Source organism: Heloderma suspectum, chromosome 3 (assembly GCF_057233095.1).
Source record: "Heloderma suspectum isolate Gila_16-S chromosome 3, 16-S_ref, whole genome shotgun sequence".
Taxonomy (NCBI): Eukaryota; Metazoa; Chordata; class Lepidosauria; order Squamata; family Helodermatidae; genus Heloderma; species Heloderma suspectum.
This window is the reverse complement of record NC_139460.1, coordinates 227852650-227996828: the sequence shown is the minus strand read 5'-3', so window position 1 is coordinate 227996828 and position 144179 is coordinate 227852650. Positions and strand designations below refer to the sequence as shown.

At 41.8% G+C, this 144179-nt stretch overlaps 1 protein-coding gene across 3 annotated transcripts; it reads right to left on the bottom strand.

Moving 5' to 3' along the window:
* Positions 1-27661: 27661 nt before the first annotated feature.
* LOC146350858 (heparan sulfate glucosamine 3-O-sulfotransferase 1-like) lies at positions 27662-136034 on the bottom strand. Of its 3 annotated transcripts, none has more exons than XM_084845908.1 (3): positions 135414-135862; positions 74512-74643; positions 27662-30605 (listed from the first exon to the last, which is right to left on the bottom strand). In XM_084845908.1, the coding sequence occupies exon 3, from the start codon at positions 30470-30472 to the stop codon at positions 29543-29545; it is 930 nt and encodes a 309-aa protein (XP_084702034.1). In that variant the 5' UTR covers positions 30473-30605; positions 74512-74643; positions 135414-135862; the 3' UTR covers positions 27662-29542. The 3 variants fall into 3 exon arrangements, with proteins under 3 accessions (XP_084702034.1, XP_084702037.1, XP_084702035.1); XM_084845911.1 differs by lacking the exon at positions 135414-135862 and adding an exon at positions 77089-77179; XM_084845909.1 differs by lacking the exon at positions 74512-74643 and having other exon boundaries at positions 135414-136034.
* Positions 136035-144179: the final 8145 nt, after the last annotated feature.

Below are 144179 nucleotides of genomic sequence, written 5' to 3'. Positions count from 1 at the left end.
GTGACCATTTTGAATATTCAGCCCCCAGTGGGGGACTGCCATTGTTATGAGGTCGTCCAAATCCAGATGACAGGGGTTGTTTGAGGGCTAAACAGCCCTCAAACAACCCTACAACAGACCATGCTAAATAAGCCATGGTGGGCTGTGGTGATTGTGCAAACAGGCCCTACATGTCCTGGCAGGCTGAAGTGTTTCTGAATATTGCTGTTGTCAGGACACTTTTATTTTGAATGGTACAGTTGCATTTATTACTCATCTAAAAATGAATGAATACAAGAAGTATTCACTGCAGAAGGAAGCAAAGAAGTTTATCATGAGAGAAGACTGTGGTATTTGTTCTTAAATATCACCAGAACATTGTCATGTCAGAGGTTCCCAAATATGATTGAAGAAATGTCTGTCTGTCTGTCTGTCTGTCTGTCTGTCTCCCTCTCAAAAGCTAGGGCTTTCATTTTACAGTTGCTGTATTTAATGCATATATTTGAGCATCTCTCATAAAATACAGAAATACTCCATTAAAGACTATCAAGTATGCAATAAAATACACAATGCATGAATTCAATACAGTCATACAGTGATTCTGGAACAACGTGGAGTTCTTGCTCCCCTTCCTCCGATTTCTAGCTTCCCTAGGGTGTGATTCCATGCTATCAGCCTCATCTGGTTTGCAACTTTGTTGCGATGTTTTTCCCCCAATCACATCTGCTCCTTTTCCAGTTTCCAAAGTGCTTAAAGTCCTGGCTTATCATTGCTGTAGCCTGGGGCTCTGTGCTGTTTCTGGGTTGGGTCTGATTACCTCATCCATGTTCCCACCTCCTCTTTCAGAGTACCCCCTCCCCCTTCGCTGACAGAAACATACTTCCAGGTGGGGTGGGGGGATTGGAAGTGAACGTCATCAGACTGGCAGGGGCTGCTGAAGCAATCAGAGAGGCTCCCCCCTCCAGGCTCTACTCCTCTTAGTGGCAATCTCAGGAACAATCCTCATTGACCACAATGGGAGTTACTTCTGAGTAGACATCCTGGATGTATGCCTGATTCTGCCCATTTTTTCCCTTTCCCCCTAAATAGCAGGCTACCACATTAGCAGGCACATGCTAAGTTGCTATCTCATTATCACACTACTGCACAAGTCTTCCATTGATACACATACCCTCCATGTCAGTATGTTGCTCAGACTCTATCACTCAGTCATGAAATAGCACTAACACACATTTGCACTATTGTGATCTCATTACAAGAGATCTCATCTCATTACAAGAGATCTCATCTCATTACAAGAGATCTCATCTCACTATTGTGATCTCACTATTGTGATCTCATTATCACACTACTGCGCAAGTCTTCCATTGATACACATACCCTCCATGTCAGTATGTTGCTCAGACTCTATCACTCAGTCATGAAATAGCACTAACACACATTTGCACTATTGTGATCTCATTACAAGAGATCTCATCTCATTACAAGAGATCTCATCTCATTACAAGAGATCTCATCTCACTATTGTGATCTCACTATTGTGATCTCATTATCACACTACTGCGCAAGTCTTCCATTGATACACATACCCTCCATGTCAGTATGTTGCTCAGACTCTATCACTCAGTCATGAAATAGCACTAACACACATTTGCACTATTGTGATCTCATTACAAGAGATCTCATCTCATTACAAGAGATCTCATCTCATTACAAGAGATCTCATCTCACTATTGTGATCTCACTATTGTGATCTCATTATCACACTACTGCGCAAGTCTTCCATTGATACACATACCCTCCATGTCAGTATGTTGCTCAGACTCTATCACTCAGTCATGAAATAGCACTAACACACATTTGCACTATTGTGATCTCATTACAAGAGATCTCATCTCATTACAAGAGATCTCATCTCATTACAAGAGATCTCATCTCACTATTGTGATCTCACTATTGTGATCTCATTATCACACTACTGCGCAAGTCTTCCATTGATACACATACCCTCCATGTCAGTATGTTGCTCAGACTCTATCACTCAGTCATGAAATAGCACTAACACACATTTGCACTATTGTGATCTCATTACAAGAGATCTCATCTCATTACAAGAGATCTCATCTCATTACAAGAGATCTCATCTCACTATTGTGATCTCACTATTGTGATCTCATTATCACACTACTGCGCAAGTCTTCCATTGATACACATACCCTCCATGTCAGTATGTTGCTCAGACTCTATCACTCAGTCATGAAATAGCACTAACACACATTTGCACTATTGTGATCTCATTACAAGAGATCTCATCTCATTACAAGAGATCTCATCTCATTACAAGAGATCTCATCTCACTATTGTGATCTCACTATTGTGATCTCATTATCACACTACTGCGCAAGTCTTCCATTGATACACATACCCTCCATGTCAGTATGTTGCTCAGACTCTATCACTCAGTCATGAAATAGCACTAACACACATTTGCACTATTGTGATCTCATTACAAGAGATCTCATCTCATTACAAGAGATCTCATCTCACTATTGTGATCTCACTATTGTGATCTCATTATCACACTACTGCGCAAGTCTTCCATTGATACACATACCCTCCATGTCAGTATGTTGCTCAGACTCTATCACTCAGTCATGAAATAGCACTAACACACATTTGCACTATTGTGATCTCATTACAAGAGATCTCATCTCATTACAAGAGATCTCATCTCATTACAAGAGATCTCATCTCACTATTGTGATCTCACTATTGTGATCTCATTATCACACTACTGCGCAAGTCTTCCATTGATACACATACCCTCCATGTCAGTATGTTGCTCAGACTCTATCACTCAGTCATGAAATAGCACTAACACACATTTGCACTATTGTGATCTCATTACAAGAGATCTCATCTCATTACAAGAGATCTCATCTCACTATTGTGATCTCACTATTGTGATCTCATTATCACACTACTGCGCAAGTCTTCCATTGATACACATACCCTCCATGTCAGTATGTTGCTCAGACTCTATCACTCAGTCATGAAATAGCACTAACACACATTTGCACTATTGTGATCTCATTACAAGAGATCTCATCTCATTACAAGAGATCTCATCTCATTACAAGAGATCTCATCTCACTATTGTGATCTCACTATTGTGATCTCATTATCACACTACTGCGCAAGTCTTCCATTGATACACATACCCTCCATGTCAGTATGTTGCTCAGACTCTATCACTCAGTCATGAAATAGCACTAACACACATTTGCACTATTGTGATCTCATTACAAGAGATCTCATCTCATTACAAGAGATCTCATCTCACTATTGTGATCTCACTATTGTGATCTCATTATCACACTACTGCGCAAGTCTTCCATTGATACACATACCCTCCATGTCAGTATGTTGCTCAGACTCTATCACTCAGTCATGAAATAGCACTAACACACATTTGCACTATTGTGCAATAGCACATTACTCCAGGGGTGCCTGCTGACTCCTGTTGAGGTCAAGGGGGCTTGTTCCGGAAAACATGCTAATGCCGATAGTGCTATCGTGCGATAGCACAAGTGCATGTTGGTGCTATTTTGTGATTGAATGGTAGAGTCATAGGAAGATACTGACATAGAGGGTGTGCATATTGATCGAAGACCTGCGCTACAGTGTGATAATGAGATAGCGACTTAGTGTGTAATATGAAAACTAGACTATGATGCTTGCAGCATCGTTTCCTTGGTCCAAATGACAAAGGAATATTCACCGTGGACCCTCCCACATGGAGTTCTGGGGAAGTGACCTGAGATAAACCTGATTTTCAAGCTGTGATGGGAGTACTTGCTTGCCCACGATAGCAGGCTTATACACACTAGTGTTCTAGCGCTTATTTTCAGTGATGTTTTAAAAGTTGGTTCCTCGGCATCCCGCTCCAAAACGGCGATGACACTTCTGGAAAACAAGGAGGGAAAGTGTTGGGTCACTGAGGTCAGAGTGACACACACACAAAGGCCAGGCTACACACTGCATGGGCAGGACTATGATACTGAATCCAGTGCGGTTGTGGAAACAGGTCAGTAATGGAACCGAAGTAAACTGGAAAAGTTGGACTATAACCAGTCTCAGGAGAAGCAGGTTTTTCTGTGATAAAATGTTGGGCTAGTGCTGAATGGCCATGACATCATGGAAACACAGAGACCTCACCACGCAGCCAGGTTGGAATAAATTGCTGATGGAAACATAAAGTCTCAATGCCACCCTAGTGCTCTTGTAGGCTTTGTGACACCACAGCAAATCAGCCAACGGAAAGCCAGTCCGTAGCAGGCAGTTATGCTTCCTTTGCTCTTATATTTTGCCATGAGAACAAGTTAATTCATGCAAAACTGGGAAGCTCTGAGAAGATCAGCAGGAGCTCTCCTTGTCAACTCTGCATTTTTTCTTCTTTGATCCTTTTAATTTGAATTATTAATCTTTATAAGAAACACTAAAACTTGATGGCAGAAGGATAACTTCCACCAGGAACTGGCTTGTAAGACTGACTCACTTTTTGAAGTTGAGATCTATTAGCTAACCTGTACTTGGTTATTGCAACGTAGGGCATGATCCAGCGAAAGCTAAGCACTTTGCAGCCTGCTTCTATGTGGCTTATTTAAAAGTCTCCTTGTGTTCAATGGGACTTACTCCCAGATAAGCATGGATAGGATGGCAGCCTTAAAGCTCTATTAATGTCATTGTGAAAAATTGAAGAATGTGCTTAAGTTACCCACTGAAATCAATAGGACTTAAGAAGAACATTGGCTGGATGATATCCACCCATTGTAGAGATACACTGCAATCCTTAAAATATCACAGCCTTACATTAAAAAAATCATCAAATACAAACTAGCTGTGTTTCCTTTGTTACCAAACAAGTAACTGCATCTAGCCATTATTTTATTAATTAGCAGTTCCAGTCCTCTCCCCAAAACAACATTGTTGCTTCTTTTACCACCAAGGGTCAATCAATGCAGGGCTTGTTGAGTGAGTACAGTTCCACCCCTAATAATTTTTAAAACTGGCTTTTAAATTTTGTAGCATGGCAGTTTCCATTTTATGAATGGGAATTTATTTATTTTTATATATGAATCTATTTTAAAGGAACGTTTGTGGTTTCAAGAAAAAAAAAGTCAGGTGGATGGTGGATACGTCTTAAAAGGTGTATTTTAATTTAATTTTCCATATTTTTTTCTGGCATTTCAGCCAGCTGGCTCCCTAAGAAGCTTATGATAATTAAAATAATCAAAGGAAAATGCAGGAAAACAATTAAAATCACATTTAACAGCCATTGGTCCAAAACAATCAAGAACAACAAAAAGACTGTTGAGAGGTTTTTACTGATTACCAGGCAGTCTTTGATTCACCCCATCCTGAAAATTTCATTTATCTCAAACCCTTCCTGCAAATGTGACAGCCCCACCTCCTCAAAGTCCTGCCTCTTCTCCTTAAGACTATTGCTATAGGCAGAGCAAGGTGTTGCTCAACGTCTGTTTCTTCCCCCCTTCAAAAAAAAAAAAAAAAAGGTCTTGCCCACATTTCCCCAAAGAAGCCCCCCATGCTCTGATAGGGGAAAGCAGCCTTCTCCATCCTTGTGTTCTCCTGATGTATTTGACTGCAATTCCCATCATTTTGAATGATGGCAGTTGCAGTCAAACACATCTGGAGGGCTCCAAATTCGGGAAGAATGGAGTAAAGGTGAAGAACATGTTTAGCCAGGTTCCGGCTGAACATCAGGAAAAACTTCCTGACTGTTAGACCAATATGACAATGGAGCCAATTAGCTAGGGAGGCGGTGGGCTCTCCCACACTGGAGGCATTCAAGATGAGGCTGGACAGCCATCTCTCAGGGATGCTTTGACCTGGATTCCTGCATTGAGCAAGGCGCTGGACTCGATGGCCTTGTAGGCCCCTTCCAACCCTACTATTCTCTGATTCTCTGAACACTTTTTCTGCTTCCCATCTCAGGAAATGCATTCAGGGTAGAGGGTAAAGAAGCAATACCGCGCACTGTCTCCTTCCTCTCCTGATTCTGAGGAGTAGGGAGCACAGGAAAAATTGTGGCCCATCCCTGCAGTTTTGGCACGGCCTACTCCAACTTTGAGTGGGCCATTCACAAAGTGCTCTTTGATGGGCCCCTCTTTTTATCCATGGCGGGGGGGGGTTACCTGGCATTGGCTTGGGCAACATCACTACAACAATAGCTTGGAGCTGCCATTTTAATTTCCAACAATGTCCAGAGCGGCCGAGGTAATGTCACTCTGGGGCATTGTAAGAAATTCAAATGGAGACCCAGCCACCTAGCGTGGAGAACCTTGCAGACCCAGCCACCTAGCGTGGAGAGCCTGGGGCAGGTATGAACACTTGTGGGCTCTCCTGGGATAGTGGGGCCCCAACTGCTGCCCTAGGTTGCCTGGTGCACCTCTGAATCCTGGAGGTGTTATCAAGAGGGAGAGGAGAGGTATTGGAGGCTTTTCGTATAGAGGTGACGGGCAGATTTGATTGGCAATGCTGCATTGTTCCCCAGCTAAAGAGCTTTATTCCCCCCCCCCCCAACAAATCACAGCCACTCATTTATTATGGGAGAAAATGAAAGGGAGTATTCTGATATGCCATCATTTCTGCTAATTACCACAGACATTAAAGGTTTTTCTACATGAAGAATTTATCATGTGCTTGTCATTCCCTACTCACGGTTCTCACAGGTTCTTTAGATGATATCGTCACCCTCCAGTTTCGTTTCTGTGTCTGAAGAGCATTTCAGTGAGCTTTCTCAGAGCAGGAAAAATGATAGCTTGTGAAAGTGAAAGGAAGTGCAATTTCTTCTTGTGTATTTGCACTATTCTGACACGGTGTCACCTAGAGATTACCTAGCAGAAAAGCAGGAAAGGAAACACTCCTCATGTAGTGCTCTGATCTCAATTCTGCAATGAAACTGAAAGTAGGTACGGATTAACAGCCTCATGCAGAAACACTTTAAGAATCATGTCTGTTACTTATCTGGACAGCCCCGTCCTGACATCTTGCTTGTGGGTTCCAGTTTGTGGGTTCCTGGTTGACACTGGTTGGCCACTGTATGAACAGAATGCTGGACTTGATGGAAGCTGGTCTGATCCAGCATGGCTCTTCTGATATTCCCTTTTTTCTCTATAATGTGATGGACTGTTACCACAGCAGGATGACATGTTGAACATCAGCTTTTGTACAACATGCTCTTTCCCCACAAAGTAATACTAATTTGCATCCTTTCATTAATTATGCAAGCCTTTCCATGGCAGTCACCTACTAAGAAATGTTGGAAGAACTTCAAGGGATGCTTTTACAGTCCATCCTCCCCCCTCCAATTGTGCCTTTTGTGCAATTCTCCCATTCGTTTCAGTGGATCTTGAATACCAACAGAAACTGGGGGATGACACCCATTCTTAGCAACACAAAGCACTGTGTGTTATATTTTACATGACAGGTTGCAGGCTGCCCTCATTAGGTTTAATTGTTATATGCTGCCGCCCTCATCCAAATTCAGCAGAGGTCAAAAGATGCTCTCCACTGAAGTCAAGCGAATTTTGCCACAAGCATTCTATTTTGGATCCCTTTCAGCTCCTGGAAGAAAAGCATTTGGTCTCAGCGACTCAGTCCTATTTTGAGTGCCAGTGTGTTGCATCCTTTCTGATTGACACATTGTGTTGGACAGAGGAAACAGGCCCCGAAGGCTTTCTGAGGACAAATGAATGAGAGGCGTCCCTGGATTCAAGAACTCTGTGTCCTCCTCCAGAATGGGAAGTGTCATGTATTTGAAAATAATGACTTCTAACACCCTCAGTTAGTGACATCTGCATCCTGTCCAGAAAGAATTTAGTTTTACTATATCTAGTTCAGTTAAAGTTTGGCCAGCTTAAGTTGGGATTCAAGCAAACTCTGCTCAGGCTTCTAGCAGCATGGCCTTGACCTCAGAGATGCCTTCACTGAACCGAGGACCATGCAAGGTATGTAAAGAGAATTATTTCCAGAGGTTAGCTGTGTTCGTCTGTTGCAGCAAAAATGATGAAGTGTCCTGTGGTGCCTTAAAGACTAACGAAGTTATTCTGGCAGAAGCTTTTGTGGACTACGCCACATTTCATCAGATGCATGGACTTGAGACTACCTTCTCCCATACGAGCCTATCTGGGTTTCAAGATTTTCTGAGGAGGCCCTTTTCTTGGTCTTGCCACCACTGGATATGTGTTTGGTGGTGTCATGAGAGGGCCTTCTTGGTGGCTGCTCCTAGGCTTTGGAACTCCCTGCTGAGGGTGACTAGGTTGGCTCCTTCTCTGCTGTCCTTCTGCTGGCAGGCAAATATGTTTTTATTCAAGCAGGCCTTTGGCATGTAAATGGGTCTGTTGCTGGGTTGGGTGCTTTTTAAAATGTCTTTTATTATTGTGTTTTTGAATTGTGTTTTTAATCCATTTGTTTTTATGATTGTTTTAACTAAGCTTATTTTAACCACCTGGAGTTCCATTTTTTGTCTGTGGATGTAAATAAATAAATGGAGCATTATGGAGAGTTTCAGGTTTATATACAGTATATTTGGTGGGGGGGGAGGGAAGAATTGTGCATGCTGAGGTCAGAAGAAAATTAAATGCAAAAAGTGACAATTATATTATTAGCAGTGGCCATTCACAGAACCGTTGTTGCTGATAACACAAGCATCCTGCCACTAAGTACATGTCATGAGATAAAAATTGGCATCCTGCCAATTAACACATGTCGTCAGATGAAAATCCTTTATCCAGATACACACATCATCCTACATTCAATATATGGTCAGCTATATTCACCCAAAGTTGCCTCCACTTTGAAAGCTTTTCTTTCTAATCCTGTGGTCCAGCTAGGTCATTTTACATTCTGGACTTAATGGTCTTTGTGCTGTGATTATTTGGTAATGAAGCCTCCTGTTAGAAAGGCAATTAGCAGAGAAACACAAAAAAGGCAAAACAGAATGAGCATTTACCGGTCCCACATGTGCACAAGGCTATCTTATAACAACAAAAGGTGGCCACACCCTTCTCTGGTGAAGAAAAGGTAAAATGGTTTTACTCACAATATTCTTGTATGTAAAATGCAGGTACAGCTTAGAGTTTCAAAAAGAGTTTGTGCAGTCTATTTTGTATTCCATTACATTGGAAGGAGTGAGAGAGTAAATGCACGTGTGCTCCCAGCAGTGGTGGAAGGTGGCGGGGGGGGGGGGAGAACGGGAGGAGCAAAAGGAAGAAATTACTTGTAGGCTATAGAGACCTTGAGACTAGCTGCGGTCAAAATTCCCATGAACTAACTAACTGCAGCACTGTCCCCTTCCAGTAACTTGCAGATGAGGTTGCATTATTCCCAACACTTTGGGCCCCCTGTTTAGACAGTAATGTGCATTACTTCCCCTTGCTTCCAAATGTGCTAAGGCAGCCCTGCTGCATTTGGAGGCCCTCCTGCTCAGCCTGCTGGGTGGGGCCCAGGATCTCTGCCCCCAAGTCCGGCCCTGATGGCACCACTATTCGAATGCTGAAGAGAGAGCCACGTATTACAATCCATGGGGTTGCACCCAGCATCATGGTACCGCAAGCAGAGGCTACCGCTTGCAGAATGGGATTTCGTCATCCTCTCCTTCCCCCCTGCAGCCCCCTCACCTGTGCACCCTTCAAATCTGCTCTGGAAGGTTGTGGGACCCATTCTGCAAGTGGTAGCCTCCGCTTGCGGAATTGTGAGGCTGGATTTAACTCATTATGATCCACAATGTATAACCAATGACAATGGGGCTGTTTGTAATGCTAAGCTACTGTGTGTTAACTTCCCCTCAGGGCTTAGTGGAGTGTGCTGGCTGCCAGCTTGAATATGCAAGCAGTGTGTCTTCCAAACCTGATGTTGTGGGTTGTCTGAGGGGGTAGACAACCCTCAAATAGCAAGCACATAGCTTGTTTTAGGGTTGTGGGTTGCCTACCCCCCCAAACAACCCACAATACCAGGTTAGCATGACACGGCAAACCACAGCAAGCAGAGGCGCCCATGGGTGCCATGCAAATAGGGTGCCTGGGGGGTGCCTGGTATGACACGACAGTGGCTGTCACGTCGTATGAACCAGGTCAGTGTTCTGGCTTTCCATAACAAGCGTTGTTTTGACATTGGTGCCCAAATTAAATATCTGATAGTAGTGTTCATAATGGTGTGCAATCCTTCCCCCCCCCCCCATTATTTCTTTAGCGCAAACCAGAGTTCAATAAGTTAGCACAAGCAAGCAAGAAGAAGCCGGGTGTATCTTTTTAAACTTGGAATATAAATGGCTACATTTACTGCAAGGAGGAAAAGTTGCTGTTATTTGCATCCCTGTCCTTGTTCTGTCAACATCTCACACAGATTGCTGGATACACGTGCTGATGCATCCTGGCAAAGTGAGGGAGGGCCTTCCATTTCCTGCTGTCTGTTCTAACTTGAAAATGATCAGATGATGCTTCTGGCACATATGAAATGAATTAATATTGAATTAAAAGGATTCAGATTTTTTTAAAAAAAATTAACGACACATTTATCGCAGTCTTGAAATTATTTTTTTAAAAAGAAAAGAATCAGAAAATAATGATGCTTAAATGTCTAATTGCCTAAAGCTGAACTAAACATTACAAACATTATTCCTGAAAAGCAGCTACCCACTAGCTTATAAAAGGGAAATATGAAATTGCAAGATTCATAGTCAGCAAACAGTTCTAAGACTACTTTGTTTTACTGTTACATATTAAATTATCTTGATCTGTTCAAAGAATGTATTGCACCTGTGTGTTCACAAGCCTACCCGTAGCAATTCCTTTTCAGTTGTTTAATATAGATCATTTCAAAAACCATTTGTTAAAAAAGGGAATGACAATTTGAGGTTGCATCTGCAAAGGTGACTACATTTGATTTTACATTAGAACAGCCTTCCCTAACCTGGTGCCATCTAGATGTGTTGGACTTCAACTCCCACTATCCCCACCCAGCATGAAGGCCAAGTTGGGAAAGGGTGGAATAGAGAGTTTGCTAAGCATCATTCTTCATATATTATATACTATTTTCTTTCCTGTTTCTCCTCTTTAACTCATAGCCCAGTTCTAAACATGACAAAGAAAATATGTCTTCACACACTGTGTAATTAACTAATGTAATTCACCAATACAAGATATGGTGGTGGCCACAATTGTAGGGAGCTTTAAAAATGACTTGATAAACTCGTGGATGTCAAGATTTGGAATGGCCTTAGATGTGACAGTTATATATTGAACCTCTGTGTTCAGTGGCAGTACATCTCTCAGTGTCATGTACTTGGGCAAAAAATAAAGAATGGCTATTGGTCCTCATGCCGTGCCAAAGGACTCTGGCTAGCCACTTTTTGGAGACAGAATGTGGGACTAGACCAAGCTGCAAAACCTTGGACCAAATGGGCACTCAGTCAATGTCCTGATGATGATCTCTGCCTGGAATGCAAAAATTGTCCAGCATCTAGTGGACTACATGAATGGGTAGGGAGTTATGTTCAGCAGCTTGGACACAACTCTTTGGAAAGGCTCAGACTTGGGGTTGGATCCAGATTTAGGCATGTGCAACTGGGCTGGCAGAAGTGGACTTCTCTCCCTCCTCCCCATGGCAGCACCTCCAGTCCCCTGACAATGCTACACAGAGGATCAGGGGGCCTTGCTGAATGGGGTGAGCTGTGGCACAAGGGGGGGAAGGGTATCCCTGATATCAGGGGGAGGCATCTTCCTTGAGTGGGGCCCTTCTGTCAATGGAAGACAGATGCTGGATCTAAGCCTCTATGTACAGCATGCACTAACTTGAACAAGATGGTAAGTGTGCTCAGGATGCTTAGGGGGAAACGACATATAATTACTATTATCACTTATGTATCACCTTGTTTACTTAAAGGGAATCAAGGCAGTGAGCAGCATTATACAGCAGCTGCATATGACAAAACCACAACAGCCCCTTCACCCTTACAAAGCACCCAGTGGAAAAGGTAGGGGCCCATAATGAAACCCACATGCCCCACTATCCTGACACTCCACCAAATGTTAGCCCAATCATGGCCTCCCAGGAGCTTTCCAAGAGCAGTAGCTTGGGGGGGGGGGCTGGGACCCCTCTTGTCTCCTCTGTAATTCAAGTCCTGGGACAGCATGTTCTGAAGGGGACAAAAGAATGGCTGGGAAGGGAGTGCTCAACCCTTCCTCTGTTACCCTGTTTCCCCTGAAACTCCCCCCTTCCCACTACTTGTAAGGTAAACAGAGGTCAGGATGACTGGGGGGAAAATGCTTGCAAGGGGTGGGTGGGGCCTCTCATTGCCTTCCACTTCAACACACCTACTCCTGTGGGTGCTTTACAATGGATAAGGGGGCATTTGGGGCTACATGACATCAGGGGTGGGCAGGAGATTGATCTCTTAGATGTTTTGGACTGCCACTCCCAGAAGCCCTTGCCAGCATGGCCAATGCTCAGGAATGCTGGGGGTTGAAGTCCAGAACATCTGAAGATCTATTCTCTCTCCACCCCCTGCATTTCACACAGTGGTAGTGTAACAAAGAGTTACATTAGAGCCAAATTTAGACATGGCTGCAGCAAGGCTGACCTCTTTAAGTGTGGGGTCTTCCCCAGTCGTGGTATAAAATAACATGACAGGGACAGGGGATCTGATTTTATTCATTCATTCATTCATTCATTCATAGATTTATATACCGCCAAACATACTTTAAAATATAGCTTAGGGGCATTTTAAATGCTAAAGGCATGCACTGGTGAGAGATGCTGGCCACTCCTTGTGTCCACTGTTTACACCCCCATGGCTGCTTTCCTCAGGTGTTTTCCTCCTGTTTGGGCTCACTTCCAGGGTAATATACCTGAGGGGAGAGCGGCATTGTGAGACTGACTGCAGGGCAGGCCCAAGAGATTTTGCTGCTTGAGGAGAAGGGCCAGAAGGCATCTTCTGCCAGCCCCCTCCCCCTTCCACAGAAGCCCACCAGACCGACAGTCGAATTGTACGTCAACACTGGCAACAGGACAGCTTTCTCCACCAGATCTAAGGTGGCAGGATAGCTGAGGGGGCCAGGGGCAAGCCACGTGGGCTGCACAACCCTGTCCCCTAACCCCTCACCACTATGTCCGGTGCCCGCTCACTGCCCATTCCAGCACACACTGCCATGCGGCAGCAGGAGTGCCACCATGCCTCCTGGGAGCAGAGACCCAAAGCTGTGAAGAGAAGTCTGACTGGTCCGCTGCCTCGCCCCCAGCAAGAGCAACTTGGAAGCCTGGTGTGGCACATGCTGGGGACACAGCCAGGCGTGTCTTGCGCACCAAATTCCAAAGCAGTCCCCTCTGTGCGCTCAAGGCCAGAAGTCACACCAGTGTGAAAGCCATCACAGGAATGGAAAGTGGTGCAGTGGGGGTGGAGGGGACTAGATAGGTGACAGCTGTGTAGGTACAGCGGGCAGTTGGTTGGGATAGTATGATGGTTGTAGGTGATGATGAATGGCAATCTTTCTCATTGCACACACTGCTCGAAAGAAGGCTTCCGAGAAGAGGAAGCAGAGCCATCCAAATATTACGCTCTAACTGATATAGTACCCATATGTAAATCTTATGTGTCAGAAAGGCTCTATTTCTCAGTTAAAAAGGAAGCAGTGCCCGGTACAATTGCTATTTATAGAACACTCTAGAGAAAATCATGTACAATAAGCTGAACATTTTTCAGTAGCAATTTCTTCTGGCCTACTAAGGCCTATTCACCTCATTCCTTGCACTGTATATTCATAAGGGATATGGGCCATTCAAACATTGGTGCTGATCCGACTTGGCTACTACTATCAAGTGATCAACGTCCACATGCCACTTAGTTTGATGCTAGTATCCCATACCCCCTTCATGGATCACTGCCTTGTTGTGGTGAAGGGGCTTGTGTAACTCAGTGAAGCCATAAGCTATGCCATGCAGGGCCACCCAAGATAGACAGGTCATGGCGGAGAGTTCTGACAAAATGTGGTCCACTGGAGAAGGAAATGGCAACCCACTCCAGTATTCTTGCCAAGAAAACCCCATGGAACGTATCACAAGGCTAAAAGAGATGATGCCGGAAGATGAGCCCCTCAGGTCGGAAGGTGTCCAATATACTACTGGGGAAGAGCAGAGGGAATTTCCAAGTAGCACCAGAAAGAGTGAAGTGGCTGGGCCAAAGCTGAAAGGACACTCAGCTGTGGATGTGTCTGGTGGTGAAAAGAAAGTCCGATGCTGTAAAGAACAATATTGTCTAGGAGCCTGGAATGTCAGATCAATGAATCAAGGTAAGCTGGAGGTGGTCAAACATGAGATGGCAAGATTGAACATTGACATCTTGGGAATCAGCAAACTAAAATGGACAAGCATGGGCGCATTTAATTCAGGTGACCATTATATCTACTGCTGTGGACAAGAATCCCTTAGAAGAAATGGAGTAGCACTCATAGTCAACAAAAGGGTAGGAAAAGTAGTACTGGGGTACAATCTCAAAAACGACAGAATGATCTCAGTACGAATCCAAGGCAATACATTCAACATCACAGTAATTCCAGTCTATGCCCCAACCACTGAGGCTAAAGAAGCTAAGGTTGATCGGTTCTATGAAGACCTACAACACCTTCTAGAACTAACACCAAAAAAAGATGGCCTCTTCATCATGGGGGATTGGAATGCTAAAGTAGGAAGTCAAGAAATCACCGGGATAACAGGCAGGCATGGCCTTGGTGTACAAAATGAAGCAGGACAAAGGCTAATCGAGTTTTGCCAAGAGAACACGCTGATCATAGCAAACACTCTTTTCCAACAGCACAAGAGGCGACTCTACACGTGGACATCACCAGATGGTCAATATCGAAACCAGATTGATTATGTCCTTTGCAGCCAAAGATGGAGAAGCTCTATACAGTCAGTAAAAACAAGACCTGGAGCTGACTGTGGCTCAGATCATGAGCTTCTTATTGCAAAATTTCAGCTGAAATTGAAGAACGTAGGGAAAACCACTAAACCATTCATATGATTTCCTTGCCTGCCCCGATGTACAGCATGTTGATCAGATTTGGCAAGAAAGGCTTATGTTCAGGGCTCATTAAGATGATCTTCTGAACTTCATTCTGCAGCTCTCTGTTCGGTACAGTCATGTGAGTAGCATACTACTAGGGTGGCTACTAGGAGGAGGGCTTTTTCTGCTGTGGCACCCCGGCTCTGGAATGGGCTCCCTAGTGAGGTACACCTGGCACCTACATTGTATTCCTTTCGGCGCCAGGTGAAGTCCTTTTTATTTTCCCAGGCATTTTAGCATTTTAGCTTTCTAAATTTTTAGCTTTGCTGTTTTAAATCTGTATTTTAAACTCCTGCACTGCTGCTAGGTTTTATTGTGGTTGTATTGTTATATTGTGGTTTTAATGTTCTATATATTTTAAATTGTTTTATTGTGTGTTGTTTGGTTTTAATTTTTGTGAACCGCCCAGAGAGGTTCGGCTATTGGGCGGTAGAGAAATGAAATGAATGAATAAATAAATAAATAAACCTAGGTGTTGCATGCCAGAAGAAACTGAGCCACTGGCAAATAAAGAGGGTGGGATCAGCATGCTTAGAAAAACTCTGAGATTTGCAAAAGTACAAGAAAAACAACTTCTAAAGGGGCAACCCCCCTCCCAAAATAGCCCAATGAGAACTGAACATAGTAACCACAGAATGCTGAGTATCGGTTGGAAAGGGAAATAGAAAATGGAGTGAAGTAGAGTGGAAGACAGAACAGCAGACTGGAACCCTAAATAGGAACACGCCTGTTAGAAGGTCAGGATACCCTGCAATATTTTGTTGAGGTCCTGCTTGTATTTCTTTATGGGGCTACTGCTGCAGCGCTGTGATGTTAGTAGGAGAACAAATTGTAACAGTAAGCGTGACTGCTAGCAATGTTAATACAATGTAGCTATAAAAACTTTAAATTACAAGTGAAAGCGGAAGAACTAGCAAGAGGGTTTGTTGTTGTTTTTAATCTCTCAGCTCTGGGAGAAGCATTTTAAGGTTAAAATTTCTTCATTTCATGAATTAGTAAAGTCAGAATTAATTTAAAATTTCAAAAAGGCTCTGTAAAGGGAGACAAATCAAAGGCAAGCATTGAGTGACAGCGAAGATGTGTTTATGTAAAATAAACACCTTGGGCTTCAGTATTAAAGCTGAGGAGTGGAATCCTGCTTCCTTTGATCACAATGCGCAGAAGGGTTACCAGATCAAAATTTCAAAAATAAGGAGCTGTCTTGGAGCAGAGGTGTCTGTTCTGCACAGCTGGATTCTGAATAAAGGAATCCATTATGGGCTAGAGATGTCTCATGTTCTAAAAGATGCCTCAAAAGAGCATTTCCAAACATTATCTTAAGCAGGCCTATAGCCAGAAATTCTTTGGTGAGGGGACCTACTTGGGGGGGGGGGGAGATGAGGAATCACTGTAGAAGAGTCAGAACATAAATAGAAGTAGCCTAATATGTTTAACGTTATTTAAGTGTATTCTGTCTTAGTGATCAGTTGGTTAGAATACATGATTTCCCCTTTATCTTCCTAAATTAAAGTGCTAGAGACTTTTTTAAAAATGAAAATGTAGGGCCTGGGGTTGGACCTTTCCTGCAGGGGCCTGCCCTCCTAGAGAGGCCTGGGGCCACCACCCGGCATCATTGGGCAGACACCAGGGCTGACCACTGCTAAGGGTCCCCTTTTCTGGTGCTACAATGAGCATGGTGGGTCAGAGCTGTCATCTACATTTCTGCCACCTGCTATGTCAAGGGCACTCCAGGACATTGTAGAAAACTGAAATGGCAGCTCCATTCCACTGTGGTGCCCATCAAAATGTCACTGGGCCCCTGCTCTGGGGACAGCAGCAAAGTAGGAGGGAATTAATTAATTTCATTTCAATACATGATTAATTAATGTCATTACTTTACTGCCCAATAGATGAAGCTCTCTGGGTGGTTCACAATAGTTAAAACCTGCCTGGTCCTTAAGATCTTCTGGAGAGGTTCTTTTTTCGAGACCGCCATCCTCAGAGGTGTGTTTGGTGGCAGCATGAGAGAGGGCCTTTTCAGTGGCTGCTCCCAGGCTGTGACGCTGCATGACAGGGATATATTTATGATGCTCAGTGCAGCCACAAAATTCTGCTGATCAGAAAAGTCTACCTGTGCACAAAACTGACAGGTACAGATTTATTAGGGTGAGTGCACGAACAACAACCAAGGGAGGCTGGGGCTGGGAGGCTGGGCCATTGGTGTCATGTGCACCAATAGTTATGATTGCAGTATGATAATGGGAAAACTGCGATGTGTAAATTCAGCCTAGATTCACTTTCTTTCTAGAGCCTCATGTGGCGCAGAGTGGTAGTTAGCAGTATTGCAACCGAAACTCTCCCCACGACCTGAGTTCGATCCCAGTGGAAACCGGGTCTTGGGTAGTTGGCTCAGGTCGACTCAGCCTTCCATCCTTCCGAGGTCGGTAAAATGAGTACCCAGCTTGCTGGGGGAAAGGTAGTCACGACTGGGGAAGGCACTGGCAAACCACCCCGCTATAGTCTGCCATGAAAACACCAGCGCAAGCGGAATCCCTCTAGGGGTCAGTAATGACCCGGTGCTTGCACAGGAGGAACCTTTCCTTTCCTTTCACTTTCTCTCTGCTGTCTGGCAGGCAAATACTGCTTTATTCAAGAAGGCCTTAGGCCCGTAAGTGGGTCTGTGAGTTGGGTGCTATTTTTATTTTATTTTATTATTTTATTAATAATAAAATTTTATTATTGTTGTGTTTTTAATTGTGTTTTAATGCATTTTATTGTTTTAATCTATTTTAAATTGTTTTTGTAAGCTGCCTTGAGTGCAATTTTTTAGTAGAAAGTTGGGATATAAATCAAATAATGAATCCATAAAATACAACAACCTGACAAAACATGGTATAAAACTTGCAGAAAAGCTACCATTTAAAATATAAAATGGAAGTTTAAAGGGAAAAAAGGGGGTGGTGGACGGAAACCACCAGCAGAGTGAAGATCTAAAAATACAATAAGAGATTTAAAACAATGAAAACTGAAGAACTAAAATGCCTGGAAAAATTAAAATGTCTTCTCCTGGTGCTGAACAGACCACAATGTAGGCACCAGGCGAGCCTCTCTGGGGAGGACTTTCTACAACTGGGGTACCACAACAGAAAAGGCCCTCTCCTTGGTAGCCACCCACCTCTCTTCATTGGGTGGGGGCACATCTAGAGGGCACTAGGATGGGGAATGCTGCTCTACATAACAAGCCCTCACAGTTCTTCCTTTAGCAAGTTCCTTTCTTAACTTACACTGAAAAATGTCAGTGCTCCTGTTATTCAAGCCTGACAGGGATATATTTATGATGCTCAGTGCAACCACAAAATTCTGCTGATCAGAAAAGTCTACCTGTACACAAAACTGACAGGTACAGATTTATTAGGGTGAGTGCACTAACGACAACCAAAACATATCTACTTTGTGGTAGGGAATTGTGACACGGATAAATTGGTGATGAACTGGCCAACAGAGCACACAACACTAGCCCTACTCCTTATGTCTCTGGACCCTCTTACGTTTCTGCACCAGGCACTTTTCATAGGTGTGCTCCCTGACTGGAAGAAGGCAGGTCCAGAGTATTGCAGAGATACAACGGTCAGCTTCTTTGAAGTGTGGGTAATTCTGCTGTGGTTTGACAGTGGGAGTGACTCCATCACACCTGATGTGGCAGAATGACCCAGCAAAGGTAGACTGGAAGGAGTGAGACTAGGGGGTGGGGAACCTTTTTCAACTGGAGGGCCAAATTGCAAAATGGGAAGGTCTCATGGGCTGCATTCTATCTGTGGGCAGGGCCAGAGACAGAGTGGGTGGGGCCACATGTGATTATTACCATTTTAAGCCTACTCAGAAGTAAGCAGGACAAGGCTTCCACATGTCTTCTCAGAAGTAAGAAGGACTGAATCACTCAGCAGCATTTTCAAATGCCACCCCAAATGCCAAGCATCCGCATGTCTACTCGCAAGTTAGCAGGTCTCCTGCCTGTAAAATGCATAGCTCAAAACCTTTGCAACAGCTCAGTTCTTTGCAGGCTAGTTAAAGGTTGCCTTCAAATTTGAATTGTCTTCAAATACTGTCTTAGCTCCAATCAGGGATTGGAAATAAGAGCAAAAGAAGCTTGCAGGGTTGATGGAGGATCCTGGGCTGTAATCCACCATGATAGAGGTTCCTGATCCCACAGCGAGGCCAACCCGAAGACTCAAAGCAGGTGGATGGGTACTTGAGGTTCACAGGTTGAGCTGTGTGCAGATGGCCTCTTGAAATTCTCCACCTAACTTCTGGGCACAAAATTTGGGAGACAATTTCACCTGATTTCTCCAGGGAGAGGAGAAATTCTTAACAGTTTCTCTCAGGTAGAGCTCCCCATTGGCAAGACTTGTAGCACAGCTTCTTTTTTAGTAAGGGTTTTGGGGGTTTTCACACTGCAACAGCATCAACTGTCTTGGCAGGCGGGCCCACAGTTTGCATCCACCGCAATGCAGGTGGGGGCAGAGTTGTGTCTAGCTCCAGGGACGAGGTGGACATAGTGCTCTGCCAAAATCTGTCCTCCAGTTTCCTGAAAGGTTTCTCCTGCCATGATAGAGACTTCTATTGCTTTGCCTCATTCAGGATGCTTTATAATTTTTGTGTGTGGTGTTTTTGAGCTTACCAAATCACAGCTAGCCTCCCAGGCTGCCCACACATCCTGATCTGAAAAAATCCCATGGGAGGAATTACCTCATGGTGCCTTAAACTGGGCTTTCATTGAAGTGTAGGAAGCTGAGGGCATGCAGCCAGAGAGGTGATTGTACAATAAAAACCAGGACATTTGCGCTCACTCCTTGGCCAGCTTCTAAGTAAGGTAAGCCCAAGAACCGCAAACCCAACCCATGACAATGTCTCTGAAATGTCTTCACCGTTGAATTTCTTTTTGAAAGCAATTTATCTTCTATCAAATTGAATGAGAATGGTCGAAAAAAAATGTGGGAGAAATTTTCGGCACAACACTATTCACAGGAGCTTTTAATTATTTAATTTCTCACTGCTCACTAGCAGTGCATGGGAAGGAGCTGTAGGAGTGACAGAGCAGATGTTTGCATGCAGACAGCCCCAGGTTTAATCCCTGGCTGGCATCTCCAAGCAGGGCTGTGAAAGAGTTGTGGCAGTCCCGAAAAGCTAGCACCACTCCTGAGCTTGACAGAATAAGCACATTGTTTGCTTTGAGAACACACACAAAGGGGGATTCACACATGCAAAGAGCAGCAGGGCTGTCCCTCTGGCTCCCCCGCCCTCATCCATGTAGAGCATCTGCAAAAGAGATGTCTAAGGGGTGTGAAATAATATAACCCATGAGGCTGACATTAACAATTCACAGTTGACCATTCTGATATTATAGAGTCTCCTTTATTATGATTATTACCCATTACTGATGGGTGAAAACTTGGAACTTGATGATGGAAGAGTAAAATAAAAATCAAATGCATTATACTACTTCCAAATAAGGAGTAAAAGTGTTTGGCCAGACATCCAGACACTGGCTACCAGCCCCTAGCAGCAATTTATTTAATGGGCTACGTATTGATATTAATTCACAATTGGCTGCATTTTTACCTGATGTGAATAAAACTATCAGAAGACTGAAGGATAATATTCACAACTGCAGAGGAGGAAAAATACAACCAAGGAGTCCAAATTCCAGCTACCAAAATGCCAAAGAACAACTTTTTCCAGACAGATTTTAGCCCCTTTCTCAACTTGTGGTATGGGAGTCTCTGCTGGGTTAAGAGAAACCTGGGGCTAGTTGGGAGTAATCTGTTCTGTGGTTCCTGTCTGCCAGCATTGCTAATCCACAAGCTGGGATAGCGCTGGCATGGGGAGGATCCATTGGATAAGCTTCTCACATTGGTCTTTTCTACATGAAGCTTTAATGCACTGTGTCTACTTTTGGTTTTGCCACAGAACTGAGATCTGAACACCACACAAAGTGCATTTCCTTTCCTGCCTTTCCACTACATAACATCTAGGTGGCACTGTGGTATAGTGGAATTGCGCAAATACATGAGCAAAAAAGCACTTTCTTCCACTTTCACAATTAAATGTCGCATTTTCCCTGCTCTAAAAAAACTCACTGAAAGTGCTCTTTAGCACAGAAACAAAACTGGAGGATCAAGTCATTGTCTAAAGAACCCATAAACAACTGTGAGTTGGGAATGATGAGCGCACAATAAATGCCTGATGTGGAAAAGCTCATTATCTCACCAACACGGGAACACCACTGTGAAAGTGCCCATGTCATACCCTGGCATAATGTGAGAAGCTGGAAACGTATCCCAACAGACTTTCCATGTGATAATGCACAGCTATTCACTCATTTGTTGCCTGGAGTCCAGACATCTTTCTCTAAGTCCTATTATTTTCAGTGGAGTTTACTCCCAGGTAGCTCCACTGTAACAGATTGCAGTCTTCTCTCTCTCTCTCTCTCTCTCTCTCTCACACACACACACACACACACACAGGGAGAGAGAGAGCGAGGGAGAGAGAGAGAGCGCACTAGGCAAATAGTTTAAGGTTCATGATATCTGGAAGAGCTTATCAAGAATAGCCAAGGTAACTGTGCTCAAAGGGAAAATTCACAAAATGCCTTCACAGAAACCCATAGGGATCAATGGAATGATAGCAACTTGAAGCAGTAAGAATGGCATCTTAGATGTTAAATTAGGCCATAGTGCCATGTCTGTCCAAGGGTAAGTGGGCAAGGGAAAAGAGAACATTTTATTATCACCAGAGCTAGTTTTCTGCAAACTGAGTGAAAAAGGCAAGCAACATCTTGATGGCTGTATCTTAGCAACAGGAAGGGGGATCAAATTAATTTTTAATAAGCAACAGCTTAAATTTTCAGAGTGCAAGAGAGTTCTTGAAGGCATAAACTCAGATTTGGGGGTGGGGTGTAGAAGCTTAAGCTGAAAGGGAGCCCAGGGTTGATTAGATGCAAACTTCTATCCTGATCAGAAAAATCTACAGTGCCATTTTTCTGGACAGGTGCTTCTGCAGCTTTTTGTTACCAACTTCCAAGGAAGGAGGTTCCACATACTCTCCAGGTAGCTAATTACATTGCTTATTCATTTATTTATTGCATTTCTCTACTGCCCAATAGCTGAAGCTCTCTGGGCGGCTTATTTATTTATTCTTACAGGAGAGATGCTGTCTACAATATTTCATTTTTCAGCAGTGGTGGGGAACGCATGGCGTGCCAGACTTTGTCGGACTGCAACTCCCTAGCCAGCATAGCCAATGATGATGAGTGAGGGGAGTTACAGTCCAACAATGTCCAGAGGGCCACAAGGAGCCATCCCTGTTTTACAGTCTATTTTAAAGCACTTCTTTGTGTCCTAAGCAAATACAGTAAACCACTCTATCCCTTCTTCCCAGCGTCCTTGAAATACTTTGAAAACTGTCAGCAGATCCTCACTTGACCCATCCAAATATTCCATGTCCTAAGACAAATTCCCCAACACGATGCACTCTAGATGCTGAGGACTACACCTCCGATTATCCTTGGCCATTTGCCATGCTGGCTGGGGCTGATGGGAGTTATAGTCCAAAACATCTGGAGAACACTGCATTGGGAATGCTATTCTATGGGCTGGTCTATACATTCAGGAGCATCTAACAGTCAAGCTCTTTTTGAAATGCACCACTTTTTTTTCCAAATGATTTTTTTCCACGGAGGGTTATTTCAGAGTTTCATTTGTTTGCAGGTGGTTTCAGTCTTGTGCCCAAAATTGTATCTCTAGCTGTCAAAAAAGAAAGATCAGATTAGGGGAAAGCAAGCTTCTCAACAACCCCAAGAAAAAGGAAGAGGAGTCCCAATTCTGCTAAACACAGCTTATGAGGATATGCGCTTGTAAAGTTAGCAACAACTTTTACTTTCCAACTGGAACCCGAGGTAAGCATTGTTATTGTGTGTCGATATCATAAATGTGTTATGGGGAAACTGCTGAAAAAGAAAAAGCTGGAAAGTATTAAAATTGTCTCAGCTCACTTCAGGTGTTGAACGTTTCAAATTCTCCCACTTCACGCTTAGACATTTTTTCTAAATAACCTAGCATTAGGACACATGTTCTCCCACATATTTAAAAAGGAAGAGGTGAAGCACAAGTAATTGAAGTTTTAAAAAACAAAACCCTAAAACAAACAGCTTTTTAAACAGTCAGTGAATCAGAGGAAACCTGGGAAAAAATCAGACTTGCCCAGATATTCGATGTGTAATCTTTGCCCTGTGCCACAGGGCTTCTCAGAAACATTTGAAGTTCAAACTTCATCCAGAGCTGCTGGTGCCATCTGCTATGGGCTGGCGCCTGTGCTATCACCATTCCATAGCACAAGCGACAGCTGCGATATTGGTGTGGACATGCGGAGGAAATCACCACTCTCCAGGTTTGGTGGTTCTATAAGGAGAGAGGACAGAGCTAAAACCTGCCTGGAAGCCATGCCCCTGCTCTCAAAGCTCTACCCCGAATCCAAAGATATATGGGGCAAGCAATGCCTACTTAGCACTAAGGGAAATGCTCTCAGACCATGGGCTTTTCTACCCGAGGCTTTTAACTCACACCTTTACCAAAGCTTCTGCCTCCAGATTCTTTGTGGGATGAAGTTTGGCTCCTTTACATGTGTTTTTTTCCCCCCAGGTTTTTTCTTTCTCTGCCTTTCTATATGTTCTATGATACAACCACTCGGTGGTGCTGTGATATAGCGGAATTGTGCAAATACAAGGAGGGTTTCATGGTGCCACTCAGGATACACCAGGCTTTCCTCATTAAAAAACACACACATGCTAAAATGGCCACAAAGCACTGGAGAGGCCCTGGAGGATGGTAACATCATGTAAAGGGTCCGCAAATGACCATGAGTGAGGAATCACAAGTGCACAATAAATGCCTCATGTAGAAAGGCTCTAAGGCTGCAGTTGTATACACACTTGTCAGAAGGTAAGTCCTATTGAGCTCACTGGGCCTTACTTTTGAGTAGGGATGTCAATGAAATCTGCAATGGATTCAAATGAGTTTGGATTTCTATGAATCTGACCAGCGGATTCTGTAGTGGACCAGCTTTTTCCTCATCACACAGATTCTGTGGACTTGTGTACCTGTTTTTCACTTTTGGGGGGGATTTGCACTAAGTCACATTAGTGCTAATGTACACTTGCAAATTTTAAAAATAATTAATGTATTTGCACAAGTGCGAATTAGCGCAAGAACAAAATTCTGGTTAAAAAAATCAGATTGTCAATGAGCAGACAATGGAATGAAAGACGTCTGACAATACGTGAAACACAGATGGAATAGATTTAACAAAATTGGTGCATCCCTACTTCTGAGTAGACATGGACAGGTGTGCATGGTAAGACTGCAATCTTACACACACCTATTCAGGAGTAAGCCCCATTGAACATAATGAAACTTCCAAGTAAACAAGCATAGGAGTGCACTCTATAGGGCTGTGATCCTATGCAGAGTTTAATGTAAATAAGGTCCCACTGAAGTCTCAGTATAGTAAACATGTTAAAGATTTAGGGTGGTCAGATGTAAAAGAGGACAAAGCTCCTACACCTTTAATACTTGGCTAGGAAAGGGAATTTCAGAATTGTCATGCGAGCTACACCTGCTGAAATGATCTTTTACACAGCTATAAGGTTTGTAGGAGCCCTGTCCTCTTTTGCACCTGGCCACACCATATGGCAGGGATTGGGACCCTATGGCCCTCCAGTTGTTGTTGGACTCCACTCCATGTCAGCCCCAGCCAGCATGGTCAATGATCAGCAATGATAGTTGTCCAACATCTGGAGGGCCACAGGTTGGTTCCTCACCTCTGCTAGAAGGATTGCACTATGGCTGCAATTCTATGCACATTTTATCTGGGAGAAAAGCCCCATTTAACATACACTGTTACATCTGATGAAATATGCATGCAAGCAGGTTGTACGGCACTTTTTATTGCTATTTCAGATGTTCTAGTGCTCTGCACTCTGGAACTAAAAACAGAGGGGTGAGCCTTAACTTAGTTTAAGATCTGACCAAGCCATGTTGAAATAATTAATGTATGCATGCACAGTTTCAGGGAAAGAACAAAACATCCAGGTGAATTTTTAATGTTGTTTTTAATTCATTTGTTTTTATGTTATTTTAATTAAGATTTTGTTTTTAAGCTGTATTTTTTTGTTAGCTGCCTTGAGTGCCATTTTTGGCAGAAAGGCAGGATATAAATTAAATAATAAAACATAATATTTATTTATAAAATCTGATCCTGATTCCTATAAAACAGGGGTCATCAGATCTCCAGATGTGTTGGACTTCACTTTCCAACATTCCCGACCATTGGCCATGCTGGCTGGGGCTTCCAGGAGTTGAAGACCAAAACATCTGGATATTTCCTTTCTGCCTACCCCTGCTAAAAAATGTTACATAGAGGAGCAATACCAATGTAACTTTCTCCATGTTTGCCTTCACAGAACTATTTCAATGAGTCCTGGAATGAGCAGGAAATGTTACTTTAAGAATGTTGGTAAGGAATGTGGTAACTCCCCCTTCATGGATCACTGCCTTGTCGTGGTGAAGGGGCTTGCGTAACTCAGTGAAGCCATATGCCATGCAGGGCCAGACGGACAGGTCATGGCGGAGAGTTCTGACAAAATGTGGTCCACTGGGGAAGGAAATGGCAACCCACTCCAGTATTCTTGCCAAGAAAACCTCATGGAACGTATCACAAGACTAAAAGAGATGACGCCGGAAGATGAGCCCCTCAGGTCGGAAGCTGTCCAATATACTACTGGGGAAGAGCAGAGGGTATTTCCAAGTAGCGCCAGAAAGAGTGAAGTGGCTGGGCCAAAGCCGAAAGGACACTCAGCTGTGCATGTGTCTGGTGGTAAAAAGAAAATCCGATGCTGTAAAGAACAATATTGTTTAGGAACCTGGAATGTAAGGTCAATGAATCAAGGTAAGCTGGAGGTGGTCAAACATGAGATGGCAAGATTGAACATGGACATCTTGGGAATCAGCGAACTAAAATGGACAAGCATGGGCGCATTTAATTCCAGTGACCATTATATCTACTACTGTGGGCAAGAATCCCTTAGAAGAAATGGAGTATCACCAGCAAGGTGATGCTCAAAATCCTACAAGCTAGGCTTCAGCAGTATGTGAACCAAGAAGTACCGGAAGTACAAGCTGGGTTTCGAGGAGGCAGAGGAACTAGAGATCAAATCGCCAACATTTGCTGGATAATGGAGAAAGCAAGAGAATTCCAGAAAAATGTCTATTTCTGCTTCATTGACTACGCTAAAGCCTTTGATCGAGTGGATCACAACAAACTGTGGCCAATTCTGAAAGAGATGGGAGTACCAGACCACCTTACCTGTCTCCTGAGAAACCTGTACGAGGGCCAAGAAGCAACAGTAAGAACCAGACATGGAACAACTGGTTGGTTCAAAATTGGGAAAGGAGTACGACAAGGCTGTATATTGTCGCCCTGCTTATTTAACTTATATGCAGAGTACATCATGAGAAACGCCAGGTTGGATGAACCTCTTGTTGAGGGTGAAAGTGGAGAGTGCAAAAGCTGGTTTGAAACTCAACATTAAAAAAACGAAGGTCATAGCATCTGGCCCCATCACTTCCTGGCATATAGAAGGGGAAGAAATGGAAGCAGTGACAGATTTTATTTTCTTGGGCTCCAAGATCACCGCAGATGGTGACTGTAGCCATGAAATTAAAAGATGCTTGCTCCTTGAGAGGAAAGCTATGGCAAACCTAGACAGCATAGTAAGAAGCAGAGACATCACCTTGCCGACAAAGGTACGTCTAATCAAAGCTATGGTTTTCCCAGTAGTAACGTATGGCTGTGAGAGCTGGACTATAAGGAAGGCTGAGCACTGAAGAATTGATGCTTTCGAATTGTGGTGCTGGGGAAGACTCTTACGAGTCCCCTGGACTGCAAGGAGGTCAAATCAGTCAATCCTAAAGGAAATCAACCCTGATTGCTCATTGGAAGGACAAATACTGAAGCTGAAGCTCAAATATTTTGGCCACCTAATGCAAAGAGAAAAGTCACAGGAAAAGACCCTGATGCTGGGAAAGACTGAAGGCAAAAGGAGAAGGGGACAGCAGAGGATGAGATGGCTAGATAGCATCACCGATGCAATGAATATGAACTTCAGCAAACTTTGGGAGAGAGCAGAGGACAGGAAGGCATGGCGTGCTATGTTCCATGGGGTCACGAAGAGTCAGACATGACTTAGCGACTGAACAACAACAACAACAACAACAATGTGGTAACTCAGAGATTAAAACTGCTTTGATGGAATTTGACTCAAATCCAATCTAAGAAATTTAGGTTTTTTTTGGTTTTTAGGGGATGGGGGACAGTGGCCAGTTCAGGTCTACTAACCATAAAAAGGTTCTCTCTGATATTAGTCAACTGTTTAAATGAGGTCATTCTTTCAAAAGTTTTTCCAGACCCGCTGAGCAAATAATAGATAAAGGCTCTACTGACAAGTCGTGTGGAATTATACACAAGTAATCCATCCAGATCAGCATTCCCTGAAAAATAAATTTTAGAAAAAACAGACAGTTAGCATTTTCACAGATGCACACAAACGTCTTGCCAACAGGTATTCCTGCACCATGCAGGACCATTCTGCAGTCTAGCTAAGTTGGTCACTAATACACCAGAGCTTATGCTGGCATAATTAGTTGGGATGCTATGTTCTTCTAGCAACACTGCTAAAAGTACAGTCATAGCAGTAAGAAAATAGTGCTAACCAATTAACAGTGATAGTAATGTGATAGACCCATTGTCCTTATCAATTTCATCGCTAGTTGGTGATGCTCCCACATCAAATTTGAACTGAACACCTTAGTGCAACCGCACGTGGAATACTGGGTTGAATCCAAACTTAGTCATACTTAGAATCTACTTTTGTAAAGTTTCCTTGTTTGGTCCCCATAGTGTCAACTGAAGAAGTGACTATGGAAGTGGTTTACAAGACTGGTTTATCTGAAGGCATGATTGTAATACTGTAAAAAATGAAGGCCAGTATGTACAAGTCTTCATACTTTGTCAACAATATGTGTATGTAATTATACACACACGCTTGCGTGCGCACACACATACACACACTATGAGGAAAACCAGCTGATCATACATTGATCAATTAACTATCTATGAATCCCCAAAGGTAAAATATTTAAAATGAGGGATGATCATTACATTGCCTAGTAAAAAATATTATAAATAAACAAATCCTAATGCATTCATGTAGATTTATAGTTTTATAGATAAATCAGAAACCCATACTTGATATTTTGACTATTGTGTGTATAGTATACAATACCACATGAAGTTACTTTGCACTCTGAGTACATCTTATGATTTGCAAATAGATATTACAAAAGTTACTCCACACTTTGGAGAGCAGGCAATTATTATTATTTTTTTGCAATAAACTCTGTGCCAAATTTGTTATATAAACTATTGGAACAAATGATTACAAAATACAAACAAGACTAATAATTGTGTATTGATGAAGGGTATTTTTAAACAGGTGGCTCATAATTTATGTGATGAAATGGACACTGATGTAATTCGTGATGTCTACTGTGTAAAATGGGATTATTTTTAGAGCCCTCATTTGTATGCATTGGAAATAGTAAAAGCTTAACACTTGTGCAAACAGGTTAAGCAGTTTTGGACCCACATGGGTAATAAATTTGTTACTTAATACAAAGACCCTACATAGAGGAAGCCATAACAGAGAGCAAACATTTAACTGTTCAAAATTGTAGTCAGCCTTGAGGCTTATTTAAGTGGCATATACTTTACAATAATCATTTCACAAAAAGATTCAAAATTATATAATGGAACCACTTCAAGTTATCTTTTCTTCTAATATATAATTATTTTACTGTATGAAAAGTTCTAGAAATCAATCCCACTGTCATGGAGCTGGATAGAAAAATAAAAGCAGCCAACAAAACCTGAAGGTTAGAATAATACCATTTCAGCTACACATTTTTTTAAACATCGGTTAAGGAATAGTTTTCTATGTAACTCCATTTGTTCATAAATTTGAATAAAAGGAGACAAATGAGTCAGTTCGGCTATACAAGTGTAATTCTGAAATAACTCCATTGAAGTCAGTGGACTCAGACTGGTGCAATCAAGTTCATTACAGTAGTTAAGCGCCAATGTTAAGTCTATTTTACCCCCGCACACTAAAAAGTGCCTGTCACTAATACAATAAACTCCTAGTGTTATACCAAACTCTGGTCTTCATATCAAGATAAATGCAACCCAGAGTTTATTAGGAAGTGCTTGAAAATAATTTACCACAGGACTATTTTTTTTTTAAAAAAAAAATTCTTTCCTTCAAAACAAAAGTTACTAATGCCAGTCAAAAGAATGATTAATCATTCTGTAAAATTTTGCATTGTGCTCTTTGAAGTAGGAGTAAAGTTGTTCTAAAACAGTACTGTTGACAACAGGATGTGGGCGCCCTTTTGATTCATGTAAACATCTCTCTCTTCCATCACTCCTAATGCAATAGAACCCCTTGGTCTGGTTAAAATAAAAATTCGAAGACATGATTCTGGAAGGCAGGTTAAGAAATCTTTCCACTTTTTGCAATTCGGGAAGGGGGTCCTTGATCAAAGTATTCCCATCTACTATGTGAATCTGATCCAAATGGAAATGTTTAAGCCACCTCTCCATATGAATGTCATACAGACTTCTCTGGATGGCCTTGTATTTGGTATTAAGCACTCTGTTTTTAATAACAATGTCTTCAAAGAGCTGAACAGGCTTGTGGCTTTCCAGTCTATTGTAAAAGACTTGGGTATAATCAGAGATAACTCTCTCTGTGGGGTCTCTTAGAATAAGCAGCAGTTTAACAGAGCTATTCATATCATGAATCCTTTCGGGAGCTTGTGGCGAGGTAAAATAGCCTGGTGTTTTCTCAATAGTTATTTGATTTTCATACGAAAATGGCATCAGGCTCCTGTACCAGTCTATTCCTTTCACATAATTCTCATCCCAGTCAAAAAAGTGGACTTCAGTAGCTGCTACCACAATGTTTGGGTGAACATCCAACATCTCAAGTAAGGCTCTGGTCCCTCCTTTACGAACTCCAATGATGATTGTCTGAGGTATTCGTCTGCTTGTTCCTGGAGGTCTCACTTGTGCTGAATAGTGTTCACTCTTATTGCTGAACAACACGACTTGGGATTTCAGCGTCTCCATGAGAGCTCCATCCTCAACTGGAGCACCATGGGCACGAGTGAGCAAAAGGTATGCTGACACCAGTAGAAAGGCCATGTGGAGATGAAGAAATAATCAGCGCAAAAGAGTATTGTGCTAGACTGATGAAACAGTGAGCACGTTTCCTCTTGAGGAGACAGTTGATGGAACTGGGGCCAAAGCAGCGATGGGTTTCTCAAGCATCTGGGGGCTGAAAAACAACAAGACAGTAATCAGTATCCTGTTGCTTATACATGAAAGCTAAAGATGCACATCTGATACTTGGCATCTCTGTAAACTATGTAACAAACAGGAAAAACAAACACCCTCTAACCACACAGAACTATTGAAGCTGTATGTTCCCCAGCCAGTGAGACTATTAATGGTAATTCTGTTTCTAAATAGTATCACCTCGTGGAAAATGAGCAGCTGTCCCAAATGGTCTCTCTCTCTCTCTCTCTCTCTCTCTCTCCAACCCCCCTCACCCCCCCGCTACAAAAAGTATCACAGAAGAAAATGCCATAAGTATGAACAGTTATTTATTGGAAATCAAGAATCCTAAACTCATTGAGGTGGAGCTGTTCAACAAAGTCAAAATCTAAACAGTCTTCCTTATTTAGCTAAAGTGTTTTTTATCAGGACCTTGAGTGAAATCCATTTATATAGATTCTGTCCCTGATGAAGGTCAACACACAGAGCCCTTGATTTCCTAATAACTGATACCACTTGTAGTTCCCACTCCCCATGTGTACATATGCCATAAATCAATTCATAAAAGCTGTGGTTGACAATCTGCATCTTGAGTGTCCAGTTCCTGAACATTTTAGCCATAAAGAACAATTCCACTTTTTCAAACACATATTCAAACATTAAACTAGGATTATGTTAAAAGGCAATGTATAATGTGACCCTAGCTCTAGAGAGCAAGTATACAGCAATACCAGCTTAATCCTTATCCTCCTTCCACTGACAGTGCAACAGTGTTTGCATTACATTCCTCAAAAGTTTTATGTTCAAGATCTTGTACAGCAGCATACCTATTGTCAGAAGATGTACTGACAACTTCCAAGAGGCTTTCAATCTTCACAGTTTTCTTTGCTGGACTCTCTTTCCCCTCCACTCTTGTGAGCGTACAAAATCTCTTAGGAGCAACAACTGCCTCGACCACAAGCTAGCACAAAACTAGTCCACACTATATGGCTGTGGCAAAATGTTGATTCCACTGTCACCCACATTTGTAATGCAGAAGAATGGAAGGATCCATACAGGCTGAAGAATGACTATAGTTTGAGATGGTTGGGTACTCATCAGAAACACATCCAACACATGCAGATGTGTCCGTAAATTCTGTCTTACAATGGTTTATTCCATAGTGCCAATGTAACTTTTGCTTGGTGACTCAAAATATACTTGTAAACTCAAAATGACTTACAAAAGTTATGCGCTTAAGAGCAACCGAAAATGCCAAATTCTGAGTGACATCCAATGACATTTTCTCAAAGATAGAACTGCTTCTGTCAGCAGAGCCGGTAAGGGCGTAAATCCCCCTCTCCCCTGCAGCCCCCCTGCATGCCCTCAAAATCTGATCTTGAGGTTTGGGGAACCCTCTGGAGCAGATTTGCAGGGGTGCCGGGAGCTACAGTGGAGAGGGAGATGTTCCCGTTCCATGAGCAGATGTTGGATTCCAATTTGCTTATGTTTACAACACCCTCCACACTTTTCTGTTTTACAGCATGGCCTTTGAAAAACTCATCTGAGAACTGGACTCTTATACTTTTCAACCTACAAATTACATAAGGGTTAAAATAAGGAAGAGCCAAAACAATGAAAAGGAAAGCAACCTAAAGGGAAATGATGTAATTAGTCTAAACTTATGCAAAAGAACAGTGATAGCACTGACTAAGCGGCACAACTTCTAGATGTTATATGTTGCTTTAGGAAACCCATGAGAGTGTGAAATCCCACTACCCTATGGGCTTTCTATGCCCAGGTGGGGCAAGAGAGGGACTGAGGATCCCATATGGTTTAGGGTGGGATATGGGAACTCAAATTTCTGGCAAAAAGGATTCTTTCAGGCAAATTGTGGTTTTGAATTCACAAACATGAGCTAAAGCAAGCTATATCAGATATATCTGCATGGAATCACCTTTCTGGAGTGCTTCAGACCAACAGGGGATATAGCTGGGAAGACCACTCAACCTGAGACACTGGGAAGAAGTTTTCTAAGTTCAAGTAAATCACAAATTTCTAACAGTTTGCAAAATTTAGCAAGTTTCGGCACATCCCACATTATCCATAGGCCAGGATCCAAAGAGATTTTTTAGATGCACCAAAAAGGTTGGGCATATGCAGTGGGATTTTTTTGACCCTTAACAGAAAATCTCTACGCCATATCCCAAACTGTTTTTGATGGGCTGTTTAGTTTTAAAATGTGTTTGCTGTGCGGCATGATGGGGAAACCTGCTATTCAAGCTCAAAGCTCTGCTTGAAAGAAAGAAAAAACTAGATGTGCCATTCTTTGGATCCTATCCAGAGTTTGCATTTACAGTAATAATATAGTTGATCATCCAAACTGATCTTAAGCATCTGAGCCCTTTTACAGATTCATTTGTTTCCTACCAAACACATTAAATAACAAGACATATCTGGCTTGTGTTTTATGGTGTTGTACAGTTAGATTCTACACCAATTTTTCATTACCTACCATGCTGGAATCCCAGGGGAATTCTTTCCATCCCTAGTCTTGTGATTTTGATTTGCAATGTAAGAACAAAGTTACCAGCACCTTGAACTGTCAAGACAACATTCCTTAGGAGAGTTAGCTGTGTTCCATTGTTCATTTTTCTTATTATTTTCAACCTCTATGATCATTAGAGTTAACACTGCAAGTGAAGTTCAATGGATCTAGGCCCCCCAGGAGGATAGAACTGTCTTCAGTGTTGCAAGTTGGTAGTTTTTAGAAGTTTCTCCATGTGGTAGGTCACAGGCTCAGAGAATAAGACCTACACAAAATGTCAACACAAAGAATCCCTCATCTGTTATTTTGGGAAGGTTACATTTTCAATTTCAGTAGGTCAGTTTGAGACTGTAGCTCTGTTGAAGGTGTGAAGCAAATGATAAAATAGCAATAGGTAAAAGCTTACTTGGTTTCAACCACCTGAACAATAGCCTATAGATAATGCCAGCCTGTCAAGCACTGACTCTTTTGTCTGTGCTGCTTGAAAATTTGTATATTTATGCAAAAATGAAAGACACTGCTTTGAAATGGAAATAAATGCTGTGTGTGTGTTTAAATGACAAAATTCCAAAGGAAGAGGAAAATGCCACTGAAAACAATGTTCAATCATTTTACTTTAAGTGTAACCAAGATCTAATCTCAGATTGATTCACAATCTCCTAATTAAGACAATGGAAGGCAAATCAGTACACATGGGAAAACATTTCCTTTTCAGTATCTGGTACTGGGAGAACAAAATCATTCGTATTCAGAGTAAATATTCTCACTGGAATAAGCATATTTTACTTCCACTCCACAGGATTTAACACATATTTTAGAAACATTGAAATTATTATTTATTCGTCATCATTGTGAATGTCAACACAAAACGTTGACCCATCATCACATGAATGTTTTTACCATGTTGACTCACAAGCATTGTCTTTAAATGCATTGCTTTTAAAAATAGATTTGAGCCTTACCTGGAGTTCCCTTCATGCGCACCAACAGCCCTAAGAATGCTCCTTTCTGTAAGTGCTGTAATGTCATGAAGTTATAGCATGCATGTGAACACCACAGACAGGCAGATGGGGCCAATTATGAGGATCTCTCTCACCCAATTGTTCCCCTACCTCCTGGCATTATTCAGGTAGGAAAGACCCCCACAGCTGTCCCCAATACATGGCTGTGATATTCACACCCACTCTCACATTCACACATTTCACAGCAGTAAAGACTTGAACCCCAGGGAAGCGTTGCCTGTGCTGCTACCAGTGAATGGGGCCTCATTAACATGCAGTAAGGTTTATGCTTCTTCTCCAAGAAGCCCAGATATTGTATACATGTACATGGTTGGACTAAATTTCCCATGACTTAATTCTGCCTTTTGACACCTGTACTTGGGACTTATATTTCTGCCTGCTAGTCTGTAAGTCAGCAATACTGAGAAATTTTTTTAAAGGTAGCAGAAGCCATCTTGGGCTATAAGACTCCCGCCTTGCTCACTGTGCCATGACCACTGCTTTTGGCTTTATTATCACAATGCTATAGCCCCAAGTCCCTCTAACCTACTGGAGTTCCTTTTGACTGTGCCACTTACATGCTCCTGCATTTAACTGCCTTCCTGTCCTATGTGCCCTGCTGTATTTTTGCTTCCTCAAAGTTCTTCGGTCCGAATCCCACTGAAATGAATGGGAGAATCTCAAAATCAACTACCTTCCCCTCTTTACCCATAGATTTGGAGCCATGATTTTTAAAAAGTCATATGCAAATTCAGGCAGCAAACTACAATCTGAAGTCCAGGTGTAAACTTTCTGCATTAAGGCCAAGTATGTTCCTACTCAGGTTATGCACCAAAATATTCCAAATGTATAGCTGTCAAGATTTAACAGTATAGATGCTGTTAAATATAAAGTGGCCAGAACACATTTCCACAGCAATAGTAAAATATAAATAATAGAAAAAGAATTATTTAAAATAGAATTTTAAATAATAAAATATAAATAATAGAATTAGCAACGTTTCAAAGAAGGATTTTCAGAAACTTACTTTCCTTCTTCCTGTCTGCCCTCCACTCCCTTACCAAGGCTTAGATGTATCTAAATAAAAATATGAACCTTAATCCCTTTCCATGGTTACTGAATGGCCTCAAACATGTTGCCTCACTGTGCAAAGAATTCTATTACATTCCTTAGCTCTCCAGTGTTGCACCATCACAGGAAAGCCCATTCGCATACTCCTGGGGCTTCCAGATGGAGGGCTCCTAGCGCTACTATTTTGAAGTAAAAAAAGAGATGGAAGAAGTGGTGGGAAAACATGGGAGGGTTACAAGGGGAAGACAACAATGTCTGGACCCCCACCCCCCATAAAATGAGGCAGTGCAAGACAGCCAAGACATTACACTTCACTCTTCATCTGCCCTTTTTTAATGCCAAGAGAAGCCAAATTCTGAACCTGAGTATATTATGCACATATCTGCAGAACTGATTGTATTTCCCAGACCAGAACAAGATGTATTCAGAGCGCCCATCTCATTCACTGACCACAGAGAATTGCTGCCCAGCTCCTTCTCCCAGTTTGCATTTTCAGGTTTCACTAGCCTCACATTTTCAAGCAGACATTCACAACCATAAGAGCTGCACATTTTCTTGTTTCACTTTAAATGAAAGCTAAGATTCCCAATATGACTTGTGCTTTCACAGGCTAATCATGGAAATATGGGATATTTGCTGCCTTTTCTACAGAGGGCTCTAGCAAGTTTGCGGACCCATTGATTTTTCTATATGGCAGAAGTTTCTGCCAAAATAAAACATTACCTAGGAATATATTGCGAGGGATAATCGGATTCAGAATGCATTATGGAACTGAAGCCTAAATGCATCAAAATTGCCTTTGGGAGCAATTCCATCGGAACAACATTCCAGATTCAGCCTAAGAGAATTGATTGATTTTGATGAAGCTTGGGATGTTAGTTCCTGTGGTTATGCTATAATTGATACATAAACCTAAAGAGGGTTTAAACTAGATGTAAAGTAGGTAATTGGGATATATTATCTAAATAATATTTGTATTTTGCCATCTTTGTGGAATTAAATGCGCAGTTTTAGAAGACAGTATGAATGACTTTGGATAATGAAAACAATGGATTTGAAATTGCAACACTGCATTCTCCCTATCTCACGGAACATTTGCAATAGCTTCACGGTGCATAATTTAAAAAAAATAGTTCTGTCTCTTTCTCCTTGACTCCCCAAATACAGCATCCAAATTATAGCACCTTATTACATGTTATGTTTTTCTATTATTTGGTAACATTGTTGCTTAGTAACAAAACACCATGGTTTGCATTAGGCAAAAAGAAAAAAAAGCAATGCTTATGAGTAAACTGAGGCCCCTGAATGAAGAATTGCAAGATATTTTGAACACCATCTAACCCCCTCCCCCGCACAATCGTATGCAAGCTTAGACAAAAAAAAGGCCTACAACTTCCAGCATGCTCCAGCCAGCCATGCTGGTTGGGGCGTATTGGGAGTTGTAGGCCTTTTGTCTGTCTAAACGTACACAGGATTGAGCCTTAAGTCCAGGTTCTAGAATTGCCTAGCTGCACCACTGCATGGGGGGGGGGGGTAGGGGTCCGCTGTTCAAATAAAAATAAGTTCCAAATCTCCCACATGTGCAGCTCTTTGGAACCCACCTAAGGACTCTTAAAATACAGGAACATATATACATACATACATACATATATATATTTTCAGTGATAAGGACTTAAGGTTTGAATATGTTTATTTAGACTTGGAAACACACAGGTACAATCACAGAGAAAGTGAAGTGGTAAACTCAAGCACCAAAAGTCTGTAGTGAAGTTACTAGGTTGATGCTTGTATTAATGAAGCAGTATTTTTATTTCCATTAAGAGCTGAAAGTCACCAACCTCGAGGAACAAAAAGAAAAGAAAAAGCTAGCTACTTGGTGGTTACAGATATGAGTTGCAAAGCAATTGCAATTGGCTCCAGGCTTCCTTCTTTCCAGGTACACAGACTAGAATAGATTAAAAAGTAATGCTATGGAAGGTTAGCATAAACTATAAGTACATTAAATGGTTGGCAGGTGATGTTTCTAGATAGGCATTTTAAAAGATGTATTTTCCCTAAGGCTAGAATTACTTTTTTCTAATTCCTATTTCTGAAAACTTTAGGTAGAAAATTCCCTGATGAAAGTATGGCTTTGAGGGGTTTTTCCTCATTTTCCTCTGCCACCCCCTCCCAAAATGCATGCACTGACACACCCACAGAACTGTGTACCAAATTCATAAGCATAAGTGAGGTGCTTGTACATCTTTCAATCTTTATTTATAGTTTCTAAACAAATGTAGCATTCTAAAAGTGGAATCTCCTATGCATAGGTCATACTCTTGTAAAGCTAAATTGGCTTAATGAGATTAATTCCTCTAAACAATGCCAGTTTCAAAACATACACTTTATTGTTGCTCATTGGGAAAAAACTGGGTAGTAGTATCCAATAGTGGCACAGCACTACTGCTAATAACTTTCTGCTAGTGTAAACTAGTGTGCACAAGTGGGCTCTCAAAAATCTCAAGCCTATTTGTGGGCAGAGAAATTGTGAAGTCTCCCAGGCCACCTGCATTTTCTGAACTGGAAAAGTCCCACTGGAGAAATTGCCTCATGATGTCTTCCTCATGGCTTTAACTGAAGTGTGGGATGTCAAGGAGGCTACAGGCTGCCACAGAGAGTATTGTACAATGACAGACAGGACACTCATGCACAATCCACAGCCACCTCATAAATAAGGTAAGCACAAGAACCCCAAACCCAACCCATGAGAGCTTCTCATAAATTTCTCCTTCTTTGAATTTCTTTTCGAACACAATTTCTTTTCTATCAAATCGAATGGGAATGGTAAAAAAAAATGTGGGAGAAATTTTTGGCACAGCACTAATGTAAACCAATGCTAGCACCATGTGTACAAAGGAACAAAGTGGTGATTTGTCATGAAGACCACTTTCCTTTGCACTAGAAAGCAATAATGATGTTGCACTATTGTTGGTTTACACTAGTGCAACATCATTAGAGCTAGCATTGTGTCACTGTTGGATGCTACTCAGTGTAGTCCAGCTATAAGGGGCAAATGTTTTGGCTGCTGCCTGATGCAACTTTATGACCTGGTTCACACACAGCAAACAATGATAATGTTGATAATGAAGTGAGAGTGAGCATGTGTCCTGGCTCTTGAATGATTGCTTCCACTGCCACAGGGTTGTTTATTGTGACATCCAAACCTGGAATTGGAGGTTGTTGGCAAAGAACGATCCAGACTTGTAACCCAAGAACAAATAATGGTCTACATATCTGGGTTTTTCTTCCCTCAAAAACCTCCAGTTTGAGGTTTGGAGATCACAATAAACAACTCAGGGACAGAACATCCCTGGGTTGTTTAACTCAGTGGGAACCAGCCTGCTCCCTTGTACCTGCTCATCCATGGCTACCCAGGGTTTGTTTAAGCAAACCCAAGTGACATATGAACCAGGTCTATGAGAGGTTCCAGAATTGATGGGAATTGAGGTTATTATTGATCATATGAAGACAGAGACCATTTCCCCCCATTTCTCTCTTTGGAACATGTAAAGTCCCTAAATTATATTGGACTTCAAGGGACGAAAGCTGTTGGATTTGCAAAGCTTCACTGCTTGTTGTTACACAAAGAGCTTGAACCACATCCGACTATGGTGGCCCAGCCAATTATAATGCTAATGCCTACCCAGTGACCAGAGCAAATTAAATGATGCTAAACTCACCTTGTGCCATCTTGTTGCACAATCATTCCTTTGCCAAAACAAGTTTGTTTTGAAATCAGCAAACTATGATACTAGCATGAGGAAATTATGGCCAGGAAAGCTGCTGGAAGGAGCCCAGTTATAAGTTTTAATGAACGTTGGGAGTGGTGGTTCTCTCTCTCTCTCTCTGCTAATGTATTTATATGTATTTAGGGCTATGGATCTAGCTCAGCCTTCCCTAACTTGCATCCCTCCAGATGTTGTCCTCTATAACTCCCATCAGCCCCAGTCAGCATGCTCAATGGTTAGTAATGCTGGGAGTGTGCTCCAAAATATCTGGAGGGCACCAGGTAGGGGAAAGTTGGTGTATACTAGTCCAGTTGGGAATGCACTGCACTGCCTTTTCCTTCTAGGTTACAGGAAAAGCAAACATTAGGTAAGCAAGCAATGCCTTCCAATCCTTGAGATGTAAAGGGTTCTAGATACATAGCAGAACAGCTTTGCCCAACCTGGTGTCCTTCAGATACTTTGGACTGCAACTCCCATTATTTCCACCCAGCATGGCCTTTAGCTGGAAACCATGGGAATTGCAATCCAACACATCTGGAGGGCATCAAGTTGAGGAAGGCTGTAGCAACTGGAAATCTTTCCAATATGAAGAGAAAGAAACTTTAGCAAACCCATGCAAGAAGCCCAGTTCTGCTGCTAGCAAATAACACCTATAGCTTTATCTAACTTTCTTCCTCATTCTTTATTAATGTTTTTTTTCTGTCACATTTACAAAGGAATCAAATATATTTTCTGCACTATAACTTATAGCTATGTTTGCAGTCATGACTTCTCCCAGTATATAGTCCCATTCTGACAAATTGAGATATAGTTTACATAGTTCAGCAAGCTTGCTAATATTAATATTCTTCTCTTCAAGATGAAATTTTATTTGACTGGTCTTGGTGTTCCTGTACTCTCCTTTTCAACATGTCTCCTAACTTTGAGATTTCTTTGAGCCAAGAAGATTGGGGTAGTGTAATACTCTTGGCTTGACCCATCTTTAGTACATGACGATTGATGGATGCCTCTCTTCTTTCTCTAATCAGATCCATGGGCTATTGGCAAACCTTTACATTTGTGCTCCATGGAATTGCGGCAGAATAACATTTGGCTTCTAAACTAGACTTGATGCCTCCTCAGAGGTTTTTCTGATTGGATTTTTCTCTGAACAGAGCTCTTGCCTATCAGTCAACTGTCAGCTTTAACTGACTAAGATTAAGTAGTTGCTGATACGTACCACATAGAGTGCAAGTGAATGGACAAGAGAATACACAGGACTTTATTTTTAAAGTCTGAAATCAATGTTTCTGACACTGTGTTGCATCCCAGAAATCTCTCTACTGCAGGAAACAAGAAGGGTTAATAGAAGAGAAGCACTGAGACCAAAAATCCTTCTCAGGAGTTTTCTGTGGAGTTACTTCACGTAGCCTATGCGTAAATGAATAATTAATTCGAAAAATAATTTGTGTGCGCTTTTTTTTTAAAGTATAGCATACCAGCCACACAACATAAAACCATATCTATGCCATGTACCTGAATGAAAATAAAAAGTATTGCATTGAAGAACGTTTTTAATTCATCTTTAACAGTATGCTAAAGCACAGACTATGTCTTTCTTGCTTGAAGTCTAGCAGACAGACACATCCAAAGCTGAAGTTATATTTAGCCCTCAAGTCAACGGGTGCAATCTAGAGGAAGTCCAGCACTTGTGTGTAGTTGTGCATTTCAGTCCCATTGCACACTTCAGTTGGCCTTAAGACTGCTGACATCCTGAACTGTACCCTGTTTAAGACTAAATAGTCTTAAATTCCCAGACTTCAATTCACCTAGGTTGTGCTTGGCTGTAAGAGGCCAAATGTTCAATTTCTCACACCTAATGGTGCTGAATGCAGGGCCTGGTTTGCAACATTATACAAAGTAGCACTTAGGGATATCAAAGGTTCTGCTATCAGTCTAATGACATAGAGTAACATTCCTCCACCCAGAAATTATGTCAAACCTACTTTAAGATAAACTGTGGTACTTTCGGCCCTTGTGTCTACTACTAATTCCTGAAAAGAAGCAGTTGTGTTCTCTTTCTGTGCTCTTATGTAATGACCAAATGTCTCTTAAAAACAAGATGGAGGAGAGTCAGGCACCACACATTTTGGAGACAAGATTTAGACGATAATTAAGGACTTAAATATAGCAATAAAATCATATGTTTTACTTTCAAGAGTTTTCCCTCACTTCATTACATCGTCAGTTCAACTACTTTATATGCTGAATTTCAGCTCAATTTGAATATCCTAGAATTTTAAAACACTTAGAAACTGAGTTTATAAAATTACAAGAAAGACCTCTAGCTGTATGAAATCCATGGGGTGCCATCTAATTATTTGGCTATGACAAATAATTCTGCTGACACTGATACATATTGACATTGAAGTGGGAGAATCTGGAGTGAAACTGTGAGTTGGACAAAGCAGCATTTATACTTTTGTAACTCTCAGTATCTGGATAGTTCCTTATCTGGTTACCAAAAACATATTGGTGGTGACTGATCAGTTATATCCTAGGACAACCACGAATTAATATAGTCTAATGAGGTTTCATCATAGTTGTATATATCCTGCAACCAGGGAAGAGAAGCACTTTTTTAGACACATGCAGCACAATCCTATGCATGTTTACTCAGAAGTGATTCCCATTTTGTACGGTGGCAGTTACTTCCTAATAACTGTGTTTTTAGTATTGCATCCTTAGATTGCAATCCTACTCAATTAAGATAATATTAGTAGGACTGCACATACCAATGGATACTGCATGCTTCCCCAGGTTTAAAATGCTGATCTAGGTTGGACCTGAGGCTGGCAGATTGTACCATTCCCTCTATTTAGAAGGCTTGTTGTACACTGGAGCACACCATTTGGTACACACATTATCTGTTGAGGTTTGCTATTCCCTCCCTCACGAAGTGGTGTACAAGCAAGAACATGAATACCAGGCATTACAGCAGCCACAGTAGCAAGTATACAGTAAGCTTTGCAAAGCAGCTTTGAACACACAAATTCAGTTGAAGGCAGCTTTAAATAGAAAGGTCTTTGCTGTTCACCTAAACACATGTCAGTAGAAGGGGAGTTCCACTGTGCTGGGGCCATGGCTGAAAAGGCCCTATATGTTGTACACAGCAACCTAACTGGTCTTGATGGCAGGCATGAGAAGGAAACCAGACACAGAGCTTACTGCATGGGCACGATTATATGAATGAATGTAGTCCTTCAAATAGGTCCTTCAAATTGATTGGTCCCAAGCTGTTTAGGTCCTTAAAGTTCATGACCCACACTTGAATTGGGACTAGAGATTTACTGGCAGCCAATGCAGTTGGTGCAAAGTCAGACTTATGTTTTCCATCTGCCTGTCCTCTACCAGAATGCAGGTGGCTGCATATATACCAATTGAAGATCCAGAATGGTCTTCTGGACAGCTCCACATAAAGCACATTGCAGTGGTCCAGTTCAAAGGTAATAGGGACATGTGCTACCAAGTCCTACCATCCCAGTTAGGGCTGCATTTTGTGTATAAGTTGCAGTTTGTGAAATCACTCCTTGCCAAAGTGACTACCTGTGACTCACCAGAAAATGCAAAGTCTAGGAGCACCGCTAAGCTATCCGTCTACTCCTTCAAGGAGAATGCAACCCCATCTAGGACTGGTTTCACACCACTATGCAGATCAGCCAGCTTCCCAACCCACAGAACCTGTGTCTTTCCCAGGTTAGGTTTCAGCTTTATATGCTACTATAAGCTTATATAATAAATTATTAGTTACAAACTCAGAATTCTGTGTAGTTTAGCGTAGATATTAATAGAAAGTGTATGTAGTGATAGCCATCTGCAAAGCAAATATGCATTAGTATTAGAGAAACACAGATATGACTGCACTGAGATACTCTGCAAGTAACAGAGATTCCCACTGGCCCTTCTCTCCCCTCCTCCATATCTCCTTATTTTCCCATCCTGTCTCTTCTTAGAACAAAATACTTGTATAAGCTAGCAAGGAAGGGCTCTGCTGTTGTCTATTGCAACTTTGCCAATTAATCGATAAAAGTTACAAAAACATTCACTAGTTTCCTTGCGCATGCATAGATATGCTAATCATCTGATGCTTAAACCAACAGAATCAAATCCTATAACCTGGTAACTACAGAAAATTCTTATTATCTACAGGTACCTGTTTACAGCCACCTACAGCTATAGCAAGTTCTTGATTTGCACGAAGTTATTTATACCTAGGACAATAAATAGCTGAACGATCAACACACTGCTGGCTCTTCCTCCACTTCTCTTACTTTCCCACCTTTAAAGCTGATGCACAGGAATGAACAGCTACATGGAGCTTGCTTTAACTTGCTTGCTATAGTGCCTGCCTTCCTGTGGAGAACCACTTATCTACAGTGACTAGCTATGCAGATATACCCTCTTTCACCTTGCTTCTTCAAACCCACATTTTGGACATATGCTTAAGGCCTTTAGGATGCAAAGGCCTTTACAAACTTTATCTTATTCAACCTCACAAAATCTTGAGATTGAGGTATTTTAAAAGGGTTGCAAGTGTTCATTATACAAGAGGGAACTTTGTCTTTCATTGACTTTATATAAAAAGGATAGCTGTAAGTTTGATCTGCCATGCCTCCTTCTATAGACCACGACGCAAGTCGTGAGAAATGGGATATTTCTGCCTGATTGCCTAGAAATTCTTCAATGTGTCATTTCAGTTAAGGAGACAGATTAGTGCTTCTACCTACTATGGACACAGAAATGTCACAATGGTTGTTACCTGTTATATGTGACTATTCTATCCTATATTTAAATATTTGATCTCCTTGAAGATACATTGGTCAGTGCCCTCCGCTGGAGTTAGGGAAGATAACCTTGGAGTAGTTTGGACTTAAAGCAGATCTCTCTTGGGAGATTTGGGACTTTTAAAATACAATGTACATCTAGTCTTGCAGAAGACACATCTTTTGACAATATTTGGCATTCATTCATTCATCCATTCACAGTTCTTACACCCCATCTTTGCTCCAAAGCAGGAGCACAAATAATAGTTTACAACTGTTGATAACACAAATATCAATAAAACAATAACAACACAGTATGGTTATAATAAAACAGTTAAGACATGACCATAAAGTGATCTTGATAGACTGGAGTGCTGGGCAGAAAAAAACAGAATGAAATTTAATAGGGATAAATGCCAAGTTCTGCACCTAGGAAAAAGAAACCAAATGCACAGTTACAAGATGGGCGATACGTGGCTCAACCACACTACAAGCGAGAAGGATCTTGGAATTATTGTAGATCACAAGCTGAATATGAGCCAACAATGTGATGCGGCTGCAAAAAAGGCAAATGCTATTTTGGGCGGCATTACTAGAAGCATAGCTTCCAAATCCCGGGAAGTACTAGTTCCCCTCTACTCAGCACTGGTTAGGCCTCATCTGGAGTACTGTGTCCAGTTCTGGGCACCACACTTGAAGAAGGATGCAGGCAAACTGGAGAGGGTTCAGAGGAGGGCAACAAAGATGATCAGGAGACTGGAAATAAAGCCCTATGAGTAGAGACTGAAAGAACTGGGCATGTTTAGCCTTGAGAAGAGAAGACTGAGGGGAGATGTGATAGCGCTCGTCAAGTACTTGAGGTTGTCACAGAGAGGAAGGCCAGCATCTCTTCTCGATCATCCCAGAATGCAGGACACGGAATAATGGGCTCAAGTTACAGGAAGCCAGATTCCGGCTGAACATCAGGAAAAACTTCCTGACTGTTAGAGCAATACGACAATGGAACCAATTCCCTAGGGAGGTGGTGGGCTCTCCCTCACTGGAGGCATTCAAGATGAGGCTGGACAGCCATCTGTCAGGGATGCTCTCTGACTTGGATTCCTGCATTGAGCAGGGGGTTGGACTCGATGGCCTTGTAGGCCCCTTCCAACCCTAGTATTCTATGATGATAATCTATCAGATAATCACAGAAACGAACAGGTCAGAAACCGAACACTTGTGAAAACAAAAAGGTCTTTAACTTACATTTTAAAATATTCAGAATGGGGGCTAATTGCCAGTCTCCTGGGAGGGAGTTCCATGCATGGGGGCTGTCACTGAGAATGCCCTGTTTTGCAACTGCACCATTGTCACCTCATTTAATGGGGGGACACACACAAAGAACTGGGCACCTCCTACAGATCAAAGGGTGGTAACAGGGGAGGTGGTACCTGGATGCCAAGTCATTAAGGTTTTATATGCTAACAGCAAGACCCTAAATCATGCTTGGTAGATCACCGGCAGGCAGTGCACTATTTTCAGAAAAGGTGTAATATGATCTCTCCTAGCTTCTCTTACCAGCAGCTGGGCTGCAGCATTCTGCATTAGCGTCAGCTTCCGGATCATCTCCAAGGGAAGCACCATGCACAGCACATTGCAGTAATCTATCTGAGATGTTAACTGAGCATGGACAATCTCAGTCCAGAAGCAGCTGCAGCTGGGCAACAATGCTTGTTTTCAAGTATTTTGAATTTTCATACTAGAAGCATGTTGGAATGGATCCAGATTTAGTCATACTTAGGGAACATCCATTGAAATCAATGGGACCAGTTATGACCCACTTAAGCCTCATTGATTTCAATGGGTGTAAGTATGACTGAGTCTGAATCCAACTCATTATGTTGTATTAATTGTGCCAAATATCTGATTGCATTAATAGATTTTATTTTTCAGCCACTTGAGCCAGAAAATCACTTCCATGGTTGTGGTAGTTTGGGGCAGAAAGATACTTTATTTCAGTAAAAACTGGTTGTCAGCCTCATATTTCCTTTTTAAAGTAAAGGAGGACCAGGGGGATTTCTGAAAAACCACAGACAGGAGATGAGCCTAGGAATCTGCCTTATACTTAGACCATTAGTCCATCTAGCTCAGTAATGTCTATGCCAGAGATGGGGAACCTTTTTTTCCACTGAGGGTCACTTTCCCTTGGGATCATGTGTCAGAAGCTGTATGCCGTACATAGGTTGGGCCATAGAGCTAAGTCATAACTATTTTGGTGTTATAGTAAACACTGTAGATGTAAACGGTAAATTTACTACATTAGTTCATTTATTATGAACTAATACTTCATGACTGCTACCAAATCTTCAAGTGGCACAAAATATACCCAGCATTCCAGGCTAGGTACATGTATGGCACCAAACACAGTATACATTTGTGGAGTAAGCACTAAAGAAGAACCTGTGTTCCTGCCTGAACTGGTTTGTATAACACACAGAAGAAAAGTGGTAGTTAAAAATTAAGATTATTTCACTCCAATTTATTAGTTAAAGTGGTTATACTGAAATGTTCTCATGAAATGCCCCTTATTTCATACTTCTGGTCAGCACGCTGGAAAACAATGGATCTTTGAACTGCCATTGGATGGCATCTAATTTCTTTTCTTGTATGTAACACACCAAGAAAGAAACAATCACTACTGTAATCCATTTCAACTAACATGCACTCAGGCTTTTTGCTAAGGAAAGTGATAAATTGGTAGGAGCCTATTTAATCTAGAAGCTGCAGGAAAGGTGACAAGTGGATGAAAAGCAGCCAGGTCAGACAAAAACACATGTCTTAGATGCCAGTAATACAAATAGACTGCTGTATTTCTGGAAGGAAAACACAGGACAGAAGTTAATGCTGACAGTGAAAGGCAACAGGCAGAGATCGGAAAGAGACAATAAAAAAAAACTTAAGAGGCACCAGCTACATCAGATATATAAGGAATTAAATTTAGAGATATGGTGTTTTATTAATGTCAAATGCAAAATACAGAACCAGCATTCTGTAGCTTTACTATTTTAATGATCCCTTGACAGAGTCTTTTTCAAGCCATCTCAGAGGATGGGATGTACACATGAACAGCTGGCACCCAACTTCGTGGTTATGGCTATACTGAAATAGCAGCTGGCATCCTGCATGCACACCTACTCATACCAGATTCTTTCTAGAACTGCTTGGCTGACTTGTGTGAACCAAAGTGTGGATTAATGATGGTGCAGAGAGAGAAAACCTCTCTGCATTGCATGTTGTGTCTTGTGTCATGCATACTGTTTACTGCATGGAAGTAGATATCACAGTGAACAATTTCAGTTATCTCCACACTACTACTTGTTCATGTGCATCAAGGTGTTAATCAGTAAAATGAACCTGACACCTATGCACAGGTGAATGAGCTGGAGCAACCACCTAGTGTAAGGGAGAGCAAGTCAAAATTACTTACAATCTCTACCTTGCAGCCAAACAGTAAAAGGGATGTAACTGTGTTGCTTGGGGAACCAATGCTTTTAAGACAACACAAAAATTGCAGTTAGTTGTGCTATTCCAGGATAAAAATCTCACAAATGCACAGAAGCAGGCCACCTTTATTAAAGGTAAAGGTGTCCCCAACCAGTCGTGTCCGACTCTAGGGTGCGGTGCTCATCCCCGTTTCTAAGCCAAAGAGCCAGCACTGTCCGAAGACGCTTCCGTGGTCATGTGGCCAGCATGACTGAACACCGAGGTGCACGGAACGCTGTTACCTTTCCCGCCGAGGCGGTACCTATTTATCTACTTGCAATTTCTTGCTTTCGAACTGCTAGGTTGGCAGAAGCTGAGACTGAAGACGGGAGCTCACTCTGTCACGCAGCACTCGGGTCTCGAACTGCTGACCTGCTGACCTTCCAGTCTGCAGTTCAGCGTCTTAACCACTAACTAAAAGTATCATCGTACTGAGCAAGCTTTCAGGTTTGTCAGAACTCTTCTTTTTACACCCCAAGTTAAGCAAAGTTACATGGGTGTGGGAAAATAAATAAGCTAAGAATGGCAGGGGAAGAGTTGTTGCATGCACTCCAACCAGTAGGAATTGCTACCCAACTTGGCTTCTGTTGTTTTTTATCCTAGTGTAGCAAGTAGAATTAATCTCCAGCATTATAATATAAAAACTACCATATTTCTTTTTTAGTTCTGCTTTCTACCTCACAAAAGGCTCATGTGTTCTGCTTCACGCTGGAGACAGATCTAAATACTTTCGTGCGCACGTGTGTGCACGCATAAAACTTTTTTTCCCTGAGGACCATTTTTGTTTTTTTTCTGAAAGATTGAAAAAATTGAACAGCTTTGGCTTATGAAATATTTTCTTTTAGACTTCAAGACACCCAGCTTTTACTCCCCACAAAATGATTTCTAAAAAGTATGTAATAAGAACACTTTTATAGAAAGGCTAGAAATGTAAAATGTCTGGAAATAATGAAGCCATGGGGGGGAAATGGTTTTTCCCCCAGGAAAAAATGGAAATTTGGGGGGAAATAGAAAACTAAGCAATACTTACTTTTTTAGCACTCTTTACAGGTCTAAAGTCACTTTTTTTGCTTTAAAGCAGCCTTCTCCAACCTGGTGCCCGCCAAATATTTTGGGCTTCGGCTCTCATCAATCTCAGGCAGCATGGCCAATGGTCAGGAAGGCTTGGCATTGTAGTCCAAGACACCTCGAGGGCACAAGGTTGGGGAGGGCTGTTTTAGGAACATAAAGCAGCCTTCTGTTCCTGATGTTATTTATGTATAACTTGTTTTGCTCATGAAATTATCATTATATTTTAAAACTTTTAAAAGTAAACTCAGTAAATTTGTAATTACTGTCTGAATAAACTATACTTTTACATTTAATGTACCAAACATTTACTGTCAAGAATGCATAATGGTGATTCCACTCACATGGTGGGAAACTAAGCACAAATGTTTATCAGTAAAATATAATTTAGATCACTTTGTCATGGTCAGATGTTGGACTTCTCGGTTCCACAACCCCTCCGCAGGGGTGGAGGAACCATTAAAATGGTCCGCCCCAGGCGTCTTATGGATCCAAATGGATTCCGGAACGCGCTTGGGGATTCTCCGGAGCACGCCAATGGCCACTTGGTTGAGACCCTGGTGGGTGGCTGGAATGCTGCAATCACTGGGGCATTAGATTGGGTGGCTCTGAAATGCCCCCTCCCCCTGAACAGGGCTCGGACTGCACCACGGTTCAATCCGCAGTTACGAGCTCTGAAACAGGAGGTGAGATGGTTAGAGCGCTGGTGGCGGAAGTCTTGCTCCAAAGACGGTCAGACACGGGCTAGAGCTGTATTTTCAGCCTATCATGTGGCGGTGAAGGCAGCAAAAAAGGAATATTATGCTGCCTCTATCATGTCTGCAGAGTGCTGTCCCAGGAGGCTGTTCGAAGTGGTCTGGAGCCTGGTTCGTCCAGTTGCTCCGGAACTGCTGGAGCATTCCAAGGCCTCCTGTGAGGCCTTGGCAAGGCACTTTGCAGATAAAATTGATCAGATTAGGAGTGTTATTCCGTGCACTGTGGATACAATTAGTGAGCAAGAGGCGGTCTGCGGGAAACCAGTTTTGTGGGATCAGTTCCAGCTTCTTCCTTCTGATAAAGTGGACAAGGTGCTTTCATCTGTAAGGTCGACCACCTGCTTACTTGATCCTTGCCCATCTTGGCTCATTATGAGCAGCAGAGAGATGCTGGGTGAGGGGATCAGGGTGGTGGTAAGCGCCTCCCTTGAGGAGGGAGTGATGCCATCAGCTGTCAAGGAGGCAGTGATAAGACAACTTTTAAAAAAGCCCTCCTTGGATCCCCAAGACAATTTTCGTCCAGTCTCGAATCTGCCATTTTGGGGCCAAGTGATTGAGCGGGTGGTGGCGATGCAGTTGAAGACACACTTGGAAGAAGCCAGTTATCTAGATCCATTTCAGTTGGGCTTCAGGCCTGGGCATGGGACAGAAACGGTCTTGGTTGCCTTGGTGGATGATATGAGGAGGGCTCTGGATAGGGGCGAATGCTCTTTCCTTGTTCTCCTCGACCTTTCAGTGGCTTTTGATACCGTTGACCACGGTATTGTCCTGGACCGTCTGGAGGGGTTGGGCATTGGAGATACCGTATTACGGTGGTTCTGGTCCTTCCTCTCTGGCAGGTACCAGAGGGTAGCACTGGGAAAGGAAGTTTCGGACCCGTGGCTGCTCACTTCTGGGGTGCCGCAGGGTTCCATCCTCTCCCCGATGCTATTTAACATCTATGTGAAGCTGCTGGGGGCTATCATCAGGAGGTTTGGGGTGCGGTGTCATCAATATGCAGATGACATGCAGCTCTACCTCTCATTCAAATCTTCACCAAGGTTGGCCATAGAATCCCTGTCCAAATATCTGGAGACAGTGAGTGGCTGCATGGGGAAGAATAAGCTGAACCCTGACAAGACTGAGGTACTTTTGGTGGGAGACAAGAGGTGGTTGGGGGATGTTGACCTGGTGTTGAATGGGGTACGCCTACCCTTGAAAGACCAGATCTGCAGCCTGGGGGTCATTTTAGATTCCCAGCTGTCCATGGAGGCTCAGATGTCAGCTGTGAGCCGGACAGCGCTATACCAACTCCATCTGATATGGCGGCTGTGCCCCTACCTTCCCAACCATCTGCTCCCATCGTTAGTATATGCCTTGGTCTCCTCTTGTCTAGACTATTGTAATGCGCTTTATGTGGAGTTACCCTTGAAGACGGTTCAGAAGCTGCAGCTGGTGCAAAATGCGGAGGCTCACCTGATTAAAGGCAGCCGCTGGCACGATCACATCACTCCGGTGCTGAAAGACTTGCACTGGTTACCAGTTGTTTTCCAGGCCAAATTCAAGGTGTTGGTTTTGACCTTTAAAACCCTATGTGGTCCCAGCCCAGCCTATCTCAAGGAGTGCCTCCAGCAATACCAGACAGGCTGCTCAACAAGATCAGCCTCAGATGGCCCCATCAGCCAGGACAGCTACGCTGGTGAGGACGAGGGAGAGGGCCTTCTCTGTGGTGGCCCGCACTCTGTGGAACTCCCTCCCTAGTGAACTCCGCCATGCCCCCTCTTTAATGAGCTTCCGCCACGCATTAAAAACGTGGTTGTTCAGGCAGGCATTTGGGGTGGGTTAGGGTAATTTTAGACATATGTTTTAAATATAGAATTGTATTGTTTTAAACTGTTTTTAGTGTTGTACATTGCCCAGAGTGGCTGGGTGACCAGCCAGATGGGTGAGTGATTGATAAATAAATAAATAAATACATTTAATAAGGAATGAAAGAAATAACTATGCTGGGAATCTTATCAAGAGTATTAAAAAAACATTTTCCAAGGCCTCAAAATTTCCAGAAAGTTTACATCTCTCTCTCTCAAATGGGGGAAATTACTGTTGTTTCTTCTCCCAGTAGCTCTCAGATTAGAACTTAGCAGGTTCTAATCTAATTAAGGCTGCAATTCTATAAACACTTACCTGAGAGTAATTCCCATATTTCTGAGTAGACCTGCATAGGATTCTGCTATAAGTCTGCAGAACACCTCCTGTGTTCCATTTTAAAGTTGTTGGAAGTTGCAGACTTTGGGTATTCAACATCATGCCTAGCTAGGAATTCCAGTTATTTTGCTTAACATCCCACCTGAAGAATTCTGGAGAACTCAAAACCTTGTTTACTACTTTGGGACATTTCAGTTGGCCCTAGTAAAGATATTATGGTACTGTGGTTTTTCAATGTTTTTAAGGCAGCCTTCCACAAGATGGTGCCCTCAAAATGTTTTAGACTACAACTCTTAGTGTTCCTGACCATTGGCTATACAAGCTGCAGCTGATGGGAGTTGACATCCAAAACATCTGGAAGGTACCAGCTTAGGGCCTGTTTTAAGGGCACTGATGAAGCACTGTGGAATTTGAGAGGTGTACTCCAGAATCTCTTGCATTGCTTCACATGGATGCTAGCCCACCCTTCTCAGAATGCAGATAGATGACTACCTATGCTTTAAGAATTACATCCTAGTATCCCCTCCAACATTTAAAGGGATCCTGGGTAGCACCTCTCAGTTCACATAACTCATTTATTTATTTCATTTTCATAACTGATATCCTACACCTTCAACATAAATGTACATTTACATTCCCATGGTGGTTAACGAAGTAGTAAGAAATAAAAAATAGAAAAAAAAACCCTGATAAAATAAAATGTACAAACACACAACAAATTAAACAGCAATGTCCATTCAGACAGGCAGTAAAATCAAAATGGCTCTAAGTTTTAAAAAATGCTAACATTAGCAGTTCTTAAACGCCTGGGGAAACAGAAACAATTTTGTCTGGTGCCTAAATGGCAGTAATGATTAGGCAATGTCCCAGATGGAGCCTCAGCTGGATGTCAACTCTTCTTGGGGTTTTGCTACAAGGAGTCATGGCAAACTAATTTCCCCCATGGTGCTTAAACCCCATGTGGCTACTTTCCCAGTGGAGCAGTCTGGAGTGTCAACCAATGAAGGGTGGAAATATGGCTGTCAACTGTTTCAGTCTCTTGCAACATTTTGCAGTGTTCCCTCAGAGCCATCCTTGCTCTCACAGTTTTTTTCTCCAGAATCCATATTTCATTGTTTCCAGCAGTGGCTTACAGCATCAAAATATTTTGACTGTGGCCTTGCCTAAAGTTCTCGTGGCAATATATCCTTTCTGTCGCTAAAAAGATACAACAGGACACCCTTTCTCCCATAACGCCTTTCTTCACATCTTGACAATTCCCCCCAAACATGGTAGCTACAGATACAGCCCAAAGCTTCATGACAGTTCAAATGCAAGAATGCATGCTTGGTTATCTTGGTAAAGCACCCTAGCCATCTTAATCACAGTTCTTCACTTAACCCAGTTGAGTAAACTGATCATCACTACAGGTCAGTTGTGTGATGTATGAAAAAGTTTTGTGATGAAGCTAGTAACTTTCATCAAGTGCCCTTGTGTTCTTTCAAGAAGGTAATATAATTTCCCTCTTTTCTGAACAGGACATATTGATGCTCTTTTTAATCCTAAGCTTTCTAAATTGACTTATTGTTGATAGATTTACCTTACTGTTTCTTCTAAACCTTTTTTTGAATACATTCCTTTCTGAGTTGGACATAAAAATGTGAGGATTAAAGGCTTAACAGTCAGCTAAATATATTCTCAAATACTGCAGTGTTCCATAGGGCCTTCATGAGCTCTGGAATGAGCTCCCTAGTGAGGTTCGCCTGGCGCCTACATTGTACTCCTTTCAGCGCCAGGTGAAGACCTTTTTATTTTCCCAGGCATTTTAGCTTTCTAAATTTTTATCTTTGCTGTTTTAAATCTGTATTTTAAACTCCTGTACCGCTGCTAGGTTTTATTGTGGTTGTATTGTTATATTGTGGTTTTAATGTTCTATATATTTTAAATTGTTTTATTGTGTGTTGTTTGGTTTTAGTTTTTGTGAACCACCCAGAGAGCTTCGGCTATTGGGCGGTATAGAAATAAATAAATAAATAAATAAATAAATATAAATTCATATCTTTTTTGGATCAAAAGGTGAAGGTTGCACCAATCATTAAACACTAAAAAGACTAATGTAAAATCTCTTTGTAAAAACATATACTTAGAAATCATGACTGATCGTATTATCTGACTATATTTTTCTTCAAGAGTTTTTATTCTTTCCATGCCCATGAATGGCAAAAACTGTTACATATTTTGTAGGCTATCCTGACAATCCCTCAACAATAATTCTTTTAAAATGATGCTGTGTTGAATTTTGTGATTACCAACTCTCTCTTTCAGAATTATTGTTTATAAAATGTACAGTCCTCACACCTCCAAAACATATCTGCGAAGGACAATAAATCTAGATCTGAAATTGAATGGTAAGTTATACAAATACGGAAGAATTATTTCTTTTTATAATCTACTAAAAAAGCAATGAAATTGAAGAATACAGGCAATCAGTTAATGATGGCAGCTCCTTTAGAAAAAAACGTATTTCCCAGAAGTACATTTGAGGACAAAGTCTATTTACAAAGAAAAACTGGTTTCATGCTTAGGTCCTACTTGCTATTCAAGTAAATATGTGAAATATGGACCTGGTCCACATGATCACAGTGGCTTGTTTAAGCTGCCTCATATCCTGGCAGGTGCTGGACGCCATTTGCCTAATTACCCACCTTGTTGCGTTGTCCAAACTAGGGATGTATGAAAGTCACTTACCTTTTCGCAGCTTGGCTTCGCGGTGGAGGGGAGGTGCTTCGGTTCTCCCCCCGAAGTTCAGGCGACGGGGGGAGGCTTCCTGCCTCGCCCGGCCGAAATTCAGGCCGGGGAGAAGCGCCCCGTCTCCCCGGCCGCGAAACAAAAAGTAAAAAAAAAAAAAAGACCCCGTGATAGGCTACGTGACGATTTACGTAGCCTATCATGGCTAGATTTCCAAAGTCAGCCATGATAGGCTATGAAAATCGTCACGTAGCCTATCACGGGTGACTTAGGAAAAAAAAAGCGCGTACGCAAATGGCGGCTCCCATGGGGACCGCCATTTGCGTTCCTTATTTTGGCACGTCTAGTCTACGTAAAGATTGACGTAGACTACGGCGAAAATAAGGGACCTGCCGCCAGGAGGGACATTCGCCAAAGGTAAGTCACGTCCCGGGGGGGGGCGGAGAATTTCACCGCCGATTTCGGGGGGCCAAATGTGTTGGCGCTCGGCCCCCCGAAGATTCGGGGAGAAATTCTCCGCCATCCCTAGTCCAAACCCAGGCGGCATGGCTTGTTGGACAGGGAAACAATCCTCAAATAGTGATTGTATCAACCAAGCCATTATGCAATTAAATTGTTTACCTATAAAACAAAAATCAAAATCAAAAGGGGCTATGCAATATTGATAGGAAGAGATGGATTGAAGGACTGGGTATTTGGGGCTAAGAAGACAGGGTGTGGTGTTGCGAGCTACAGAGCTCCTGTACCTTAAAACTGTACCGGTCTCCCCTGTAGACCGTGGGAATGCTGTAGACATCATATACCTTGACTTCAGCAAAGCTTTCAACAAAGTGCCCCATGATATCCTGATGAGCAAACTAGCTCAAAGTGGGCTAGATGAAACAACGATCCGGTGGATCCACAGTTGGCTACAGAATCGGACTCAAAGAGTGCTTATCAATGGGACCTTCTCAAACTGGGGAGAGGTAAAGAGTGGGGTACCGCAGGGCTCAGTCCTGGGCCCAGTGCTCTTCAACATTTTTATTAATGACTTGGAGGAGGAGGTGCAGGGAATGCTGATCAAATTTGCAGATGACACAACATTGGGCGGGATAGCTAATACTTTGGAAGACAGAAACAAAATGCAAAGTGATCTGGATATACTGGAGTCCTGGGCAGAAAAAAACAGAATGACATTTAATAGGGATAAATGCCAAGTTCTGCACCTAGGAAAAAGAAACCAAATGCACAGTTACAAGATGGGCGATACGTGGCTCAACAACACTACAAGCGAGAAAGATCTTGGAATTGTTGTTGATCACAAACTGAATATGAGCCAATAATGTGATGTGGCTGCAAAAAAGGCAAATGCTGTTTTGGGCTGCATTAATAGAAGCGTAGCTTCCAAATCCCGGGAAGTACTAGTTCCCTCTACTCAGCACTGGTTAGGCCTCATCTGGAGCACTGTGTCCAGTTCTGGGCACCACACTTTAAGAAGGATGCAGATAAACTGGAGAGGGTTCAGAGGAGGGCAACAAAGATGATCAGAGGACTGGAAACAAAGCCCTATGAAGAGAGACTGAAAGAACTGGGCAAGTTTAGCCTTGAGAAGAGAAGGCTGAGGGGAGATATGATAGCACTCTTCAAGTACTTGAAAGGTTGTCACAGAGAAGGAGGCCAGGATCTCTTCTTGATTGTACTCCTTTCGGCGCCATCCCAGAGTGCAGGACACGGAATCATGGGCTCAAGTTACAGGAAGCCAGATTCCGGCTGAACATCAGGAAAAACTTCCTGACTGTTAGAGCAATACGACAATTGAACCAATTACCTAGGGAGGTGGTGGGCTCTCCCACACTGGAGGCATTCAAGACGAGGCTGGACAGCCATCTGTCAGGGATGCTCTGACTTGGATTCCTGCATTGAGCAGGGGGTTGGACTCGATGGCCTTGTAGGCCCCTTCCAACCCTACTATTCTATGATTCTATGAAAACACATCAAAAAAAGGTGAAATCCAGGCTTCTGTGGCTTTTTAAAAAGTTAACTTTTTACGGCTTTCTAAAAAGTTTTCATAAGCATATAAATTTATCCAAATCAATTCAACATATGTTAAATATATAGACACTAACAAAATAATTTAAACCAATACTTAAAAGTGTAAATATCAAAACCTACAAAATCAGTGTTGTAAGTGTAAGAATACCAGGCTACATACCAAGAATGGAGAAAGCCCAGAAAGCACACCGTATAGCAACGTAAAAACATTAGTTAAGACACAAGATCACAAGGGCATTAATATAGTTTTGTACTTTTCAGCTTGTGGTGCTGATCTATCTAGATCTCCAGCAGAAGAAATAAATGGACTTGTAGAAAGGCCTCCAGTGTAGCTCCGCCCATGCCAACTTTATATGGTGTGCAATCTTCTTTGCAATGAGGAAATCCCACAATTTGCCAAACTAGTAAAGAATGGAAGCCATCTCTAAACCCTTTGCTGCTGCTAGCAATAAAGAAGGAGATAAAGGTAGATGTGACTTAGGTATCACCCCCACTTCTATCACAAGGTGGGAAAATGTGAGCTCGATCTCTTATGCAGACGCATTGTCGGTGAAATGGCTGGTCAGGCTCAATATATTAAGCCAGGTGTTTATTAAACCAAATGATTTTCTCATTTCCACATGTGGAAAGAAGTGCCCTTTTTCTTATACCCCATCCAGACTAGGCATTCTTCTAATCCTGGTTTAAAAGTAAGTGTGTGTGCGTGCGTGCGATGTTTTCTGTAATGCAACTTTTCTATCAGCATAGAAACAAAAGAGCTGGGCAGTTCTCTCAGATTTTACACTTCTCTTCCACCTTCAGCTTCATTTGTAGATCAATTTCTCAAATGTACATGCTGGCTAACTTATTGTTGCATTTCCCTGTATCAGAATGCAATATATAACTGACAGTGAGCCCTTATATTTGGCTAATTTACTGAGATCAAGGCCTTTAATGTTATAAAAGGTCTTTTACCATGTTGAGAAGTGTTATCTGCTATCAGGAATTGCATCAATTGAAATACTGGAACCATTTTAATTGCAAGAACAGGGGCTTGTCCCTCAAACACTGAAATGTGTGGACCAGAGAGATCCTGCAGAGTTATCTTGTTCTGACAGAACTTAGAGAGAACTAAGATTTCTAAAGGGTCAGTAATGCTGAAGAGTCACAAAGGAAACATTAACATTTAAATATTCCCACATCCCCAGCTGAGAACACATTCCCAGTAATAGGATTAGCTAATTTGCAAAGTGCTGCTAACTAAAATAAAATATAAGTGGGTTTGCAACTAAATTGTAAGGATGAGGCTAAATGGGGGAGGGAAAACAGTTCATGCCTTGTATAGAGTCCCTCCCCTCATTTTGGGGACCTTTTGAGGCAACCAACAGGGGCAAACACTGTGATGTGCCTGCAGAACTGTGTTAAGCATGATCCACTTCTCTCACATTGCAGGACTCAGGTAATTAGAGGACATAAAAGAGAGGAAATAGATATAGGGTGGCATCTCCTGAATTCTAGCTCCTGTGATGAACTAAGAATCCCTGCAGTCAGTAGGAAGCACAATAATAAGCACAATACAAAACTTATAGTTCAGGTGTAACATTTTTGATCATTTATAACAGCTTATAGTTCAGACATAACATTCTTGATCAGGAATTTGCCATCGGTTTGTATGCTTCCTCCCTCTGCCCCTTGTTCACTCAGATTCAATTAGTTATTTGTTGTTTAGAACTAGAATTGCAAATGAATGAAGATTCAACCTATTTTTTCCAGGACCTTTACAAAATTGTATCTTTAATTTCATCATCAGTTAACATCTTTGCTTTCCAAGTTTCCAAGCAATCTCTGTGACATACCTCTTTGACCCTGCCGTCAGCCTCATGCATGCCAATGGGAAAACATAGATTTAGCATGTAAGAGAGCCTAGGTTGTATTGCTAGGTCTAGACAGCATAGTCCCCTTCATGGATCACTGCCTTGTTGTGGTGAAGGGGCTTGCGTAACTCAGTGAAGCCATAAGCTATGCCATGCAGGGCCACCCAAGACGGACAGGTCATGGCAGAGAGTTCTGACAAAATGTGGTCCAGTGGAGAAGGAAATGGCAACCCACTCCAGTATCGTTGCCAAGAAAACCCCATGGAACGTATCACAAGGCTAAAAGATATGATGCTGGAAGATGAGTCCCTCAGGTCAGAAGGTGTCCAATATACTACTGGGGAACAGCAGAGGGTATTTCCAAGTAGCGCCAGAAAGAGTGAAGCGGCTGGGCCAAAGCCGAAAGGACACTCAGCTGTGGATGTGTCTGGTGGTGAAAAGAAAATCCGATGCTGTAAAGAACAATATTGTTTAGGAACCTGGAATGTCAGATCAATGAATCAAGGTAAGCTGGAGGTGGTCAAACATGAGATGGCAAGATTGAACATCGACATCTTGGGAATTAGCGAACTAAAATGGACAGGCATGGGCGAATTTAATTCAGGTGACCATCATATCTACTACTGTGGGCAAGAATCCCTTAGAAGAAATGGAGTAGCACTCATAGTTAACAAAAGGGTGGGAAAAGCAGTACTGGGGTACAATCTTAAAAACGATAGAATGATCTCAGTACGAATTCAAGGCAAACCATTCAACATCACAGAAATTCAAGTCTATGCCCCAACCACTGATGCCGAAGAAGCTGAGGTTGATCGGTTCTATGAAGAACTACAACACCTTCTAGAACTATCACCAAAAAAAGATGTCCTCTTCATCATAGGGGATTGGAATGCTAAAGTAGGAAGTCAAGAAATCACCGGGATAACAGGCAGGCATGGCCTTGGTGCACAAAATGAAGCAGGACAAAAGCTAATAGAGTTTTGCCAGGAGAACACGCTGATCATAGCAAACACTCTTTTCCAACAGCACAAGAGACGACTCTACATATGGACATCACCAGATGGTCAATATCGAAATCAGATTGATTATGTCCTTTGCAGCCAAAGATGGAGAAGCTCCATACAGTCAGTAAAAACAAGACCTGGAGCTGACTGTGGCTCAGATCATGAGCTGCTTCTTGCAAAATTTCAGCTTAAATTGAAGAACGTAGGGAAAACCACTAAACCATTCAGGTATGACCTAAATCATATCCCTTATGAATATACAGTGGAGGTGACGAATAGATTTAAGGGATTAGACCTGATAGACAGAGTGCCTGAGGAACTATGGACGGAGGTCCGTAACATTGTTCAGGAGGCAGCAACGAAATCCATCCCAAACAAAAAGAAATGCAAGAAAGCCAAGTGGCTGTCTGATGAGGCTTTACAAGTAGCTGAAGAAAGAAGGGAAGCGAAAAGCAAGGGAGAAAGGGGAAGATATATCCAACTGAATGCAGAGTTCCAGAGAATAGCAAGGAGAGACAAGAAGGCCTTCTTAAATGAACAATGCAAAGAAATCGAGGAAAACAACAGAATGGGAAAGACTAGAGATCTCTTCAAGAAAATTGGAGATCTCAAGGGAACGTTTTGTGCAAAGACGGGCATGATAAAGGACAAAGAAGGCAGGGACCTAACAGAAGCAGATGAGATTAAGAAGAGGTGGCAAGAATACACAGAAGAACTATACAGGAAAGATCTTAATGTCCCTGATAGCCATGATAGCGCGACCACTGAACTTGAGCCGGACATCCTCGAGAGTGAAGTCAAGTGGGCCTTAGGAAGCATTACTATCAACAAAGCTAGCGGAGATGACAGTATTCCAGCTGAGCTATTTAAAATCCTAAAAGATGATGCTGTTAAAGTGCTGCACTCAATATGCCAACAAATTTGGAACACTCAACAATAGCCGCAAGACTGGAAAAGGTCAGTTTACATTCCAATTCCAAAGAAGGGCAACGCCAAAGAGTGTTCAAACTACCGCACAATTGCGCTCATTTCACATGCCAGCAAGGCGATGCTCAAAATCCTACAAGCTAGGCTTCAGCAGTATGCGAACCGAGAACTACCGGAAGTACAAGCTGGGTTTCGAAGAGGCAGAGGAACTAGAGATCAAATCGCCAACGTTCGCTGGATCATGGAGAAAGCAAGAGAATTCCAGAAAAACGTCTATTTCTGCTTCATTGACTACACTAAAGCCTTTGATTGTGTGGATCACAACAAACTGTGGCAAATTCTTAAAGTGATGGGAGTACCAGACCACCTTACCTGTCTCCTGAGAAACCTGTACAAGGGTCAAGAAGCAACAGTAAGAACCAGACATGGAACGACCAAGTGGTTCAAAATTGGGAAAGGAGTATGACAAGGCTGCATATTGTCACCCTGCTTATTTAACTTATATGCAGAGTACATCATGAGAAATGCCGGGTTGGATGAATCAGAGGTCGGAATTAAGATTGCTGGGAGAATTATCAACAACCTCCGATATGCAGACGATACCACCCTAATGGCAGAAAGCGAAGAGGATCTCAAGAGCCTCTTGTTGAGGGTGAAAGAGGAGAGTGCAAAAGCTGGTTTGAAACTCAACATTAAAAAAACGAAGATCATGGCATCTGGCCCCATCACTTCCTGGCATATAGAAGGGGAAGAAATGGAAGCAGTGACAGATTTTACTTTCTTGGGTTCCAAGATCACCGCAGACGGTGACTGTAGCCATGAAATTAAAAGATGCTTGCTCCTTGGGAGGAAAGCTATGGCCAACCTAGACAGCACAGTAAGAAGCAGAGACATCACCTTGCCGACAAAGGTCCGTCTAATCAAAGCTATGGTTTTCCCAGTAGTAATGTATGGCTGTGAGAGCTGGACTATAAGGAAGGCTGAGCGCCGAAGAATTGATGCTTTCGAACTGTGGTGCTGGAGAAGACTCTTACGAGTCCCCTGGACTGCAAGGAGGTCAAATCAGTCCATCCTAAAGGAAATCAACCCTGAGTGCTCATTGGAAGGACAGATAATGAAGCTGAAGCTCCAATATTTTGGCCACCTAATGCGAAGAGAAAACTCCCTGGAAAAGACCCTGATGCTGGGAAAGACTGAAGGCAAAAGGAGAAGGGGACGGCAGAGGATGAGATGGCTAGATAGCATCACGGATGCAATGAATATGAACTTGAGCACACTCCGGGAGAGAGCGCAGGACAGGAAGGCCTGGCGTGCTATGGTCCATGGGGTCACATGGACCATAGACTGTCTTACAAAGACAGCATAGTAAGAAGCAGAGACATCACCTTGCCGACAAAGGTTTGTATAATCAAAGCTATGGTTTTCCCAGTAGTAATGTATGGCTGTGAGAGCTGGACTATAAGGAAGGCTGAGCGCTGAAGAATCGATGCTTTCAAACTGAGAATCGATGCTTTCGAACTGTGGTGCTGGAGAAGACTCTTACGAGTCCCTGGACTGCAAGGAGGCCAAGTCAGTCAATCCTAAAGGAAATCAACCCTGACTGCTCATTGGAAGGACAGATACTGAAGCTGAAGCTCAAATATTTTGGCCATCTAATGCGAAGAGAAAAGTCACTGGAAAGGACCCTGATGCTGGGAAAGATTGAAGGCAAAAGGAGAAGGGGACAGCAGAGGATAAGATGGCTAGATAGCATCAATGAATATGAACTTGGGCACGCTCCGGGAGAGAGCAGAGGACAGGAAGGCCTGGCGTGCTATGGTCCATGGGGTCACGAAGAGTCGAACACGACTTAACGACTGAACAACAACAAATAGACTTGTAGGAGAAACACTAGGAAGACATAGATGCACCTGAGACTGTATAGCATTGAGTCTCTGTAGTATATTTCCATAGCCAGAAAGATTAACACATGGACAAGGAGCCCTATGCAGGTAATTATCTGACTCAATCATGCCCTGGGATACCTTTTCTTTGCCAATTTCCCTTCACTCCATCCAGCCACACTTCTCACATATCCATTTCCAGTGCCTTATGGGTATTGTTCCAGTAACCTCTGTAATCCATCTTTTATTTCGCCCTCACTTCATGCAACCAGATTGCTTGGGAGTCTAACCTGGGAGGGTCAGGACGACACTGAGCTGCTGCGGCCTCACATTTTATCCTTATAGCACTCTGTGGCTTTTGACAAGATGCACGTTTGTGCTCTCACTTACTTTAAAATGTGTCCTCCATTTTGGCAGTGAGAAAGGAGTGGGAGAAGAAGGCTTAGGAGTAATTCTATCCTTCCCAGTAGGTCTATGATGGGGAAAAGATCACGTTTTCTATGAAATCTCTGTAGCCATGTGGCATTGTAGAGACAAAGTAGTAAAGTTTTCGGTGAACTATTTTTATATCACCACAAAAGTAAAGGCAATTTTGCCTTGAGTTTCTATTAAGATGGCTCAATAATAAGACTGCATCAGGAACCATAATTATAGGACTTTAATAAGAATAATTACTTCAATTATAGTTGAGTATTATATAGCTGCCGGTTTCAGAATGAGTCTCTATGTGACTGTGTAGGCAGCAACATCCATATACACTGTATTTAATAATTAAAAACAATACTCCTGAATACTATATACAGACTATAGAAATGTTGACACTATATTTAGGGGCCAAAGAAAGGAAACAAAACATTCTTTTGGGTGCATCAATTATATCATGAACCATAACATAAAACCAACAGTGTACCATATAAAGAGTGTTTATGTGCACTACAGTTCCCTACAGAGGCAAGAGCTGTTAACCCCAAGGAGCAATTTACATGCATGTAAGGGAACTATTTGCCTATTCAGAACTTTCTTTGTACTGTTCTTCGCTGCAGCTCATACAGCCAGGCAAAGAGGCAAGGTAAGCCACTTTTAAAACTAACATGGTTATGTAAACTGTATCAGTGTGAACTATAAAGAATGATCTTGCTGCATGTGTAGCTCCATCTATGACACTGGCTTCTTTGCTTCATAGCCTAAGGGCTACTTCTCACTTGACATTAAGCTGCTTATTTTACTTTACAGGTAGGGCATAAACTAAAGGGGGAAAACACACACTTTAATTATTGTAATAGGCAAGCACATTTTATGTCTGTATTGTGGGCCAAAATGCATCCACCTCATCTTTCACTTGTTAGAATGATGAGATACTTAACCCTCCACTCGTTAGAATCATTGGGCACTATCCAATTTGACACTACTGCGAACGTAAATTATGTTGTGTTTATGTAAGTGCCTTCTAGCACAATGTCAATACCGTTTGCTTGCATGCTGGGCAGGGATGGCATCAAGGGTAGGCATAGTTGGGCACCTACCCAGAGCCCACACCCTACTACAGGGCCCACTGACAACAGCTCCATGGACTTGCTCCTCCTCTTCATCACTGCAACCTGCTTGTTCACTTTCCTCTCACCTGGGCCAAGACAACAGGGATGGCATGAAGAGGAGCCTACTTACTCATTGCCTCTTTGGCAAGCAAGCAAGCAAGCGGTAGCAATAATGAGAAAAGGAACAGCAGCAGATGGTTATGGCTTTTGTTAAATTTGTATGTATCTTAGAACAAAAATTGTGTGCGCACACACGCACACACACACTGTGGTGAGCAGGTAGACTCACTGTGGGAAAGGGGCCCATTGAGGGTGTCTTGCCCAAGGGCCCTCCAAAACTTGGAGCCAGTGGTGATGATGAGTTTTCCAGGGCATTGCACTATTGTTGTTCTGTAAGAGGTTGCTTCATAGAATAGTAGGGTTGGAAGGGGCCTACAAGACCATCGAGTCCAACCCCTTATGCTAGCACAACATAATTTACATTTGCAGTAGAGTGGAACTGGATAATGCCCATTTGCTCTAAAACTGGTCAGTGTTATTATTCTGTCCTACATATATGTACCCTAAAATTTCCTAAACAGAATTTCACTTTTCCAATTAACAATCCCTCCCCCTCTTTTGTCCTTTTTAAGAGCGGTTCATTCTTCGTCAAGGTCTAAGTAAAATATACTGTAGTAACTGCTTACCACTCATTATGTAATTAAAGTGCACTACAGAACTTAATTGATGAAGATTTTATAATTTGCAGGATGTACTGCACAATGTACTTGATGTGTGAACTTCTATGGCACCAAGCTATCCCACTGACCAGGATTTGGCTGGGTTGATTCTTTTTCTAATTTCATTCAATGACCAACTGAACAGCTAGTGATAGAAACAGAATTAGTTCTTTGGAGAGTCCATATTATGCTTTGTCTATTAAGCAGAAACAAAATAGGCATGACAGACAGGGCTGCCAATAACATTTAACACCCTTGACTGTGTGCCAACTTTAAAGCAGTGCACATTTGATTAAATAGCCACTGTTCAGCAAAATTCCCAACTGGAGCTTGAACCTTTCCTGAGATTGCCACCAGTGCATTTTACAAAGAAAAGCAGCAGTTAAACTACATAAGTACTATTTAGAATAGATGCAAGGCATAGTATTTTGTACTCTGGGATCTAAATCCAAGTACAAAATGTAAGTGAGAAGAATCAACACAATTTTCTAATGTACAGTTCAAAGCATAGTAAAGCTATATATTTAGTATTCAGTTTGAGGCTCAACAATTAGATCAGACTGCGTTTTAGAATATATTAACATGTAATTGTGATGGTTCACTGCAGAAATAGAACAGTCTGAGAATTATTAAGCACATTGAATTAAATATTCCTGTTATTTGCTCCTTCAAGGGATACCAGAGGATTTTCCCCTCTGCAACTGCACTGGAATAAATTCTTTTGATTTTTACTATCCCTTTTGGATTAAGTTATTGTGGTGAACCAGATCTTCTGTTTCAAATACAGCAGTGACCCTTTGAAAAGTTTGCATGATTCCTATCTCCAATAGCATTTTATTGATTGACTGATCGATAATATGCAAGAAAATAATAGTTTACATCCACCATCCATGCTGGAGACTGCAGGCCATATGAAACACTTCAGGGACTGAAGATATTTATTTTCTTCCTAAGTAATTATAAATGTTTAAGGAACACAGTCCAACTATTTGATGATTACAGAAATTAAGTTGTAATGAGGAGGCAGATGTTCCTTGGCTCTAGCCAGAGCCTTACTACTCCCCAGCAACTATACCTGCCACTTTGATACAGTATCTCCCCCCCCCCCCCCTGCATTTTATGGAGAAGCTTGGTAGTGGAGAATGTGCTCAACACAAGAACTTCAGTCTTGGGCAGTAACATTTTGAAAGAACCAACTATATCATCATAATCTTTCATTCCCTACTTTTGCTGAGCACCATTTTTTTCTTTTAAACTGTGCTCTCAGATTTTATTTATAAGAACCTTTTATACCCAAAGTGGTTTACAATTAAAATGACACACAACAATAGAAGCCTTATGTACAATACTAAGATGCCAAGCATGATAGAAGATCCAAGTGAAAAGAGGTAACAGCCTAAAGGAAACGATCAGCCAAAGTTTGTTCATAATCTTAAGATAACAACTATCATTCTCTTTTATTTAGGCAGCAGCATCAGTATGCACAGCCCCATTGGGTCTATATCTTGAAGTCATTTCATATTTTAACACTAGCAGTACAAGCAGTACAAGATAATTTATGAGACACAATCCATCCCCTCCTGCACAAGCAAATCAGTGTGCACAAGACATAACTGAAATATTGAGTGTATGGATCCCTTTCCATGGTGTTGCTGAAGCAGATGCACAACAACACACCTGACCCTATTAGACCAAGAGTGGTCTTATTACACCTTCCACAGAGGTATTCAGAGGCTTTGTTCCTCTCTATGCCCCATCTTGCAGGCTGCTATCACAAAAAGTATGAGTAGCTCACAACAAACCAGGAGAACTGTTCTGAGCCTGGCATAGCAGCAGCACATTCTGCCAAGAACTCTATGGGGATTCCCTCTTGCACAAAAAGAAGGGCTGGATCATGCCCTTATTTTCCAGTTTGCTTCTGTAGTTCTCACTTACATTCAACAATCCATATTACACATTCCAGTAATATTATTTACTGCAATGAATTATGCTTCTTATGTTTCTCAATTTGACTGTGTATTAGCATAAGGATACAAAATTTGAACTCCAGATTTTGCGATGCAGTTTATATTACAAAAACCTGAAGATAAAAATTGCACAGTAAGGCTGCATCCAAGGGTGTACATCTGCGAGCAGAATGGACACCACTAGTTGGAGGATTCAATAGTACAGATTTGGGGGGCAGACATGGGGCTACAGGGAGAAGGAGGGGAGAGAAATTCCCAAAGTGACCTTATCCCATCCCCACAAATCTAACATTTAAAGCGTTCCTCAAATTCACACTACGCTGTATCAAATGGACAGATCTTCCTCATTTCAGTAAGCGGTTTTCTGTCACTTATGTAGGCAAGAAAGAAAAGGAAATTATATTGTTTAAATGTCTTCTTACTAGCTGCGTAAGACATTCACCAAGAGGCTGTTGTAATTCCTCTTTCCAAATTGTTACATTTCACCACCGCTGAACACATCCGCACTTGATTAACATTCCTTATTATATGCATGACATGTTTGTGATGTTCAGCATTTTGTTACTTTTTAACTAACGGGAGGGTCTTTGTAAATTGTTTTTTAATTTATCTACTACAGAGAATTCTTACCTGCAAAAGAATAGCACTGAAAGACCTGAAGTTAATTAACTCAGATTTAGTAGCTTCTGAAGTTAAACTAATTTTGAATGATATGTCACATAATTCACAATTAGTAATAAATGAATGAATATGGATCATTAAAGTTGTTTGCATGAATTCATAGTAAGAAAATTACTAGGAAACAACCAAAAACTGCAAACCCAAGCAACAACCCAAAGAGGAAGAAGGGCAAACTACAGCGAAAATGAAAATATCTTTCAGAAGTACACCTGGCAGAATAGAGGGTGGCTTGTATCCAATGATGCCAGTTTATTAGTGCAAAACTTCTACTTCATCCTTGTGCAAGTGTCAAATCCACCACTTTGATTCCGCTTGCACAAACCATTACATAAACTGTTGCCAATGAATTACAATTTCATAATGTGTTGCTTGCATTAGTTTCAAAAAAGGCAATTACTAAGAACCAACTAAAAACTGTAAATTCAACCAACAATCCAAAGAGGAAGAAACAATCCAAAGAGGAAGAAAGGTAAACCACACGTCCGTAGGAACAATATGGAATGACAGTAATGTTTAGTATATCTATCCAGGACCTTAATAATGTAATGAAGAAAATAGATCAATAATATAACATGTAATCTGTTTCTCAACTACAAGGGGAGCTTAGTTCACTGACCCATAAGAAACCAGGCATTTCCTCATGGAGATTCTATTTAATATACAGGGGACTGACCTTACATACATGTGGCCCCATAAGAATTCTTTGAACAAAACAGTTTTACATACTTGCTAATTGTATAATATCACACAATCTTACTGTTCTTATATGTGCATAGAGAGCCCAAATGAAAGCCTGTTAATTTCTCTTTGGCTGTATTCAGAAGTCATGATAAGCCACGGTTTATTCTGATGGGAATGAGCCTATGTGATTCCCCTTCTCCTCCAGTGCCACTGCGAGAAAATCATGAGCTTTTGACTACGTTTTTGATTAACTACAGTTTAGCGTTGTTTGAACCCTAAACTGTGATTAATCCTAGCTAAGCTTTGTTGAAACAAGCCAGCTTCAGAACCCATGATTTGAAGTGGCTTATTTCAAACAAACCATAGTTATGATTATCCACAGTTTGTCAGATTCAGGTGAAATGGCAAGTAGGTTTAACAAAAAATGGAAGTGAAAGCTTCTGAATTGCTTTTCATGGCCATACCAGAGGAGGAGAGGAAAGCATGGAGCAGGCTTATTCCCATGATAAACCAGGGTTTATTGTGACATCTGAATGCAGATGAAGTTCAAACATACAAGGGTTCTATCTTTAAAGGCAGCCTAAGAATCATTATAAATAAAGAAATCCCCTGTCCTCTAATTTTGTAGTGAAATACGTATGACCAAAGGTTTTGGGGTTATGTTCTTAGGTTAATGAAAAGAGCATTTGAGATTCTGATACCACAGACTACATGGCAATGAGTATGGAAGAATATCTTTAGTATCTTGATAGCTATAAATGTGAAGGAAAACAGATGGAAAAATATACCAGTGGTTTCTGACACTCCTCAGATTGAAAGATATATGATTTTGACAATATTTGTAGGAGGTGGGAAAATATGTTTCTGACTTAATGTCTTATGGAAATGCGAGAAAGACAATCTTGCTCCACACTGAACTGATTACATCATACAAGATCTCAGAACACCCGATAGTTGTCTTGCTAAACTATTTAGAAGATATAGTTGAAAAGGGCAATATAGAAATAAGAACTAATGGCAGCAAGGATATCTACAGCACATTACTGAAGAAAGAGTATTGATCTGTTGGTATCTGGACTACTTTTTTCCAAATCTGGAACATTACCACAATAGCAAAACTGACATACCATAAGAAAGCTTAGTGACACAAAATAAATTTATGCAAAGATGGAAAATATTTGTTCTGTTTTGGTAAAAATAAATTCCATGGTAATATTTGTTAACCTGAAAAAGATAATTTTCTAATGTTTTTGTATTATGTGTATACCGGTTTGTGAATAAAAATATATTACAAAGAAAGAAAGAAAAGCTCTTTTTAGTTGCAAATCAAATGGATCAGTCAGTCTACTATGAATACAGAGACTTCGCCTGCACACAGAGGGGTCTTCATTAAGGCATAACAGAGTCCTGTTTTCCCTTTCACACAGCACATGCACACTGAGATGATTGGAGGCATGACACCAAGCTATAATGACCACTGAGTGCCAGTGCATGTCTCCCATTTACCCATTCAGCCAGATCAATCTGCTTGGTCAAGGTATTAAAAAATGTATAAGATAACAAATACTATTGAATTACACTGTTTAATTCTGAAAAAATATAATAAATAGGTCAAATACCCAAAAAGTGCCAATTTATTCCACTTGTTACTTTATCACCTCTTTCCCTCTTAAATACCTATGGCCAAAGCTAACAATTTTCACAATTTTTGTAAAAATAAATTAATTCTACCATATTATTTATGTTTAAATCTTTGCCTTTAAAACCATTTTTAAGAGGTAACCAGTGTCTGTAAAGGAAAGGAATTAGTCTCAAAGCACAGGATCTCAAATCAGACCTCAATTTTGATTATTATTCAGAACATTTGAGAAAAAAATATGATCTGATCTATTCTAATTCAATTGCTATGCCACAACTGTGACAACTGATTGCACAACACTCAAATATGCTTCTGGCAAAATATGCTGAGATCTAGTTGTTGCAATTCCAAATATTGTTTTTCTTTTTACAAAACCAGTAACTTTCCATTTCTTTTTAATGAGTATACCACAATTGGAGCATGTTTATTTTCATTTAAAATTTACAAGTGACAGAAAGGGATTTGTTTAAAGAAAATAGGTCAGCAGAAGATCCTTGAACACATAATGAAGCTAAAGCACTACAGAAAAATGCACGCTCAACAGTAGTCAACACATCAACTCTTTGTTTAAACTTACATCATAACAGATCCTACCTGTGGTAAGTGGAGAAAACGAAACATATTGATAATGGATACAAACTATGTTCCCCTGTCAATAAATCAATTTTCTCTTTGAGATTTAGCTGTCTGTAAGCAAGCTCCATTTCGTGATGAGGAGCCTGCATGCATTGGTTAAACCACCTGCGTGTGTTATCATATGTTGTTCAAGCCTCCAGGCTATCAAGGCCATAGTGGAACTCTTGCCAAAAGACTGAACGTGAACGATTTCAGCTGGGCTGCTGTGAGAATTTTTTACTCCCCCTCCCGTCCTAAAGCCTGAAGAAATTATTTCACCAGCCAGGTATTGGCTAAGAAGGCTCACCTCATATCTGTAAAGAGCCGGGGGGGGGGGAATAAGGGGGGGCACTATTGCCCTTTGTCGTTGTTCCTGTCTTCATTTTGGTCTTCACTTTTGTTTGCGTCTACCTGTTCTAACTTGCTTTTGGGCTTGTGAGCTTTTGGATCCTGTTGGGCCCTGTCCTCTTGGAAGACCCATGCTTAGGTAACATATAGGATGCTTTGTTATTTTTACCTGGAGCATTGTTCCAAAGGGTTTCTTTGATTCTTGTACACCTTTTTATCCCTTTCCATTTCTCCCAAATAAATAAACTTCATCTCTACTTCTAGAGCTGTGTGTGCTTTTTTCCAGGTAAATTTCAGTACTAAATTCAGAGCCTTCTGCTTGCCTAATTGCTACTAGGTATGTGCGGACTGTGTAAAATCTGCTCTGTCTGTGTTTCATGCATTGTCAGGTGCCTTTTGTTCCCTCGTCTGCCCACAGACAGATGTGATTTTTTTTTCGTCATGCGGAAAAATATGTAAATAATTACTTTATTTACATAAGTATTTTCATAATTTACCTTAGTACGTAACATTTAGCGTGTTGTCCCTCATTCTGTTCAACATTTCCTCAGCAGAAACGTATTTTCCCATGAGTTTATATGCATAAATTTCGGGAAAGTAAAAAAAATCATCCGAAAGTCCACGGACTTCGTGCAGCCTGAGGGGTTCACTCTGCATGCAGTTTGGATTCTTAGAAATCCGAACTCACTTTAGTCCATCTCAAATTTCTTCAGCATCCCTAATTGCTACTGTGTAAAGTTTTAGACTTGGGGTTTGAAATAAAGGGTGCCGGCTTGGATCATTATTTCTGTGCCCTAAGTATGTCCTGAAAGACCTGAGAGTCTCCTGACTCAGGCTGAGGTTGACGTAAGGGGGTGGTGGTGGCAGTCTATCAGATAATTGTTTGTCCCTACCAATCTTCCTTCACTTTCCCAGTCTAGAACTATAAAAATATATTATTTACAGAAAAGAGGAAAGAAAATATAAAGCCATGAGTAAACGTCCATGGGATGAGTATTTTAAACTAAGGCTAGCAACGCACACCTAACATTTTCACGTATCATAGCGCACTTCCAATACTTAATCAATGGCCCCTATTGTGTTTAGATGAATATCACTTGTATTAATCTTCCCATCCCACTGATCTCCCTTCCTCAGTCTGATACCCTTCAGAAGTGTTGGACTTCTACTCCCATCATCCCCAGCCAGCATGGCTAATGTACATGATGGCTTGGAATGATAGGAGTTGTAATCCAACACATTTGGAAGGCATCTAGTGGGGAAAGGCTGCCATAGATGTTTGACAGCATGATCCTATACATGTCTACTCAAAAATAAGTACCTCTGAATTCAATGGGTTGTGGGTTGATGATTAGGGTCTAAAACAGGTCAAATTATACATTATTTGTATAATGTATATACAAATATACATTATACAAAGGGGAAGGTTGGTTCTCCAGGAACTGAGCTCGGAGAATGGGCTCCGAGGTCAGTTCCTGGAAAACCAGATATCCTATGGCTGTCTAGCCGCTGACTAGCGGCCATAGGATTGCTCCCTCTGCCACTAATATTCTGCTTAGTTAATAGGCTTGTTACCAGGTGTCAAAATTTACACTGAACACAGGGTTTCACAGACCCTAACAACATCATTAAATGAATCAGTGAATGTTATCACCAATAATATCCTTAATACAGTGCCAAATATTTTGCATATTTTTTAAAAAAATTCACAACCCCATCAAAGAATGTTCTGATAAAACATTTGCATTTCAAATATAAACTGCTTGTTTGGCCATACATCCTTTGATGTCTTGCAGGGATATAATAGCACATGTATAGAATGTTATTAAAAATTCCCTGGAATCAGTGTTAAGGGCATATTTATGCATAAACTATTTCACCATAACTCTGAAACATGTGTTTAAATCCATAAGCTTCTATAATTTTTATATCCATTAATTATTTGTATGTTTTAGATAATATTTTGTTGTTCAGCCGTTAAGTCATGTCCGACTCTTTGTGACCCCATGGACCATAGCACGCCAGGCCTTCCTGTCCTCTGCTATTACTCTGTTATTTATAAGGCATTCAAAGGGTGAAAGTCTCCTGAATAAATTAAACGCACATCCTACTTGGATATAATTTCCTATTTGTAAATATTAAAATAATGTAAACTCTACATTTGGAACTTCCAGAAACAATGTATGTTCATGTTCTATAAAATCAGTAAGCATTGACAGACCATTTTTGAAGCAAATGTCAAACTTTCCACATGCCAGTAATCTCTGAAATCTTTCACTGCAAATACACTGGAGATATAACTTGAGTCAGATGATGTCTTCACAATATTAAGATGGCTATTTATTAAGGTTAACTGCTTGCACAAGTGGAATCCAAGTATTGGATTTGACACTTGTGCAAGGATGAAAATGGGGTTTGCACAAGCAGTAGAATATTTGAACTAGAGGAATGACCCACTGGATACAATCCATGGTCACTGTGCACTTGCTATGAACTCTGAAGTCCACAAACTATTCTGGGTATCAACTTATAAAAGTTGCTTGTGTTGCTTACAAAATCAGGCATGAAACAGAGGTGGGAAGAGAGTCTAAGGGCTCTTTTCTTGGCTATGAATTCACTTCAACCTCTACATTACCCATTGAACATATAACTGAGTCAGAGATGAGATGAGCTAAGATTCTCCAATATCTGCAACTCTTAAGTCAGGTGTGAGGAACTGGATTGGTCCTGGGAGGGAAGGGCGCAGATTATGCTCTGGGACCAATCCAGAAGGACAGATGATGTCAAGGAAGCACAGCCATTCTCTTCACTGAGCTTCTCTCTTCACAGCAAAAAGAAGTTGGACAGCTCTTGGACGAGCCAACTGAGTCCCAAGCTGGCTTTGCTTCTTCCTCACCGTCCCCAGTTGATGAAGGCAAGGGAGAGGTGAAGCAGGCTCAGCTGTGTCCTTAAGGAGTGCTCCTTGAGACCACGGCTGTGTCACAAACCAACTTTGCTCCGTCCCTCCCCAGTTGGGGAAGAAGAGGGAGGAATGAAGCTGACTGGGCCATGGCCCTTGCTCTCCCACCTTCTCTTCTTGAGGGGTTTGGGGGGTTCAGAGAGGGGGAGGAGACTCACACAAGGCCCCATTGGATAGGATGGCCTGGTGAGCCAAATTAGGCTTGCAGGCCAGAGGTTCCCCACCCCTACTTTTAAGTATTTACTGTAAAAGGGCTGATGTCTACAAAGGTTGCTTTTATAATCCTTTGAATTCAACTGAACTTAAGTATTTGATTCCTTCTGTATGTCTGCATGATGCTTGCTTAAATTTCAGCCAATATTTTTCTTAATATCTCAGTACTATTTTAATGAATTGCATTAGGGGGGGGGGCACTTTGCCTACACCCAGACAAGCAAACAGAACAAGGCAATATAGCATTTGGAACAATGGTGCGCTAATTGGATGGTTGGGCACTTTGTGTAAAACAAGCAAATAATTAAATTGTTTCAATGGGCTACTTCTGCTAGCACAATGAATGTTTCCTCCCCTCTTCTTTCCCTTGCAGGCCCCTCAGGCACCTCCAAAATCTGCTTTAAAGTGTCCCCAATCTTTCAGAGCAGATTTTGGGTGGATGCATGGGGGGAGGGGGATTAAATCCACTTGCAGATTCAAGACAGATAAAAGGAAGTTCTTCTTCACACAGCACATGGTTAAACTATGGAATTGGCTACCATAACATGTAGCGATGGCCACCAATTTGGATGGCTTTAAAAGGAGGTTAGATAAATTCCTGGAGAAGTCTATCAATGGCTACTAGTCCTGATGGCTACATGCGACCTCCAGTATCAGAGGCAGTATGCCTATGTACAGCAGTTGCTGTGGAACATGAATGAGAGGGTGCTGTTGCACTTGTGTCTTACTTGTGGGTTCTCAGTTGACAGCTAGTTGGCCACTGTGTGAAAAGAATGCTGGACTGGATGGACCCTTGCTCTGAACCAGCATGGCTCTTCTTATGTTCAGATGCCATTCCATCAGTGGATGGACAGAACTGGATTTCACCCAATGTCTTGGTATTTGTGATACATCTTAGGGTAGTATCCAAGTCAATACCAGTATCAATATAAATTATATTGTGCTAGTGTGAGCACCTCAAGCTTTAGTTGGTGGGACATGCTTTACCTGGATATTTTAATCTACATATGTGGACGTTCTTTAAGTATTACTTAAAAGACCAATCCTGGATTACTAGTGGGTCTACTTTACACACATTGTGATACATCCAACATCACACATATGGTCTTTTACTCCTAACCAATGGGACTTCCCCTTCCTTTCCTCCCCCCTGCACCTCTCATGCACCCCCAAATCTAGTCTGGAGGGTCTCCCATATTCTGGAACAGATTTAGTGGGGGGGTGGGGCTGGAGGGGGGGCAGACACCAATAGATACTTTTCCCTGCAACAATATAATATCCACTGAGAAAAGTAGGGAATGCACCAAATAAGTATACTATTATGTATGACATTGAATTAGCTTTTTATTCACATTTTCTCTTTAATAATTGTGAATCCATGAGGAAAGTGCTAAAAATTCTAGAAAGCTGGATCAAAGCTACACTTACCTGCATTTATACAGTAGCAGTAGCTAAGAATGCTTGGAAATAACAGACAATTTTTCCAGCAACTCTACTGTGACAGGAGGGACTCAGAACATCATCCCATACAATAAGATTTCTTTTTGTGTGTAATAAAATCTGCAATAGAAATGCATAAAATCCTATTAAAAACACATACCTGAACAAACCCTGTGAACACATTAAGCTCAAACTGAATCCTGGGTGAAAGCAAATGCAGAGTCTTCCAAGTGATGTGCTTAGGGACAGTATGTGAACAGCTAACTCAGCACTTTTTATTTCAGAAAGCAGAAAGCAACACACATTGTTTTATTGCACAATGCTTCCTCACTAAGCAAGACCATGCTACAACATGCCTTAGGACAGGGGTAGGCAACTTGGTGCCCTCCAGATGTTTTGGACTACAACTCCCATCAATCCCTGTGCCACCATGGCCAACGGTAAGAAATTGTGGGAGTTGTAGTCCAAAGCATCTGGAGGGCACCAGGTTGTCTACCCCGGCCTCACAATATTAACACAGAGTAAGATCCAAATGTTAAATGTTTCCCTGTGCATTTGACAATTTTATTTTATTTAACATGTATTTGCAAAGAAACTTTTAGAGTTTTCTTTTCTGAAATTTATATATAGGCCACATTACATTTTAGTGGCCAATCAAGAATAAGTAGGATTACTAAAATATAAAAAAGTGTTTTCCCCACTGCCCATGAGAAAGTTTTAGTAGGCCAATTAAAATTTCAACTGAAGTAGGCAAAGAATCTTGCTGTTATGGGAAAACAATGCTTTCAAGGGCACAGCCATGATATATGAAAAATCATCTGCACAACAGCAAGATTATAAATACACATTATTCTCCCAGGGCTGTTCAATGGACATTTCTTTTTACATATCTAGGAGTTTCCTAGAAATTATTGATTTTTAAATACTAGCAGTTTTGAAGTACTGACAACATGGGGTTGATGGGATAGTTTTATAAAGCAGCTAGAACATTAGTAATAGATTTCAGCAATCTTTTAAATGGCATCTGCAGAAAAAGTTTCCATGTAATATACAAAGCTGAACACCTCTGGGATGCTGGAAAGAACATGTTTTTCTGCTGCTTAAAGCACACCAGCAGTCATCTGTAGAGTTTACGCGGCTTTCTTGTCAATACCTGCTGGTCACAGTAGGTGGAGAATGTCTTATGATGTGCTTGTTAATTAAGCATGGCAATAGCCATTCAGAATGAAAATTTCAGTACCACCAATACAAAAGAATGAAAAAACACATCAGGAAAAAGGATCAGATATATAATCAGAAGATTCTGCTCTTTTGAGTGAATGTCTGCTTTCTATCCTTACTGGGTGGTGGGAACTTAAAAGAAAACATTTAGGAGCATAATGCACAAATTACATCACTTTGTTGCTGAATTGGAACATGGTCGGGCCTTTCCTAGAAGACAACAGTTCAGAAAATCTAAAAATAGGAGCACTTCAAAGATTTCAAAAGCTATCAAAGGCAGGTTTTTGGGGGAATTTTGTATTATAATATTTGCACAATTATTTATCTGCAGTAAATGAACAAAAGGCTATTTCAGTGACTTCCATTTGAAATGTTACTTATAAGGTTTTGGAAGTCAGTGTGTATTTGGTAGGCGAATCTAGATCAGCTGTTCCGTGTGTGAAGTGTAATTGCAACTATTGCCAAGTAAACCTTTTCAAAGTATTTCATACTCCAGTTAAATAATAAGGACAGAACTGGCCTCCAGGCAGCTGCCCATGTCACACTGGAATTTATTTGCTTCATATTTGACCATCTTTTGCCAGGATGCTTTCAAAAAGTGACCTGCAGTATTAGCACTATCTAATCCAGCAATCTTTATTGAGGTATTGTTTACACATTAATTAGTTCCATTTAAATGCCAGGGAACAAATGATATTTGTGATCTTTTCCAGACATAGACCACTATCCAGATAGCTACGGGACTAACTAGGTAAGCCACATGGGGCTTTCCAGTTGTTTGCTTTGAACAACAGCCTTTTACCCACTTCTACTCACACCACATAGCAAACCTTTTAAAACTTCCCAGAATGGCAAAAGTGAAGGCTGCAATGTAGCGTTAGGGTTTGTTCAATAAGGAAAAGTCAAGAGTCCTGCAGGATATGCGCAAGCCCTTTTGGAGCACCTTCAAGACTTCTTTAAAGCCCCTTTTAATGAAATTCAGAATGAAAGTGGATTCAGACCACTATTGAAATACAGTCTACTTTCCCTGGAAGCTCTCCATAGTACCGCAGAGCCTGACCCTACTTGACTAACCCAAATGAGTTCAGCTACAGGTCAGTTCCATTCAGCCTTTGCTTAGTGCCCTTGTGGCCAACTTGTTCTGCTGCTTTTTCAGTTATTAGCAAGCCAGAGTTTTAAGGTATTACTTTCCAGCATAAATTCTAAATATAACACTGAACACAAGACACTCAATACTTCCAAGATTTGAGTTGAGCCCAGAATTTATAGGAATACATCAAAGAGTCTTGTGGCACCTTACAGATTAACAAATTTATTCTAGCATAAGCTTTCATGGATACTGACCACTTCATCAGATGCATGGCGTTAACCTCAAATTGGTAGATGTATACATACATACTGGGAGAGATAATGTAAACCATGTGGTCAGAAGGAACTGAAATGCAAAAAGTACAGACAGTGATAATTACCTTAACAGTTGCCATTTACAGAATTGAAACATTTCAAAATGGGTGACTGAAAAATTTACCCCTGATATAAACTTTCTACACCCATGGAGATTTTGAGGTGGGGCTGCTTTCAAAGAAGAGACCTTCCACATGTATTCTGCAATGGCACAGTCACTCATCATATGCTCTCAAAGGGATCTAACAGTTTAAATGTTATGCCTGAAATATACTGCCAGTAGTTATATTCAGAATTTGCAACAATGCAAAGGGTTACCAAAGGTTACAAGTAAATTATAAGTAATCACTCTTGGAAAAGCTGATGGTTCTGGAGTGTTTCTTTTGTTATTTTCCTTATGCACCACTCACCAATTCAAATGTAAGCATAATTACAAAAAAGCTGGGGCAGGTATGATTTACAAGAAGCAACTGCATGGCTATTTTATAAAAAAAAAAATGTAAGTCAACTATACATTGAATTTTATTTTCTGAAACAGATAGGTTTAAGAAAGCAGGTTCTTAAATTTAATATGAACGTAATTGATTTTTAAGTATTTAGAAACCAGTTGTTTCCGTTCAAACATCATGTGTCATGAAAGTGATCTTTGATTATCTCTTTACTCTATACCAATAAGACTGGTTTTTAAAAAAGTATAATAGAATACTTATTGTGATTATTTCTCAAAAGTTACTTTGACTCTTGGATTTTATTTTTCTACAAGTGCCAGAATAAAGACACTGTAGTAAATTGATATTACCCTATACAAGGCTATTAAACAAGAGCCTAATCAGAGAAAATATATTACTGAAAACGTGTTTCTCACTGTGGTCATTTATGATAACATAACACATCCTGCTGCTAACTGTACAATGTTTTTAAAATTTATGATCACCTGCATAACAAGTCATAAAAAAGAAACTCTAAGGGATTTTTTTAACCAGTGATAATTTTTAACTACATCCCAATTACAAATTGTCTTAGGGTGCAATCCTATGCATGTTTAGACTGAAAAAAATGTCCTACAACTCCCAGAATTCCCCATCCAACATGTTTGGTTCTTTCAGGAACAGAGCATCATGGCTGACAGTTTACCTGCTTCAAGACCATTGAAATTATATAGAATTGGAGCTGACATGTGATCTGGAAAGTCAAGTGATGATGAAAGTCCTGCTGGGCTGTAGCACTTCAATATGCAATTCAACACCTGTGCTTCAGTGTGTTCTCCCACATAAGATACTTGCTACACATGAAGATCCCCCCTCCCCACTGGCAGAATATAACTAAGAAGGGTAGGCCACAACACATTCCTTATTATATAAAATTTCTATATGCAGGAAACTTTTGTTATAGGCTGAAACATTCAGGTTTTAATCAGGTCCTGGATATTCTTATTCTTGATTGTTTAAAATTATATATATATATATATATATATATATACACACACACACACACACACACATTCACGCGCGTGTGCTATATGTTTGTTTGTAATTGGTTTTTATACTATGTATAATATTGTATTTTTAAGGTTTTTAATCTTTGTAAACTGCCCAGAGAAATGTAATGTATAGAAATGTAATGGAATGAATGATTCGAATATGCAACTCCCAGTGCCACCCTACTAGCTGCCTGCCATCAAGAGCTGGACCAGGAAATTCCACTGATCATGTATCTTGGCTCTTAATTTTACCCTGTCATTGAGTGTAATAGGAAATTCTACTGAGACCTTAATCTCTGTGTTAACATAATCTATGCAGTGCTGTTCCAGGGGATTGATGAAATCGGAGTGCATATGATATAATGAGAGGTTCAACCAGCAAAGTCAATACATTACTTCCATTTAGACTCAGTCTTGGGGTGACTCAAAAGACAAGAAAATCGGAATAGGCTAAACAGCTTTCATGCCATTGTTTGAAGTCAAAAATAAAAACTGCCTTTGAGCCTCTCTCATGGTAGTGTTTTCAAGTGTGAATGTTAATGCAGGGAGGAATGTGCAGAAACGGAATATACAGTGTCAGTTTCATATGCGCCTTGCAGTCGATAGACCGCCTTCCACACTGAGCACAGAGCTTTCAACTTCCCAATCAGCTCCTACAGTCTACTATCTTAAGTAACTAAAATTCAAGTGACAGGAGGCTTATATGAGCTTAAATGCCAGAGTATGAATCTCAGAAGCAAAATTCAATAGTTTTATTTGGGGGTGCGGAGATACAGCGTTGGTCATAAAGATGAAATACAAAATACAAAATGTCACATTGTTACCCCTAGCAGTGTATCAGTTCTGTGGGCTGATATTTTCCACAATTTCTGCCCCCACTTTTTCAAATATATTATTTAATAAAATTCATAGTATAATGAATGCATACAAGTGAAATCTAAAATCAGAGTTGCAGTTCACATTTTTCAGTTCACTATTTATTCATTCATTCATTCATTTCATTTCTATACCGCCCAATAGCCAAAGCTCTCTACTGCTACGATACACATACATATATGTACAAGGCTCTTCAGGCTTGTTAATATTAGTATGTTAACATTTTTCACTGTCTTAATTTCTTAATTTAAATCTAAATAAAGTAAGGGAAGTGTATGTTATTAAGTTGTCATTCACAAGATATTTACAAGTACTGTGATAAAAATAATTTCCACCTAAAGCTTTGAATTCATTTGAACACTTAACTAAATCACATCAAGTGCACTTCATTGATTATTTTCCCTAACCAAATATTTCAGTTCAGCTACTCTCTGCTAGTGGGAAAACTTTTCAGGTATTTATACAGTGTGTAAAATCAACATGGCACACTTTTTCAGTTTAGTAAATACAAAACATACATAACATACTAAGGGCAGTATCCAATACTACTGCTGTGCTCCTGCTGTTTCTGTTGAGCTAGCAGGCCTCATCACAAGCGCACAACAGGAACTGGCACTTGTGACTGCAACCCTGGAAATGAACAGAAATGCTAATTTTCTGAATGGGGAAAGTCAGTGGCGTGCCTTTCTGCAACCTCCACCATCTTGTCCAATTCCAGAAGTGAGTGTTTTGGCTCATTTCTGATTGCTACAGGATCTGTTAGCTTCCCGTGGCACTAGTGCTGGGTCTGGCTAGCGCACAAGCAGTATTGGATACTGAACTAAGGTACATCTCCACTGATTTAAAGCAGCAGAATAACATGTTCCAGAAATGTTTCCAATTCAAGCATTTCCAGAAAACCCTTATCACTGCTATATAAAAAGTGGTTTTGGATGAGGAGCATGTTACAATATAACTGACCAACAGCAGCAACCATTCAGTGACTGGATTCACACAACATGCTAAGCCACAGTCAGTGGTTGAGTGTGGGTTGTTGTACCATGGGTTATTGTGTTGTCTGAACACAGAGTGTTTTCTGGAAGGTGGCCTGTGAACCATGCAGTGTGGCTTATTTTTCTCAAACAAGCCACCTTGGGAACCCATGGTTTGTTGTTGGGCTGTTCAGGGTGGTTAACAAGCCTGCGGAAAACACACTGCATTCAGACAAAACGATAATCCACAGTACAGCAACCCACATGCAACCACTGAGTATGGGTTAGCACGTTATGTAAACCCAGCCTTTATTTACATGGAACTCCATCTCTCTAGCTGTGATTTGTTTGTTTTTTAAATGACAAAGAACATGAGGGAGATAGAAAGTTCTACGAAGGCACTCCATTTTCACATCATCACCATGCAAGAACCAACTGGTAGGTAGTCTGTGGGTTTTATTTAATGTTAACCCTACTTACAGTAGACCCACTGAAATGAATGGGGTTTAAGTTAGACTAATATTGGATACAACCCTGTAATTCCAAAATCTTACAAAACTGAATCCAGCAGGCAAAGAGCAGTATCCAATGTTGGCAATCCACCTGCTCTAAACACACTGTGCTGGTGGGAAATCACCACTAGCGAAACAGGAAGGGAGAGATTGCTAGTGCAACCCAGGGAACTAGCCGAACCTATTGCTTCTGGAATGGGACAAATCAGCATAGCTCCCTTCTGAGAGCTGCGCTGACTTGTGCCATTCCAGAAGTGGTAGTTTTGGCATGTTTCTAGTTGCACTAGCTTTCCATTGAGATAATAGTTGTTCCTGCTAGCACAGCAGCAGCATTGGATATTGTCTAAAGAAAATATATAATAATCTAGTGTAACCTCATTTGCATTTATAATGCAATTTTTGCAGGGAATTTTCTGAATCAGACCAATACCATCAGAGTATGCAGAGTGAAGACTTAAAATCTAGAACCATCAGCAATTGCCTTTGAAAAACAAATGAAGATCCATTAAGTGACAATATGATCTTGATACACCATGGTGGGGTGTAGTAAAATGAAACAACAGCTTGTGGGCAGAACAGGACTCTTTGAAGATCTGTTGTGCCCATTCATGTTGTTTTATTTTTGTTCATACATGGAGTCAGGAATGCTGTGTGGGTTTAGGCTGCTTAGTGATCTTTACACAGATCATTTGCACATCTCAGCAACCAATGAAGACTAGGAATATACGAAAGTCACTTACCTGTTCGTGGATTATGTTGATGGTGGGGGGGGGGAGGCGTTCCGTCCCTCCCCCCGGAATCCTCGCCAGGGGGGAGGCGCTCCGTTCCTCCCCCCCAGAATCCTCCGCGGCCGGCCGTGCTCTACGGCAGCTCTGCGGAGCAGCTGGCCAGGCCCAGCCAGGCCAGAGCTGTCCACAGCTGGATTTCCGGCCGTGGAGGGCTCTGGGTAAAAAACACACAAAAAAAGCTTACGCAAATGGCAGCGGCTACGGCTGCTGCTATTTGCGTTCCTTATTTTTGTCCTCTTAATCTACGTAAATATTTACATAGACTATGACGGCGAAAATAAAGGGGAATGCAAATAGCATAGCGGGTGCTAGTTGCGTCCCTTTTTGATTCCCCGTTTTAGCCTACGTAAATATTTATGTCAGTACACTACAATAGTTCTCCACAGGAGATTAAGGATGCAATCCTATTGGGATAGTTGGCTGCCTCTGAACTCGGAGGCAGCCGACTATTCAGTGTAGGGCGGGCCTCCATGCTCCAGCCACCCAGCATTTGTGCCTAAACAGCCGATTTTGGCTGTCTAGTTGTGGACCTTGGACGGGGGGAGGCTGCACAGTGCATAAAAGCATTGTAACGACACTTCTGCGGTCTCCTCCCCTCTCCTGCTTTTTGTCTACTCTGTGCTGCAGTTATGAGCATGAAGACGGAGAAGAACCGAGCCCTGGCTCTGAGCTCGGTTCCCAGAAACCAAAAAATCCTATGGCCGTCTAGACATTGTTTAGCGGCTATAGGATTGCTCTCTAAGAGGGTGATCTTGGGCCAGCCACTCTTTCATAGCCTAACCTACCTCACAGGGTTATTGAAAGTATAAAATGGGGGTGGGGGTGGGAAGAGAAGAACTATGCACACTACTTTGAGGTCTTTGGAGGAAAGTAGGATATAAATGACATTTCACATTATTTAATATAATGAGGTTTTTTCCCTAATTTGTGTTTGAAAATGTATAATTTATGTTTGCAATAAATAGGAACTGATGAAGAGTTTTTATGGTAGTATGGAATATTTGCCATAATGAAGTTGGAAAATATAGAACTTACAAGCACATTGTGTTGCCAACTGTAGTCAGTTAATTACTTTATTTCAATATGTTTAATCTAGAGAAAGTGTCAAGAAAAGTTTAACATATGCCATTCCATCTCTGAAAAGTATTTGTTAATGGGCAACTTTCCTTAATTGTGAATGGAATATTTCTTGACTACTATTGCCCTTTGCAAACAGGGTACCAGAAAATGAATAAAAATGAACACAGGTACTGGATCACAACAGACCACCTTTCCTGTCTCCTGAGAAACCTGTACAAGGGTCAAAAAGCAACAGTAAGAACCGGACATGGAACAACTGATTGGTTCAAAATTGGGAAAGGAGTATAACAAGGCTGTATATTGTCGCCCTGCTTATTTAATTTATATGCAGAGTACATCATGAGAAACACCGGGTTGGATGAATTACAGGTTGGAATTAAGATTGCCGGGAGAATGATCAACAACCTCAGACATGCAAATGATACCACCCTAATGGCAGAAAGTGAAGAGGATCTAAAGAGCCTCTTGTTCAGGGTGAAAGAGGAGAGTGCAAAAGCTGGTTTGAAACTCAACATTAAAAAAACTAAGATCATGGCATCTGGCCCCATCACTTTCTGGCATATAGAAGGGGAAGAAATGGAAGCAGTGACAGATTTTATTTTCTTGGGCTCCAAGATCACCGCAGATGGTGACTGTAGCCATGAAATTAAAAGACGCCTGCTCCTTGGGAGGAAAGCTATGGCAAACCTAGACAGCATAGTAAGAAGCAGAGACATCACCTTGCTGACAAAGGTCCGCATAATCAAAGCTATGGTTTTCCCAGTAGTAACGTATGGCTATAAGGAAGGCTGAGCACCGAAGGATCGATGCTTTCGAACTGTGGTGCTGGAGAAGACTCTTACGAGTCCCCTGGACTGCAAGGAGGTCAAATCAGTCAATCCTAAAGGAAATCAACCCTGACTGCTCATTGGAAGGACAAATACTGAAGCTCAAATATTTCGGCCACCTAATGCGAAGATAAAAGTCACTGGAAAAGACCCTGATGCTGGGAAAGATTGAAGGCAAAAGGAGAAGGGGACGGCAGAGGATGAGATGGCTAGATAGCATCACCGATGCAATGAATATGGACTTGAGCACACTCTGGGAGAAAGCGCAGGACAGGAAGGCCTGGCGTGCTATGGTCACGAAGAGTCGACACGACTGAACGACTGAACAACAACTGAAGTCTATCCCTATTTCCATGAGCATTATATGAAAATGACCAATTAGCATAAGCATGTCATGGAGAGTTAGGAATATAACATGTTAAATTAGAGAAATTACATATAATTCTCTCTAAACCTGTATCTGAATGGGCTAACCTGCCCCCATTTCTTAGGAGCAATGTGACATGTAGCAATCATTTGTTGATTTGTGTTTCACCTCAGACACTGAATATGCATTGATTAGAATAGGCCTATGTTTGTTGTCAAGGAAAGCCCAGCCTTACCCTGCCAAATTTCCTATACCAAGGAGTCCTCCCATCAGGCTATGTCATGACTTCAATTGCAAATCCACATTTTCCATTAATATAAAGTCAAGACACTTGTTAAAGGTCTTATGTCTGGAGTTAGAAGGAACAACACTCCCTGGATTCTATGCAGCATCTGCTGGCAAGATATCAAAGAGCAAGGCAAAAATGCAGGTTGCTTACCTGTAGCTGTAGTTCTTTGAGTGGTCATCTGTGCATTCATACATATGGCTCTGCACCTGCATGGAGCCTCATTTGGGAACGTTTTCTAGCTGAGGAAAACATTTTTGGTGGGAACCCTCCCCCAGCGTCCACTGCGCATATCCCAGCGGGTTCCGGCCCGTTCCCTCAGTTCCTTGAGACCAACTAATAGCCTCCTTACTGAAGGAACCATCTCACTCCGACACTGACCACAATAGTGACATCAACACTGAAGTTGGGATGGTGGGTGGGTTGTGTGAATACACAGATGACCACTCAAAGAACTACAGTTACAGGTAAGTAACCTGCATTTCTTCTTCGTGGTCTCTGTGCATCACACGTATGGGTGATTAACAAGCTGACTTACTGGAGGTGGGTAGGAGCATTGTCGTGTGCTATTGGAGGATCGATGACAGGACTGCATGGCCAAAATCGCAATCTTCCCTCGCCCGAACATCCCATCTATAGTGTAAGATGAAAGTCAATGGCCTCAACCACGTCGCAGCTCAACATAAGTCCAGTATCAACACTCCCCTGCTGAATGCTGTCGAAGTGGACACTCTTCGAGTGGAATGTGCCTTAATGGGCCCATCGAGCTTCAATCCCGCAAGCTCACAGCCTAGCTTCATAGTATGCACAATCCAAGAGGCGAGTCTTTGCAAGGAGACCTGCAACCCCTTCTTAGATCCTCCTTAGCAAACAAAAAGTATTTGGGATTTATGAAATGATTCCGTCCTAGCCTTGTAGAAAGCCAGTGCCTGACATACATCTAAAGTATGGAGTGTTGTTTCCAGCTGCGAAGACAGTAGTGGAAAAAAGGTGGGAAGAACAATATCCTGATTTACATGGAAATCAGACACCACCTTAGGTAGGAAGGCTGGGTCAGGTCTTAACACCACCTTGTCTCTATGAAAAATAAGGATTGATATGAGGGGCACATAATTAACTTGCTATTCGTGTAGTAGTTATGGCTATTAAGAATGCCACCTTCCAAGACAGAAGTTGGAGATCAACCTTAGCCAAAGATTCAAATGGCTTTGAAGTCAAGATCTTCAAAACAATGGACAAACTCCATTCTGGGACAAAAACTCGACTTGGAGGAGCTAAATTTTTTAGACCTTGCAGAAACTGCCATGCTGTTGGATTTGTAAACACTGTACAACCATCCATAGAAGGATGAAAAGCTGAAATAGCGGCTAAGTAAACCTTAATCAAGGTGAACTTCAATCCTCTTTGAAGACAACTGTGGAGAAAGGTAAGTACAGTCGGTAATGACCCAGAGTAGGGATCAAGGCCTTGAGAAGCTGCAAAAGTGGACGAACTCTTTCACTTACTGTCATATGCCCATCTTGTAGACCGTTTGAGAGCTGCGTCCAATACTGTTTGAACCTCCATTGGCAAGCAGACAAACTCAACTTAAGTCTTCATGCTGTTAGGCACAGGCTGTCAAGATCTGGATGACAAACACAACCATGATCCTTGGTCAGTAGCATCGGTATTGATGGTAACTGCCAGTATCTCTTGTTCACCAAATTGAGCAAGGGAGCAATCCACGGTTGCCTTGGCCACCATGGTATTATTAGGATGCCGTCTGTGTTGTCCATCCAAATCTTTTGCACCACCTTGGAAATCAGAGGAAATGGGAGAAAAATGTAGACAAGACCTTCCAACCGACGAACCTGAAAAGCATCGCCTAGTGATCTGGTGCTGAGGCCTCCTCTGGAGCAAAAGTTGTCACATACTGTGTTCTGACTGGTAGCGAAGAGATCCATCTGCAGTCTGCCCCACTCTGGAATAGTGAGTGGAGGAGGGGAGGAGATAGCTGCTTCTCATGTGACAATCGATAAGTCCTGCTTAGAGAATCTGCCAGATGGTTGTCTTTTCCTGGGATGTGAAGGGCTATGAGTGTAATTCCCCTTTCGACTGCCCATTTGAGAAGTTCGACAGTCATTTTCCATGAGGCCTGAGGAATGAATTCCTCCCTGTTTGTTGAGCTACCACAACACCGTAGTGTTGTCTGCCAGTGCCTGGACGTGCCTGTGAGAAAGGTGAGATTCATAAGATTTGGAGTGCTTTCCTCACTGCCAAGAGTTCCAGTGCACTGATATGTAGCGCTTTGTCACGTGACTGCCAAAGACCATGGATCTGTAGGGGGCTGTCATCCTAGCTGAGATGTGTCAGTCACCAAGGTTCGAGACAGAGGCATAGGTGTAAATGGTATCCCTATTGTAAGGTTGCTTGGCTGCGTCCACCAATTGAAACTACTCGCTACACATAATGGCACTACTAAACAGACTCTGCGAGCGTTGGCATTGGGATCGAAAGATTTCAGAAAACAAGCCTGCAGGCGCCTCATGCGGAGTCTCGCCCAGGCTATGATGTAAACTGTGGATGCCGTTAGTCCCAATAACTGCTGAATTTGAAAGGCCATTATCCTGTGGAAGCGAGAAATTTTGTGAGCTAACTTTATCAATGTTTGACGTCTGTCCCAAGGTAAGTAAGCCCTCACAGCTGTTGAATCCAACACTGCGCCTCTGAAGGCGATCACTTGAGTGGGTTCCAACCTGGACTTTTCTTCATTTATTATTAGCCCCAAAGATTGCAACAAGTTCCAGATGAACAGAATTGCTTGAATAAGACGATGTTTCAATGATGCCACTATTAACCAGTCGCCCAGATATGGATAGACCTTGATGCCTTGAGTGTGAATGAAAACACACACCACTGCCATGCATTTTGTGAGGACCTGTGGTGTGGTCGCCAAACTGAATGGGAGAACTGTGAAATGGAACATTTGATCTCCAGCCACAAAACCAAGGTACTTCTGATAATCTTCCCTGATGGCAATGTGGAAGTAGGCATCTTTGAGGTCCACTGAAGCAAATCATACACCTTGGCGAAGAAGAGGGATGACTGAAGCTAAAGTAGTTATTTGAAACTCTTGTGTCCTGATGAAGTTGTTGAGGCCCCTGAGATTCAGAATGGAGTAAAGTCCTCCATCTCTTTTTGGTACCGCAAGTAACGGGGAAAAAATCCATTCCTCATTTGGTAAGGTATAATTCTTCTGATAGCTCCTTTCACCAGAAGTGTAGATGTCTCCAGCCTCAAAGCCTCTGAGGGTGGTGTAACGTGGACGGTACCAAGAGAAGGGATGACTTTGAACTCTATACAGTATTCAAATTGGATGATGTTGAGGACCCATTTGTGTGATGTTATAGTAATCCAATTAGGTAGAAAATGACACAGGACAGAACCAAAAATGGGAGGAACGGTGACTAGAGGCATGTGATTGAGGGCTAAGTCAAAGCCATTGTTTAGAGGAGTTGTCCCCCTCGGAGTGTGGTTGGCAAAAACAGTTAGGACGATGTTGCTTTCATTTATGCTGCTGCTGATAAAACTTGCAAGTCCTATCCTGGTATTGGTGAGGTTGATGGAATTGTTGTTGCCTGGACCATCTCCCCTGCCTGTAAGGTTGCTGCTGGTACTGCTGTGAAATGCCCACCTTTTTTGCGGTGTTTTTTGCCCTCTGAATGGCATCCATTGCCTCATTAGTCTTAGAATTAAAGAGCTCTTCTCCATCAAAAGGGAGGTCTTCTATCGGTGATCATGCCTCTGGTGTCAAGCCAGTGGATCAGAGCCAAGCGTGCCTGTGAAGGGCTACTGCTCCCACCATTGCCTTTGCATCACAGTCAGCTTGGTGACGAGTCGTGTTGTTTTGTCATTGAGACAACTTTACTGCTTCAGTCTGAAAAAGACGTGCAAGTTCTCTCTGGTCTTCCAGGAGATAGTCACACAAGGATCCAATATTTTCCCACAAGAAAAACTGGTATCTCGACATTGTGGCCTGTCAGTTAGCTACACAGAGGCCATGTGTGAATGAGGAATAGATCCTCCTGTCCAGTAAGTCCAACCTGCAACCTTCCTTATCGGTCAGCGAAGCATGAACTTTTTGAGATTTCCCCTGTGATGATTCTACTATAATAGAATTTGGGCGTGGATGTATGAAAAACCAAGTGTCCTTGTCTCCCACCTTATAGAAGGATTCTAAACATTTTGATGTGGGGCCATTGAAGAAGGGGCTTTCCAGAACTCCTTAATGGTCTGAAGCAGTATAGGAAGAAAAGGAATGGAAACTGGAGCTGAAGCCTCCATGTATACTACATCAAAGACGAGGTCCGGTAACTTCTCAGCCGGTTGTTGGGTCTCAATTCCTAATGATTTTGCCATCCATAGTATTTGTTCTGCAAAGCAGTAAAGATCCTCAGAAGGCGAAACCCCTTCACATGATCCCACAGCATCTTCTGGCAAGGAGACAGAACGCTGTACCGAGGATACTGACTTCGAGTCTGAAAGATAGTCTTCAATGGACTGTGGGGATGAGGCTGCCCCTTGATCCTGATCTTTCTCCTTCTCCCTAGGTGCCAGACTAGGGAAGGGTGGAAGTGGACGAGACTGAATTGATCCCATGGCATCAGAAATTTGTGGCGCCAGTGGTCTTATTGTAGACTGTGTGTGACCTCTTAGCAAATCTGAGGATTCTGGGAATGGCAGAGGCAGTAGAAAGTGCTCCTCTCATGGAGGCCTTGAAACTGTTGTCAAAGGTGCTGAATGGTACCAAGGAGATGTTCCTAAATATGTAGTACTATTGTGAAAAGCATCACAATGATAATGCCAGTCATCATATTGATAGTGCATTCTTGGTGGAACAGACCAGTCACCATATCTGTCCCAGTTGTGTATTGGTGAATGGCATCTGTAGCCAACATCTCTCTCATAGTGGTCACGGTAGTGTATACGTGATGTCTCATAGTGGAAGGAATCTGGAGAGGTATCCCTATATAAGTGCTCCCTCGGTACTGGGGGAGGAGATAGCTGAATTTGAGGCAGCGAGACATGGAAAGCTATTGGTGGCGACACTTCTCTAATTTTGCCTTCTGATGTCGATGCAATGTGCAGCGGCTCAGGCAACGATACTGAGGGTGCTCTCGGTACTGACAACAAAATTGATGGAGCTCTCAGTACTGGAGAGTCCAAGAGTGGTGGAGGTGGCAGGATCGAAGTTTGATGCTCCTCTGCAGTCTGAGAAGGAGGAAGGCCCATATCACTGTCTTTCTTTTTCCTCTTCTTAGGAGCCTCACTCAATGCTTTAGGTGCTCTTGGTGCCTTCACTTTCTCTGCTGTAGACACTGTTAAGGATCTGCCTGGAGTGGGTGGATCAGTTCAACCCATGGTTAGAGTCGAAGACTTGGCCCACTCCACAGATGAAGACTGAACTGTCTGTCCCATTGCCTGGGGTTGAGAGACAGAAGTCATTGAGTGCACTGAGTCAATGGCTTCCAAAGCCTTCTTCTACAGGATCACTTTTAAGCAGTCCGCTCGCACTCGGTGATGTTTAGTTTGTTTGGTGAAATTCATACAATACCAGTAGGTCTCCACTCACATGAGACTCCCTGAGGCAAAACAAACAAAGAGAATGCCCGTCAGTGGGGAGAAGTTTACTGCCGCACTGAATGCACTTCCAAAAAGGGGCCTTAACGGCCATGCATCATCAAACGGCAGTCAACGATCATGAAAAACACACACACACAAAAACTACTTTTTTTTTTAGTTTAGAAAGAACACAAAGGAAGGAGAAAAAAGAAGAAAAAGGAAGAAAAAAGCTCATAAGAACCCTCAGCGAAAGTGGAAAAATAGAGTAGTCTCAATGAGGCATCCTTTCAACAAGGCGGTCGAAAGAGAACTGAAGGAACGGGCGGGAACCCGCTGGGATAAGTGCAGTGGATGGTGGGTTAGGGTTCCCACCAAAAATCTTTTCCTCAGCTAGAGAATTTTCCCGAACGAGGCTCCACGCAGGCGCAGAGCCCGTATGTGAGATGAACAGAGACCACGAAGAAGAACTACTGCCTTTGGCTATGGATCTTGCTGTAGCTGCATGATATATAATCTACCCGTCTATCATTTAAACCAGGGCAGGTATATTGATCTAGAATCCTTTTGCTCTTTTTAATTTCCTTGATGGTTATTCTATGTTCTGTGTGTTTGTTAATAAACCTAAATTCTTGGTTAAATAAATCTGACCCAAAGCAGACATTACGTTAAAGACTTATCTAGCAGCTATACCTTTTGTTCTTTTTTTACTCTGGTGTAAGTACATGGCCCCCAATCTGGATCTATATCATAGCGTGGGGGTAGGGGGGATTTAATCCTTTCCCCTCACTATGGTCACAATGCAGATTGGGGGTCAAACACCTGCAATTTATATTGCAAAGAGTGATCCTTTAAACCAAATGGGTCACTATTTGGAACTATAAACTGCAGGTGCAGGAGCCTTGATCCAGATTGGATCTGTGGGGTGGGGGAGGGTTAAAGCTCCCCTATCCCCATGCTTATGGTCCCAATCTGGATCATACCTCCTCCTCCTCTTAAACGAGATTGAACAAAAGACATAGCTGCTTACTACGTCCTTAAAGTACTGCCTGCTTTGACCCTGTGCTTTCTGATCTACGGGGAGTCTAACTAGTCCTGTCTCGCCCCATATTAATGTCTTTTCCCTCTCAGCCAAGTTTATTAAATATTTTAGCACACCTCATTTTGAAGGCATCTTACAAATTAAACACAGCGGCTTAGATCCTAAGCACCCTTTCTATGAATGGAAAGGCTCCTTGTATTCATAGAATGGACTCTGATCCAACAGAGGCTCCCACTGGCAAAAGTGGGGGAGAAGCAACTTTCACTGAAATCCCCTTCCTGCTACGGCCCCCCCACATGCCACTTCCAAATGCTCTCTGGAGACTGAGCTCCTGCTTCACATGCGCCCCTCCACACACACAGTAGATGCTGCCTCTGGAACATTACTATTTGCCTGCCTTCACTTAACACCACTTGCCTTTGGCCTACCTGTGCCCTAGCTGCCACTTCAGGAATCTGACACCTGCCCATCTTAAACCATGCCACCTGCCCCTGGCCCCCACCTAGCTGACCAATTGCTTACCCCCTTCTGCCCTTTGGCCCTGCTGCTGTTATCACTGCTGACCCCTCAAGGGCCCCAACCAACGGGCTCAGTGGGGAGGAAGCTTACGGGAAAAACTTACAAGATTGTGCTGGTTGTTATTGGCACAGCAAGACTTTAACTCATGGACAAGGCACCATTATATTTTTTAGGAGCCTGACTTAAGACAAAAGGAGCCTGCACAATGATCTCACAGCAGCTACAACGCCCAGAATTAGTAATGCTGCACTGTGTATTGCTTGCCTCTCATGACTTGAGTGCTTTGGGGACATAGCCATGCTCTTCCGGGGCTCCGAAGCCCATTTGGCAGTCACTTCTTTGAAAAAACTATTTTTTCTCGTTGGTTACAGTTGCAACTACTAAAACTGTTCTAGATAAAGATTTGTCTGTTTGTTAAATTTGTACTTCACCTTTCTACCAAATGATGCTCAGAGATGGCCTGAAAATTGCCCCATGATAACATTCTAGTTGTCAATGGAAGTGAAACTCTTTTAAATTCACACTACATATTTGAGAAGAAGAGGTTATGGTAAGACACCACACTTTTTACACATCACACAAACCAAGGAAGAAATAGAGGTATTGACAAAATAAAGGCAACAGTCTTGGTGTTACAACCCCCTAAACAGGTGCTGAGTAAGTTGTCTTTTTGGAGGACAAGTGCTGCAAGCTGGAAGATCATTTTGGGTACTCTGTTAAATGCTGTACTTAAGACAATGCTGGGCATCAAAAGGCGCCTCTAGAACTATTTGCTTGCACTGTCATGTCTATAACGTTTATTCAAAAAGCTGCACAAAATGAAGGTTTCGCTATTTATTTATTTATTTATTTATTTATTACTAACGAACGAACGAACGAACTAAAAAAAAAGTATTGTATATCCATTTTTGGCCCTAATAAGGGCTCCTGAAGCAGTTTACATAACATGTAGGGGAAAGGATATGCACATTTATGATATACAGTTAATAGATCACATACCGGGGTGTTTTGGAATGTGTATGCATTCTAAGAAGGTGCCAGTGGTAGGTTCCTGCCACATGAGAAATTAGAACAAAAAGGTTTCTTCCACACTGTGGTTTATGAAGCAATGCCCCTTGTAAAAGACTTAGCAGGTTGACCTGTTTACCTGTTATTAGCCATGATAGCTAAAAGGAAAAACTCTATAGTCAAAGAAATTATATCTCCCAATGACAGATGCTAGGGACAAATAATAGAGGAGAGCTGTTGCCATTGCGAGCGGAGACGTGGAAATGAAGAGACAGACAACAAAGCTTGGATTGAAATTGGGCCACATTTATTGAAATATCTGCAAAGGGGAAAACCTAGGATGGGCACTGCCTGTGCCAGCAGCTAGCTGGCACCTTTATGGGAGAAAACATACCCAGCCTGAGGCGTGGCATGTCAGCATTGCCGCTCCTCCCCCAGACTGCCCCTTATGGGGGAGGTAGACCTTCCCATGTCACCCCTCCCGGGGCTGCACAGCTCCTGGGTGAGTGAGGTGAGTCGGTCTCACGGACAACCCTTATCCCCCCGCCAAGCCGCAAAACCCGTTCGGGAGGCCTCAGGAGTCACTTGTCACCATAAGGTGCCTCTGAATGCTCACCATCCCTAAGTTCGTTCTCCTTTTGCCCATCCTAGCTGTCAACTGAAATGCGACCTGCACTGAGGAAGAATTAGACCAGAATTACCTACAGGACACATGCAACCCCATTAACAGTTTGAAGTAGGCAAAAAGACACACAGTCCCAGTGTCAGGGTGGACACTGAGCCCATAGAATCCCAGAGTAGTCCTGATGCTGAGGAAGAGCAGTCGTTCCTTCGGGAGAGGAGCGCGCTCCTTTTTTCCCAGGACCAACAGCTGACGGAGATTCCTCCCACCCACATTCCTAGTTTAGAAAGCAGTCCAGGGAGTGTCTCAGCACCGACAGGAGACTGGTTGGATGTGCGGCGCAGACTCAGAGAGTGGCGCCAAAGGGAGAGTGCGGAAAGGAGGCGTAGCGCCCGGTTGGCGCTCAAAGAACGCTTGCGCCCAGAGGACCCAAGGGAAAAGGGGAGGGATTCTCCCTAGTCCTTATATTCAGGGGTCTGCCAGTAAGTGCCTTTCAAACGGGGACCAACTGTTCCAACTTAGGGCATAGGGATGCTGCTGCTCAGATCTAGTTGAGTTAGTAGAGTTAGTAAGTTGTAAAAGAAGAATAAAGCTTTGAAAAGAATCCCTTTGTCTGTGTCTGGACTTGGCTACTGGATTAGACTGAGAGAGCCCTCCAAGGAGCCCTTGACACCCAGCCAATCGGACTGTGAGCCAAAAATTCCTACTTGGCTCCTTCAAAAAGGCAACCGGTTGTCTCTCACACTGCTTAAGGGAGGGCGGGACGGAGCCACCTGAGCGAGAGATTGCTTGGGGAGCGGCACGGATCAAAACCAAAAATCTCTACTGCCCCTCCCCTCGTGAATGGCGTAACGTGCTGCCCAACGGCAGCCTGAGATGCCTCTTCACCCCGCCCGCCCGCAATGCCCCCCCCACGGCCAGGGAAGCTGGACGTGGGGGTAGGGCATTTGTGTTCACTTCTGAGCTTCCCAGAGGCATCTGACAAGCCAAGCTGGAAACAGAATGATCTTTGGTCTGATTCAGCAAGACTGTTCAGTTTTGCATCCCAGATGGGGTTTTAGTACTTCTAAGATATTTTATTAAGAATTTATATCTTACCTTTTTCTGTTAAAAAAAGTCACACATACCCCATGACAACAAATCTCTGTACATTTTTTTTTTTTACAGCAAATCAAAATGCATTAGGAATGGCCAAACAACAGAACAAATCAGCCAGAATACAAGCAGTTCATTATCCTACCACTACCTCTCTGGCTGCAAAAAGCCATGTATTTACAACATGGCAGAAGTCCAGCAGTAACAGGGCCAAACAGGATTCTCTCAGAAGGGAATTACACAATTGCAGCACCATGACCAATCAGGTCCATATGGGTGGAAATGGCCCCGGAGATATCACGCTCAAATATCATTTAGACCAGGATTGGGCAATTTATGGATCTCCGGATGTTTTGGCTCATAACTCCCATCAGCCCTAGCCAGCATAGACAATAGTGAGGGAAGATGGGGGATGTAGGTCAAAGCGTTTGTGGAACGCTGTAAGTTGCCCAGCCAAGATAAAAGTTAACTCTAGTATTCTGAATCAGCCTCAGAAACAAATTAGCAACCAGTAAAGATTGTATAATACTGGAGTAATATCCTCCATATGCTTTGCTCTAGTCAAAACCTATCCAGACTGCATTCTGGATTGATTGGAGTTTCTGGCACTTTTCAAAGGCAGCCCTGTGATATTACTAAGGGAAAAATGACTGTGGCTAGGTCTGACTTGCCCAGGAAAGGCTGAAGTTTGTGAATGAGCCTAAGCAGGTAAGGCACTTCTAGGCAACACCACCGCCTGAGTACGGTGATGGACCCAGGGGCAAACCCAGACTGTGATTGTGATTCTTAAGGGTGAGTGCAACTCCATCCCAAGTGGGTTGAACACATAAATCCATATTAACAGAAACCCAACAAAGTGTACTTCCATCTTATCTGGATTAAGTTTCAATTTATCCACCCACATCCAGTCCATCACTGCCTTCAGATATTGGTTTGGGACTTCTACTACCTCTCTAGCATAAGATGAAAATGAGAGATAAAGCTGGGTATCAGAAGCAAACCAATGATGCGTTAGCTCATAGCTCAAGAATATATCATCCATCAGCTTTGATGTAAATGTTGAACACCATAGTAGACAAGACAGAAGTTTGCAGAACCCTATAGGCCAAAGGTCATGAATTAGGGCCCATTAGAGCTTTGGCTACTGGGCAGTATTGAAATGTAATAAATAAAAATAAATCAGACCAGCAGTATCCCAGTACCACCTTCTGGTGGTGCCCTACTTTCCAGGAACAACTAATTGGAGCACACTTCCCTCCAGTCTCATTCCTGTTAAGTGATCCAGAAAGATGCCATGGTTGATAGTACTGAATGCCATTCAAAGGTCTAGCAGGCGCAAGAGCTTCACACTCTTCTCATCCAACTCTGGATGGAGATCACCTACTAGGTTCACCATGGCAATCTGGCTGTGAAGAACAGGTGTGAAGCTAGACTGAAATGGATCAAGATAAATCAGCCTCATGGAGCTGGACTGCCATAACACTGGACTTGGAGCTGGACTGCCATAGCACACTCTAATGCCTTGCCCAAGTCTGGCATATTTGAAACTGGCTTCGGTTTGAACAAACAAGCATAAAGAAATAACAAACATACCAGACATTGGTGTCATTTCGTTCCCGCAGAAATCAAGTACCTTAGTGCTTCTTTCTTCCTTTCTCGTACCCATACAGGAAACAAATTCAGGTGTGAAATATCTCTCAGGGCCAAGCTAGTTGTTACTTTGAAAATGCAGGCAGCAGCTTACTTTCTCACTTTAAAGTACGTGCATGGCACCTGATCCAGATTAAGACCATAGTGTGGGAAGTAGGGGGCAAAGGGTTTTAACCCTTTGCCCCCAATATGATCCTAAGCTGCATCAGGATTATCATGCCTTTAATTTTCATTGACAAAAGTGATCTATTTGTTTTAATAGATCACTTTTTGTTAATGAAAATCAGAAGTGCAAGGGCTCCAATCTGGATCCAGCCAATAATAGGGGGCAAAGGGTTAAAGAGCCCTACCCCTATGCTAGAGTCCCAATCCAGATCAGGGCCCCATGAAGACACTTTAGAATAGAGGCGGGTAACATGCAGCTTGCATGGCTGCTTTTGCAGCCCTCATCTGTTCCCCTATCTCTGCTGCAATCGCTGTGGCCAAAATTATGGTGCTTTTGCATTGAAACAAGATGTACAAGATGCAGTACATACACAGTGCATGTACTGTGTTACAATACAGAATCGCTCTTCTGGAAGTGTTCCAGAACTGTGATTCTACTTGTAAACAAAGTGTGTGCGCACCCTGCATGCTTTGTTTCAAAGCAAAATTGGCATAACTGTGGCCATAGCCATGACAGCAAATTCAGTGGTGGTGGGGTGTGGCTCCCAGAGGAGAGCATGCACCCCAACCCCCAGATGTTGCCCACCCCTGCTTTAGAGTAAGCAAGACAGAGCTGCTAGCTACATCTTCCAAGTAACATCTAGTTGAGTCTCAGAGGCCAGTAGCTGCCCAGTCACTTTCCTACTGAGGAAACCCCCTACAGAGTTTCAAACACAAGTTTACAAACACATCTTTGGGACCACAAAAGACCTATGCAGGTACCTCTAAAAAGGCATATGCAAACACAAATAAGCTCCACAAGCCCCACCCCCTGCTCATGCTTTAGCAGCTTGACTGAAGATTTGTGGTGGAGAAGCAGCAGCAAGGAAAAGATTAAACAGTGCCAGCTCAAGGAATATGCAAGAGAAAATTCGTTTTTATTTCATTTATTGCTTTTTTTTTGGCAACTCCATTTGTTTTATTTTCCATTTTCCATAATCTCATTTTTTCCTCTTTCACTACTGTTTCATTTGGTTTTCATTGCTTATTTGTTTTGTTTCTACAATGGAGACTCTGCCTGTCTTCTGATGCCCATAACTTTAGAGTGTTCCATCCAAATGGCACGGGATTTTCTGGTGCTGTACTATTGCCTGTATGGCAGGGGTACAGAACCTCTTTCACTCCGAGGGCTGAAGTCTGTTTAAGAGAAGTTCTCGGGTGCTGCAATCCAGGGATGGGCAGGGCTGAAGGCAAAAGAGGCAGGCCCAAAGTATCAGCATATTTTAGCTTAAAACTCTTATGGCCAGTAACTAAGCCACAGGAGAGGCATTTCAACCTTTTAGAATGGGACAGAAATGCACAAAAGCTGGGAACCTGCCAATCAATCAGTGGCCAGGGGAAAAGCAACAGGGCAAGGGCAACAGCAAGGGCTGGGACCCATGAGGGTTGAATTTGGCTGCTGGGTCTTGAAGTCCAGCACTCCTGCCCTAAGGCATCAGAACTGCCAAGTTTCAGAGAAATCAGGCAAAATGGTCCCCATTTTATCAGACATTTTAAAAGAAGCAGTATCCTCTAAGTTTTCCATTGCTTTGTGCTTTGGATTAGTTTTCATGACTTGTCACTTTCAAAGCACTCCAAGATTCTCCCCTCCCTACAAGACATAGCAACACTATCAATTTGCTAAGCAATTCAACACAATGCCTCTTGTCAGTTTCAGAAACTCCTCACAGGAGAGAAAGAATGGCAGAAATGAAACAAAAAGGATTTTCCTTCATTTCCATACTTATATTAGGAACACATGGATGTGTATTTGTTTCATTTTTAAAATGTGTTTTAGAGACAAGCACACATGGCCAAGCCAGCTCCAGATTACAAGGACCCTGAGGCAAGATGGCCTCAGGTGGGACCAACTCCTTGCTGCTCTCACTCAGGGGCCCTCTCCCCTGGGCCCAGAGTGAAAGATGAGCAGCAGCAGCTGTTCCTTCTTTTTCCTCCTGTCATTGCTTGTTTGCTCAGAGAGGGAAGGCAAAGAAACGGTGACAACAGAGATGAGAAGGAACAGGAACAGGGAGTCTCGGGAATTGGCAGGGAGCCCCCTGCTGACGCATGGTCTTGGCAGGTGCTTAACAATGCCAGCCTCCAACACTGGCTCTGGATCAAGCATCCTCACACACACAAGCACGCACGCACGCACACCCCTCTTCTGCAGATTGTCCCCTTTAAAATTAGCTTCTCTCTCCATCTCTCCAAAAAGGGCCGCTGGGGTTTTGTTACATGCATTTGTGTGAAATGTTTAGTTAGGCTCTTAACTCCAGCTTGCAATCAAGGAAAATGTCAAGTGAAATACATTTGGCTTTTATGGAACCTTGGGGCAAACTTTGACACAAAGGTAGATAGAGGTATTCAGCTGGAAGATGCTGCATAAGAATGAAAAATGGGGGGAAAACACACACTTTTTTTAAAAAAAAGGAAAGATCATCAGCAGGAGTTGGCAAGAATCCAATATCTTGTACAAGGATCTTTGCTGAAAAATTTAGTATAGTTGACCACATTTATTCCTCTACAACTTTATTTGAAATCCTGAAAATGCTTAGTTCTTGCAGCTCTTACCACTAATTTTTAATTACTTGTCCTGGTGAATGAGGAAGCAGTTCTTCCCAGTCTATTTCAATTTAGGTCACATTTTCCAGCACTTAGCACCTGGAGAAAAGAATGACATTGTATATCGGATATATAACATATCTATCTATCTATCTATCTATCTATCTATCTATCTATCTATCATATATATATGATATATATATATATCATCAAAATCACTTGATGATTTTTCTAAGAATGCAAAATAGGTACTTACGCTGTTTCCAGGTATCAAAGAAAACAGAATGTCCCCTGATTTTCCACAGGAACTGAGGCTTGGGTAAAGGCTGCTTCTTATATATTATTTGGTGGCAAATGTGAGTACACATGCAGTAGAAATATACAGCCTCTCTGAGGCATATCTCATGATGCAATGCATGTAGCGGTAAATGTGTATTTCTTGCACATGCAGATGTTTTACATATTCATATAAAAATTAAACAATACTGTGTGTGTAAGTTTTAAAAAGTAATGCACAAAACATCCCGAAATATGTTCAAGACTGGGACCCTAACTGATATTCAACCTGGCACAGTAACTGAAGGCTTTGCCTTGCTTTTAAGTGCAGTGTTTAGGGTCTATGAGACATGAGAATCAAGTATGTGGTTCAGAACCCTAACAATTCTGGTCAGCAACCCATTATATCAGAGGCCTACACTGAGGAGGTGAAGTGGCAGGCTTGTCCATCCCCAATCCTCTACTCTTAAAAATGGACTGTCTACCCCAGACCTTCTACTCTTAATAATGGCATGCTAAGAAATCTGATGTTCATAGCCTCCACTTTCTCCATATGCACCTCCTTGCCTCTGACTCGGCAACAGAATTATAGAATCATAGAATCATAGGGCTGGAAGGGGCCTACAAGACCATCAAGTCCAACCCCCTGCTTAATTCAGGAAGCCTGATTCCCAGGCAGTTTCCCATCCAAGTACTAACCAGGGGTGACCCTGCTTAGCTTCCAAGATCAGACAAGATCAGACGCATTCAGCTCTTTGCTCGTGTTCAGGTATTCCTCTACTAGGGGCAAGATTTGATACTGGACCAATTTATGTCCTATGAACTTCAATCCAATATTGAAGGGGACCATAAAAGAAAGTAATTTTGAACTCTAATGTGCTTCATCTTGGATTTGACTTGATACTTCCTGTTTTCTGTGTTTACCTAATGGATATGTTTTAAACTAGCATCACCTGAAAGGTATGTTTGGAATTTTTGCAGTAGATTTAGCAACATTTTCACACTGTTATGTGAACAATCTTTTCCAGTCTTTGATGCTTGCTTTGGATTTTTTTTCTTTTAAAAGCAAGGTGTTTCAAAAACAATGTTGGTATTAGTTTCCTTCAGAGATCAAAGTTAGAAAAAAATGTAAAAACATCAGAGGTTTCTCTGACTACATTTAAACACTTGTATAAATTATTCATATAATTGCATGGGTACTAAAACCCAACAAATGCTGTTAAATTAAAACTGAACATTTTTTGTTTTAGAGATATGACACAATTGTAGTTTTACTGTATATTAGTAAATTAAACTTATATTTTGCAAGCATAGACATGTTACTGGCTGCCACAAAATCTTGCTTTTCTGCAATATGAATATTGTTAAGGAATGTGAAGAGGAAAGTCTTATACATAGCAGCCCCCCTCTTCCTCCTCCTCACTTACCCTCCTAGCTATCCCCTTCTCAAATCTGAGGCTCTCAGGTCCTCTGTAGCCAAATTTCTTTCCTTCCTATACATTAGCTTGTCGTATATCTCTGTTATTTCATGTCAAATGAGAGAGGTAAACATGTTCTATTTTAGATATTTACTACTAATAAAGATCCACTGGACTTCATGTGTATCAAATCCCAGAATTTTATCTGCAATGGAGGATTCTTAATTTTGACAGCAACCCAGAAAGGCCTGTTCATCTTGATTTTGCATGTACACAGACATCAGTATGTTCCAAATTTCACTGCTTATATGATGACAATTAAAAATTAAGTAAGGACTGGCAAAAATAAAAGTTTAACAATATCTTGACCAGATGTCACATTGTTCTGGTGCCCTAGCAGTTTATAATATCTAAGAGCTAATCTCTTCATGTGTATCTGTGGGGGGATCAGGGAGAGCAGCCTTCCCCACTGATGAACCATAATCCCCAAATTTCCAGCTTTCTTTCTTTCTTTTTTTTAAAGAAGGTTTCTTGCTCTTGTAGAAATTGAGACACAAGGCAATATGTGAAGGCTATATTGTGCCCAATCGTTTTGTGAGAAATGATCCTGCTCTTGCCTTTCAGTGTTTTTAGCCAATGAATGAAGTCATAGACAATGACTGATACATCCACTTTGGAGAAGGAATTTCCTGTTTAATTTGGGGGGCAGGGGAGGGGCAGTCTTCCCTGGTGGAGAAATGGTTGCTGCCCCTAGTCACAAGATCTAGTCCTGACTTTGGAGTAGGAGGGTTGGTGAAGCAAATGGAGATTCAAGGGCCTAGATGGAAGAAAGCTTTGGGTCAGGGACAACTGCTGCTCTTACGGCCTCTCCATTACAGCTTTAAAAAGCTAGATGAAGGAAGCTAGAACTTCTGACCCCAGGTAAGCTTGCTACTTTTTGTAAAATAACCATGGCTTGGAGGCCCAATTCACTGGGGGCTGGAAGAGCCGCTCTACTAAGCTGACAATATCAGGGCAGACGAAGGATCACATCAGACAGTTTTAAAACTGTTTTGCATCCCTAGTTTCTATAGATTTTCCTCATTATGACCCTAACAAATCTTTTGGTTCCATTTTAAATCACTCCTAGCTGCATTATTGTTACAGGAATCCTGCAGTTGAGTGCTAGAGTTTCTGCAGGGAGGATGTAAAATTATAGGCGAGGTCTCCATTAAAATGTTCCAGCAATGAAATAAGAAGTTTGGGCAGATTCACTAGCCCCAACAATCCTGCCTCTGGAATCACATGCCTAACTCCTTGACCAAATCCATGTGTGTGAACCTGGGTTGTAACTTGTGCCTCCTTGGTTTACTTTTCTTTAGTGATCTGCTACTCTATATATGTTATGACTCACTGTCTTTGGTTCTAACTGTAGCCTGACTGGTATACTCCATCTGTAAAGCAGGTAAACATTTAACAATTTTACAAATGTTCAGTTCATTCCTTGATAACGTGCTACATGTATACACATTATATGTTTTGTGAGTTGATGTGTAGTCTAGAGATGAGCTCATGTGCTTTAGTTATTGGCACTGCATGTATTTCGAGCTCTTGTTTTGTGCTTGTAGCACATTGTACTAGTCTAGATTATGGCAGATTGACTGTGCACACTGATAGTGACCTCATATCATCTGTGAGGCCTAGCCCAGCCTTCTTCTCAAGTTACAATTCCACCCTTGTATGTATGTATATATTTTGCCCTGCTCCAGAAAAATTCCTGCAGATGCCCATGTAGCTACAGTTCCACACCAGAAGAGGCAGAGTGTCGGAAAGTATGTATAAAACTGAAGGAGTGTATGTTAACAGATTAAAGCTACAATCAAATTAATATTTAACTTATTGTCTGTCTTGCGTTTGTGACATTTTATATCCCAAGTGCTGCATTTGAGGGAAGAACTGCTTAGGGCACAAACTTCACACATTTTTCAGTTTTCTTCTTCCCAATCACAAAAGCTAGGAATTCACTTTTCAAAATGAATTATCCAAACCAAAATGGTTATGCTTCTGACAAGTGCCCTAACAAATGATACCAAATGAATTTTCATTCTGTTGTATACCAAACATGATCTTGAATATATAGAAGTGTAAGATTAAATCTCACCAGATTGAGTTATGCTGCATGCAAAGTATACAAGATGGCAGAAAAACTACATGGCAACTTATGGTCTGTGTCCCCCTGCCTTTTGCTATTTGCTCTGTAGGAATTTGCCACAGGTTACTCACTCTCTGTTTTGGTATACTGTGTTGTAGGTTGTGTGGGGTGATTGGGATTGTTCTACTTTGTGGCAGGGGGCCAAGTTACATTGGGCAGTATCCAAGGGGGATCAACTGCTAAAATAAATTATGTTGCTCTAGCATAAACTACTCTAGTGTATCATCAATAGCATTAGCTGGCATGTCAGTTTCCCCTTGGAACTAGGCCAAGACCTGACACCACCTGAAATTGCAGCCATCAAGTGATTAACATTCATGTGTTAAGTAGCCTTCAAATTAAAGGAAAACACCATGGACAAATAATGCTGGAAATAGAATCAAGTTGTACAGAATCACAGAACCAATAAGAGAAAACATTATAACTTAGTATAATTATAGTCAGTCTCTGCATTCTGCACTGATGTCCTGTTCATGGATAGTGGGAAAATTATAGTAAAAGGGATGAGGTGGGGAGAGAGGTTGAAAATGGCTATTCTTAAAAACAGAAATCCTACTATCACTAACACTGCCAACAGTCACTGAAATCTTTCTGAAGGGTATAAATCATGCCAGCTAGTATCAGAGCTATCAATGCTTAGTTCTTTTCTTTATATGATTATTTTAGAAAGATTCCATCACCATAGCAGTGACCTGCACTGCAGATACCAAATGTTTCTTAATGATTGATAATGTCAGGCCTATCGCTCTTACACCAACCCACACTTCAAATGTTTCTAACCTGGTGACACATATATAGAAAAAGATTCAGACAATTCCAGCATGCCCTTCAAATTTTGTACTCCTCTGCTAATCTCTATTTTAAAATGTGTTATCAAGCTACAGAGATAAGTGGATTGTTGGTCTTCCTCATGTATGTCAGGTTATAACATGTTACAATAAAGAAAGGCACAATCCGAGATTAAGCCATCATTAAAGAAGAAGAAAGCAAAGTAGAGATTTGTAGCCTTTCAGATTTCATTTCAACTGAAGATCACTTGGATTTCACAGAGGCGGTTGAGACATATCAGTAAACCAGCCAGCTTATATCACTGGGACATGCCAATTTTACAGTTAGTATCTCTCTGATACTTTAAGAAGAGTTACTGAAAGCAATATTTTGTTGCTAGCCCCTTAAACATAATTGGCTCAGTGGTATGCCAGATTGCTGAATAGATGCTCATTACCGGGGTGTGTGCGGTTTGCTCTTGATCCAGATGATACAACCAGTGTAATCATGTGATGATGATGATGATGATGATGATGATTTTTTCCTTAGCATTGACCATGCACAGTAAATAAAATTAAACATGTTATGTACAAAGACATTACAATCTAAAAACATTGAGGGGAATGATGTTGTAAAGTGTATGCAGAAATGTAATTCTCTAACGAAACATTCATATCCCTCAAGGAAACTGCGGCTGGTCTTACTGCTTTGGCCAGGGAGGTAGCTTTGTGTAACATGCCAAATTTCATGGTTCTAGTTACCCTAAAGGAAAATGGAAGGTCAGAGCCAATATAATCCTTAATGGTGGCAACAGATTAATTGTCTGCAACTTGCTAGCCAACTAATCAAGGATTAGAAGCTTCTTTTCTGAAAGGGGATTTTTCTTTGCCTCTGATTATATGCCCACTGTTCCTGCAACTCTGTTCCAGGCACATTACCCTGAAAGCAGGGCCTGACAATCTGCTTTCAAAATCCTGTATTTTGGGATGAATCCTTGCCAGCAGACATGCTATCATCAGGAACTCCTGCTAGTGCTGTGCTGTCACAGAGTACATCTTTTTATACCTCATAAAGTGAATAAAAGCCCTGGCTAACCTGATTATAGCAAGGACACTCAATGTTTGGGACATCCCTCAATTTCATTTATCGTCCTTTTGTACACCAAGGCCATGCCTGCCTGTTATCCCGGTGATTTCTTGACTTCCTACTTTAGCATTCCAATCCCCTATGATGAAGAGGACATCTTTTTTGGGTGTTAGTTCTAGAAGGTGTTGTAGGTCTTCATAGAACCGATCAACCTCAGCTTCTTTGGCCTCAGTGGTTGGGGCATAGACTTGAATTACTGTGATGTTGAATGGTTTGCCTTGGATTCGTACTGAGATCATTCTATCATTTTTAAGATTGTACCCCAGTACTGCTTTTCCCACCCTTTTGTTGACTATGAGTGCTACTCCATTTCTTCTAAGGGATTCTTGCCCACAATAGTAGATATGATGGTCACCTGAATTAAATTCGCCCACGCCTGTCCATTTTAGTTCGCTGATTCCCAAGATGTCGATGTTCAATCTTGCCATCTCATGTTTGACCACCTCCAGCTTGGAAAGACTGAAGGCCAAAGGAGAAGGGGACGGCAGAGGATGAGATGGCTAGATAGCATCACCGATGCAATGAATATGAACTTGAGCACGCTCCGGGAGAGAGCGCAGGACAGGAAGGCCTGGCGTGCTATGGTCCATGGGGTCACGAAGAGTCGGACACGACTGAACGACTGAACAACAACAACAAAGCCAAGAAAAAAAGTATACAGGAACCAGCAATACTCATTTGCTCTTACCCAGTGACTCTCAGAATAAGAACTTTTGTTCATGTTTGGCAAGGGGCAACTTGTTCCCTGAAGTAACTCGGGACAATTTCTCTTTGCTCATCACAAGGGAGAGCAAACATATATTTCCTCATTATTTAACATATATTTATCAGCAACCTTTACTGTTGGCTGTATATAATGGAGTGGCACAGTCTCCCATTGGAGTGGTTACAATCTATTCTGAAAGACATCTAGCAAGGAGCTGACAACTGAATAGTAAGCACAGGATGGGGAGGATCAGGTGCTAATAGAAGCAAAGTCTGGGCACAACCAGGGATCATAAGGAAACGGTTTGCTGAAAAGGTGGGTTTTAAAGAGGCACTTAAGAAAGAAAAGTTGTTTTTTTTTAAAGGCATTGGCTCGAATAGAGAGGTTTGGTACAATAAATCCTCATGGTAGAAAGCAAGGAGACAATGGAACTGGACAGATAGTAAAAGAAGTCAGAGGAGAAAAGCAGGTTTGACCATTATCATCATAGAACAGAATGAGATCACCAAGTCCCATAGAGAATGGAAGAGAAAAGGAGACATTCCATGAGAAAATCCAAGTGCCTGACCCAAGTATTTGATAAGGCTCACAGTGAGGTGGAAGCTATACCAACAGGAAAGAGATGAAGTCACATGCCAGTAAGAAGGCTATGCTATTAAAAAAATCTTGTAGCCTGAAAGAACCAAATGAAAAGGTACGAGCCATTTATCCTGAGCTACAAGAGGAAATCAGCCTAATTCACTGCAAGTATGGAAGCATATAAAAACACCACCTGAACTTTAATCCAACCTGATATTTGTCACCTTGGTCCAAAGATAAATCTTTGTGCAAGGAAAGACTAGCAAAGCCAGTCACCTTACTTATGTAAGCTGCAATATGATATCCGTAAAGCCTTCCATTAATCCCTGCTAGTAATGGATTTTTATGGGAATATCTTAAAAAAAATTGTAAATTTTGTAAAGGTAGGCTCAGTGGTGCAAACCTGCAAGTTGATTTCAACTGAAACGTGCACCCAACAACATCTGATATCCAACTCACCTCTATCCGCATGTGGATTATCTCATGCTTCAACTTTCCTGTTTAACTAGATTATTTCTTGTTGCCCACTTCGGTATAATAATTTAAAACAGAAGCACAGGCAATTATGGATTATGGGTAGGACAGAGATGCCCAATGCATATATTAGAGACAGTGGAAGATGCACCTGAGCATGAAAAAGCAATCTTTACAGTGGCCATGAGCTGAGCCCTCAATGTCATTTGGATGAATATGGTTGATTTGTAGTCAAGATGGATCAAACAGGTCTAATGCTTTTATATGAAGGAGGATTAGCACTATGCTGGGCTTACGACTGCTAGAAGTGATAAATACAGAAGACAGGGAAATCATTTTCATTAAAATATGAATTATTCAGAGAATTTGATAATTTTTTATGCTTTAATGACTGATGATGGGGGGAGGGGGAAGAAGAGGCATTTACAAAATGCCAGGAATGCTTATCCAAAGCACAACAAAATCAGTTCAAACAAACTCAATGAATGTAATGAGCTCTGTAGCAGCGCCACAGAAATTAAGAATAATTTCATTTCCAAAATGGTGTATAGCATTAGCTTCTGAACGTAGAAGAACAGTATTCATGGGGCACAATTCTTGCTCCCCTGCTGTGCTGCATCACCTGGAAAACTAGTAAGTTTTGCATTCCCTTTGGCCATCATGGAGGATACTGTCTGTGTATTATTTGTCTCAATGGCTAGGTATGAGATCTTGTACTTAATGCCATGTGCCGATAGCCCAAACAACTTGCATTCATTACTAATGTTATGATGAAACAATCCTGGGAAGGCCTGTGGTACCACTGGTTCTGGAAAAGTGTTGGGGACAGAGTGAATAGCAGTGTGGGCCTTCAAAATATGTTAATTTAAAATCATAGATTCATAGAATAGTAGGGCTGGAAGAGGCCTATAAGACCATCGAGTCCAACCCCCTGAATCTGAATCATTTATTTGTTTAATTATGATCTTCACATGCATGTCAGTGTATGCTCATAGGATACTTCTGGAATGATGTCCTTTTGTCCCATCCTACTCTGCCTCTATCAAACTGTTATTGGTTTATACAGAATGTTAGGCTTGTTGGCAGGGGTATCTGGCTCATTTAGTGGGGGTTCTATTTTATTCTGAAATCACCAATCTCCTCCTTTCTCTGATTTAAATGAATATGTTTCTTTTTGTATTCTATCTCATTGGCTCACTGCAGGCAACTCCTTTTTTTTTTTTTTAAGGTAAAACATAAAATACAGTATATTAACCGAATCCCCACATACTCAACTTTAACCACCAATATCAGCACAAACTTTAAAATACACATTGTTTCTGGGAAATATTTAGGCTTGGATGAACTCTGATGGAGAGTGTTACAGTTCAGCTATGGCCCAACCCAGAGCATATTATCTGATCCACAGGTGAATGATAGTCCCAGTCCCATCAATAATAGTAGCCAACAATTTAAGGCTAGGAGTTTCTTGGTTAGATGACAGATCTTCAGATAGGCTTCACTGGCATTCCCCGGAGAGCCAGAAGGGTTTCCTTGGCAACTCTTTTCTTCTCACTGCTATGCACATTACCCCAACTTTTAAAAGGGAAGAGCAATGATGTCTACCATCACCTTGTTGCTGCAGTGACTCCATATCTTGCCAGGAAAAGATTCTATTATGTTCGGCCAAAGACTAATATACATGTTTATAAATACCAGACAGCATTGACTAGATGTAACACTTACTGATTGCCATGTCTGCATTAACGACTATATATGCATTCTCCCCCAAGATATTGTGGAGAATCATTCAACCAAATTCTATCCACACTCCACCACACCCAAAACTATAGCAAGAAATAACTCAGCAGGTACTATTGTGAGGTGCCAGATTGGGTCTCGAACAAGGGACTTGTACCTCAGAAGGCCAGACAGACTAGCTCTGATAAATTGAGGGCTGCAATTCCAGCCTGAAAGGAGTCAGCTGATACTCCCCACACTCAGAGTTCATCTGTCAGCTGACTCTAAAAGCCAGTCAGCACACACTAGACTCTATAGACCCCTTGATCCCAAGCCAGCTCATTAATCTGAGGAATTCACTTCTACAACTGGCCATACAATTGGCCATGCAGATGGCCTTACCTCACCCTTGACCTCTGGCTTGTCTTCAGCTACATTTCTGATTCCCATCAGCCTGACTTTTACCATTACTTCTGCCTCTGGGCCTTTCACCCTTGCTCCTTATGGCCGAGCCACAAGGAGCTGCAGCCTTCCTGGTACAGAGCTAGACTTGACAACTACAGAATCAATTCTAAATATGCTAGGATGGCAAACTGAGGAGTTTAAATTCTCCTGTTCTTGTAAAAATTACACATTTCACTCAAAGTCAGTTCTAAAATCATATCTAAAATGGAAATCAAAGCATTAAACTGTTTTATTGTAAGTTGTACATCGCCCAGAGTGGCTGGGTGACCAGCCAGATGGGCGATTGATAAATTTAATAATAAATAAATAAATATTAATGTTTTTTAAAGAACAAACTGTCTCTGTGGAATCATTACTTGTGATGCGAATTACCAATATGTGGGGAAAAATTACTTAAGTAAAAGAAGTAGATAATAAATGCTATACCACCCAATTAGGATCCACCAGGAAAGAGGATATCAACTGAATGGAAAACACACACAGAGAGAATCAGCCCCAATCATACTGGAGTATTCACATATGTGGTTCACCAATATGAGATCGGACCTTGGGAAAATCTATGCTTAGTAGGGTTGGGGGGGAATGAGTGTGTGTCAAAGAGAAAGAGAGAAAGAAGGCAACCCCACTTTAGAGAAAAGGGGGGGGGGAGATGGCGATTCTGTGGCACTGATTACCAGATGCGGCTGAGCCAGTCCCTCTGCTGTACTAAAGCTTTCAGCTCCTAAGCCCTAAAGGTAGTTCTATAATGTGTGTGGGGAACAGAAATGCCAGCTTTAGGGATTCCTTAGATCTTTATGTTTGACATTCCTATATGCCAAAAAAGTACATTTAGATTTGTTCTAATAGCTACAATATATATTTTTATTATTAAATGTGTCATATATATATATATATATATATATGGGGAAAACAGCTAGCATTGAATACATTAGAAGGATTTAGGTTGCTCTTGCAACAGGAGCATCTCAGATCTGTAATGTAGGTGGTATAGAAGAATTTTTAAAATCTGCTGGAAGGCTGCTATGATCCCTGTCAGTTTTATTCTGTATAGTGTGTGTGTGGGTAGATCAAATTACTTCAGAATCAAATTTAAAACATATCTTGTTCGTCTCTAATTTTATTTAATTTCCCTTTTCCTCCTCTGCACCCAAACAATTCTTACAGTAATTTAAGATTAATCATTATCCTATATAAGAGTGAGTTCCATTGTTCTACTCTTCTGAGGGTTTTTTTTTAAAACCTAGCAAAATATCAAGTTCTTCTCTATAAACATTCCAGCAGTTCTTAACTTGGGGAGGGGAGGAGAAGCGTTGTTTTAGTGCAACAGATATTTATAGGAAAAGTTTTTTATGTCACTCCCATGGAGTCAGAATTATAAAAGATCTTCGCTGCTACTATTAGGTTTTTCTTTTGTCAAAAGTTTGGTACCTATTCATGCGCAGGACAGATTTTCCCAAATAGCATATGGGCTTTTCCCACTGAATCCCTAGCTATTAGTGCTGATTAAGTTTCTATTTTGCTTAGGTAAACCCTTCAATCTGTCTGTCTTGGCTAGGTAGGCACATGGAAAGTGTAGGGGTTTCCTAGACATTAAAAAGGGAAGACCTGGAATAAAGTATCTGGTTATATTAGATACAGAAGAAGATGCTTGTGACATAGCCTGGTGTGATCAGAGCTTAATGACTTCTGGGGCTTCCACCAATTCTACATTATCACTGCTTGTACTTGCTGCTGCCTCCATCTACTGCTCAACTTGTATAGATTTTTAGAAGGGTACTGTAGATCATTTATGCTCCATCTATCAAAGGAAAATACACCCCTAAAAGACTGCCTTTATATTTTTATGCTTATGCATGAGGGGGCAAAAAATATTACTATGAACTTCCCCATTTCCCTGAGCATGATAGGCTTTCACAGGACCAATTCCTGTGGAGATCCATATTGTTTTAGTAATATCTATTTACAAATTTTCAAGTCCAGCAAGTAAGGGGAAGTGGGAAGGAACCAGACAAGTGATGCTAATCCTGAAATAACATCAGTCTTCCAAAAGCAACAGGACACCAAACCCTTCTCTAGGCTGCTTCTTGGTAGCCCCCAAACTCAATTCTTTCTTGCAAAATTTTAAACTGTGAAACTGTTTCCATTACCCCCCACCCCCCTGATGGATCTTACAACAACTTGCAGTGATTTGGCAGTAGCCACTGAAAGCCATTAATAAAGCACCTTCAGCTATCAAGCTACATAAAAGTATAGAGACAGCGACCATTTTGCATAACCAATAAGTTATGACATAGGTCCCATCTATACGAGCCATTTACTCCAGGGCTGCTGCAATTTGAGGTCCTTTGGGACATACAATGCAGTCACCACTTCGCAGCCAAACTGTGGTTTTCACCCAGACAATGTGGATTTCCAAAGAGGCATTTTGCTGTGATATTTTTGGTTTGCTGCGGGTTTCCTGTGGTTGCAAGCTGTCTGTCCCTTCCCCAAACCCATTTCTCATTTTGTGGTGGGCGTATGGTAAGTGTGCCGAGTGCTTGCGTCACTCTGTGACATCCCTTCACTCCTCCCTATTCCTTTGCGGCTGTGCAGTTACAGAGGCACAGAGAAGTGTGCTCATTTCTTCAACCACACCTTTGCAGGTTTGTATCTTCGCAATGGCTGCTTTGGTGTCAGTGGCCAAGGGCCGGGGGAGGGGGGTGTCGGGGGAGCAGAAGGTCCGGGACCAACTTCACTCCAGCCACCATTTTGGAATGGTGAGAAAGCAAGTACTCTCATTGGCAGACGCTTTGGTGTGTGCAAACTATCATGAGAGCCTCAGGCTGGAGAACTGCTAAACACTTGGCATGGTAACGAAGGAGAAGACCACCCACATTTTACCTAACAAGGAATGGACAGACACAAAAGAAGTGTCGCACCCCCACCATCACGTGCCCATGCAGTTGCGCATTTAAATATAATGGGGGGGGAGTGCAGTGTGACTGCCGCAGTTTACTTCACTTCAACAGCCATGTGTCAGGGCACAGAGGATTTTCCCGTTGGAGAAGTCTGAGGTAAATCACACATGTATTGCAGCAGAAGCTAATTCACAGCTACAATGCTGCGCAGTTATGATGGAGTGAAGGTTGAAAGCGGTGCAGTGTAGATGACCCCATAGTCTTTGAACTGGAATAGACTGAGCCACAATAAACTCAAAATTTTAAGTCAGGACCAGCAGTTTTCCCATCATTCCATTTTTGTTCTGTGGCTTCGCACAACCTTGTATTCCACGCTGTCTGCCTTCCACGTTGAACGTGGAAAACTTCTAGCATTGATTTCTAGCATTGGGACATGTACAGTTTGCCACAACTTTTAATCCATGTATTTTAATTTTTGTTTTGTTCCTTTCAGGTGATCTGTGTGTGCAATAATTAAATCAATTCAAAAAGAAATATTTGTAATCTAGCAGAATTCCTCATTGTGGTGTGATTTAATCAATGTACATATGTGCTGGTGTACATCAGTAGCCTGTAAGAACAATAAAGAGATTTTTAAATGCTGGTCTAAATGAAGCCCAGACATCAAACACAGATTACTTGGTGTTGCTGTTAGAAAGAAGATCTAGTAACCTAATAAGCCAAATCCTGGGGAACAATTTTGATAAATCTAGATTTTGAAAAAGCAATAGCAAAAACATCAACTCCTTGCTACAATGAAGGAGTTACTATTTTTGTGCATTACTATGACTTTGATTTACTTGACGAATTCATTCTTTGCAAATTCCACTACAAACTGACAGGATCAGAACATAATTATCCTTCAGATTTTGCATTTCTCCAAATTTTGTGTTGCAGTTCTCAGCTCAAAAAAGCTCTGATAAAAATGTCTTTAAAACACATATTGCAGGTAACATATATTTATAAATGTGCATTTTGAAAGACATTCAAAATATGTATTTACATGTGAATTCTCCCATATATACCCTGTCCCCCAATTGCAGTTTTAATGTGGAAACAGGATGGGACAGAGTTATGAACGAACACAGCTAAAAGTGACATTTATTTATTTAAAACATTTGTATCCTGCCTATATCATTAAGAACTCAGGGTGGCATACAGATAAAATCAATTTAAACAGTATGAAACAATGAATAATTTAAAGAGCTAAAAGCATATTAAGCCATTACACAAGCTAATACCAATTAGAAAATCTAAAACAATAAAACAGTTAAAACAGTGTGCAACTTTAGGAAGTTCAATTAGCCCTCAAAGGCTATGCTGGATCAGACCAAGGGTTCATCTAGTCCAGCATCCTCTTTCCCACAGGGGTCAAACAGATGCCGTTGGGAAGCCCACAATGACGACATGAGGGCAACAGCCCTCTCCTACGGTTGTTTCCCAGCAACTGGTATTCGGAGGTATGCTGCCTCTGACCCTGGAGGTAGAATAAAGCCATCATGACAAGTAGCAATTGATATCCTTCTCCTCAAGGGATATTTTGCCTCTTTTCTGAACTCAGTGAAATTAGTTGACTAAACAGGAAGGCATATAAACCACGCAATTAAGTTTTTAGCCCCCTCAACTAATTTAAGTAAATCTTGAGGAGGTACTTACTAGCAGCATTCTATCTATTCTGTGAACTGTAACATATTGTGTTGAATGTTTACCTTTACTGTCCTAAAGCTAGGTACGACAATTGTAACACATACTGTGGATTTCTTTTGCCAGTCCCTTCATATTCCTCTTCTGGTCATTTCTAATACCTTCCATTAAGCGCCAATTTCATTTTTAATCTTTGCCCTGAGAGCCATTGCATATTAAATGACATCTCACAGCTATTAGCCTGAACCGAAGTTCTTTAATTCAAAATGTGACTGTGTTGTTCCTTCTAATTTAGTATAATATGCAAATCTGGAAGCCTTCCTTTCAATACCACAAGCCTAGCACCATAAAAAATAGAAAAAACTTTCCCTGTTCAACTACAGTGGTATCTTCCTCTCTAACTAAACAGAATTTATTGATCCTGTTTTCAGCCACTACGCTTCCTTTTCTTAGGTTTGATATATACCTTTTAAAAATCTCCCTGGATGTCTACACTTCACAGATTAACCAGGATATCTATATTTAAAGCACCAAAACTTCTCACGGTTCTTCCATCTGAAACCTCAAATTCTGTCTCAAAATAAATTAAGAATATTCTGTCAGTTAGGCCAGATATCTTAGCTAGGAAGGACATCTGCAAGGCACAGCAGTAAATTAGAGCAATCAACAGAAATTATGTCAGAACTGATCCAAGAGGTCATTCCACAGGTCATATGATTGCAGGCAAAGCAGGAACTGAGTAAGTTAAGGGGGAAAGAGAGCACTGCTATGGCTAGAGCTCAGTTCAGGAAGCAGCAGAACGAAGGGCCAGAAGAATGCTGGATAGTACAATAAGACAGTGCAATCCTATGCATGTCAGTGGAACTTAGCCCTAGGAAAGTGTGTATAGGATTGCGGTCTAAATGAAATACTTACAGCAGAAAGGCCCAGTGAAGGCCCAGAAGAAAGCAGAGAGAGAGAGACAGGAGGGGTGATGCACAAACTATGGCTCGTTGTGGCCAGACTTTGAAGAAAATCCAGAAGCGGCAAACTACTTGCTGGTTTTGCAGAAGCAACAAGGTGCAAGGAATCACTAAGTCCTTTATGGAGTAGACCCTCTTAATGCAACCTACAAGCACCAGTGTGAAATCACTGATAACAACAGAGCTCATGTCATGAAAATGTGAGATTCATACATAAACCCTACCATTTCTTAGATACCATATCAGAAGGTAAAGTACTATTTTCAGCATGGAATAGTCTCAGGACTAGACTGGTAGTACTTCTGAGCTGATAGCCCAAGAATTAATTGCATTCCAGCAGATATGACAGAACTAAAAATAAGGAATGTCACATCCTTTCAAGATTCACAACTACCTTCCTTGATAGAACAGAATTATGAAATACTTGCATTGCTTCAGATAAGCAAAATTTGTAATTGGCTAGTCCAAGTTGTGCTTATGCCACCATATTCTGTAAGCATATGACAAAACCGCAACAGGATAGAGGGGTAGGAGTTCCAAATGTAACGTTGGATTTCGGCCTCTACCATGTGAAAGTTAGTTTTGATATTCCCAGAGGTATTTCATTTCATTTATTATATTTCTATTCCACCCCATAGCCGAAGCTATCTGGGTGGTTCACAAAAATTAAAAAACCCCATTAAAATACATTATATAAAGTATGAATGAGACTGCCGTGGCTGCTGGAGAACTCCACTAGACTGCCTTCAGTTTAGCATCCCAGGGCAACACTGTACTTTTACATTTTAGCAAGAATATGTTTTAGCTCAGGTTAACTTTAAAAAAAAAACAATAGTTCAACTGAATTTCAAGGAGGGAGTTAGTGAATAACTTAAATATGTTACACATCTGTATTTTATTTTAAATGCTTTTACTGCATTTCTGGGTAATACATGATAGAGTTAATTCAAAATGTACCCCACTGGGCAAAATAAAGCCATGCTAGATGTTTTTGCATCCCCATTGGTTTTCATTTGATTAAAGGAAACTGCTTCATTATAGGAGCAAAGTAGAACAATTCCCTATAGGATCAAAGGACAATTTTACAAGTGCATTGCCATGCAAGTATGAGAAAGGTGCAATATCATTTCCTACACACATAGTAATCAAAATTGGACTTTATTGATGTTTCGATTAGCGTTAGAATGACTGGCTTATCTAGAAAAGATTCAGAATGCAGGGGTCTCTTACAAAGAGAAAAGCAATTCCTGTATTCTAATTATTTCTCCCCTGCCCTATTTTCCTCAATGCAAGAGTATAAAGTTTTTACTATCAATTACATATCATTAAATTATCTCTACTACAGATGTGCTAACCAGATATGAATATAGCAAGCAATTATTCAAATGACTGTATTGGATTCAACTGAGTTTATTCGATTACATTGGATGTGGCATCACTAAGATGACATCCAGGTACTTGGAGTTTATCCTGAAGCACAATGAATTGGGCCTTCCACCTGGACTTTACATGATGATGATGATGATGATGGCGGCAGTGGAGTACCAAAAATAACTCCCCTGTTTCATGGCTTGTCAGATCCTTTAGACATGCAAAAGGCTATACGTTATATAGCAATTTTATTAATTTGTAGTAGGGCAGATAGAGGAAGAAGGCAAACTACAGTTGCCAATTTTTCTGTAATGCCCAAAGTAACAAGATTAATCCCATGAAAAAGCCACTTCACAACACAATATGGCACAATATCACAAGTTTGATACTAGCCTACGTATGCTGCCTGTTCTTCCAAACTGTGGGGGAAATGCACATCTAACAAGCTATCTAATCTCCACAGAAGTTTGGAAAGTTTAAATCCAATGAATTAGGCCCAATTAACAAAGATGTCAACTGTCTGTGAAATGCTAAAAACCTGGTTCACACTTGTGCTCATCATTTCCTTAGCGCAACATCAATTCCTTGCATGTGTGAAGAATGGGCCATAGATATAACTTTCATATTTTTGATTAATAATTGTATTAATCACCCTTCCACCTAACAGTTAGTTGAGGGGATATATAGAAATCACCAAAATAAATAAATAGATCTCATGCGTTGTAAAATCAAAGAGCTAAAACAACTTTCAATAAGCAACATTAATTTAAAAGAGAGTTACTACTAAACACCATTAAAGGTTTGATAGAACAGCACTATCTCCTCTGCCTGTATGCACCAAAACAAAGAAGGAGCCGATCTAACCTCCCTAGGGTGCAGCTACAGGAAAAAGGCCTGACTTGAGTCGCTCTCCCGCACCACCCCCTTCCTAGGCTCTCTAGGTGGTGGGATATATAGCAGGGACTCCAATGATCATTGCAAATTATGGGCATATAATTTCCTATATAATTATGGGCATATAATCTCCTCACATAGGAGGAGATGGACATTCAGATTAGGGACATGCGAATCAGCAAAACTCGAGCTTGCCAAAGTTCTCCAGATTTACGTATTTTCATGTCTATTTTTCCCAAATGTACACATCAGTTGTGTACATCTTTGAAATGTACACATTGTTCTCCCACAGTGTATGTGCACATTTTTCAAATGTACATATGATGTAGAATGCATTTATTTCAGTCCACGAATCACAGTGCAAGCTCAGAAATATACGAACTTCAACAGCAGATTGCATCGGAGGCAGTGTTCAGCCCAGAAGGTGCAAACCAGGTAAATCTTGATAAAAAACAAACTGAAATGAATTTCTCATAAATGAATTTCTCATGAATTTCTACCTGCTTCAGATAGCCTTGCCCCTAACCATTTAGGGCTTTATAGATAAGAACCAGCTCCTTGAATTGTGCTTGGAAACAACCTGGAAGCCAGTGAAGTTGTTCCAAGACCAGTGTTATACACAAGTCTGGCCACTGAGTTTTGCACTAGCTGTAGTTTCCAAATACTTTTCCTGAGCCATGCCATGCAGAGTGTGCTACAGTAATCTATATGAGAAGTTACTAAGGTATATTTCAACTCAAACACAATACATTTAAATAAGTCAGCTAATTGCTAGTCATCAAGGTACTGACAAACCTGCATCTGTGAACCACCTCCTAGAAATAAACAAGGAAAGCAAATTCACTTGCAAGGAGGTAGAAGATCACCAGGGTGGTGGAGGAAGCAAGGATTACAGCTTCTGAGTCCTAGTCATACCAAAACTAAAAAAGGTAAGTATATATATTTAAAATATAGGCAATAACTCTGGGAGCCTCCAGTTTCAAAGTTATATATACACATAAATAACTAGAATAAGAAAGGACTGCCATGAGATTCAGAACTAGCTAATCTATCCAGAATAGAGAAGACCAGCATGTCTCACTGAAATTAATGAGACAATAGCATCTGCATTGGCAGTGAAGTTTCATCATTCTAATAAAACTATCACTTCATATTTCACTTATGAAGAGAACAGATGTACTTGTTCAATATTACTAGGATAATTTAAACATATACTCTAGCTTTAGGCATGAAAACCTGATATCCCAAAACATCTTCTATGATTCAGGTGCTTTAAAATGTGAAAGCTTTGCTGAAGTCAGTTTTTAATGCAAGTTTACAGTGTTTCTATTTTTTTGTCATGATATTTTTGAACAAAATATGATACACATTATGAATACTGAGGAACTGCTGGCAATTCCAAATCAGTGGAAGCAAACGCAGGAACACAGCATGCTAGAGTTCTACAACCAGTCTTATATCCCAAACCCATCAGGTTTCCAGTACAGTTGAAGTTAATTCTTCAGTTTATACTAAGTGTATAAACATAACACATACAAACCCTACAAATTTCCAAGGGCACCTGCCTAGAGATGTACAATTTCTGAAAATGCTGAGGCCATGGAAAAAAACAAAAATTTCTGGGTTTTTTTTTGAGGGGGGGGATGGAAAGTTTGGGGAATTTTTTTTTTTAAATACTTTTTTTAAAGCACTCTTTACAGATCTAAAGTCACTTTGTTGCTTTAAGACAGCCTTCCCCAACCTAGTACCCTCCAAATATTTTGGACTTCAGCTCCCATCAGCCTCAGGCAGCATGGCCAATGGTCAGAAATGCTGGGCACGGTAGTTCAAAACCTCCGGAGGGCTCCCGGTTGGGGCGGGGGGCTGCTTAAGGAACATAAAGCAGCCTTTCTGTTCCTGAAGTTAAGTATAATTTATAATTTTACATAATTTTATAATTTGCTCACAAAATTATCATTATATTTTAAAACATTTAGAAGTAAACTCAGATAGTAAATTTGTAATTTTCTGAATAGAGTACAACTATTGTACTCTATTCAGTACAATAGAGCCAGTGTGGCGTAGTGGCTAGAGTGTTGGACTGGGAGCTGGGAGATCCGGGTTCTAGTCCCCACTCAGCCATGGAAGCTCACTGGGTGACTTTGGGCCAGTCACAGACTCTCAGCCCAACCTACCTCACAGGGTTGTTGTTGTGAGGATAATAGGGAGAGGAGGAGGATCATGTAAGCCGCCTTGGGTTCCTTGCAAGAGGAAAAAAGGCGGGATATAAATGCAATAAATAAATAAATAAATAAATAAATAAACTACATTAAATGACTGCTACAACATCAAAAACACAGGATTCTATAGAACAAAACCTAAACTGTCAAGAATACACAGTTACTGTCAAGAATGCACAATAGTGACTCTACTCACATGTTGGGAAACTGAGCGTAAATGTCTATCAGTAAAATATACTTTAGATCAATAATTTTAACAAGGAATGAAAGAAATAACTATGCTGGGAATCGTACAGACAGGATTAAAAAACCATTTTTCCCCATGGCTTCATTATTTCCAGACATTTTACAGTTTTTTAAAATCACTGGGGGGGGGGGGGAGTAAAGGCTGGATAAAAATATATACTTTGTCTTAAATTCTAAAAGAAAATACTTCATAATCCAAAGATGTTCAATTTTTTTAAAAAAGCAAAAATGATCCTCGGAAAAAAAGGGGGACCCCCCATCTTTTATGTTTTTTTCCAGGCCTTCACACCTCTATACCCACCAGTGCCCTGCAGGTGAGCCCCTGACCCCCTAATGCTTCTTAAGTTTGCAACTGCCAGCTTGCTCATCCTTTCCCCTCTGGGCAAGAAAGGTCAAGTGACTGATGGCAGTGAGAAGTAGGTGGAATGGCTGTGCTCACCAGCTCTCTCCCTGGAAAGAAAACAGGCTACATTAGTGAAAAGGAGCAGGAGCAATGGCAGCAAGGAGAAGGTAGGCTCATTGGGATGAGGGGAAAAGACACTAGGATCGTGTTGCCTGAGGTTCCCCCCCCCAAACTGGAGACAGTTCTCACATGCTTCCCCACTACTACTTGTTTTCTCCCCCTCTTCTAGATTAATCCACTGATTCTCTGTTAACTTTTCATATGTTCTTATATGTGGGGAGTAAATGGTGATGGCAGAATACATAATTCAGTAAGATTCCTGTGCTTCTTACGAATGGTTATGACTGGGTGAGAACCATCAGAACTCCTATTACGTTTCCACTCAACTTCCTCTTCCCTCAAATATAAAAGTGAACTTGTCTTCCTGCCCACCCCCCCTCCAGTTCTCATTACTTTGCTCAGTAAGAGTTACATATGATTTTTCTCATAATTTCTTTTCTTTTCTAATATCTTCAAAAATATGCACACATGTTCTCAAAGTGGAAGCTTTAGTGAGGCAGTGCTGAGCTACATTGATCTTTTACTCTTCTAGGCACAGCAAGAGAGGTGCAAACAGACCACTGATTCATTCGCCTTCAACCTTGACAATTTTATAGGCTTCTCAGTGTTGACAGGTGGCACTTGCATTAGGAAATATGCAATGAAATGTTATCATCACCTATGCCTTATAATGAACTGCTCAAATGCTGGCTATTTGCTATATATCATATAAGAAATATTACTACATGACACCTTACTTGCGCAATATCCATACATACAGTGGAACTGCTGCTGCAGCTCTTAAACAACTAGGTCAAACAACTGTTGAAATGATTTATTACAACTTACATATCACCATTCATATACGAAGAACAGGTCGCTGCCCCAAGGGGATTTGGCAGTTTGGCTTTAAAGACTGACGAAGGAAGAAGATTAGTTTGAATGCTGAACATCAGCAGCCTTGTAGAAGATACATTTTGTGCTTTCCCTATGACAGCCTATTGCCAAGGACCAAGATTTAACAAATACAATGGCCACAGGGACTGTGGTGCTGTGCTCTGGCAAAGGTGATGAGCAGCTAGTCTTCTTTGGAATGTTGACATTGCAGAGTTGGGTGGGATCATCTGAGCAATGATCCACCACCTCCTTCCCCGTTCCGAAATTGGGAAGAGGGCTGTGGGGTGTTTGGGAGCTGTATGGTGAAAGTGCCTGATAAGCCTTCACCACACAGGGCCAAACCAGCAACCCTCCCCATCCTCATTGGTATTTCCTGCCCTGGCTCATAAAAGGGGGTTGGAGAAGCATTGGACACTTCAGCTTGAATGTAAAAGCAGAGTGAATGTTTAGGAAGAGGTGCCCAAGAGTGCACACTTCCCCCAAGGCTTTCCCTTGGGCTTCCGTGATAGTTTCTCTCTTGGGATAAACTAGGTGGACGGAGCATTGGGCATTGCTGTTCAAAGGTGTTCCATGAACCTTCAGGAAGCAGCACCCACCAGCACAGTCTCTTCCCCAAAGCTGGCCTTTCCCTTGGGAAATGCTTGTGGAGGGAAAGCTGGCACTTGCAATTTTGGGGTTGGCCAGCAAGGCTGCCCCAAAATTGTTGACACCTGTCAAGAGCACAGATACCAAAACCCAGGCATAAATAACTATGACTTTCATGCACACCTAAACACCTCTGCTAAAACAAAAAAACAAAACAAAAAACACCATCAGAATGAAAGCAGCAGCATTTATTTTTATCAAATGGAGCATTGTCAAGATGCTTTCATATGGTTTTGGGAAATATACTTTTCTAGTTTGGCAAAATAAAGATCAGAGTCTGGCGCTTGCTTTGTTCTACACTGCTAGGGATGTTTCATTTCAGACTTGATTGCCATTGCCGACAACCCCACAGTCATTTCTCCCAAATTCGGAATGTTTCAACGTTCCAAAGAGATTTGTCTGCTGTTAAGAACAAACACACAAATGGTCTTTGTTCTCCCCAAAGGAGAACCTATGCACTAGTTTCCAGACATTTAAACAAAATGATCTTGATATGAAGAATCCAATATCCTCTCGTAGCTTATTCATGAAGAGATTTTACAGACTTGGAGAAATGAATCCTCGAACAATAATACTTTGGCCAATATGGTTGTCTATCACTTAAAAACAAGTATACAATGAGGAAGTAATAAGAGAGCTCAAGAGGAAAATAGTTGTTAAAAGGACACACACACACACATATATATATATTCTCCCCATTATAAAGAAATCAGACTGAGGCTTGCACGTTCTTAAGTCTGTCTTCTTCAATGCAGCACCCACAGACACCTTCCTCAGAGTCCTCCAAGTAGGAGCTCTTGTCCCTACCAACTAAAACAAGTAATGAAAAACATTACACCAGGTGGCTGGGAATGCTGCAAAGGGAAGCACTAGCTTCTGGCCACCCACACCGTCATTTTCACAGAATGTTTCTAGACGTCCACATGTGGACGGTGGCTGGAGACCAGCACTACCGTTTGCAGCAAATCCAGCTACCAGATGTAAAAAAGAGAGGGAAAGAAAGGGAACCTGCTGCTTGATAGGTGGTGGGGGGGAGGGGTCTAGGAAGGGCAGCAGGGGGAGGCCTGGAGAGCAACTTTCAGGGACAAAAAGAAGGGTGGGACAAGTGTGTGTGTGTGTGTGTGTTTTGAGTATGAGATGAATGAATAGGATCTGTGTGTATATGGATGGGTGGGGCTGTTAGGGGGGTGAAGAACAGAGATTTGTGGCAGGTGATCCTGGGTGAGAGAGAGCAGGCGTGTGTATTTGGGTGGTATTCTTGCGGTGTGTGGGAGAAAGACTGGGGAGAACAGTAAAATGTCAGGCGGCAAAATGTCTTGGGCCTGTCCAGGATGGGTTGGCTGGCACATTACTTGTCAGTGAACCTCACCAGTTTGCCTTCTGTGAAATGTGTATTCTGTGGTGCCATTTGGGGTCAAATATGTGGTTTGGCATTTGGGGCTCAGCCAACTCTGTGCCTTTTACTGAGTGTCTTGGGCAAGTTACTTGTCCTTTGTGACTAGCCAGACCCTCACAGCAGCCATCATTTGGTGGTGCCCACCACCATTTCCCATATTTCCAGATGTGCCCATGGTCTCCTGTTGCATCTCCTGTTTAACCAATACAAAGACTACCTTATTCATGATGGTGTTGCACAAAATCATGTAATGACAATGGAGCTAAAGGAGGACGAGCAGATTTCAGAGAAACTGAATGCATTCTTTTAATTTGTCTTCATTGCGGAAGATATAGGATAGATACCTGTGCCTGAACTGATGTTTTCAGGAAGGGCATTTGTGGAACTGGGGCAAACAGTGGTGACAAAAGATTAAATTCTCAACCTTATTGATAAATTGAAAGCAAATAAATCACCAGGCCCAGATGGTATCTATCCTAGAGTTCTCAAAAAACTCAAATATGAATTGTTGATTTTCTAACCAAAATATGCAAAATGGCCCTAAAATCAGCCTCTATACCAGAGGACTGGAAGACGGCCAATGTAACACCAATTTTTAAAAAGAGATCCAGGGGGGATTTGGAAATTACAGGCTGGGTAGCTTGACATCTGTTCCAGGTTAAATGGCTGAAAGTGTTATTAAAGATAAAATTAGTAAGCATACAGAAGGACAAGCCCTGCTGAAAAAGTACCAACATGGCTTCCACAAAGGTAAGTTCTGTCTTACTAACCTTTTAGAGTTCTCTGAGAGTGTCAATAGATATGTAGACAGGGGTGATCCGGTAGACACTGTTTACCTGAACTTCCAAAAGGCTTTTGACAAAATCCCTCACCAAAGACTCCTGAGCAAACTTAGCAGTCATGGAATAAGAAGAGAGGTCCTCTTATGGATCAGTAACCCACTGAAGAACAGAAAGCAGAGAGTAGGAATAAATGGTTTATTTTCCCAATGGAGGGAAGTAAACAGTGAGGTCCCACAGGGATCTGTATTAGAACCAATGCTTTTCAACTTGTTCATAAATGATTTGGAATTAGGAATGAGTGGTAAATTGGCCAAGTTTGCTGATGACACTAAAGTATTTAGGGTGGTTAAAACAAAAAGGGATTATGAGGAGCTCCAAAAGGATCTCTCCAAACTTGGAGAACAGGCATCCAAATGGTAAATGCAGTTCAATGTAAACAAGTGTAAAGTGATGCATGTTGGGGCAAAAAATAAATAAATCCCAACTTCAAGTATAAACTGATGGAATCTGAGCTAGCGGTGACCAACCAAGAAAGAGATCTTGGGGTTGTGGTGGACAGCTCAGTGAAAATGTTGACCAAGAGTGTGGCTGCTGTAAAAAAGACAAACTCCATGTTAGGCATAATTAGAAAAGGAATTGAGAATAAAACTGCCAATATCATGCTGCCTTTATACAAATCTATGGTGCAACCACACTCAGAATGCTGTGTACAGTTCGGGTCACCACACCTAAAAAAGATATTGTATAGCTGAAAAAAGTGCAGAAAAGGGCAACTAAAATGATCAAGGAGCTGGAGCATCTCCCCTATGAGAGAAGGTTACAACAGCTGGGATTATTTAGTTTGGAAAAAAGGAGGGTAAGGGGAGACACGATAGAGGTGTACAAAATTATGCATGGTGTGAAGAATGCGGATAGGGAGACATTTTTCTCCCTTCCTCACAATACTAGAACCCAGCGTCATCCCATGAAGCTGATTGGTGGGAGATTCAGGACAGACAAATGGAAGGACTTCTTCACACAGTGCATAGTTAAACTATGGAATTCGCCACCAATTTGGAGGGCTTTAAAAGGGGGTTAGATACATTCCTGGAGGAGAAGGCTATCAATGGCTACTAGTCCTGATGGCTATGTACTACCTCTAGTATAAGAACCAGTGAGCCTATGTACACCAGTTGCTGGGGAACATGGGCAGAAGGGTGCTGTTGCACTTGTGTCCTACTTGTGCTTTCCTAGCTGACAGCTGGTTGGCCACTGGGTGAGCAGAATGCTGGACTAGATGGATCCTCGGTCTGATCCAGCATGGCTGTTCTTATTATCTTAACGGCCCCCTTTCTTGGGTGAGAGGGTTCCTCAGGTATGAATGAAAAAGTTACCAGGAGAAATGTGTAGTAAAGGCCAAATAATAGGGAAAACCAAAGTGTGTGTACATGCAAAGCTGACCAAGGAATGTGAACAACAAGATGCAGTTGATCAGTGGACTTTGGAAGAAGGCAATGGACAAAGGAATGTCCAAGATAAACCTGAAGGGAAGGTCGGATGAGTGCCAGCAGGTAAAGTGGCTGTCAAAGACCTCTGAGGGAAGGTGATGTCCTTTAGCATCAATAAGATGAGCCCAATTTATGTGCAACTAGGACACGTAGTCAACAGGCATGTTTGTCCACACGGCATAAAGGCTTGGAAAAAGGGAGTATTTATGATACCCCCAAATCAGCAAAATTTTTAAGGAAGACTGGAACAGCAAAGAAGCAGCTGCTTGCAGCTCACCTCCTGCTTCTGGGTATACAGCCTGATTGGCTATCAGGCTGTTGCTCTAACATGGATAACTATCTGAAAGAATGTGGAAAGTGTGAATGGATTAAACTAAACCGCATTCTATCTAAATAAAGGTGCTCTAGAAATTGCATTTGGGTTTTGAGTCTCACTAATCCCAGCTAACAGTGGTACTCCAACTTGGAATGCCCTGTCCCAAGAGGATGCATCAACCTTAGTATCATCTTGGTGCAGGACTACGACCTATTTGCTCACTGGGTATTCATGACAGGTCAGCTCTGCTGCAGATTGATGAATTTGTTTATCAGAGTTTTTTTTAATATTACAAAATAATAAATTTACTGTTATATGTTTTAATGGTGTCATTATGTGCCCTGGGATATATTTTTTCTGAAGGGTGGGATTTAAATAGAAATAAATAAATACTCATTCTGCTGTGAGCAGTAAAAAGCTGTTCCCTTCCTTTCTCTACTTAAGATATTAAAAGCATGTGTGTGTATGTGTGTGTGTACACATGTGTGCTACAAAGTTCACTGACAATTTCACCCTACTGAAAATATTAACTGGAATATATAACTGTGAGGATCGCACCTAAGCTCAGAGTGAACAGGGAATTCTGAGGGGGATGGCAGATGACATCATAGTCCCTGGTAATGAAAAAAATAACACACATACACACACAGTCATTTAAACTAATTTCAATGGGAGTTACGTAATAGTCCTAAACATATGCAAATAATATTTCTCTTATGTAGCGTGTATGCTGTTAGTCAGCACTTAGTATTAATAAAACCCCATTTCCACTGAGTATACAATTTATGAAAGATGATATTACAGCTGTAAAGTTAATCTCGGAAATAAAAAAGACAACAGTCCCTGCCTGAGTGTATAGAATAAAGGCTCCCTCACCACTGCTCAAAGTTCACTGCTTTTTTCCTAGGGCCTCAGAGTAGGAACTGGCTGAGACTATTCTGTCTCACCAACTGTCATACAAAAGTCTATCAAAGTGGTAAGCCTCTTTCAGCATCACTCTGTGAAGGGAAGGCTGAGAGCAGCTGCAGTAAGTACATTTTTTAAAAACAGCAATGGGGAGAAAACAACAGCAATGCTTGGAAACCTTGCTATAGCTAAGAAAATAATTTCATGGAAGTCAGAAGAAAGCTTACTTTGCAAAAGTTAATACTGTAGAACACATCAACTGAAATTTGTGCTAACCAACTTCTACACTACTAAAAAAAATGGCAAAACAGAAAGTTCCAGAATACTCTGGTTTTCTTCCTACCACTCTCCAATGTTGTGCCATAAACTTATGTCTCATTATACATTGATCTATGTTAAGAACGTTGGCTTGGATCCAAATATTCTACTGTGCAAGTAGCAGTGACTGCCAATTTCCTTCATCTTCAGCTACCCTTGTCCCACTAAGACTGGTTCCAGAGAGTAAAGGCACTATTCAAAGAAGCTTTTCTGGGACCCAGAAGGCTACTTAAGAGGTGGAATCAGTGGCCTCCCCTTTACATAAATAGCAGTAATTTCTGCTCATGCCGTGGGATCTTTGTAAGCAAGCAATTTATCATCATCTTCATGAATTTTCTCTCCCGTTTTCCACTTCTAAATTTATACTCAAAATTGCTAACATCAATAGCAAAACCATGATAAGAATAATCAAACTGAAAAACAATTTAGCAAGGTACAAAGGAGCAAATACAACTGTTAATACCAATGAGAACTAACAACAAATTCAGGTTCCAGGAGTAGACAACTCAAAAGCTTACTTACACAACAGGGTCTTCAGCCAGTGATGATAAAATCCGGAGAGGAGTGCCAAGCATTCTTCCAGGGAAGGGCATTCCATAGTTTTGGTGCCACAACTGAGAAGGCATACTCTGGCCAACATGACTTCAAATGGTAGTGGACATGAAGAACCTGTACTGGCTTTAGCATTACACTAATGGGGAAACCATGGAGATTGAGTACCTAACTCTGGAAGATCAGCATAGAGACTTAGAAACCCGGTCTTATGTTTTGAAAGCCACCAATTTTGTATTACTATGATTACACTTTTATCCTGTCTTCCTTCAAGGGGTGTACACGTGGTATTCCCCACCAACCCACATTTAAAACTACCTTGTGAAGTACGTAGGGCTGAGAAAAAGCGCAACTGTCCCAAGGTCACACAGGGTGCTTCCAGATGAGGCTTTTATCATGCCATCACCCTGCCTCATTCACAGAATTTTACAGGGGGCCCAGATGACGACATCTTCTACTTGTAACCTTCCCATGCTTTCCCACTGTTTCTTCTATTAAGGAAAACAAGATGTAATAGCTGCACAATGCCTTCTTACTATTGGTGCTAGAACCCCTTAATCCGAAGAACCCCCACTGAGCTTTATAGCTCAATGAGGATTTGAGCCTGGGTCTCCCTGATCCAACACTCTATCCACTAACACCACAGTAGATCTCCATTTAAAAGTATTACACAGGCAGTTCTCTATGAGTTCAAGCACCATTAAGAGAATATCATTGGAAACTCTCTCTCTCTCTCTCTCTCTCTCTATATATATATATATATATATATATTTACAGTGGTTTGTTTTTATTACCTCTAAGTTCTCTCTGAATGAATATGTCATATGTCTCCAGAATCATTTAATTTCTGAAGCTAGTTCCGCTGCATAGTTCAGCAAATTGTATAAGAACCTAAGATTGAAGGGACAGAAAACTTTCCTTCCGTGAACTTCTTTAAGTTAACTTATCTTAGGATCCAAGCCCGATTTTGGGTGATTTCCCCTTCTGCTACAGCCCCCTCCCCACACACCATCCGGTGTTGTTCAGGAGGCGGCCCAACCATCCAGAGAGGTTGTCGTGGGACACAGTTGGCTGCAAGGGGGAAGGAGTGGATGAGAACCTTTCCTTCCATGAACTTCCTTTAGGGCGCAATCCTATGCATGTTTAAAAAGAAAAAAGTCCTACAACTCCCTACAAATTTGGGAGTTGGAGGACTTTTTTTTTTTGTATAAACGTGCATTGGATTGCATCCTAAATTAGCTTATCTTAGGATCTAAGCCATTAGGTTCTTTTCCTGTTTTTCCAGATACAATGGATCTTGAATATATCACTCGGATCCTTAATCTGCATGGTCAGAATATACAAACATTGCTGAAAAGTGCTATGCATCAAAAATTGCTAGAGTAGAGCCAAAAATCTGGCTTTGGCTGCTGGACTAGTAGAAGAATAACTTGTAAACCAAGGGCTAGAAATACACTTACATAAGCTACTTCCTGCTTGTTCAGGAACAACTTATTTACCTTATGATTGTTCCATGGTTTGTTTTCAAAGCCTGCATATATAGTTTTCAAATCTCTACTACAAGGTATGAAAAACCTATGTTCTTTAATAAATTCTACAAGTTTAGAAAATCTGAATATATAATTTATTTCATATAAATTATTCTGTTTCTACAATTTAGGTTATTTAAGGAATTTCAGCCTTTAAAGACACAGGAATAGGGTGACCAAGAAGAATGAATACAGACAAAGTTACAGGGCTTTGCCATAAAAACCAGGCAACAATAGTCAAGGGCAAAAGTAGCTGTACCAAGTACTAAAGCCCAGCCCAGTCTTACACTTCATGAGACACCTGTCGTTTTCAAGTTGGAACCAACTGGTTTGAAATCATATTGATTCTTTCAAACCCTTTGCATTGTACTTCATAAAAGACTAGTATAATTATTAGGCTGTTTCCATCTTTGTCCAAACACTATACCCTACGGTCTTAAGCTAGAAGGTGCACTTGCCAGAAAACAATCAATTATGGTGGATTATTTCCTACAAAGGGTTGTATCCAATGTTAGTTCTACTTAGAGTAGACCCATTGAAATGAATGGGACTTCAGTTAGACTAACATTGGATACAAGGCTAAATACAAGCAAGCAATTTTTCTACCTTCACCGTTCCGTCTCAACAGATCATGTTGATTTACTTAAACCGTACATAGTGGTGGCAAATCATGGGTTAATTAACCCACAATTTACTGTGGCACATGCTGGGTACATTCTGTGGCCATTTTGAATGTTCATTGGGCTGATCGGGGTGTGCTACATGACATCCAAACCCGGACAACCCACAGTTAACCTAGTAGTTAGGTTACCTGTGAGTTGTTTAATCCATGATTAACCTATAGAGTCTGGGTTCAGATGTCACATACCCCCCCATCCTAACTGGGGGTTAAATATGCAAAAAGGCTGTGGAATGCGCCCAGTGTGAACAGCCCCATTCTCTGCAAATGTTCCAACTCATGTGCAAGCTTGCTGGCCTACAAATGAACACTCTGTATAATTAACATGCTCACATACTTAATCTATTTTGTAAGTGAAGTTTGCTGTAGCAGACAATTTCATTTTGCGTCATGAGTTGAAATGGTTGTTGCAACCTGTAAGATAGTAAGAAAGGCCATCAAAGAATAAATAGCTCAGCTAAGCAAGCCTGAACTGTCAGGTTTGCAGTTTGAAGACAGATGATGCCATCTAGGAAGGCTATGTGCACACAATTCTTAAAGTAGTATGGATGCAGCTGACCCTTGAGAAACATCTTTCTGACATGTTAATCTCTAAACATGCTGGTGTACAATTTATGATGTCAAGCAGCAGTGAATAATATTCAACTCAACAAGCTAAAAAGAGCATGCTCACATCACCACAAATATGGACCAGTAGTCATAAAGTGAATTGTGTGTCATTTACAGTATGCTGAGCAATATTGCAGTCAATTTTGCCCTGCTCAGCTTCTTTTAAACCATATGTCACCAGGAAATACGTAACACTACATTTTTAAGATTTCAAAAGACAAGCACTTCAGCCTGTCACAAGAGTTGAAAAACCAGATGGGACTGTCTTTGACTCACATCATTAAACACTGGGCACACCATGTTACAGAACGGTATTGATATGGATTGAGTAAGAAGAGTAAAGGAAATACATACAAGACTACCTTCTGTCCAGTGTTTTCTGACTAGCACAGAGAAGAAAGAAGAGAAACCACACTAAAAACATTATGCTATTTTCATGATTGATATGATAATTCTGGAAGTTATGAGGCCAGTTTGCATGTAACAACTACCCATAGGTTGTTTAAATCATGGGTAGCTGGGACCACGCAGTAGTGAGCCTCCTGCCACCTCATTGCATTTGCTGCTTCCACCAAATTTCTGCTTCAGTAAACAACCCGTAAATGCCTCATTCCTTGGTTGTGCTCCATAATGTCCTAATCCAGCACTCTGGGTTGTTGAGCGAGAAACAACCCAGAGTTTTAACTCATGGTTTGTTGTTAGGTTAAAACTCTGGGTTGTTTCTCTCTCAACAACCCAGGGTGCCAGGTCTGGATGTTATGGAGCACAATGTTACAGAGCATAATATTATGGAGTACACTGGAGAGCAAGTGTGGTGTAGTGGTTGGACTGGGACTTGGGAGATCCGGGTTCTAGCCCCCATTCAGCTGTGAAGCTCACTGGGTGATTTTGGGCCAGCCTAAACTATCTCAAAGGATTGTTGCATGGATAAAATGGAGAGGAGGAAGACCAAGTAGGCCACCTTGGGTTCCTTGTGAGAGGAAAAAAGTCAGGAGGCAGTACGCTTGCTCTCTGCCACGCAGTCCTGACTACCTATCATTTAAATAACCCATGGGTACTCTTTATGTCTGAACTGGGCCACTGTAACAAAACAGAAAAACAAGAGCTACATAAAGAAGATTTCTACCCCTCTTTATGTACCAGAGATGCACTGCTTGTCTCCATCCACGTTAGCAGCACAGCATATGCCAGTCATATTCCACTTAAGTCACACACTACGTTCCAGTCTATTGTAGGCTCAGTAGCTCCAAAGTTCTCAAACTCTGTTATAGCACATTTCCCCAAAGGCAAGACATTAATGGTTTAATCCTTTCCCAAGTACAACCAAGACAAAACAAAGATGAATCAGCTGCACATATCCTCATCCCAGACACTATGGCAGGAAGATCAGCAAAAAGTGGAAGAAGTGTTTTGAGAAGCAAAAACAAACAAAAAAAACATGAAAGTGTAAACATAGATGGTTTTTCCAAAGTGTTCCAAGCATTTATAAACACCAGAATAAATGGAATAATTCAAAGGGCCAGCCAGGTTACAATTGTTAGAATATGGTGCGGTGAGTGCAGAAATCTCCACTTCGTATTCTCACCCACTTGTGACATACCGAAGAACTGGGTGGCTGCAGAACAAGAAGAAACTTGTGCCTCTGTAGATGATCTACCACAGACTACTTAATGCATTCATTAAGTGCACTATGAGTGAAGTTCCAACTCCGCAAAAATCAGTGACGTCAGGGAAGGGAGATTCTCATTACAACTGACAAGCAAACTACAACACTCACATTGGCTATACCCCATGTGATCTGCCCTATTGCTTCAATGCTCTGAATTGAATCTGTTAATGTTAGAGAGGGCTGACTGTTCGTTTATATATTATTGACAGGAAAATCCATTTCCTCAGCTACTGTGAGGATTGCATCTAGGCTCAAAGGGAGCAGGGAAGCCTGAGGGGGTTCTGTTTATCCTTCCAGACACAATTCCCTTTGCCACCAGACACGCTATTTCCCTAATTATGAGGGACTTCCAGCAGAAGAACCCTGGTTCTGCTTTTCACATGATTCACTATTTAAGTAGATCAGAGGTTCTGAAACTGTAATCTACCTTGGCCTACTGGTACTTCACAAGCACCATTCTAGCGGTCTGCAGAAAGGTTACCAATCAATGTACCTCCAAATAAATGCTGAACCTGACCAGAGGCTAAAGCTGACAAACATTATACCTGACTTCACAGAACTCTGCTCAAAAACAAACATATCCATTGCATCAGAAGTAGAAGACTACCACTGTTAAGAGTTACATATTTACTTTTATTTTTAGAACAAAAAAAGTTTATCAAATGGTCCACTGAGACCCCAGTAATTTTCAAATTTGCGGAGGGGGGGAATTTGGGAACCACTGATCCTGATCTTGCCTCAGGATTTAATATTTTTACAGGTGCTACTCAGAAAGTTTAGGGTAAGCAGTAACTTGAAACCAAATTTCTCAGGGCCAAGTCAAACTGTTTCCTCTAGAGATCAACATTCCAGGATTCAAAAATACATTACAAAGTCCTGGTTCACAGATTTAAAAATCTCCACATGGAGTGGATCTTCAGGACACTATTAAAGGTATTCATAAACATCTAGTTGTTCAAAGCTAGGAATGAGATAGGAATTCTGTATTCTTTTATTTGATCAAGTCATTACAAAGTAACCTACATGCTGGGATAACAGTACAGGTAATAACCAGATTAACTATTTTTTTTTTTTACTGCTACACTTAACGCTGGCCTCAGTCCAGCACCAGTTGTTAACACCTCATTCCCACATACTGGACTGAAAGAGACCAGTTGTATAACACCTCATTCCCACATAGTGGACTGAAAGAGACGCACTTACTTCTTACTTCAAGGAAGGGAGAGATATTGGGTCACACTGTTTGGAATTTTTCTTAAAAAAAAAGAAAAGGGGGAAGTGACGGACTGGGAGCCGGGAGATCCGGGTTCTAGTACCCACTTGGCCATGGAAGCTCACTGGGTGACTTTGGGCCAGTCACAGACTCTCAGCCCAACCTACCTCACAGGGTTGTTGTTGTGAGGATACAACGGTGAGGAGGAGGATAATGTAAGCCGCCTTGAGTTCCTTGCGAGAGGGAGAAAGGCGGGGTATAAATGCAATAAATAAATAAATAAATAAGTCAGAATTCCAGCAATGGCTATGCAAAGCAAGGGAGCCACAACCATAAATAAATAATTAAAAAGTTCAAGCAAAGAACAACGAAATAAATGATGGGACAGTACATGTGTGTGTGGAAGGGGGGGGCGGCAGAGCTGTTTACTGATACTTTTAAAATTAGCACCACTGGATGAACACTCAACAATTGAAATGGCATACCAGTTCACAGAAATTGGGTTAGATCCAGACCAGAGCAGACCCACTGAAATTAATGGGGCTTGTTAGTCATTACTAACTTCTTCCATTGATTTCAATGGGGCTTCTGTAAGCTTGACTAAATCTTGATTCAACCAACTGAGATCACTTATTAAGATTTCAGAACCAGAGTTTACAAAATGGCACAGGACATAGCAGACAGTTGTACTGCTATCACCAGTGGCATCACAGACCACGACCAAGCAATGTATATGAGCTGGAGGAAGAACTGATTTTCCCAGGTACAAAATATAGCACATCCACTGTTGAGGAAATGTAATGTCTCTGCAACAAAAGCAAAACCTTGAGAGGGAATTCTGGATTGTCCTCAATAAGTAGATAATAACTGCATCTTTAATGGAGCTCCCTGAAAAGGCCCTTTGGGGAAACTAGTTGTATTTTAGCCTCTCAGTGAAGTCCAGTTGTAAACAGCTGGAAGCTACCTAGGCAGACACAAATTAAATGTAGGTTTGTTACAATACGATAAACGTTGCAGCCTGCTCCTGTCGACATTTACTGAGTGGTAAGGCCCACTGAATTAAAACAAATTACTTCCAGGAAGGTATAGTAGTTGGCAGGAATCTCATAATTTAATGGGTGGCCTACTGAAATCTGGAAGGATTATACAGCCTATCACATCAAATTCTTTATGTTCATCTTTTCTGGTTCCCTTTCAAAAGTCAGAAATGGCCACATCTGAAGGTGACATATCAGATGGATCATGTTAAAGAACTTTTTCTTCATAAGGTGGCAGGATGGGTTTTGCTGTCAGACCAGGGAACTGGCTGTCATCTTTGGTTCTCAGATAAGGTTGATTTTATAACACAAGGAGAGAATTTTCAGCCTCCTTTTTCGCAGGTCTCCATATAAATACTGGATATTGTGCAGCTGCACAATCGATCATGGGTGGGCACTTCAAGCTTGTGGGCTTTACTTTGTTTTTACTGGCACCCTGAGGTCCACCAGCTGGAACTAGGTGAAAAATACTGGCCCAAGTGGCTAGAATGCTCAGGAATTTGAATTTGGTCTCACAACTGAGCTCACAGTCCTTTCATTTGAAAATCTACTCCTGGCTTTTCTCCAAGCTTTCCTTCATTTAAGCAGCCTAATTTGGGGGGAAGGGGGAGCCATTTTTGTTGTTACTGTTTTTAAATCACTGGGAACCTCAACCCTTGCTGATCTATGGAAAAACACCTAGAGAACAACCAGTAGATCCTGATCTACAGTCTACTCCTGCCCTAGATGTTTTACAGATTGCTCTGTAAAATATGCCAGTATATATTAAAAAAGCTCTGCTAATGTTCAACTCCACTTCTCCCCTCCCGCATATATCTGCATATTGCAAAACCAGTTTTTTATGGAAAACCATATCATAATATACACATAAGATGCCGTCAAAATTCATTCATTTTAGCTCCATCACAAACAAAACTAGCAAGGAATGATTAAAAAACCCCGCAAGGAGTCTGACCTATTAAAATGGAAAGGGTTGAATTGAAGTATGATGTCAAGCTATATGGATCTATAGCAGCTTTATAAGACTTCTGGGAGTGCCTGTAAGTTCTTAGTCATTTTATTTACTAGTGAGCTCGAATGTACATGATTACTCTTTAAAGATTCAAGTGAAATCCAGCACTTATTAACTAAACAGTAGCAGTCATTCTATATTTTAACGCTGAAAAAGATCACTATTTTTAAAGGAACCTATTTAACACTGGCCAATATATTTGAATCAGGGCTTAACAGGGAACATCGCTCAGCTAGAGAAACTGTTCAGCCCTGGACCATGTGAGGCAATAGGAGCATGGTGCATCTGAGCACATCCAGAGTTCCTTTCCCATACCACTGAATCAGCAGCATCAGCCTTCGCATGTCTGGGAGAAGCATCTAGCTCAGGCACATAACTACTACTCAGGCTTGAACCCTGGGGCAGCTCACTTCTTAGAAATTACACAACTGAAGTGAATTCCTGTATTTGGATTAGAAATGACAACTCGTCCTCAAGGCTTGCAATAAATGACTGCAGCTTACTGTAAACTAAATTAGTTACCCTGCAATTGACACCAGCTTAAATGGCATCAGTCTTTTTCCAAGTGGGAAATTTAATTTCAGTGCTTTGGAGATAATGGTAAGGGGAAAGGGAAAAGAGCCAAAGCCAAACCATCATAGCAGAGAATCAATATAAAATGTATCCCCCAGATTCGGAGGACAAAACTCCATGGAGAAGGTGCAGTTGGGATGGGGTGAACTGGTACTCCCATCTTCCTTCAAAAATAATTCCCAGTATGTAAATTAATTAGCAAGCCTTCATTACTCCTGTGTAAGGAAGGGAAAATAACGTCGACCCATTAGCTGTCTGTAATATTTCATAGCTATCCCCCATCGCACCGCCAAGAACCCGCAAGTTTGGGTGGGTTTTTCTTTGGGTGTGTGTGTTTTTAAGTAACGGTGTTTTCCTTGCAGCATCAGCTGAGAGAAGTCGAAACTCAGTATGTAGTCTTAGCTGGCATGGGCATCTTTTAACTATTCCCTCGCTCTGCTGAGGAATTTAACGGGCACAACATCCCCCCCGCCCACACACACACACACACGACCACAATTTACACGTGGACTTATTTCACTCTCGGTGACTAAAGGCACCCCAAACCCTTAGAGCAGCAGTTAGCATTGACCCCCCCCCCAAATGCACGTACCCCCTGCCCAAAATAACCCCCTTGCTTTCCACCTTCTTCCTTCGCTGGGGGGGGGGGGGGGAGAGAATGCTGGTTTCGTTATGCAAGTAATAATAAGGCGAAACAAACCCCCTCCGCAGCGTTCTTATTACCTCCTCAGGAGCCATGGAGAGCGACGGTTCTCCGGTTGCAGGACCTCTGTATCTGGCGGGCTGGCTGGCAGCGAGGTCGGCTGCAGGTGCTTGGGAGCACGCAAGGCTGGCTGGAAGAAGCTCTCTCGCTTCACCCCACCGTGTGACGGCTGAAGGCTGCGGTACAGTCTGCCCCAGATAAATGCATTAACAGCAGCCCCCTCATGATTCATTAATCAGTCCCAGTGACCAGAGCCACAGGAAGGCGGGGGGGGGGGGAGGGAGAGAGAAGAGAGAGCTTGGAGGAAACGCAAGCCCGGTCCCCGCTGGAACTGGAGTTCATTAATGGATTCGTGACTCTGCCATTCCCCCGCCTCAGCGCGCGCGGGCGGGCGGCGGCTGCCCTGCGCGAACCTGGTGGAGCGCGCGCCGAACTCGCCGGGCGCCTCGCGTCGCGTCGCGCGCGTGCCGGAAGGGCGGCTCGCTGGTCGCCTCTCCTTTGCCCCCGCCGTGCGGGGCTGAGAAAGAGGGAGGAGCTTCGGGAAACCTGGGGGCGCGGGCGGGCAGGCGGCTTCCCAGAGACGGGCGTCCCGCGCGCTCGGAAAGGCGGGCGCCCTGCGCTCCCCCGGTCAGCTCCTGGCTGCGCGCGCCGAAAACGGGGGCAGCGCCTTGGTGCACGCGGCGCCAGCCCCTCTCGCACGCGGGCGCGTCCGAGGTTCGCCCAGGACGGGGTGGCTTCCGGGAGAGCCCGACAGAGCAGCTGGGTCGGCAAGGGAGTCCTGGCCGGCGAGAAAGACTTTGCAGCGCCTGTAGAGAAACCCTTGCCTGCTCTTCGCCGTCGTGTAAGCTGGATGCCCCGCGCCGGGGGAAGGGCCTGGATAATGTCCTGACGTAGAGCCTTCTCACACGCGTGACACTAACATCGCAACGATGCCGCGCGTGCCTACTCCGAAGTGAAATCAGTGGGATTTGTTCCCAGGTAAGGGTGCAGCGGATAGGAGCCATAGGATTGCATCGAGAGTTAGCCCTACTTAGAGTAGACCCATTGAAATGAGTGGGATTTAAGTGAGACTGACATTGGAGACAACCCTATGGCCGCAGCCCTTTGGAAGGTGTAACCTCACCGAGAGCGGTGTGACTGACTTGTGAGCAAACATGCTTAGGATTGTATGGGGGTCTTTTACAGCCCCTTCGTCTGAAAGAAGTGCCACTGAGTTCAATAGCTCTTACTCCCGGGCAAATGTATAGGGATAGAAGGTGGAGAAGTCGTTTTGAAAAAGCGCACTGATATTCTGGCCAAGGTCGCATTTGAATTGTAGATGCAGAAGAGGAGGAGGAGGAAATGAGGTGTAGACTCTAAAAAACCAACTCAGGCTTGGTAGTGTTCTGAGCCACCTACTGTTTTGGGGGACAGTAAGTTGGTAGGCAAATGGTATGGGCAAAACTAGGGGGAGATGATTTGCCCACAACTTTTTGAGTGGCCTTGTTAGCCTGCCAGACTTTGTGGCTGCCACCAACCCTTCTCCAGCTTGGGAGGAATGGCACCTTGTTCTGATTCCACTGCATCCCGAATGCCTCCAAACTCTAGTGCAAGGACAGAGATGAGCCACTTGGCAGAATAAACTATTTAGTGCACATTTATTTAGTTGTTTTTATTCTGCCATTTGTCACAAGGATCTTATGACAGCATACTTGGGCTCTCCCCCTTAGCTTCCCATTAAGCCTGGAAGATTGGTTAGGCTGAGCTGTGACATCACCCAGTGAGCTTCAGGATTTGAGCCTGAGTTTCCCCAGGGTAGCTGTCAATTATATCATAGTGGTTCTCAATGTGATGACAAGGGATTATCCCCTTTTTGTCCTCACAACAACCTTCTGAGATAGATTAGACCAGCCTTCCCCACCCAGGAGCTCTCAGACTCCAGATGTGTTGGCCTACTGCTTTCATCATCTGCAGGCAGCACAGCCATGATGACTGGGGTATTATGAGATTTGTAGCCCCACACATCTGGCAGACACCAGATTGCGGATGATTGGGTTAGACTGAGAAATAGTGGCAGTCACCCAGTAAGGCGTACCTGCCGAGCAGGATTTGAATGCAGGTCACCCTAGACCAAGTCCAACATTCTAACCACTTCAGCTACATTTTGTTTGAAATCACAATGGCACGGGGCAGATTTAGCAGGTTGTGGAAGGTCTCTTTGATCCACGGGCTTTGGGATCTGAAAGGTAAGTGCTGTTTTAGCTACAGCCAAGATAATGATGTTAGGTGTGCTGGTTGGGTCTTGCACCCTGACTGGACAGTCCCGCTATATTTTCTTTTGGGAAGAGGGCTGCAGTCTCCTGCACCATGTCAGGTTCCTTCCCCTTTTGCCTCTTTCCATAAATTCCCATAGGTGGCAAGGAAACTGTCATACCAGGTCCACAGTGTACTTTCTTCAGCACTATTGCCCACAGTTATGGGACAATGTCATCTTTTCCCATGATTCTGCTGAATTATGCACCCATGTCAGGTTATGATATCCTTTAAAAAAAATGGATGCAGGGCTATTAAGTCACTGATCTTAGTGATTTTTGAATGCACAGCCTTCAAAAGGGAAAAAGGGGACTAATAGGGAAAGGGAAGGTAGGCAGAGGGTAAAAGGAAATGAAGTAGTATGTAGTATGTTGTAAGAGTTGATTCAACAATAAGCTTGGACTGACTGGATGAGGTAGGAAACAGCCACCAATGCTGAAGCAAATTTATCTCTTCTTTTCAAGAAGTAAGACTGGCAGGAATGACATGGTTTTCACTATGGCTCAGATGCTTTGGAATTCACTTCCCTAAAGGGTGTGCCTTAGGCTCTCTCTCACTCTCTCCAAGGGTGGACAAATTGTGAGCCTCTGGATGTTGTTGGACTACAACTCCATCATCCCTGATAATTGGCCAGTTTGGGGAGTTTGGACATCTCTTGGATAATTTTGCCTACCTTTATGACTACACACATACTCAAGAGCAAGTCTCACAGCAAGAGACTTGAACTCGTACTCCTCTATCTTTCAAGTTGCCTTTTTTCTATTGACTAATGTCCCGCCATTACCATTTAGGTCATATTCATATATGACTTAACTCATACACTGTACAAGATTGGGCTGTAACTTTCTTTTTTAAAATGGTTATTCCACTGCGAGAGTGTAGCGTTATGGTGTTAGGTTTTAACAGTTGCAGTATTAATGTTGTGCGTTGTGTGTTTTTTGGGAGGGGGGTCAATTTTATCATGAACATTTTATGCTATTTTATGTATAATACTTTGAGCACCTTACAGTGCAATCCTGGGCATGATACTCAAAATAAGTCCCACTGAGTTCAATGGGGCTTACTCCCAGGTAAGTGGGTAGAGGATTGCAGCCGTAGGCATTCAAATTATGGAAGTAAAGAAATATGAATAAGCTGAACCTATCTGCTTAGCAACTACAGAGGAAGGATGGTTTGCTGCTAAGGTTTTTGAGCTTAATAGCAATGTAGGATAGGGACATCCATCAATGGTGCACTGTCAATCAGGACCAAACTCAATAGTCCCAGTGGAGCTTCTCCTCCCAATACATATTGCAGCTTGTGGAAGAATTTTCATCAGGACCATGGTAACAGGGGAATGGTAAAACTCCCTCCCCAACTGTTGCAGTCTCACTGCTTCAGTTAAGGTCACATCTACTTTAGTGCCAGACACTGAGATTCAGAGTGCTGCTTGTTCTGATGGAGATGAATAGTGAAGAACTACCCTGTATGGAGCTCTTCAAAACAATATGTCCATCTTTCCTCCCTATGCTTCATTTGTCCTTATTTTTTAGCACCTGCTTCTATTTCTGTCTTTCTCAGATTTATCCAGATTTTATTTAAGAATATTTTTGAATTGCTTATATTAAATAAATATCTAGTGATGTACAAAAACAAGTCTTCATCCAGAGGACAAGATTACCTTCCTGGGAATGCCTGTTGGAAAAGGTACATTTTCAGTAGGTGCTGACACCCCAGAAGGGTTGGAACTTGCCTAATTTCTAGTGGGTACAGAGTTCCAGGGAACAGGCACTAAAGTGTTTACTAAAGGCCCTATTCTGAGCCATGATGGACCGAACCTCCAAAATTTTGGTTTCAGCATTTCCTGGAACCATCTCTCATGAGGTTTTGGGAGGTTTTGAGCCAAGAATTGTGTTAAAACGTCAAGGAAGTGGATTGCTAAGTTCCAGTTTTCCACATTAGTCTGGGATCGGGTCACAGAAACTCAAGTCCTCAAAATGCCCCTCCGTTCTCCTACCTTTTCTTAAGGCCTTTTTGATTGCATCCATATATGACCATGGTGGAGGCCAAATGTTACGACAGGTGTGTCGCAACTGAAGTTCAAAGTGGGAGAGAGTGTCACTGACCTGCACAATAAAGTACATATGAAGGCCACTCCCATGGCTTGGGGTGGTTTTGCCTTTTCATCTTTTGAACTGTGGGACAGGCAACATTGCAACATTGGAGAGTTAGACAGGAGTGTAGCCTGAGTCTAGGGCAAGCTTCCTCAACCTAGTGCCCTCCAGATGCTTCTGACTGCAATTCCCATAAGCCCCAGCCAGCGTGGTCAGGAATGCTGGTAGTTCTAGTCCAAAGCATCTGGAGGACACCAGGTTGGGGAATGCTTCTCCATGGCATAGGCAGACCCATGCCCCCCCCCCCCGCTTCTGCCTGTAAGCTCTTAATGGAAGTGCTGCAGGTTGTCCACCTATGACATAAGAGGTGCAAATCAGCCTGCCTATCAGAATTTATTACCCTTCTAATCCACCCAATAACTAATGTTTTCTGGGCAGATTACAAACCGTTATAAAAACTAAAATGCATCGAACAGTTAAAATATAATACAAATATTTAAAATAATAAAATGCAATATAATGCAAAACAATAAACAGCACAGGAATCGATGAAACATCCATAATATCCTAGAATTAGGTATCTAAAATGCCCCCCCACCCGCCGGAGAGAGGAAGGCCTTTGCATAATAACGTAGGTGCCAGGCGAACCTCTTTGGGGAGTTTATTCCATAAATGGGGCACCACCACTGAGAAGGCCCTCTCTCTTGTAGCCACCCATCTAGCTTCCCTTAGCAGGGGCATCTTACCAATATCATTTGACACAGTACAAGGTCTGATCTTACTATCTTTTTAACAGCTATTTTTAACAAGTATATGAAACCTGAAAGAGATCATCCAACAGTTTAGAATGTGGTGGCATCAGTTTGCTGACAATCAATTCTATTTTGTTTTTGTTTTCATCAAATCTAGGAACAGTGGCTCAGCCCTTGAATGAATGCCCAAGCACAGGCATGGACAGCATCAGTGTTAACAAGATGAATCCTAATCCAGATAAGGTAGAGGGTGATGACTATCCTAGGGCTAGAGGGTTGTCAATGCAACCTGTCTGGAAGGGGAACCCATCCTGGAGGTCATCCTGCATTGCCACAGCAACGGTCATGAAGCTCAGGTGTGGTTATGGAAACAAACTCATGGGCTGAGTATGTGCTCAGAGGTATCCTTTACCTTTCTTTAATTCAAAGTGTATGGCCTGTTTTGCACGTCACAGCAGTAATTCCTGGATTGTTTAACCCAGGAATTGCAGGGATGACTAAGAGTGGTTTTCACTGCCTTATTCTTATGAACCACTGGAAGCATATTATTGCTCTTCTGGCTCAGCTGCACTGCTTCCTGTTAGCATCTGGGCCCAATTCAAAATGCTGCTAATGAATTCTAAAGCCCTACATAGTCTAGGCCATGTGAACTTTAAGGAGCATCACTTCCATTGACACTGCTCCATCCCACTCCCATAGATCTGTCGAAAGATGACTCTCCATATCCCATCTGTTTAGGAACAGTAAAGGCTTGGAGTGGTGCATTGCGCAGCAGACTGTGCTAAGTGAAACGCCTCTCTGTTGATTTCATCTTTGCTGACCTTTTGGTGCTTGATTAAGACATCAAGGGGTGGAGGGACACCCACCAGTCAGGACCCGATGCACTGCTGGACCTTAACCTTCCCTACTAATCTGGCTAAGACTGCAATCTTATATACTGTCCTGTATGTAAGGCTCATTGGACTCTATAGGGTTTACTTCTGAGTAGACATACATAGGCTTGTGCTGTAATCATTACAGTGCAAAGACACGATCTAGGCCAGGAGTGGGGATCTCCTTTAGTTTTTTTACTAGATCCCTGAGAACCACCAACTCAAGCCATGTCTTTGCATAGTGGCTTGGTGGGGTAGATGTAGACGTAGACCTGTAATTCCTGGTTTTTTAATCCAGGAATTGCAGGATGAGTGAAGGGTATGAGTCACACGCTTGTCATTTTCACTTGTAATGAACAATTCAGGAACACCCCATTCCTGGATTGTTTCATGATGTGCAAACCCAGAAATTCCTTGTTGTTTATGGGTTAAACAATCCAGAGTTAACCCAACAATTGCCCATGGATTGTTTTTACTTAAAAGGAGAAACAACGAGTACACATCTTACATGCCGTACTCACCCCTGCAATTCCTGGGTTAAACAATCGAGGAGTTGCTGCGGTAATGGCAAACTTGGTCATACACTTTCAGTTAAAGAAAGGTAAAGGGCACCTGTAACATATGCATGATAATCATAGAATCATAGACTAGTAGGGTTGGAAAGGGCCTACAAAGCTATCGAGTCCAACCCCCTGCTCAATGCAGGAATCCAAGTCAGAGCATCCCTGACAGATGGCTGTCCAGCCTCGTCTTGAACGCCGCCAGTGTGGGAGAGCCCACCACCTCCCTAGGTGATTGGTTCCATTGTCGTATTGCTCTAACAGTCAGGAATTTTTTCCTGATGTTCAGCCGGAATCTGGCTTCCTGTAACTTGAGCCCATGATTCCGTGTCCTGCACTCTGGGATGATCAAGAAGAGATCCTGGCCTTCTTCTCTGTGACAACCTTTCAAGTACTTGAAGAGTACTTTGCTATCATATCTCCCCTCAGTCTTCTCTTCTCAAGGCTAAACATGCCCAGTTCTTTCAGTCTCTCCTCACAGGGCTTTGTTTCCAGTCCCCTGATGATCTTTGTTGCCCTCCTCTGAACCCTCTCCAGTTTGTCTGCATCCTTCTTCAAGTGTGGTGCCCAGAACTGGACACAGTACTCCAGATGAGGCCTAACCAGTGCTGAGTAGAGGAGAACTAGTATTTCCTGGAATTTGGAAACTATGCTTCTATTAATGCAGCACAAAAGAGCATTTACCTTTTTTGCAGCCATATCACATTGTTGGCTCATATTCAGCTTGTGATCTACAACAATTCCAAGATCCTTCTCGTTTGTAGTGTGGTTGAGCCATGTATCCCCCATCTTGTAACTGTGCATTTGGTTTCTTTTTCCTAGGTGCAGAACTTGGCATTTATCCCTATTAAATGTCATTCTGTTGTTTTCTGCCTAGTGCTCCAGTCTATCAAGGTCACTTTGCATTTTGTTTCTGTCTTCCAAAGTATTAGCTATCCCGCCCAATGTTGTGTCATCTGCAAATTTGATCAGCATTCCCTGCACCTCCTCCTCCAAGTCATTAATAAAAATGTTGAAGAGCACTGGGCCCAGGACTGAGCCCTGCGATACCCCACTCGTTACCTCTCCCCAGTTTGAGAAGGTCCCATTCATAAGCACTCTTTGCATCCGATTCTGTAGCCAACTGTGGATCCACCGGATCATTGTTTCATCTAGCCCACTTTGAGCTACTTTGCTCATCAGAATATCATGGGGCACTTTGTCGAAAGCTTTGCTGAAGTCAAGGTATATGATATCTACAGCATTCCCATGGTCCACAAGGGAGGTTACTCGATCAAAAAATGAGATCAGATTCGTCTGGCAGGACTTGTTCTTGACAAATCCATGTTGGCTTCGAGTAATCACTGCATTATTTTCAAGGTGCTTACTGATGGATTGCTTTATCATCTGCTCCAGAATTTTCCCAGGGATTGATGTCAGACTGACTGGTCTGTAGTTCCCAGGTTCCTCCTTTTTACCCTTTTTGAAGATAGGGGAAAATTAGCCCTCCTCCAGTCATCTGGCACTTCACCCGTCCTCCATGATTTCTCAAAGAGAATAGACAGTGGTTCTGAGAGCAATTCCGCCAGTTCCTTTATTACTCTAGGATGCATTTCATCTGGCCCTGGAGATTTGAACTCATTCAAAGTAATTAGGTGTTCCTTGACCATATGCCTATCAATCTCAAGCTGCAATCCTGCCCCTTCAGCCTCTACTTCGCCTTTGCCAAGGGGGTCCTAGACCCTCTTTTGGGAGAAGATTGAGCCAGAGTAGGAATTGAGCACCTCTGCCTTTTCCTCGTCATCTGTTATCATTTTGCCATCCTTATTTAGTAGCTGAACGACCATTTCTTTCCCCTGCCTTTTACTATGCACATAGCTGAAGAAAGCCTTTTTGTTGTTTTTAGCATCCCTCTCTAACCTCAGCTCGTTCTCAGCTTTAGCCTTCCTGACACCATCCCTGCAATTCTGTGCTACCTGCCTGAACTCTTCCTTTGTTACTTGGCCTTCTTTCCACTTCCTGTATGTGTCCTTTTTTGTTTTCAGGTCATCTCTAAGCTTTTTGTGAAGCCACATTGGCTTCTTCTGTTGTCTTCCACTTTTTCTTCTTGTTGGTATTGTTTGTGATTGTGCCTTGAGATTTTCCTTTTTTAAAAGCTCCCACCCATCTTGGACTCCTTTTCTCATTAGCGTTGCTTGCCATGGGACCTTATTGATCATTGTTCTGAGTTTATTAAAA

What these genes read in the sequence shown, in the direction of transcription:
- LOC146350858 (XM_084845909.1), bottom strand. Translation starts at nt 30,472, where the DNA reads ATGGCCTTTCTACTGGTGTCAGCATACCTTTTGCTCACTCGTGCCCAT.